Genomic DNA, 144,179 nt, shown 5'->3' on the forward strand with positions numbered 1-144,179 from the left:
AGGAATGTGGCACCTGGTAAGGTGGAGGACAAGCACTGCTGAGTTTGTAACCATCTTTTTCACCATAAAGATATAATACCAGGACGTATTCATGTAACATTAATAGGTCCTGACAATAAGTCTAAACAATGCATCCCATAGAAAGTGGAACCAAGTGAAAGGAGCCAGATACATAAAAAGTTTAGAACCTCGGTGATCTTCACTGCCATAGGCAATGCAGTGCTTGTTCAGGTGATGGGTTCCAATTTTTGCTGCAATGTGTGAGACATACAACTGACTGTCACAACTACCTTAAACACTGCTTATCCATAAGGTCCACACATGATGATCCGCATGCAGGATGGCTTCCTGTGCCTTTGCCTCCTTCTTTCAGCCTAAGTAGGTCTTTGCTGCGTTCCTTACTGCTCCTCCTCCACCTCATTTGCAAGCATCAAAGGGGAAAAGTCCAGCAGTATTCCAGTGTTCATCAATTTTGAACTAGTAGGTTCAGGAAAAGAGTTGGTGCCCTCCACAAATGAACTTTGCAAAACTATTTAACATCCAAATAGGTGCCAAAGCAAACATTAACCTCGCCCAAAAGCATCCCAGAAGCCTAAAACAACTAACCAGATACTAACCAGAAAAAAGTTCCGAAGAAGGGTCACTGACCTGAAACGTTAACTCTGCTTCTCTCTCCACAGATGCTGCCAGACCTGCTGAGTATTTCCAGCATTTCTTGTTTTTATTAACCAGATACTTACCTTAATGGAGGGATGGATCCCTTTAATTACCACTTAAAGCTACTTTTCAAATGTTCCCACTATGGTGTACTGGGCGGGTCAAGGAAGCAATATTTCAGGAGTGCAGCAATTTGGAAAAGGGCTCTGATTATAATATTTAAATGATGCCTGCGCATGTTGCAGGCGGATGCCAGGGACTCCTATCGAGCACCTGCACCGATATGGCGTCACATGCACTTCCATCGTTTCTAACAGCACGCTCCTGAAGTCGACTCTGTAGTGCTCGTTTTGGACCCTGAAAATGTGTGCGATGCACTGCAATTTCAACCCTTTAATTTTCAAGAAACACATTGGCTTATCTACATGTGCATGATTACCAGAAAAACTGGAGGTACATTTCTCAGATATAAATATAGCAGAAGTATCTTCATGTATTTAGTAATGTAAGAGGTCAGATCAGTATATGTAAACACTAATACATAGAACATACATTGAAGATGAGGTATAGGATGGATGGGACATATCCAATCATGCAATATACAGAAGCTTGAGGTTGTTACTTTAATTACCAAATAGGACTCCACAATTTTCTTTTCAATAAAAATTTCAATTTCAACAATATTTGCAATTCAGTTCAGATATTGTATAGATCTGTTCCAGTGCTGTGTGTTAGTCTCTTATGTCGAAGCATAACAAACATAATAGGTGCCTTCTTTCTGACATTGCTGGATTCATATAATCCTGCTCTGTTTTATTGATACTAACCTCTCTGCCATTAAAGGGCTCAGTGTGCACAGTTTCTCCCCGTCATTCTGGCTATTACTAGATAGGGACCTTTTCAAGATCTCACACCTAATTTTACTCTCCTCAACCACTGAAAGTGGCTGACCCAGCTGTGAATTGAATTTTCCATCAATGCTAAGAGGCACACTGGAGTCTGCTTCACATTTTGTTGTTCTGTTTATAGGAGGTGTCTCTGTTGAAATGCTCCTTGGCAGCTGAGGACTCCTCGAATTAGTAATGTCTGCCTTACTGGTTGTACTTGTGCTGATGCCAGAACAAGTTCTCAGTCTTTCAAACTTGTGTACTTTCATACATAAATCCAACGATTTGTTTTCAGTATCTACAAAACAGTTTTGTGATACCCTGACTTTACTGGCTGTGCTTTCTTTATACGTGTTATTCCATAGCTCCATTTCATCTGAATGTTTTTTCTGCATGCCACAATTTTCAAATATTTCTTCTGAGGCATCATTATATTTATGGTTCTTTCCAATCCCATCAAGTGACTTTTTGACAGAGAGGTCCAAGGGTCCTTCATTCTGTTTGGATGTCTTTTCCAATGCCTGACGGATATGGAGTAGTTCCTTTCTAATCTTTGTGAGCCGACCTCTCAACTGTTTCTGCCCAGGTGTGTCTTCATTGTCCATGAGGCAAAGTTGTTCTTCAATGTCTTGATATTCATGTATCACTTTACAGAGATCATCTATCAGCACTGTGGAGTCATTTTTCTCTTCGCCTCTCTGAAGATAGTCCAACATTTTACCAGGTTTACAGACACTATTACTTCCCGGAGAAGGTGCAGGTGGGGACAATTGACTAAACTCTGAGCTGTTTCTATGATCTTCCTTGATAATTCCACCAGGCTCTGTGCTCCAATGGGGAAACATAATTTGCTGAGGTGCAGAAAAACTCTCAACGCAAGGTTGTGAACTGGAAAAAAAAGTAGAATTCTAGTTATGCAAAAGAAATATAATCTTGGTCCTAGTAGAGATTCAGCAAATCTCTTACGATTAATATTTTATTTGTAAGTCTAATTCATTTATTAGTAAAAACCCACTGCTGCATTAGATGAATAAGAAGTATTTTAAGTATGCTGCGCATCTCCATAAAATCTCTTTATAAATGTAGCTACTGCTTAAATCCATCATGTCTTTATATCGTTGCAGATGTTATGAAGTCATATTTATATAGTAAGGCAATACTTCTGAGAATACCCAATATTGTTACTTCATATTTAAAAAGTGCTTTACTTCAAAATGATGTCATCAGTTGAAATTCCCAGTTCTGGTCATGTATCAGTGGCAATATCTGGGTTGGCAAGATTAGAACCTGGAGCAGAATCCAGTTTCTAGATTTTGCTGATTTTGCCAATCTCAAAATTGTGCTGGAAATGGGAGTGAGTGGGTTTTACCTCCTTGCCAAGTGGATATAGTGGAAGAGGTAGGACTGACGGGATAACATCATTTATGAATTCCCACCATTTCTGTTTCAATTGCCCTCAATAGAGAGGAAATTCAGGCAGGGTGTATAATGGACAGTTAATCCTCTACTGCCCATTCTGTGCCCCCCACCAAAGTTGAAATTTATTCCCATTGACATTATATGGTGAGGAAATTAATACATTTTAATTATGATCCCACTAAAAATGAAAATATAAAAAGCAGGGCGGCACAGTGGCGCAGTGGTTAGCACTGCAGCCTCACAGCTCCAGCGACCCGGGTTCAGTTCTGGGTACTGCCTGTGTGGAGTTTGCAAGTTCTCCCTGTGTTTGCGTGGGTTTCCTCCGGGTGCTCCGGTTTCCTCCCACATGCCAAAGACTTGCAGGTTGATAGGTAAATTGGCCATTAGAAATTGCCCCTAGTATAGGTAGGCAGTAGGGAAATATAGGGACAGGTGGGGATGTGGTAGGAATATGGAATTAGTGTAGGATTAGTATAAATGGGTGGTTGATGGTCGGCACAGACTCGGTGGGCCGAAGGGCCTGTTTCAGTGCTGTATCTCTACTACTACTACATATGAAGATTCTCTTTGCTTGTGGGACTCTGGTGTGCAAATTGGCTGCAGAAATTTCTTACATTACAACTTTAAAGTATTTAATTGACCATGGAATGCTTCGAGCTGTCACGATAATGTAAATGGCGCTATATACAGGCAGGTTCTTTCTTACAACATGTTTCTTGAACTTGTAATGGTCAACTGTGTAGATTTTCTAAAAAAAATCTTTAATTACTATGTGATATATAATTTATTTCAATGGAATTAAAATCTATAAAGGATGTGCAATCTGCCGCACCAGATTACTACCTCATTGGTAAAGACAACATCTACTCCATAGTCTTTTGATCTAATCCCCTTTCTGGAGCTGCTTTTTGTCCTACATAACTGGAAAATAAATCAAAAATCTAGTGAAAAAAATGAGGGAGCAAAATGCTGACATATATGAACTATTATGAGCATTATATACATTCTCGTTGACTAGTCTTGGGTATAAAAAGATAAATAACCTCTACAATAAGCACCAGAATTCTTTTGGGAGTACATCCAGCGTTTCCTCTGCTCATCGGAAGTTGTGATGATTGATTGGCAGAACCACAAAGAAAATTCCGTGCCTGATACCAGGAGCTATATCATTCCTGATATATCTGGCTATAGGCATAATGTAAGGACTACCTTTTTAACTTTCTTATGCTTTTCCATCTTTAAATGTCTGCACTTTCATCAAGGCAATTTTATGTGAATGCTTAAGTGTACACACAACTAAAGTGTTTTTTATCAACCATGTTTATATTTGAAGGTATTTGCTTAGAAATAATTGTCTCAAAACTAACTTTTGCTGCACTAGCAAAATCCAATTTATCAAGTTAAGGTTAAAGATTAATTTAAAATTGAACAATTTTTCAAATAAGGCTGTCAGTCACGTTTCATATATTATCTTTCCTTGGTAAGTTTCTTGATTTACTCTGCTCTTCATTCCTCATTCTATCTAATCCAGTATTGGAGTGTCCTGCCCTATAGAACTCCCTTCCTAAAATCTTCTGACCTGCCACTCCCGTCTCTGCTTCACAATTCTTCTAAAAATCCATCTCTTCAACTATGTTTCACCTGCTTCAATTTCTCAGTCCTCTCCTGCCCTTTTTAGTGTCCACCCTATGGTATGCTTTGAGATACTTTCATATGTGAAAATACTTTAAAATGTCACTTGCTGTAATTCTCATTTTCAATTCTCTTGTTTGATCCTCCAAGAGAATCCCACTATAATTAAGATCTTTTATTTAGTAGATTACGTTTCTGCTTGTCTCCACTATTTCTGACTTCAAAGTAAAGGAGAAACAAGGATTTTCAGTCAGATTAGCTCATGCCCTGATGAAATGCTGTTTCTCTTTTTCATTATTTTTTATTAACCCAATAGTGTCAGTTATTAATTCCATAAGTTTCTCCACCCAAATAGAATACATGTGTATGATGCTTGGAAGGACCATGCTCCATCTAGGTAAAGCAGTACCTCGAGCACACCTGAGTTGTCACCAAGATGAACATCATATTAGTTTGTTCAAACTCTCAACTAACCTGTTGTTTGGCCACTTTAATTTTTCCGCTGTAAGAGGACCTAACAGTAGTGTTGATCTGCTTGGGTTTGTTTTTAAATCCAATGAAAATACTGGTGACTGTGTCTTATTTTCTATGGTGTCACTTATTCCTGAAGAAATTGGCATGGACACCTCTTGCTTTTTTGGGACTTGAGATTTAGTGATCAAATCTTTGGTATCTCTTGAGTTTTTACAAGCTTCCGTTGGTGACTTGAAGATGAACTTATTCTTGTGGGCAATTGTGGTATTTTCACTGGATTGTGTTGAATATTTTTCTTGCTCATCATGTGATAAAAAAGACCTGTAATTGGTATCAGCTAAAAATTGTTCCATCTGACCAGAACAGCTGCTCACTTGAGGCCTCAGGGCCGGAACTTTACGCAAATGTGTTTTATTGGGAACATCGAGTGATCTTGATGTAAGAATGTTTGGAGGTGTTGAATTTCGTGGTTCACGGTCTTCTTTGCCGGTTGTCATTTTGTTCTCTACTGAGCTGAATGCGTGCTCAAATAACAAAGGGTAGAGGAATCTAGATGGAACCGAAGATCTTTCTGGAAGATGTGCAGATTGCAAATGTCCAGAATGAGGGTGAATTAACTGAGCAGATGAGCCCAGAAAAGGCAGATGAGTCATATGAGCAGGTGCTGTTGCACTAGAAGTGATCCCAGGACTCAAGTAGGAGAACAGATTGTGATTCATGGGGTAATTAACCCCAAGCACAGAGAGATTTAGTCCTTGCGGCTCCTGGTAATCACTACATGCTGGTGGTGGATAGCATGGAATTACATTAGTATTTGTACATGGTGGAGAAATGTCAGCTGTGTTTCTTCGCTGCCCAGATGTGACCAGCCTCCACTGTTCCATGAGGATGCCATTGCTACTCATGCAGTTCTTAGGAAGCTTGTACTGCTTCAGCTTGGCTTCCAGTCCTGCAGCTGGTATTATCTTATTCTTCATGACTGAATCCTTCAGGGAAAATACATCAGTTATAATGAAATCAGTCTCAGCCTTTTTGCTCAGTTTAGCCATTTTGTTTCTCGAGGGAGATTGGATGTCAGCATTAGGTGAACATCTTGGCTCCTGCACTTTCTCGCAGTCCTCGATTGCTTCTGCTTCAATGGCAAAGCTTGATTTCTCTCCTTTTCTTAAAGAGTGGGTCTCTTTATCAGAACCTTCTAAAATGGTCACATCTGCGCTTAATTCAATATTGGTATTGCAGGCATCCCACCTGTCAGTAAATGTGATTGAATTATCTCCTACAACAGAATTAGTGTTACTGCTTTCCAATTCGTCTCTGTTTTTTCCAGTTCGGCCATGCTCTGCAGCAGTTTGCAGCAAGTGTAGATCAGAATTAAGAACATTGCTCTTCTTGTATGGCCAATCAGACTCAATTAGCAGCGAAAGGGAGTTCTTACATAAGCTATACTTCATGTGGTTGTAAAGATGTGATTTCTCCATGCAAGTAAACGGACATTGAAAGCATTTGTAGTTGTAAGGTTTTCCCCATGGTCTTGGAATATAATGAGGCTTCTTTGGCTTCCGCTCTTTGTGTTTATAAACTGCACTAATCTTGCAGGTTACCTCGTCTTTGGACATTTTATTTCCGGAATACTGCAGAAGTATGGTTGCTTTATGTTAACTCAATAACGTGTTTCAGCTTAATTGGTGGCACCGTCTGAGTAGACACATTTGTTCGGCAATGGAATACTTCTGTTATTGGTCCTCCCGCGAATACATTCCAGAATCTAAAATCTGTAAATAAACAACTAGTTAATCCACTCAGATACAACTCTTTAAAAAAAATCAATGAATTCAATGTCACTTTAATATACTAATAAATGGAATTATGTTTATGACTTTTACAATAAATTACTTTGCCAATCATTATTCTCATGGACTTCTTTAGGGTATGTTAAAGTGAACACTTACATTTTCTTAGAAACATTGCTAATAGCATAAACACCATAAACCTCATTTAAATGCTTCACCTAAGTACCTAATCTTTATGTCTGATGTTAGACAGTCAGGAACCTTAGCTGAATTAACTCCCTTAGCCTAGGTCACTGAGGCCAACAGTAGGATCCAGTGAGATCAAAAAAGGCAACACAGACCAGCAATCAAAATTGGGCCGACTGGTTTGTACAACTTAATACTTAGGGTTGCACCTTTCCCCACTGGGCCTCCAGGGAAACAATGTACAATATGTTAGTAAAAGTAAGATGCCAATTTAACTGTGAGAACAGATAAGGGCAAATTTAGTATGACTGCACTTCTGTCTTTGGAGAAATAACTTCAATGCTGAGCTTAATAGCATTTTAACCACATTGCATCTTGGATTATTTTATAAAAACTTTTGTGACTGTACATTGCTTGTAACACAATTGCAAATTGATAATAAATTTATTGCTTATACACTGACATTTCATAAAATATCACAATGTACAGATAATACAAAACTGTGAAAAATGTTTTGCAAAAAGAAAATGAGCCAACAAGGGGCAGTATAAATTTTTCTTTGACTCTTGACTATTTAATCACAGGGGTCTTTAACTGTTGTGTTCCTCTTTGACACCATATTGCAAATCGTGTTCAGATACAATACATTCCTCCCTTACCTGCCACTGTGTGTTATTTACACTTGACTACAAAACAAAGTGAGAACTGAAACCATGGCCTCCAGGCATAAAAATGCAGAATAATAACACCTGTTCCTGGGAATACTCTCTTAAAGCAACCATATGTGAATGACTCACAACTATTTCCTTTAGGAAGGCTTAGCTGATGTCAATAATCATGGATATCTTCATTTAAATGACTTGTCAAAGCTGGATGCAGCAGTTAGGTGCCAAGACATGTTTGTAAAAATAATTTAATTCACACAAGTTTAAGGAGGGCGATATTTTAACTCATTCAAAACCCATCCACTTGCACTTAAAATTTGGCTCTCTGCACTTGGGCAACAGGCAACATGGAATTTAAAATTCTATATTAACAACTAATTCACTTGCTTTAGGATTTACTTCATTTTAAATATATATTTTATGAGTCTGCACCACATGTACAATCTTTTGCTACATGGAAGGACCCCCACAGTTGTACAGTATTGGAGCAGGCACTGATAAGTTTACATTGCAGCCTATACAATGCGGCACAATGTTATTGTAAAAATGTGTGATGTATTTAAATATTGTTCCAAATGAATATCAAGAACCAATGATGAAAATCTATTTCCTGCAATAAGATTGTATGTATTATATAATTCTGCTTCTGTTATAGTGTTTAATGCACCAACACATCTGAACAAATCTTTAAATGAGTTATGGTAACACAATTACAGATGCCATTTAAACCCTGCTTTATTGTAATCTTAGAGAATCACAGTCATATAACAATAGTATTTTCTACATTTTGCTAGTAATTCTGTTTATTATTTGATAGTGAGTGCCGTAGTAATAAAAGTTGTCTTTACGTAAGAATATAGATTTGTTATGTAATTACTACTGATATGTAATGTTCTGCATATTAAAAAAATGAGGAGGCTCGGTGTGCAAAAGGGGGAATAGAATTAAAACAGCAAGATTTTGAAAGGGATAGTAACTTCCCATGTCTAACAATGCGGAGCAACAATTAAAAAGACAAATAGTTCCTCAGGTAAATAACGAGAACAGTGAATTATAAATTTATTACGGTTTATGCCAAAGTCGTACAATGTACTGGTCAGACATCACTTGAAACGCCGGGCTGAATCTTATCAGCCCACTAGGGACAGGCAGGGAGGTGGGAAGGGTGGGGGTGGAATGCCCGTTGCCTTCCCGACATCTTTCAATTTTGTCAATTAATGGCCACTTACGGGCTACTTCCCACTGCCGCTGGGGCCCCTCTGCCACGTGAAGAGGCCGCCCACTAACACCAGGAAGTCTCTGTATGGGCTGGGGTGATGGTGGGGCCCTCCTACTTGGGCAATCTGTGGCACTGTGGCAGAAAAGGCCACCCACCCCTGTGCCAACACCCCACCCCGCCCTGAACAACCACTCACCCTCACCACTCACTGGGGCCCGCCTGACTGGCACTGGGCAAGACTGCCCCGCTTAGCTGCACTCTGGGGGGTAGATTTAATGGGCTTCCACGATTAAGTCAGGGGTGGGAAATGCCGAAGACAGCCTTCCCACCAAAGGCCAATAGAGGCCCTTAAATACTGAAATCTAGGGACAGCCTTATTACAGGCCAGAGTCTCATTGAGATATAGAAGACATTTATTAATAATATCTACTAATGATAATAGCCCATCACTACAGTCTACAGCTGTGTTCCTGCCAACATTTTTTATTCGTTCATGGCGTGTGACCATCGCTGGCCAGCATTTATTACCCATCCCTAATTTCCCTTGAGCAGGTGGTGGTGAGCTGCCTTCCTGAACCATTACAGTCCTTGGGGAGTAGGTATGCCCACAGTGCTATTAGGTAGGGAGTTCGAGGACTTTGACCCAGCAACAATGAAGGAACGGCGATACAGTTTCCAAGTCAGGATGGTGTGTGACTAGGAAGGAAACTTGCAGCTTGTGGTGTTCTCATGCACCTGTAGCCCTTGTTCTTCTAGGTGGTAGAGGCTGTGGGTTTGGAAGCTGCTGTTGAAGGAGGCGTGGCGAGTTGCTGCAGCGCACCTTGTAAATGATGCACATTGCTGCCGCTGTGCACCAGTGATGGATGGAGTGAATGTTTAAGATGGTGGATGGGGTGTCAATCAAGTAGACTGCTTTGTCCTGGAAGTGTCAAGCATTGTGAATGTTGTTGGAGCTGCAGTGATCCAGGCAAATGGAGAGTATTCCATCACACTCCTAACTTGTGTTTTATAGATAGTGGATAGTTTTTGGGGAGTCAGGAGGTGAGTTACTCACTGCAGAATTCCCAGCTTCTGACCTGCTCTTGTAGCCACAGTATTTAAGTGGCTAGTCCAGTTAAGGTTCTGGCCAATGGTAACCCCTAGGATGTTGATAGTGGGGGATTCAGTGATGGTAATGCCATTTAACATCAAGGGAGATGGTTAGATTCTCTCTTGTTGGTGTTGGTCATTCTCTGGCACTTATGTGGTGCAAATGTTACTTGCCACATATCAGCTCAAACCTGAATGTTGTCCAGGTCTTGCTGCATGTGGGCACAGACTGCTTCATTATCTGAGGAGTTGTGAATGGGACTGAACTCTGTGCAACCATCAGCAAACATCCCACTTCTGACCTTATGATGGAGGAATGGTAATTGATAAGGTACCTGAAGATGGTTGGGCCTGGGACACTACTCTGTGGAACTCCTGCAGCAATGTCCTGGGGCTGAGATGATTGGTCTCCAACAACCACAACCATCTCTCTTTGTGCTAGGTATCACTCCAACTAGTGGAGAGTTTTTTTCCCTAACTCCCATTGACTTCAATTTTGCTCGGACACCTTCATGCCACACTCAATCAAATGCTGCCCTGATGTCAAGGGCAGACACTCTTACCTCATCTCTGGAATTCAGCTCTTTTGTCCATGTTGAACCAAGGCTATAAGGGGTCTGGAGCTGAGTGGTGGAATCCAGAATGAGCATCGATGTGCAAGTTATTGGTGGGTAAGTGCTGCTTGATAGCACTGTAGATGATACCTGCCATCATTTTGCTGATGATTGAGAGTGGACTGATAGGGAGGTAATTAGTTGGATTGGATTTGTTTTGTTTTTTGTGAACAGGACATACCTGGCAATTTTACACATTGTTGGGTAGATGCCAGTGTTATAGCTATACTGGAACAGCTTGGCTAGAGCTGCAGCTAGTTCTGGAGCACAAGTCTTCAGTACAATCTTGGGTGACACCATTGTACAGTCATGTAACTTTGTACACTTCAGGTTAACTTAGATCTTTCCTGCGTTTTAGTGGAATTCCATTTGAATGTATTTGTCAAGGCTACTGGAACTCAACTAAACCAGTCACATAAATATCATAGCTACTGGAGCATGTCAGAGGCTGGGTATTCTGCCATATGTAGCTCACCTCCTGACTCTCCAAAGCCTGTCCACAGCACAAGTCAGGAATGCGATGGGATGTTCTCCACTTGCCTGGATGGGCACAATTGCAACACTCGAAGTTCGACAGCATCCAGGGCAAAGCAGTCTACTTGGCCATCACTTCATCCACTAGCCAAAACATCTATCCCTCTACCACCAATGCACCATGTCTGCAGTGTGTACTATCTACAGGATGCACTGCACCAACTCACTAAAGCTTCATCAGGGCTATTAGGGATCGGCAGTAATCGCCAGCCTTGCCAACAACACCCACATTCTGAGAATAAGTATAAAAAAAAAGTTTTGCTGAATTACAGGGAATATTGTGGGCAGCCAAGAAAGCACATGTAGAGAATTTTTAAGGTTACTTCTATAGAATGGATGAAGTATGAAGTAGCTTGACATCTCGAAAGCATGCTTAGCCAATAGTCCTTATTCGTTAGTGCAACAATCTGATAAGATGGCAATTTGTGCAGTCATGTAACTTTGTACACTTCAGGTTAACTTAGATCTTTCCTGTGTTTTAGTGGAATTCCATTTGAGTGCATTTGTCAAGGCTGCAGGTTTTAGGAACAAGATGCACAGAGGGTAATTTAACATTGGGAGATGGTGCAAATTGGGCAATATCGAATTAGGCGCCTGTTGTACACTTTCCCGATTTTCCCTTTGTTTGTTTGCTCCTTTTACTCAAACTTAAAATGGCCCCCACTCAGTAAAATAATGATTTCTTGTGCCAGTAAAGGGTACTGTACAACAAGGACTTGCATTTATATAGTTCCTTTAAAGTAACAAAACGTAACTGTAGGATTAGTAACAGTTTCCAAACAAGTGTTTGCTGAGATTCTGTACAACAGTTAAATTATGTAGGTCTGGATTTTCGTTAACCCAATCATATAGGGTTGGAGTGGCTCTTTTGCCTGCAGCCAACTACCCTGCAACGTCCTGTTTCCTGGTTGAGCTTAAGTATGTATTCATGGTGGGCCTGTAGCAGGATGGCTGCCAGCAACAGGTGTCTGCCGTGGCATCAAGGAAGATCCAGGTGATGCTGATGTAGGACTAACACTGCAGCGCCTGAAGAGGGAAGAGGCCAGCTTAAAGGGGCTAGAAGAAGCTTGATGGGGTTAAATCGTTCACTGAGACTCTCAATAGGTTTGAGATTGAAGTGGAGAGAGAGGAGAGTAGCATTAGGACCTTTCCCTCCATTGAGAAACCTCTGGGCCTTGCCGCTTCGAGGCCAGAGACCACCACTGGGTTTCACCTGCAGTGGCAATGAGGAGAGGTTGGAGAGGGGCAGAGCTTGAGAACCTGGGCCACATCTCAATACCAGCCATTATTAAATAGCTGCATTTATTTAATTTTCCATGGGGGCAGCTGCAGTCCAGTTTCCTACCACCCACTTTGGTGACGTCCTAGGTCAGGGCTCCATATGTATTGGGAGCTTGCCTGCATATTTATTAATGTTGAATTTGGGAAAGCCAGGGGATAAAAACAGCTGAAAAGCAACAAAGAGCAGGGTTTACAGCTCAATTACATCACATTTTTTAAATCCACAGAAAATCTACCCTCACAATGAAATCTAGACAGTGTTAAAGAAATATTTAGAAATATGTTCCAATAATTTGGCAGTTGATGTTGCTATTAGCATTAGTGCATTTGAAAGATCTGCATTAACCCAGTTGGCGATGTTGGAGCAGAATCTATTTGGCTAGAGCAGAAGGGGAGGCGGTGACATAGTTTTAAAGTCACTAGACTAGTAATCCAGAGGCCTGGCCTAATGATCTGGGGACAGGAGTTCAAATCCCACCATGGCAGATGGTGGAATTTGAATTCAATCAATCTGGAATTAAAAAGCTAATCTAGTGGTGGCCACTGTCGATTGTTGTAAAAAAAACCAACTGGTTTTGGGCTTTTTTAGGGAAGGAAGTCTGCCATCTTTACATGTCTGGCCTACGTGTGACTCCAGACCTACAGCAATGTGGTTGGCTCTTAACTTCCCTCTGAAATGGCCTAGCAAGCCACTGAGTTGTATCAAACTACTACAAATGCTTGGTGCTGCACCTGGTCTGCCCTCCTGCACTCTTCATTGAACCAGGGTTGGTACCCCGGCTCATGATAGAGTAGGGGGTATGCTAGACTATGAGGTTACAGATCGTGGTTGAGTATAATTCTGCTGCTGCTGATGGCCCTCAGCACTTCATGGATGCCCAGTTTTGAGTTGCTAGAGCTGTTCGAAACCTATCCCATTTAGCACGGTGGTAGTACCACAGACACGATGGAGGGTGTCCTCAATGTGAAGATGGGACTTTGTCTCCACAAGGACTGTGCGGTGGTCACTCCTCCCAATATGGTCATGGAGAGATGCACCTGTGACAGGTAGGTTAGTGAGGATGAGGCTACAAAGAAGAGGAATAAAAACGGATGGATCACCTGGCATTGACCTAGGCACTGGAAATGACAACGGCAAACCTAGCCCCGTCGACCCTGCTAAATCCTGCTTATCAACATCTGGGGCTTGTGCCAAAATTGGGAGAGATGTCCCACAGACTAGTCAAGCAACAGCCTGATATAATCATACTCATGAAATCATACCTTACAAACAGTGTCCCAGACACCGCCATCACCATTCGGCAGGACAAGCCCACCAGAGGTGGCAGCACAGTGGTATGGAGTCAGAAGGGAGTTGCCCTGGGAGTGCTCAACATTGACTCTGGACCCCATGAAGTCTCAAGGCATCAGGTCAAACATGGGTAAGGAAACCTCCTGCTGATTACCACCTACGGACCCCCCCCCCCATCCCCCCACCTGGCTGATGAATCAGTGCTTCTCCACATTGAACACCAATTGGAAGAAGCACTGAGGGTAGCATGGCACAGAATGTACTCTGGGTGTTTGACTTCAATGTCCATCACCAAGAGTGGCTTGGTAGCACCATTACTGACTGAGCTGGCCGAGTCCTAAAGGACATAACTGCTAGACTGGGTCTGCGGCAGGTGGTGAGGGAGCCAACAAGAGGGCAAAACCTACTTGACCTCGTCCTCACTAACCTACCTGTTGCAGGTGCATCTCTCCATGACCGTATTGGTAGGAGTGACCACTGCACAGTCCTTGTGGAGACAAAGTCCCCTTTTCACATTGAGGATACCCTCCATCGTGTCTGTGGCACTACCACCGTGCTAAATGGGATAGGTTTTGAACAGATCTAGTAACTCAAAACTGGGCATCCATGAAGTGCTGAGGGCCATCAGCAGCAGCAGATTTGTATTCAACCACAATCTGTAACCTCATGGCCTGGCATATCCCCTACTCTACCATTAGCTGGCAGACCAACCCTGGTTCAATGAAGAGTGCAGGAGGGCAGGCCAGGTGCAGCACCAAGGATACCTGGTGAGACGACAATGTAGGACTATTTGCATGCCAAACAGTGGAAGTAGCATGCAATAGACAGGGCTAAGCAATCCCACAACCAACGGATCAGATCTAAGCTTTTCAGTCTTGCCACATCCAGTCCTAAATGCTGGTGGACAATTAAACAACCTATAAGAGGAGGAGGCTCCATAAATATCCCCATCCTTAACGATGGGGGGTCCAGCACATCAGTGCAAAAGACAAGAGTGAAGCATTTGCATCCATCTTCAGCCAAAAGTGACGAGTGGGTGATCCATCTCGGCCTCCTCCTGAGGTCCCCAGCATCACAGATGCCAGTCTTCAGCCAATTCGATTCACTCAGCCTGATATAAAAAAATGGCTTAAGGCATTGGATACTGCAAAGGCTATGGGCCGTGACAACATTCTGGCAATAGTACGAAGACTTGTGCTCCAGAATTACCTGTACTCCTAGTCAAGCTGTTCCAGTACAGTTATAACACTGGCATCTACCTGGCAATGTGGAAAATTGCCAACGTATATCCTGTACACAAAAAAGCAGGACAAGTCCAAACCAGCCAATTACGACCCTGTCAGCCTACTCTCAATCATCAGCAAAGTGATGGAAGGGGTCACTCACAGTGCTATCAAGTGGTACTTGCTTCGCAATAACCTGGTCACTGACGCTCAGTTTGGGTTCCGCCAGGACCACTCAGCTCCTGACCTCATTACAGCCTTTGTCCAAGCATGAAAAAAAGAACTGAATTCCAGAGGTGAAATGAGAGTGACTGCCCTTGACATCAAGGCAGCATTTGACTGAGCATGGCATCAAGGAGCCCTAGCAAAACTGGACTCAATGGGAATCAGGGGGAAAACTCTCCGCTGGTTGGAGTCATACCTAGCACAAAGGAAGATGGTTGTGGTTGTTGGAGGTCAATCATCTCAGTCCCAGGACATCACTGCAGGAGTTCCTCAGGGTAGTGTCCTAGGCCCAACCATCTTCAGCTGCTGCATCAATGACCTTCCTTCAATCATAAGGTCAGAAGTGGGGATGTTCGCTGATGATTATACAATGTTCAGCACCATTCGCGACTCCTCAGATACTGAAGAAGCCAGTGTCCAAATGCAGCAAGATCCGGACAATATCCAGACTTGGGCTGATAAGTGGCAAGTAAAATTCATGCCATAGAAGTGCCAGGCAATGACCATCTCAAACAAGAGAGAAACCAATCATTGTTCAATGGCATGACCATTGCTGAATCCCCACTGTCAACATTCTGGTGGTTACCATTGACCAGAAACTGAACTGAACCAGCCACATAAAGGCTGTGGCTGCAAGAGCAGGTCAGAGGCTGGGAATTCTGCGGCAAGTAACTCAACTCCTGTCTCCCCAAAGCCTGTCCACCATCTATAAGGCACAAGTCAAGCGTGTGGTGGAATGCTTTCCACTTACCTGGATGGGTGCAGCTCCAACAACACTTAAGAAACTTGACACCATCCAGGATAAAGCAGTCCGCTTGACTGGCACCTTATCCACCACCTTCAATATTCACTCCCTCTACCACCGACGCACAGTGGCAGCAGTGCATACCATATACAAAATGCCCTGCAGCAACTCACCAAGGTTCCTTTGACAGCACCTTCCAAACCCACAAACACTACCACCTAGAAGGACAAGGGCAGCAGATGCACGGGAACATCACCTGCAAATTACCCTCCAAGTCACACACCATCCTGACGTGGAACTATATTGCCGTTCCTTCACTGTCACTGGGTCAAAATCCTGGAACTCCCTTCCTAACAGCACTGTGGGTGTACCTACCCCACATGGACTGCAGCAGTTCAAGAAGGCAGCTCACCACCACCTTCTCAAGGGCAATGAGAGAAGGGCAGTAAATGCCGGCCTGGCCAGTGATGCCCGCATCCCATGTACGAATAAAAAAAGTGCAATTGCATTTCTCAGTGTAGTCTATACGGCACCAACTAGCGGAAAAGGTGTTAAGGGACAAATCTGCAATGAAATTACAAAGAGGTGCAGGAATTATAGAGTGGTTATAATGAGAGACTTTACTCAAATTGTAGTCTATATTTGGAAAGTTAGTGTAAAAGGCAGAGAGGGGCATGAGTTTGTCAAGTATGTTTTGAAGAACTTCCTACAGCGGTACGTTTCCATCCAATGCAAAAGTACGCAGTACTAGACCTAGTTCTCGGGAATGAGGTGGGCCAAGTGCATCAAGTGCCAGTTGGGGAACAATTAGGGACAGTGATCATTGTATCATCAGGTTTAGCTTGGCTATGGAAAAGAACAAGGAACGACTCCAACTAAGAATAATTAGAGAATTGCTGAAAATAGGTTGTCAAAGCTTTTCGCCTTGCACTCATCAGGGCAATACGCAAGAATAAGTAATGGAAGGGAAAACAACAACTTATACTGCATGAGAAGAGAGTGCTGATTGGTTGGTTGGCAAGTGAACTCAGATTGGTAGAGGCATTGCCATGGACAATGCACCAGTTTACGGTGACTGACAGTTAACTGCCAAGCTTTGTTTGAAATATGTTTAATATAAGTAAAATAAGTGACAGCCGTTTTCGATGGTTCATTCCTCAGGGCAATGCCTTGACCAATCAGAGTCAAGCTGCCTGGTTTAAATTTCAAACAAAGCTTGGCAGTTAACTGTCAGTCACCATAAACTGGTACATTCTCCATGGCAAAGCTTCTACAAATCAGAGTTCACTTGCCAACCAATCAGCACTCTCTTCTCATGCAGTATAAATTGTTGTTTTCCTTTACATTGATTATTCTTGTGTATTGTCCTGATGAGTGCAAGACCAAAAACTTCGACAACATATCTCTATTTTCAGCAATTATCAAGTTCTGTACTACCAAATGACTATAAGAATAATTAACTGGGGGGCAACTAACTTCAATGGGGTAAGAATGGATCTGGCCCAGATAAATTGGAATCTAATATAAAAGCAAAATCCTGCAGATGCTGGAAATCTGAAATAAAAACAAGAAATGCTGGAAATCCTCAGCAGGTCTGGCAGCATCTGTGGAGAGAGAAGCAGAGTTAACGTTTCAGGTCAGTGACCCTTCTTCAGAACTAGGAGCTAGGACTAGAACTAGGAAATTGGAATCTAAGGTTGACAGGCAAAACGGTAACTGAACAATGGGCTGTCTTTAAAGAAGAGATAGTTCGGGCGCAGTCAAGGTATATTTTCATCAAGGGGAAAGGTGGGGCATTCAAATCCAGAACTCCCTGGATGATGAAAGAGATAGAGATTAAGATGAAGAAGAAAAAGTGTGCTCATGATAGTTGTCAGGTGGAAAATACAATTGAGAACCAGGCTGAATATAGAGGGTTCAGAGGGGAAATGAAAAAGAAAATAAGAGAAGCAAAGAGAGAGTATGAAAAGAGACTGGCAGTTAACATAAAAGGGAATCCCATTGTCTTCTATCAGCATATTAATAGCAAAAGGGTGGTAAAAGAAGGAATGGGGCTGATTAGCCACCAAAAAGGGGATTTACGCAAGGAGGCAGGGGACATGGCTGAGGTATTAAATGAATACTTTGTATCTGTCTTTACCAAGAAAGAAGATGCTATGCAGGTAATAGTGAAAGAGGAGATAATTCAAATGCTTGAAGGGTTTAAAATTGATGAGGTATTGAATAAGCTAAGTATTTAAATTTGATAAGGCACCAGGATCAGATGAGCTGCATCCAAGGATACTGCAGGAAGTGAAAGTGGAAATTGCAGAGGCACTGGCCATAATTTTCCACATGGACTTCCAAAATGTACTTAATAAAGTGCCGTTCAACAAACCTGTGAGCAAAGTTATAGCTCATGGAATAAAAGGAACAGTAGCAACACGGAGACAAAATTGGCTGAATGACAGGAAACAAGGAGTTAATGGATGTTTTCAGGCTGGAGGAAGGGTTGTAGTGGAGTTCCCCAAGGTTGATGTTAGGACCCTTACTGCTCCTGATATATATTAATGACCTAGACCTTGGTGTACAGGGCGCAATGTCAAAATCTGAGGATGTTACGAAACTTGGAAACATTGTGAACTGTGAGGAGGATAGTGTAGAACTTCAAAAGAAGCAGGTTGGTGGAATGGGCAGAGAAGTGGCAGATGAAATTTAATGCATTTAATGTAAATTGAAATTTAATTCATTCTGGTAGGAAGAATGCAGAAAGCCAATATAAAAGGATGTAATTTTAAAGGGGGTGCAGGAGCAAAGGGACCTTGGTGTATATGTACATAAATCATTGAAGGTTGCAGGACAGGTTGAGCATGTGGTTAATACAGCATATGGCATCCTAGGCTTCATTAATAGGGCATAGAGTACAAAAGCAAGGAAGTAATGTTAAACTTATATAGATCACTAGTTCAGCTTCAACATGAGTATTGTGTCCAGTTCTGGGCGCCATACCTAAGTAAAGATATGAAGGCATTAGTATTGAAATGATTCATGAGAATGGTTCCAGGGATGAGGAACTTCAGTTACGTGGATAGATTGGAGAAGTTGGGACTCTTTTCCTTCGAGAAGTGAAGGTTGAGAGGACATTTGATAGAGGTGTTCAAAATCAAGAGGGTTCTGGACACAGTAGATAGGGAAAAACTATTCCCATCGGTGGAAGGATCGAGAACTAGAGGCCACATACTTAAGGTAATTGGTGAAAGAAACAATGACGACATGAAGTAAAACCTTTTTACACAGCGAGTGGTTAGGATCTGAAATGCACTGCCCGAGAGTGTGGTGGAGGCAGGTTCAACTGAAGCATTCAAGAGGGATGTTATTTGAAAAAGAAGAATGTGCAGGGCTATGGAGAGAAGGCAGGGAAGTAGCACGAGGTAAATTGCTCTTTCAGAGAGCCAGTGCAAACATGACAGGCCGAATGGCCTCCTTCTGTGCTGGAAAATTCTGTTATTCTGTGATTCTGGAGCCACCACTGCATCACATAACTCCCCTCATTAATTTGTTTAAAATCTTCCCCTTCAGTACAAATTATCAGGAAGATACTCACAACAGCAGAAAGCCTCAGGGCAAAATGTCTTCGCATTACTACAAGATTATATTTTCAGTCTTTGCGTTTTAAAACACATTCAGCTTCAAATTCCAGCTGATATTATTTCTTTTAAAAAAATTAGCTGCATTCAGTGATTATATTAGCTTTTGTTTATTATGAAGAAAAATAAAAAGAGTCTGGATATTGTTATGACCAGGTGAGAAAGGTGTCTAGGTTTCCCTCTCAGCCTTCACCTGGTCTTACTGTAACAGGGTTTTATTTTTAAACACACCGTGTTTTTAGCTCCACCTTGGCGAATCCTTGTTCACCGTTTTCCAATTTTAAAACAAAGAAACCATCACAAATAGGTTTTCTTAGGTTTAAAGAAAAGAAGGTTGAAATTTATTAAACTTAAACTCTAATTCGGTTAACGCCTACCGATACATGACGCACTCATGCCAGCGTGCATACGCAATGCACACATGCAAATAGAGACAGAAAATAGCAGTGGAAAAATTTGAGCCAATATCTGAAGAATTTTTGTTACGATTCTTGAGCTCGCTGTAGAGTCCTTGATTGTAGGTAGATCTTGCTTTTCGTTGGGGCCCAGTATGCTCCTTAAACTGTGTTCACTGTAGGAGACTTTGCCCTCTTGGGGTTCATGTGTCTTCAGTGAATTCAGAAGCTTGTGAGAAAGAGATGGGAGCAGGCAGGAGAGATCTTCTCAGTCCAGGAGCAAAAAGTCTTTGAGTTCAAACTCTCTGTGGCCAGATCAAAAGAAAACCCTGGAACAGCCAGTTAGTCAAACCAATCCTGGCCCTTGTGGATTGTATCCTCTTTAGCAGGCCCTGGAATGCACTTCCTCACCTTTGATGACTGTGAGTATTTAAATGTTTTTTTGCCAGCCACGGCTGATCTGTTTAACATCATTTCCTCGCTCCAACAAGAAGTTAAAAATCAATGTTCTTGACAAAATTAATGTACCTCATTCTTGGCAGGTGGGGGCCTAGCATGACGATATATTAATGCATGATCGTAAAAATAATACCAGATCACTGTGATTGAAAATACTTGTTACAGATTATGAAATTAAAACACATTTTTATTTCATATTGTTCTAAATACACATTAATTGACAAAAGTAGTAAATTATGGAACTGGTGCCACCAATTTATACTGTACGATAGCACAATTTCTGTGGTATAATATAAACTGCTAACATTGTGGATTTCATTGATTTGGTGTTCAGGAATGTGAACACAAATATAGCAAAATAAAATACTCTGGCTATTTTCATTGTTTTCTCTTGCCTAAAAAAAATCATGTTTCGATGGAGTAGGATAATAACAAGCTAATTTTAACAGTCAATACAATACTACAACAGATGGCTGATTGCAAATACAGTGGAATAATGTTATCTTTATCTCATTCCACTTCACAATAGCAGTAGCTGATTGATTGAACATTATTGTCTAATGGTTTAATGAAAGGGCGATTGTGGTGTTCCTGAAACTGACTGTGAGCCAGTAATTCACACATTCAGAGAATATTTGTGATCCTGAAACTGCTTTGGTGAACTGTAGCTGAACCTAAAGTATTCTCTCCTTTTTAGGAATTGTGCACCTGATTTGAACTGTGTATGTGAGAGGAAAATGGGCAGCATTGCAGAGGCTGAGTTATTTTCTTTTTGTGACTAAGCTAAAATTAATACTTAAAACATATAATTGAGACTGTACAAGGACTCTATACATTGACCATACATGGAGTGTGCTTGCAGCTCTGTCACTATACTTCCAAAAATGTCCATTGTTACTTCATCGGAAGAGCCACAGATGCTCTAGAAAAATGGAGTTTCCGCGGATCTTTTGCCAAAGTTATGGTGGACAAACATGAACATCTATCGTTGAAAGAGGTAGCTATGGAGATAGTGGATGCATTGGTGATCATTTTCCAAAATTCTATAGAATCTGGAGCGGTTCCTGCAGTTTGGAAGGTCGCAAATGTCACCCCACTGTTTAAGAAGGGAGGGAGAGAAAACAGGGAATTACAGACCCGTTAGCTTTACATCAGTAGTAGGGAAAATGCTGGAATCTATTCTAAAGGATGTAATAAATGGACACTTGGATAATAATGATCTGATTAGGCATAGTCAACATGGATTTATGAATGGGAAATCATGTTTGGCAAATCTGTTGGATTTTTTTGAGGATGTTACTAACAGAATTGATAAAGGGGAGTCGGTGCACGTGGTATACTTGGATTTTCAGATGCTTTTGATAAAGTCCCCCACAGGAAATTGGTTAGAAAAATTAAAGCACATGGGATAGGTGGTAATATACTGGCATGGATTAAAGATTGGTTAACAGGCAGAAAACAGAGAGCAGGAATAAATGGGTCATTCTTGCATTGGCAGGCTGTGACAAGTGGGGTACCGCAAGGATCAGTATTTGGGCCCCAGCTGTTCACAATATATATCAATGATTTGGATGTGGGGACCAAATGTAATATTTCCAAGTTCGCAGATGGCACAAAACTAGTGGGAATGTGTGTTGTGAGGAAGATGCAAAGCGGCTTCAAGGGGATTTGGACAGACTTAGTGAGTGGGCAAGAATGTGGCTGATGGAATATAATGTGGAAAAATGTGAGGTTATCCACATTGGTAGGAGGAATAGATGTGCAGAGTATTTCTTAAATGGTAAGTGATTAGAAAGTGTAGATGTACAAAGGGACCTGGGTGTCCTTGTCAATAAGTCACTGAAAGCTAACATGTCGGTGCAGCAAGCAATTAAGAAGGGGATTTGACTACAGGAGTAGTGAAGTCTTGCTTCAATTGTACAGAACCTTGATTAGACTGCACCAGGAGTACTGTGTGCGGTTTTAGTTTAGTTTAGTTTAGAGATACAGCACTGAAACAGGCCCTTCGGCCCACCAAGTCTGTGCCGACCATCAACCACCCATTTATACTAATCCTACACTAATTCCATATTCCTACCACATCCCCACCTGTCCCTATATTTCCCTACCACCTACCTATACTAGGGGCAATTGCTCATGGCCAATTTACCTATCAACCTGCAAGTCTTTGGCATGTGGGAGGAAACCGGAGCACCCGGAGGAAACCCACGCAGACACAGGGAGAACTTGCAAACTCCACACAGGCAGTACCCAGAATCGAACCCAGGTCGCTGGAGCTGTGAGGCTGCGGTGCTAACCGCTGCGCCACTGTGCCACCCCAATTGGTCCCTTATTCCTTAGGACGGATATTATTGCCCTAGAGGGAATGCAACAAAGGTTCACCAGACTTGTTCCCAGAATGGCAGGACTGTCCTATGAAGAGAGATTGGGGAAACTAGGCCTGTATTCTCCAGAGTTTCGAAGAATGAGTGGTAATCTCATTGAAACCTACAAAGTACTTAAAGGGATAGACAGGGTAGATGCAGGCAAGATGTTTCCCCAGGTTGATGTGTCTAGAACCCAGGGACACAATTTCAAAATAAGGGGGAAGCCACTTCGGATAGAGATGAGGAGAAATTACTTTACTCAGAGGGTTGTGAATCTTTGGAATTCTCTACCCCAGATGGCTGTGGAAGCTCAGTCATTGAGTATGCTTAAAGCAAAGATTGACAAATACAATGACGTAAGTGGATATGGGGATAGTGTGGGAAAAAGGCATTGAAGTGGATGATCAGCCATGATTATATTGAATGGCAGAGCAGGCTCGATGGGCTGAATGGCCTACTCCTGCTCCTATGTTCCTATAGAAGTAGGAACAGAATCATGCAGCACAGAAAGAGACCATTGAGCTCATCGTGCCTGTGCTGGATCTGACTGCTATCCAATTAGGGGAGGAGGTGGCATAGTGGTAATGTCACTTAGCTAGTAACACAGAGCCCCAGGCTAATGCTCTGGGGACATGGGTTCGAATCCCATGGAGGAATTTGAATCCAATTAATAAATCTGGAATTAAAAGCTAGTCTAGTGATGTCCATGAAACCATTGTCGATTGTTGTTAAAACCTATCTGGTTCACTAATGTCCTTTAGGGAAGGAAATCTGCCGTTCTTACCTGTCTGGCCTACATATGACTCCAGCCGCACAGCAATGTGGTTGACTCTTAACTGCCCTCTAAAATGGCCTGGCAAGCACTCAGTTCTTTCAAAACTGCAACAAAGTCTAAGAAAAGGAATGAAACCAGATGAACCACCTGGCATTGACCTACGCACTGGAAACGACAATGGCAAACCCAGCCCTGTTGACCCTGCAAAGTCCTCCTTGCTAACATCTAGGGGCTTGTGCCAAAATTGAGAGAGCTGTTCCACAGACTAATCAAGCAACATACTCATAGAGTAATACCTTACAATGTCCCTAACACCGCCATTACCATCAGGCAGGACAGAGCCCACCAGAGCTAGCGGCACAGTGATATACAGTTGGGAGGGAATTTCCCTGGGAGTCCTCAACATCGACTCCGAACCCCATGAAGTCTCATGGCATCAGGTCAAACATGGGCAAGGAAACCTCCTGCTGATTACCACCTACCATGGCCCCTTGGCTGATGGCTCCGTGCTTCTCAATATTGAACACCAATTGGAAGAAGCACTGAGGGTGGCAAGGGCACAGAATGTACTTTCGGTGGAGTGGCTTCAATATCCATCACAAATAGTCACTCAGTAGCACCACTACTGACCGAGCTGGCTGAGTTCTAAAGGACATAACTGTTAGACTGAGTCAGCAGCAGGTGGTGAGGGAACCAACAAAAGGGCAAAAACCTACTTGACCTCGTCCTCACTAACCTACCTGTTGCAGATGCATCTGTCCATGACAATATTGGTAGGAGTTACCACCACACAGTCCTTGTGGAGACAAAGTCCCGTCTTCAGATTGAGAGTACCCACATCGTGTTGTGTGGCACTACCACCGTGCTAAATGGGATAGATTTCGAACAGATCTAGCAATGCAAAACTGGATATCCATGAGGGTCTGTGGGCCATCAGCGGCAGCAGAATTGTATTCAACCACAACCTGTAACCTCATGGCCCAGCATATCCCCCACTCTACCATTACCATCAAGCTGGGGAACCAACCCTGCTTCAATGAAGAGTGCAGGAGGGCTTGCCAGGAGCAGCAACAGGCATACCTCAAAATGAGGTGTCAACCTGGTGAAACTACAACACAGGACTACATGTATGCCAAACAGTGTAAGCAGCATGCAATAGCAATCCCACAACCAATGGATCAGATCTAAGTCCTGCAGTTCTGCCAAATCCAGTTATGAATGCTGGTGGACAATTAATCAACTGACAGGAGGAGGAAACTCCACAAATATCTCCATCCTTAATGATGAGGGAGCCCAGCACATCACTGCTAAAGACAAGGCTGAAGTATTTGCATCCAACTTCAGGCAGAAGTGCCCAGTGGATGATCCATTTCGGCCTCCTCCTGAGGTCCCAGATCAGATGCCCGTCTTCAGCCAATCTGATTCACTCCACGTGATATCAAGAAATAGCGGAAGGCACTGGATATGGCAAAGGCTATGGGCCCTGACAACATTCTGGCAATAGTACTGAAGACTTGTTCTCCAAAACTCGCCGCGTCCCTAGTCAAGCTGTTCCAGTGCAGCTACAGCACAGGCATTTACCTGACAAGGTGGAAAATTGCCCAGGTATGTCCTGTGCATAAAAAGCAGGACAAATCCAACCCGGCTATTTACTGCCCTATCAGTCTTCTCTCGATCATCAGCAAAGTGATGGAAGGTGTCTTTGACAGTGCTATCAAGTGGCACTTATTCAGCAATAACCTGCTCAGTGACGCTCAGTTTGGGTTCCGCCAGGATCACTCAGCTCCTGACCTCATTGCAACCTGGTCCTGACGTGGACAAAAGAGCTGAACTCCAGCGGAGCGGTGAGACTGACTGCCCTTGACATCAAGGCAGCATTTGACCAAGTATGGCATTAAGGAGCCCTAGAAAAACTGGAGTCAATGGGAATCAGGGGGAAAAACTCTCCATTGGTTGGAGTCATACCGAGCACAAAGGAAGAGGATTGTGGTTGTTGGAGGTCAATCATCTCAGTCCCAGGACATCACTGCAGGAGGTCCTCAGGGTAGTGTCATAGGCCCAACCATCTTCAGCTGCTTCATCAATGACCTTCCCTCTATCATAAGATCAGAAGTGGGGATGTTTGCACAATGTTGAGCACCATTCGTGACTCCTCAGATACTGAAGCAGCCCATATGCACGTGCAGCAAGACCTGGACAACATCCAGGCTTAGGCTGAGAAGTGGCAAGTAACATTTTTGCCACACACGTGCCAGGCAATGACCATCTCAAACAAGAGAGAATCAAACCATCTCCCCTTGACATTCAATGGCATTACCATTGTTGAATCCCCACTATCAACATCCTGGGGGTTATCATTGACCAGAAACTGAACTGGATCAGCCACATAAATGTTGTGGCTGCAAGAGCAGGTCAAAGGCGAGGAATTCTATGGTGAGTAACTCACTTCCTGTCTCCCCAAAGCTTGTCCGCCATCTACAAGGCACAAGTCAGGAGTGTGATGAATACTCTCCACTTGCCTGGGTGAGTGCGGCTCCAACAACACTCAAGAAGCTCGACACCATTGTTACGAGAGTTCCATTTTTTGTGAAAACTTGGGAATCTATAATTTTAAAAACTTTAATAGGATTTCATGGATATTGAATTATCTGGAGATGGCTGAACTTTGTTTAAAAAAAAAGTTTTTGGACTGAGTTTGGCCTGAGAGTGGAATGTAAACAGTTAATGGAAAACACCTGTTTGCAAAGAACCCAACAGGCGGGTTGTTTTCTGACCTGAAGGGACAGATATTCACAAGCAAGTGACAAAGGAGTGATTTATGGTGGACATATGACTTGCTTCTGGAAAGGTTTGGTTTCAATTTGAACTGTTGAACCAATCAGTTGTTGTTTTCTGCCAGGAGAGAAGAAAAACTGCCCACCTTTCTCTTTGAAAAGGAATCTTGCAGCCCTTGAGAAGAAGTTTGCTTATTGATCTGCCAGGTTGCAGGGGAGTCAGCCAGCCCGCCTTTCTCTTGAAAAGCAAATCCTGTGTCAATTATGGTTCCTGTTGCCTCCTGTATTGAAGAAACCTTTTACTGCTATACTGCTGCTGAAAGCAGTATCTGCAGCACCTGTGGAAGAGTCTGTCACTCTAGAATTGGTCTTTATAGCCACTCCAGGCACTGCTCCACAAACCACTGACCACCTCCAGGCACTTACCCATTGTCTCTTGAGACAAGGAGGCCAAAGAAGAGGAAGAAGAAGACTGCTGCTGAAAGACCCAAGAAGACCCTTGTTGCTGCATACCCGATAGAAGACCTATGTGATGCCTTCAGCAGCTGAATTTCTTTGAACAGCTACCCAAACAGACTGTTCATCAACTTCACCTGGAAGACTTCGATGGCCTCCAACTATTCGACTTTGGGACACCTTGCTCAGCCAAAGGACTTCCTTCTATATCTTTTCGGTAGAAGTTTTATTTATTCCTTTTATTCCTTTGAAACTGCTGTAAACAGTTGGGCGGCACAGTGGCGCAGTGGTTAGCACTGCAGCCTCACAGCTCCAGCGACCCGGGTTCAATTCTGGGTACTGCCTGTGTGGAGTTTGCAAGTTCTCCCTGTGTCTGCGTGGGTTTCCTCCGGGTGCTCCGGTTTCCTCCCACAAGCCAAAAGACTTGCAGGTTGATAGGTAAATTGGCCATTATAAATTGCCCCTAGTATAGGTAGGTGGTAGGGGAATATAGGGACAGGTGGGGATGTGGTAGGAATATGGGATTAGTGTAGGATTAGTATAAATGGGTGGTTGATGGTCGGCACAGACTCGGTGGGCTGAAGGGCCTGTTTCAGTGCTGTATCTCTAAAAAAAAATAAACAAAAACCCTTTTTTCATGGTTAACTAATTTTTGGATGAATGTGAGTGTATATGAGGGCTAGGATATAAATAATACAGGACTTTAGTGTTGCGATTCGTGTATATATTTACTTAATTCTTGGCTAAGACTTGGTTTTGTAATCGGATAATTTTGTTGTTTATTAAAGAAACCAGGTTGGTGTGCTTTATTCTGGGCACAAATAGAGTATTTAATTGGCTATAACATCTTTGCTGGGAGGTTTGCTAGTGCTGTTGGGGGGGGGGGGGGGGGCGGTTAAACTAATTTGGCAGGGGGATGGGATAGAGTGGAGGTACAGTATGGAGTGAAAACAATGGAGGCCCGAGAGGAGTATAGAAATGTAGGGGGTACTTAAAAAAGTAATTAGGAGAGCGAAGAGGGGACATGAAAAAACACTGGCAGGCAAGATAAAGGAAAATCCCAAGGCGTTTTATAAGTATATTAAGGGCAAGAGGATAAACAGGGAAAAATTAGGGCCCATTAGGGACCAGAGTGGCTTTCTGTGTGTGGAGCCGCAGGACATAGGTGAGGTTTTGAATGATTACTTTTCATCTGTGTTCACTATGGAGAAGGAGGATGTAGGTGTAGAGATCAGGGAGGGGGATTGTGATATACCTGAACAAACTAGCATTGAAAGGGAGGAAGTATTAGCTGTTTTAGCGGGCTTAAAAGTGGATAAATCCCCAGGCCCAAATGAGATGTGTCCCAGGCTGTGAGGCAAGGGAGGAGATAGCAGGGGCTCTAACACAAATGTTCAAATCCTCTCTGGCCACAGGAGAGGTACCAGAGGACTGGAGGACAGTGAATGTGGTACCATTATTCAAGAAGGGTAGCAGGGATATACCAGGTAATTACAGGCCAGTGAGTCTAACATCAGTAGTTGGGAAACTATTGGAAAAAATTCTGAGGGACAGGATTAATCTCCGCTTGGAGAGGCAGGGATTAATCAGGGATAGTCAGCATGGCTTTGTCACGGGGAGATCGTGTCTAACAAACTTGATTGAGATTTTCGAGGAGGTGACTAGATGTGTAGATGGGGGTATAAAGCAGTTGATGTAGCCTACATGGACTTCAGTGAGGCTTTTGATAAGGTCCTGCATGGGAGATTGGTTAAGAAGGTAAGTGCCCATGGGATCCGGGGAAATTTGGCAAACTGGATCCAAAATTGGTTTAATGGCAGGAGGCAGAGGGTGATGGTCGAGGGTTGTTTTTGCGAGTGGAAGCCTGTGACCAGTGGTGTACTACAGGGATCGATGCTGGGCCCCTTGCTGTTTGTAGTGTACACTATTGATTTGGACGTGAATATAGGAGGTATGATCAGTAAGTTTGCAGATGACACGAAAATTGGTCCTGTTATAAATAGTGAGCAGAAAAGTCTTAGATTACAGGACGATATAGATGGGCTGGTAAGATGGGCGAAGCAGTGGCAAATGGAATTTAATCCTGAGAAGTGTGAGATGATGCATTTTGGGAGGACTAACAAGGCAAAGGAATATTCAATGGATGGTAGGACCCTAGGAAGTACATAGGGTCAGAAGGACATTGGTGTACTTGTCCATAGATCACTGAAGGCAGCAGCACAGGTAGATAAGGTGGTTAGGAAGGCATATGGGATACTTGCCTTTATTAGCTGAGGCATAGAATATAAGAGCAGGGAGGTTATGATGGAGCTGTATAAAATGTTAGTTAGGCCACAGCTGGAGTACTGTGTACAGTTCTGGTCGCCACTCTATAGGAAGGATGTGATTGTACTTGAGAGGGTGCAGAGGAGATTCACTAAGATGTTGCCTGGGCTGGAGCACTTCAGCTATGAAGAGAGACTGAATAGGCTAGGGTTGTTTTCCTTAGAGCAGAGAAGGCTGAGGGGGATCTGATTGAGGTGTACAAACTTATGAGGGGCATTGATAGGGTAGATAGGAAGAAACTTTTTCCCTTAGTGGAGGGATCAATAACTAGGGGGCATAGATTTAAGGTAAGGGGCAGGAGGTTTAGAGGTGATTTGAAGAAAACCTTTTTCACCCAGAGAGTGGTTGGAATCTAGAACACACTGCCTGAAGGGATGGTAGAGGCAGGAATCCTCACAACATTTAAGACGTATTTAGATGAGCACTTGAAATGCCAGTGCATACAAGGCTATGGGCCAAATGCTGTAAAATGGGATTAGAATAGTTAGGTGCTTGATGGCTGGCACAGACACAATGTGCCGAAGGGCCTGTTTCAGTGCTGTATAACTCTTACTCTATGACTCTATTTTGGGAAATGGGAAAATGTATTGATGTGTTGTGACCGGTGGAGAAGTGGGACGGAATTGACCGTGCACTCCTCCCGCTTCAGCCGTAACACCAACCAGGACAAAGCAGCCCGCTTGATTGTCACCACATCCACCACCCTCAACATTCACTACCTCCACCACCGATGCACAGTGGCAGCAGTGTGTACTGTAGTATTTATTGATCAGGGTTTGATTGTATCAGTCTCTTCACTTAACTGTTTTCATTGTGATTGCTTAAGCCTATGGGTGAAGCTGCAGAGTCAAAAGTGAAACTAAAATACACACAGCTAGAAGCTTCTACAGAACACACACATTGGTTGTTCAGGAAGGCATGTACTGAAATTGTGTAAGAACTTTTATAGTTAATGTGCTGTAAATAAACCTGTTGGTGATTTAACACCAGTGTGGTATCTGCAAGGCTCTGAGATAATCAGATATCCAAACTAAATCCAGTAACCCGGTGTAAACATAACATGTACCATTTACAAGATGCACTGCAGCAACTCACCAAGGCTCCTTCAACAGCACCTACCAAATCTGCAACTTCTCCTACCTAGAAGGACAAGGGCAGCAGGTGCATGGGAACACCACCATCCTTACTTGAAACTATATTGCCATTCCTTCACTGTCACTGGGTCAAAATCCTGGAACTCCTTTCATAGCAGCACTATGGGTATACCTACACCACATGGACTGCAGCATTTCAAGAAAGCAGCTCACCACCACCTTCTCAAGGGCAATTGGGGATGGGCAATAAATGTTGGCCAGCAGTAACTTCCACATCTCACGAATGAATTAAAAAAAATTAGACCTGCTCGCCTGCCTTTTCCCCGTAGCCCTGCAAATGTTTCCCCTTTAGGTATTTATCCAATTCCCTTTTGAATGTTCCCATTGAACTTACTTCCACCACCCTTTCAGGCAATGCGTTGCAGATCATAACAACTTGCTACATATAAAAAGTCCTTATTTCCCCCCCTGACATTTTTCCTAATTATTTCAAATATCCAATCCCCCTGCCAGTGGAAACAATTTCCTCTCTATGTACTCTATCAAAACCCCTCATCATTTTGAACAGCTCTACTGAATTTCTCCCCTTAACCTTCTCTGCTCTAAGCAGAACAATCGCAGTTTTATCTTGTCTCTAGATAACTGGAACTCCTCATCCCTGGTATCATTCTAGTAAATCTCCTCATCAGCCTTTCCATTTTGATTTCATCCCAAACAGTCTGCTTATAAATGAAGGGCTCAGTGGTAGTCTTATTTCCTGTCTTGTGTTGAGTTGTCTGATTTCAGCCGGAATGCAAATAGGGCACTACAATCAGCATCAGCACCCACCCTTGACTGGAGGAGTGGGAGAAATAAACCAGGGTTCTCAATTGTAACTACTACTGTCACAGAACTATTTTTCTCCTCTGTTTAGATCAGTGTGCCTTTAAGACTGAGCACAGTGTTCCAGCAGCTGCACCTGTTTCCTAGGCTACAGCAGGAGAGAGAGAAGGTCACATGGTCTACTGTAACTTTTAAATGTGGATAAAGACTGGCTTCAACCACTTTGAACTCGAGTCCAGCGAAGCATGCTCTGAAGGAAGAAGCTGTCTATTTCTCTTACTGGAAAAATTACATTGAGTTATAGGCTGTGTTATTGCCTAAGGAGAGAGGAAAAAAAACCCTGGAAAAAGTACATTTGCCTTCAAGAGGGACTCTCTGTTGTTTGTTTGTGTTCACTGGAATTCTCAGTAAAGTTTTCTACTGAAAAACTACCAATTTTAGAATCCAAATAGACTTGTGGTTATGCTTCTTGTTAGAAGGACTGTGTGACGCCTGCTGCAACCGAAGCGCTTTGAATGCCTATCCGTTATAGACTGTCAAATTTGCCTAGAGACTTTGAGTCTAATTTGTTCTAATCTGGGACACCTCACCAACCAGGAATGTAACTTACCAGGACTTACAACCCAGTTACTTATTTTATTCCCATGAAATACTGTTTTTAAAACTGGTTTACCATTGATTTTTGAATGTATGTGTGTGTGCATTAGTGTTAAAAGAAAATACGAAGGTATAAGGTCTTTGGACATAAATTTATCTTCAGTGTTAAGATTTAGTTTATTAATAAATAGTTAATTTGTGTTTGTTTAAAGTTTGGTCTGTTTTATTCTGGGGGTTACTAAAGTGTTTAATTTGGCTAATTTCCAGTAGGTGGAAAACTTTAATAATATGCTGTGATCTGCGGCGTATTGGGACTGAATTGACAGTGCATTACTCCCGCCTCGGTTGTAACATTACACAGTGACACTGGCATGTGTGTGCATATGGCGTTTGGATGAGAAAACTCCATAAGGATCCAGCCTTTGCTTTAGTGAAACAATGTCTGTTTTAAAAAAAAACACTCCAAAGGTGCAGGTTTACTGACACTTTTACTTCATTGTCGGGTAACCCACTGTACAACTCTGGACTCAGATCTCCCTTAGGGGGGGAGTGGTGTGACACTCCAGTGCAATGTTGATGGATTGCTATGTTGTTAGAAATGCTGTCCTTTACATGAGATGTTAAACTGATGTCTCATTTGCCTGTTTTGGCAGTTCTGGTGGAAACTAAAGATTTTGAACCACTATCTAAAGAAGAACAAAGAGTTATCTTAGTGAGGTTAAAAATAGAAAAAAATGGAAAACTGACACCAATCCACCTCCCAATGTGCCCACTTCTGGTTTTAACATTGACAGGTTGGGAGGTGGGTGTCTGACCTCTGAGGCAGGTCCCGAATTTAAATATTTTGGTGAGGCTGTGTTCCTCATATTTCAGCTCTCTTTCAGACTTAATGCTAGCTGACCAGGTTTCCCAGGCCTTGAGAAACCCGGCAGCTGATGGGAGGTGAGAATGGTTGGATGCAATGGGTAAGTGCTTTACCAGTATTGCTTGTTGGACAGGATGAGCAGGTATATTTTCCCCCGGCCCACCAAGCTTACCTGTTAACTTCCCCACAATGCATCCCCACGCCCATACCTCACCACACAGTTGGAGCGATTGGTACATGAGGGAGAAAGGAATGGAGGTCCATGATGATCGGGTTAGATGAAGTGGTGGGGGAGGCGGTTGAACACTGGCATAGATCTGCTGGGCTGAATATCCTGTTTCAGTGCTGTAAAATTTATATAATTCTAGTTGTGCAAATTGATTGTGTGCTTGTAACAACAGTTGCTGCATTTCAAAGTAATTCACTGCATGTCAACTTGAAACGTTTCCTCTGAGATGTGTTAGGTACTGCAAGCCCTTCTTTGAAATCACCTTTCTCACACAGGATATAAAATAAGCCTGTCATCCAATGTGTGATTCCTCTGTCATCTCCAGCCTCCAAACTCTTTCTCTTTCATAATTTTTCTCTTTCTTTTAGCAGTGCTACAATGATTCATGCTCCTCTGAATTGCTTCTCTTGTTTCTCCTGCGCAGGTGTCCAGGTGCGCCGGAGTTTGAAAACAAAGTGAGCAGTGACGTCACAGGAAAGCTACAAGGTAATTAGTTGGTGAGTATCTGCTGTCAGGGAATCACTCTAAATAGCTGGTAAGTAACTAAAAGTAAAGTGAAAGGTCTACAGTTTTTTTAATATAGTAGGTCATTTTTTTTTAGGGAATCAAGGTCCCTAGTGTAAATAATCTAATTTTTGGGTAACGTAATGGGATAAATTAAGGGTAAGTCATGGCAGGGCAGCTCGGCAGTGTGGAATGCACTTCCTGTGCAATGTGGGAAGGCAGGGACACTTCCAGTGTCCAGGGCGAACACGTGTGCAGGAAGTGTCTCTAGCTGCAGCTACTCGAAATCTGTGTTTCGGATCTGGAACGGCGGCTGGAGACACTGTGGAGCATCCACGAGGCTGAGATCATTGTGGATAGCACGTACAGGGAGGTGGTCATACCGCAGGTAAAGACTGTTCAGACAGAAAGGGAATGGCTGACCTCCAGGCAAAGTAGAAGAACTAGGCAGGTAGTGCAGGAGTCCCCTAGATCCATCTCTCTATCTAACAGATTTTCAACTTTGGATACTGTTGGGGGAGATAGCTTGTCAGGGGATGCAGCAAGAGCCAAGTCTATGGCACCACAGGTGGCTCAGCTGCACAGGAGGGGAGGAAAAGGAGTGGAAAAGTTATAGTGATAGGGGATTCTATTGTAAGAGGTACAGATAGGTGTTTCTGTTGCCTCAAACGTGACTCCAGGGTAGTATGTTGCCTCCCTGGTGCTAGGTTCAAGGATTTCACGGAATGGCTGCAAGACCTTCCGAAGGGGGAGGGTGACCAGTCAGAGGTCGTGGTACACATTGGTACCAACGACATAGGTAGAAAGAGGGATGAGGTCCTGCAACAAGAATTTAGGGAGATAGATAGCAGATTAAAAGTAGGACCTGAAAGGTTGTAATCTCTGGATTACACCAGGTGCCACGTGCTAGTGAGTATAGGAATAGGAGGATAGAGCAGATGAATGCGTGGCTGAGGAGATGGTGCAGGACTGAGGGCTTTAGCTTCCTGGATCACTGGGTTTGTTTCTGGAAAAGGTGGGACCTGTACAAGTTGGATGGGTTGCACCTGAACTGGAACGGGATCAACATCCTTGCTGGGAGGTTTGCGAGTGCTGTTGGGGGCTGGGGGTGGGGGGTGGAGGGCGAGTGGTTTAAACTAATTTGGCAGGGGGATGGGATACAGAATGGAGGTACAGTAGGGGGTGATGCACAGTCAAATATAGAAGAGAAACTGAGTCAGTCTGGAAGGCAGAACAAATATAGACCTGTTAAGGCACAAGTGAAAAATGCAAGGCTGGATTGCATCTATTTTAATGCAAGGAGTCTTCCTAGTAAGTCAGATGAATTGAGGGCGTTGATTAGCACATGGGATTATGATATTATTGCTATCACAGAGACATGGTTGTGGGAGGGGCAGGACTGGCAGCTCAATATTCCAGGGTATAGAATCTTTAGGCGAGACAGAGGAGGGGGTAAAAGAGGAGGTGGTATTGCACTGTTAATCAAGGAGTCAATTACCGCAGTAAGGAGGGATGATTTCTTAGAAGGTGCCTCAAATGAGGTCATATGGGTAGAACTTAAAAACAAAAAGGGGGCAATCACTTGGCTGGGAGTGTACTACAGGCCTCCAAAGTCAGGGAGAGATAGAGGAGCAGATATGTAGGCAAATCTCAGACAGGTGTAAAAATAATAGGGTAATAATAGTAGGGGATTTCAACATCCCCAATATCAACTGGGTTAGTCTTAGTGCAAAAGGCTTAAAGGGGGCGGAATTCTTAAAATGCATACAGGAGAGCTTTTTGAGCCAGTACGTAGAAAGACCTACAAGAGAAGGGGCAGTACTGGGCCTAATCCTATGGAATGGAGCCGGGCAAGTGGTAGAAGTGTCAGTGGGAGAGTATTTCGGGGATAGTGACCATAACTCTGTAAGATTTAAGGTAGTTATGGAAAAGGACAAAGATGGACCGGAAATAAAGGTACTGAATTTGGGGGAAGGCTGATTTCAATATGATAAAACAGGATCTGGCCAAAGTGGACTGGGAGCAGCTACTTGTAAGAAAGTCTACATCAGACCAATGGGAGTCATTCAAAAAGGAAATAGTGACAGTTCAGAGCCAACATGTTCACGTAAAGGTGAGGGGTAGGACCAACAAGTCCAAGGAACACTGGATGTCAAGGGATATAGAGGATTGGATAAGGAAAAAAAGGAAGGCTTATGGTAGATTCAAAGGGCTGAAAACAGCTGAGGCCCGAAGGTGTATAGAAAGTGTAGGGGAGTACTTAAAAAGTAATTAGGAGAGCGAAGAGAGGACATGAAAAAACACTGGCGGGCAAGATAAAGGAAAATCCTAAGGCGTTTTATAAGTATATTAAGGGCAAGAGGATAAGCAGGGAAAGAGTGGGGCCCATTAGGGACCAAAGTGGCATTCTGTGTGTGGAGCTGGAGGACATAGGTGAGATTTTTAATGGTTACTTTGCATCTGTGTTCACTATGGAGAAGGATGATATAGGTGTAGAGATCAGGGAGGGGGATTGTGATATACTTGAACATATTAGCATTGAAAGGGAGGAGGTATTAGCTGTTTTAGCAAGCTTAAAAGTGGATAAACCCCCAGGCCCAGATATGATGTATCCCAGGCTGTTATGTGGGGCAAGGGAGGAGATAGCAGGGGCTCTGACACAAATGTTCAAATCCTCTCTGGCCACAGGAGAGGTACCAGAGGACTAGAGTACAGTGAATGTGGTACCATTATTCAAGAAGGGTAGCAGGGATAAACCAGGTAGTTACAGGCCAGTGAGTCTAACATCAGTGGTTGGGAAACTATTGGAAAAAATTCTAAGGGACAGGATTAATATCCGCTTGGAGAGGCAGGGATTAATCAGGGATAGTCAGCAAGGCTTTGTCACGGGCAGATCGTGTCTAACTAACTTGATTGAATTTTTCGACGCAGTGACTAGATGTGTAGATGAGGGTAAAGCAGTTGATGTAGTCTACATGGAATTCAGTAAGACTTTTGATAAGGTCCCACATGGGAGATTGGTTAAGAAGGTAAGAGCCCATGGATCCAGGGCAATTTGGCAAATTGGATCCAAAATTTGCTTAGTGGCAGGAGGCAGAGGGTGATGGTTGAGGGTTGTTTTTGCGAGTGGACGTCTGTGACCAGTGGTGTACCACAGGGATCGGTGCTGGGACCCTTGCTGTTTGTAGTGCACATTAATGATTTAGATGTGAATATAGGAGGTATGATCAGTAAGTTCACAGATGACACCAAAATTGGTGGTGCCATAAATAGTGAGGAGGAAAGCCTTAGATTACAGAACCATATAGATGGGCTGGTAAGGTGGACGGAGTAGTGGCAAATGGAATTTAATCCTGAGAAGTGTGAGATGATGCATTTTGGGAGGACTAACAAGGGAAGGGAATATACAATGGATAATAGGACCCTAGGAAGACGGAGGGTTAGAAGGACCTTGGTGTACATGTCCATTGATCAATGAAGGCAGCAGCACAGGTAGATAAGGTAGTTAGGAAGGCATATGGGATACTTGCCTTTATTAGCCGAGGCATAGAATATCAGAGCAGGGATGTTATGTTGGAGCTGTATAAAATGCTAGTTAGGCCACAGATGGAGTACTGTGTACAGTTCTGGTCACCACACTATAGGAAGGATGTGATTGCACTGGAGAGGGTGCAGAGGAGATCCACCAGGATGTTGCCTGGGCTGGAGCATTTCAGCTGTGAAGAGAGACTGAAAAGTCTAGGGTTGTTTTCCTTAGAGCAGAGAAGGCTGAAGGGGAACATGATTGAGCTATACAAAATTATGAGGGGCATTGATGGGTTAGATAGGACAAAACATTTTCCCTTAACGGAGGGGTCAATAACTAGGGGGCATAGATTTCAGGTAAGGGGCAGGAGGTTTAGAGGGGATTTGAGGAAAAATGTTTTCACTCAGAGAGTGTTTGGACATGACATCCCAACTCTTGTACTCAATGCCTTGGCCGATGAAGGCAAGCATGCCATACACCTTCTTCACCACCTTGTCTACCTGTGTTGCCACTTTCAGGGAACTATGTACTTGCACCCCAAAGTCTCTATGCTCAACAACAGTCCCCAGGGCCCTGCCATTCACTGTATATGCCCTGCCCTGGTTTAACTTCCCAAAATGCATCACTTCACACTCGTCTGTGTTAAATTCCATTTGCCAATCCCTTGCCCACTTTTCTGGTTGATCTATATCCTGTTGTAACCTTAGACAACCTTCTTCACTGTCCTCTATACCACTAATTTAGGTGTCATCTGCAAACCTACTAATTATACCCCCTACATTCACTCCAAGTCATTAATATATATGACAAACAACAGAGGGCCCAGCACCGATACCTGTGGCACATCAGTAGTCACCGGCCTCCAATCTACCTTGTTGCGAATGCTGTGTGCATTCAGATAGAGTGCCTTTAATTCTGTCTTTTTATTATTTTCACAACCTCTGGCCTTATCTGCTGGCACAGTCTTCGGTTTGTATGCTCTGTCCCTTCCTGCCACACTCAGATTATCAATTCTCTTATTGCTGCCTTGCTCTCTTGCCTTGTCCTCTCTCTTTAAATTATCACACCTTCCCTCACTTGATCTCTTGTCCCCCCACTATTTAGTTTAAAGCCCTCTCTGCAGTCCTAGTTATATGACTTGCCAGAACACTGGTCCCAGCACAGTTCAGGTGAAGACTGTCCCAATTGTAGAGCCCCCAGTTTCCCCAGTACTGGTGCCAGTGACCCATGAATCAAAATCCATTTCTCACACACCAATCTTTGAGCCACTCATTTAACCCTCTAATCTTATTTACCTTATTCCAATTTGCTCGTGGCTCAGGTAATAATCCAGAGATTATTACCTTTGAGTTTCTTCTTTTTAATTGAATCCCTAGCTCTCATACTCTCTTTGCAGAACCTCTTTCCTAGTCCTATCCATATCCTCCATGAATCAGGGGGTAAATCATTTGGGGGGAATGGGAGCAGGTGGGAGGAAACTTGTTGCTGCAGGCTTCAAAGGCCCACAGCAACTGAAGTGGCAACAGAAATTGGAGGCAGCTAAGTGTTGTGTGTTGCCTCCTCTAGCTTTTGTCAGAATGTTTAATGTCAGTAATTTCTCTAATCAAAGGGTTCCGTTCTACTTTTTAAAATACTTCATTCTGGCTTCTACTTCACAGTTTGGTGGCTTGCATGAAGGTCTCAGCCAAGTGGAGGAATTAGGAGGCAAGCCCAGGATTTTGCAGATGCTTATGCTAACACTTTGCCGTCTTCCCTGAGTAAAGCTGGGAGGCTGGAGATCCTTACAATAAATGCATTATGACAATTCCTGCAAATTTGGCATTAACTTGAAGGATTTGTGATAGCTGGTCACATACGACTTGAACATTGAAGGAGTGGAATCTTTCTCTATTCAGGAAATTCAATGGGCTAAATTTTAATCTTCATCACATGGGCAGTAATTTGATGGAACCGATCGTCCGCCCATTATAAAACCCATCCAATTTCATTGAATTGATCGTTTGCCTGTGTGACTTCACAGTCGGAACCTGCAGTACAATTTGGGTGTCATCTATTGTCCCCTGTACGCTGGAAAATCTAGTAACATGAGAGAACTGAATAATCTTATCATGCAGCTGCCTAAGTGCCATCCCAAAATGGATTAATTCCCTCGCTGTTGTGAAAATGGTATTGGTTACCTGGCATACGCAGGAACTTCTGGCACCCTTACTGATGTCACATAAGTCTCTGATCACAGCTTGGAAAATGCCTATGGCATAAAAGTTAAGAGCTGTACTGCCACAGGTCCTTGAACAGATGGTGGCATAGCTCTTCCTTAATGAAGCAAAGTCACCAACAGCAGCACTCTTCATTCAGTCCCTCATATGATACATGTGGCCTATATACTCGTTGCGGGGGATAATAACAGTTTGGTCTCCTTTTTCTTTGCTATCAAATTTTCCTTTACTCCCTTCTGTTCTTTTTTTAATATAACAAACAGGAAAATCGCCATAGAGAAACCCAAGCTGCTGTACGGTATCCTTTCTCGTAGGTGGGGCTACGAATGTCCGGGCGACCATTGAGACTCTCATTCTGGCAGTCTGAAGTGCAACTCACTGGGCTCCACACCTGAAAATAATTTTCTCAAAAGATGCTGGAAAACATAGCGTATGGACAAAACGATTCCATGCTTCAAGAATCTTTAAATGGTTCTCTTCTGCCAGTCATGTCAACTCCTGAGAAAAATGCATCTTATTTATCAGCATGCAAGTTTACAGAATTGTTACAGTGCAGAAGGAGGCCATTCGGCCCTTCGTGTCTAAACCAGCTGTCTGAACAATTCAGCTAATGCCATTCCCCCTCCTCCCCGTAACCCTGCACATTCTTCCTTTTCAGATAACAGTTTAATTCCCTTTTGAATGTCTTGATTGAACCTGCCTCCACTGCACTCAGGCAGTGCATTCCAGATCCTAATCACTCGCTGTCTGCAGAAGTTTTTCCTCCTGTCACTTTTGCTTCTGTTGCCAATCACTTTAAATCTGTGCTCCCTCGTTCTCGATCCTTTCAGGAGTGGGAATAGTTTTTCCCTATCTACTCTGTCCAGACCCCTCATGACTTTGAATATCTCAATCAAATCTCCTCTCAGCCTTCTCTTTGCCAAGGAAAACAGTCTCAACTTCTCCAATCAGTCTTCATACCTGAAGTTCCTCATCCCTGGAACCATTCTCGTGAATTCTTCCTACCAAACGGAATCACTTCATACTCCTCTGCATTAAACTTCATCTGCCACTTGTCCGCCCATTGCTTGTCTATGTCCTTTTGAAGTTTAACACTATCCTCCTCACAGTTCACAATTGTTCCAACTTTCATATCATCTGCAAATTTTGAGATTGTGCCTGATACACCAAGGCCTAGGTTATTTATATCACGAAGAGCAAGGGTCCCAACACCGATCCCCGGAGAACTCAATTACAAACCTTCCTGCAGTCCAAAAACGTCCATTAATCACTACCCTTGTTTTCTGTCACTCAGCCAATTTTGTATCCATGTTGCTCCTGTCCCTTTTATTCCACAAGTCTTTTGTGTGGCACTGTATCAAATGCTTTTTGAAAGTCCATGTACACCAAATCAACAGCATTGCCCTCATCAAGCCTCTCTGTTACCTCTTTAAAAATCTCCAGCGAGCTAGGTAAACTTGATTTTCCTGTAACAAATCCATGTTGGCTTTCCTTAATTAACGCACATATATCTATGTGACTATTAATTTTATCACAAATTATTGTTTCTAGAAGTTTCCCCACCACCGAAGTTAAACTGACTGGGCTTATCTTTATATCCTTTTTTTGAACAAGGGTTTAATGTTTACAATTCTCCAGTCCTCTGGCACCACCCCTGAGTCTAAGGAAAACTGGAAAATTATTGCCAGTGCCTCCACAATTTCCACACTCACTTCCCTCAGTATCCTTAGATGCATCTCATCTAGCCCTGGTGTTTTATCAACTATCTAATACCTTCTCCTTATCAATTTTAAGGCCATCTAGTGTATTCATTGCCTCATCTTTTACTGTGGCCTGGGTAGCATCTTCTTCCTTGGTAAAGACTGATGCAAAATATTCATTTAATACCTCAGCTATTCCTCCTGTCTCCTTGCATAAATCTCCCTTTTGGTCCCCAATTGACCTAATCCACCTTTTAGCACTCTTTTACTATTTATATGCCGATAGAAGATCTTGGGATTCCCTTTTATGTTAGCTGCCAGTTTCTTTTCATACTCTCTGTTTGCTTCTCCTATTTGCCTTTTCACTTCCCTTCTGGACCTTCTATATTCAGCCTGGATCGCCATTGAATTATCTACCTGACATCTGTCATAAGCACACTTTTTCTTCTTCAGCTTCATCTCTGTTTCTGACAGAGGTAACAGCTATTCAGGGTATAACCGACTAAAACTCTGACTCCTTAAACCATGCATGTGATTTGCATGTGTGTGCAGATGAAGGGGCAGAGATAGCAATTGGGACCTCCCCCCAAATCATAATAATCGACGGAAAGAAAAATGGGCAGTACACTGCTCGAAGAATGTGACCCTCTGAATTTTGTTGTTACAATTGCGCTCCTAACTTGCTGAACAAACATGGATTTTCTGGACCTTGATTTACCTCAACATAGAAATCTGAGCTGATACTTCAGAAAGAGCAGAATAAGTTGTAATAATATTCTTTCCTTGAAATATAACTGAATTTTCATATTCAGATTCAGAGCCAGATATAAACATAATGTTGTAAGTGTACAACATATTGAAATGAATAACGTGACCTTTCTCTTATGTACTATCAGTAAGTTGCCATGGTAAATTACTAAGAAAGGACTACTTTTGGAAGTGGAAGCAAAACATGCCTGGCAGACAACAAACGACAGAAAAAGCAACAGGAAGTTAGCGCAATGCAATCATTAGTGCTTCAAAATTCGGTCCTAAGGGGGAGATGGTGACATTAACTGCCTGTGCCCTAAATAGTTGTGTAAAGGCATCAGCAGTCCAGTTTACACAGATCCATTCAATTCAAGGATAGACTGGCATTGGAATCTTCATTTACTTGCAAATTAGTATAATTAATGTAATATAGTGTTACGACCAGGTGAGAAAGGTGCCTAGGGGTCTCTTTTAGCCTTCACCTGATCTCACTGTAACAGGGTTTAATTTTTAACACATCATGTTTTAGCTCCCCCTTGCTGAATCCTTGTTCACCGCTTTCCAATTATAAGGCAAAGAAATGAGCACAAATAGGTTTTCTTAGGTTTAAAGAAGAAAAGTGAAATTTATTAAAACTTAAACACTAATTCAGTTAACGCCTACGGATACACACAGCGCCCCATGCTGGCATGCATCCACGATATGCACATGCAAATAGAGCAGAAGAAAAAATAAAGTAGAGAGGTTTGAGGCAATCTCTGAAGAGTACTGTACTTTGAGCTCACTGTAGTCCTTGCTTATAGGTAGATCTTGCTTTTCATTGGGGCCCAGTATTCTTCTTAAACCTTGTTCACTGCAGGAGATTTTTCTCTCTTGGGGTTCATGTGTCTTCAATGGTTTCCGAAGCTGGTGAGAACGAGATGAGAGCACAGGAGAGAGAGAGATGTTCTCAGTCCAGGAGCAAAGAGCTTTCTGAGTTCCAACACTGTTTCTCCAATTTAAAACTCCCCTGGTTGGCCAGCAGGTAGTCATGTGAACGACTTGTTTGACCAGGTCTCTTTTGTGTATTGGGGAGCAGGGACTGGTTTCTTTGTTCCAACACTGTCTGCTAGTATGCAAATAATGTCTTTCCAGTCAGGGGCTTGGAAACCCTTTCTAATAGGCCTTCTTCCCAGCAACAATTTTAAAATTTAATGTCCAGGTGGTGAAATCTATGTGCCTCATCCTTGGCAGGTGGGGGCCTGCATGACAATAGGTTAGTATCTATTTTGTGTGCATGTAATAATTAAATGAATAATTATTTGGTCTAATTTGGTCCAACAGTGCAAAACAGCCTTGCAGCAAATCACCAGCTGATTTTTTTACCACGCTAGATCATCTTTCCGCTAAAGTTCATGGAATGATTGTTCAAACACTTTTTGGAGGATTGTTTCCTAGTCTCACTGTCACTTTTATTTGGTTTGAAATTGAAAAATCTTTGCAAAATTTTCCAAGTGAACGGAAAATAAAAACTTGTGCCCGTTTTGTGCTGCTGACCGATTCACTCCCTCCGACTCTTTTCTGATACACTGGGCAGAACTGAAAATAATCCTATAAAATTTAACCTGTTAAGGGGGCTTTTAGTAATGATGCATAACACAGGCTTTAAGTCCCTTGCAACACGATGCATTTCTTGAAGTAAAGCAGCAATTTATAGCCGCCTCTAAAAATGAAATAAAGCAATGCACTAAATGAGCCCCATTTGTTACCCCCATTAACAAATCTTTGGCTGGGAAATTCCTTAGAGCTGCTCCTGCTCCACCATTGTTATTTCACCAGGAGTGTGTACATGGAATTTCTATCCCACATCAACTGTTTTAATACTGCTTACACAAACTGGCCTTTTCCCACTTTGCTGTGCTCCATTTCCACCACATGAAAGTACTGCCTGCATTCTGCATGTACGTTGTGGGCACCAGAGGCAGGACTGTTGGGGTGTTATCCCATCAGACCCACCTTCGCCCATGACACCAGGCTGCAGAGGGGCAGATACAAGATCATCTGGCCCCTGCCACTCCGCAGAGCACCTCATAAGGGGACAGAGACTGGGTGGGGGGAGGGAACTAAATTGAACCTAATTTGCTGGGTGGCAAATTCATCAGATCAGGTGGAATGGTGATTTTACACCCGCCCAATATTATTCATTGACATCAATTGAAGCAAAATTGGATGGGGTGTAAAACCAACATTGCACCCAATCCTGTCAGTTTCCTGACTGGCAAGTTAGGTTAAAATTACTCCCTTGGTGTAAATTCAGCCCGTGCTAAAATCCACCAAAGCTGCCTTCATAGCACTACAATTCCACCACATGGATCACGGATTCTCAGGGCTTGGCCCTGTTTCTCTAAATTAAGCTAGACAGGCGAGTTACACCTATGTTGTTCACCAAAAGGAACTATATAGGAATAAACTATATAGGGGCGGCACAGTGGCGCAGTGGTTAGCACTGCAGCCTCACAGCTCCAGGGACCCGGGTTCAATTCTGGGTACTGCCTGTGCGGAGTTTGCATGTTCTCCCTGTGACTGCGTGGGTTTCCGCCGGGTGCTCTGGTTTCCTCCCACAGCCAAAGACTTGCAGGTTGATAGGTAAATTGGCCATTGTAAATTGCCCCTAGTATAGGTAGGTGGTAGGGAATATGGGATTACTGTAGGGTTAGTATAAATGGGTGGTTGTTGGTCAGCACAGACTCGGTGGGCCGAAGGGCCTGTTTCAGTGCTGTATCTCTAAATAAAAAAAAATAAAATAAATGTTATTGACCGTAAAGAAAGGTGCAAAAGGGGTATTGCAATTTCTAGAGCTCGAAAGAACCAAGCTTTTAACATGGTCGAGCAGCAGGGATCCGGAGAAGGCAGATATTGCAGAGAGATGTGCAGCCTGTGAGCATGTTCGTACAGCTGTGTGCCTCTATGAGGCTACAGCTGAAACAGATGAGATACCTCCCTCCAAAAACAAACACTGAAGAGAAAACACGGTAACAAAAAGTGATGTACAAAATATTTTTCAGGTTGAACATCTACAGTGGAAAGGGAGAAAAAAATCTCTAAGTCCTTTGAGGTTTGTAGCAGCAACAGTAGAATATTTTTATAAGCCTTGTTGCTGATGAGGATGCACCTGCAGATGCTTTCTGCCATGTCGAAAAGATTTTCCAAAGTGGAGCCTATCAAAAGATGGAGCAGCTTATTTTGCTGGGCAGGCATCAACATTTAAAAAATAATATTGTTCCCTTTCTAAATCTCTATCATCATTATTAACAATCTTATGTTTTACTGAAATTTATTCAGATCATATCAACATACTGAGACCATTTGTTGGTTGAAACTGGCAAACTGAAAATTGGAACATGAATTTTCAATGGCAGTAACAAAGCTGTTCTGAAGCTGGGGAAGGTGATTGGGCAGGCAGCAACTTTGCTCGGATTCCTCACACCGTGAGCTCACGGGGGCTTCCCCATCAAAGTTCTCATCTGAACCCTCTGCAGTGCAATCTCACCCTTCAGCAAGCTGGCATCTGCATTATTCTTTGTCCCCTACAGTCCTCTCATGCCCAGAGTCACACGCAGTGGGCTGGATTTAGTAGAGCAAAGAGGGTTCCCGGTGGTGGGTTGAAAGGGCAGTGGGATTCCTGCCTCGGCCATTTGGAGCACCCCCCCCCACCCCCACCCCTCGGTTCTATCTAACGACACCCAGGCAATTAATTGCCCAGCGCTGGGATCCCTGTCCTTAAAAGGACGGGGATCCCACCTCCAAGAGCTGCCAGCCAATCAGAGGGCTGGCAGCTCAGTAGTATCGGCAACACCACTAGGAGTGGTGGCCACTGTCGGTACTACAAGAGGAACCAAGCCCAGTGCTGAAGGCCTGGAGCTCAGGTAAATGAGGCAGGCTCCTGGGGCCAGTCCAGCAGTCCCCAGTGTTGGAGGGAGGGAGGGTAGGCGTTGAGTGCAGCGGGAGGGTGGTGCAGGGAGGTGGGGTGTTTGCTGCTGGAGGCTTTCCCTGGGCCACAGGTTACCCACAGAGGAGACCCCAACCAAGCCAACAGGGAGGTCGCCTCATTTTACTGGGTGCCTCTCTGCATGTTGGAGGCTCCCCTGCTGGACCCCCCCACCCCCCCCATCCCCCCAACGCTGCTGGTTTAATCCCAGAAGTGGTGGTAGGAAGAGGCCCTTGAGTGGCTGATAATAGGCCTCTTAAGGGCTGCAATTCCCCTCTGGGTGGGAAGGCCCCCAACTTAATTGTGAAGCAAGGGGAAGGTGACAGGCCCTCTGCCCACCTGCCTTCCGCTGCAATTCTATGGCCTCCTAGCCTGTCTCCAGGGGCCCATTAAATTGAGCCTACTATGTGCAGATCCCACCTCTCTGCCATCCTCTAAGACATGTGCAATGTCAGTCTCTGAGCTGGTGGCTATGAGCATGAAATCAAGTGTCCATGCTGTATCTTCATTATTACTGTTTTCTTGGTGTTGCTCCACTGCCTGGGCAGGTTGCACCACTAGGGTATCTGAAAGGAAAAAGGCACAAATGTAAAGTTGTGGTGCAGGAAGTTGGGAAGGGCGAAGTAAAAAGTGCATGCTTAAACCATCTGCAGCTTGTAAATCAACAAAGAGTGTGTGATGAGGGGGAAAGGGATGTGAGAAATATGGTTCGGTATGAGGATACCTTCATCTTTGATGGTTCCAGCCACTCCACTAACCACGGCCTCGGCAATAGGTGTCCCAATAATGGTGAGCACATCTCCTCAAGGCCTGACCCCCTCTGGTTAGTCCCTTCTGCCTACGGTTGTGCACCACCTTGTCCTGCAAGAGAGAGGGAAGTGTGTCAGTGCATGTTGTGCAATCTGTTTGGCTAATGTGGCTGTCATGGTTGACGAGCTGGCAGCATGTGCAAGCTATGAGATTTGAGTGTGAGGCTTGCAGCAGTGCTACGTATGTGAGGTGAAGCATATGAATGTTAGGTACGAGGCTTCATTGATAGAGATTGTTGGTAAGTGAGTGATGGGAGTTTAAGCAGTGTTTTTGTTTACAAATCCCTCCATGGCCTTGCCCCTCCCCATTTCTGTAATCTCCTCCAGCCCCACATCCCTCCAAAATACCTGCACTCCTCTAATTCTGGCCTCTTGTGCATGCTTGATTTTAATCGCTCCACCATTGGTGGCCCCGCCTTCAATTGCCTAGGCTCCAAGCTCTGGCATACCCTCCCTACACCTCTCTGCCTCTCCACCTCATTTTCGTCCTTTAACAAACTCCTTAAAACCTACCTGTTAGTCCAAGCTTTTGGTCATCTGACCCAATATTTCCTTTTGTGGCTTGGTGTCATACTTTGTTTCATAATGCTCCTGTAAACCGCCTTGAGACATTTATTACGTTAAAGCGCTATATAAATATAAGTTGCTGTTGTGTCTGAGGTGAGTGATGCAGTTGGTAGGACATGACACTTGAAGATGCATTCACTGACCTTGACCAGTTGAGGTCATTGAACCACTTGTGGCACTGCATCCAGGTCCTTGGAGTCGACTCCTGGCATTGATCTTCACAGCTATCTGCTTCCATTGCCTTCTCATTGTGTGGCTGGAGGGCTTCCTGGCCCCCTGTGCATATAAGACATCTCGTTCCCATCTCCTCCATGAAGGCCTCTAATGCAGTGACTGAAAATCTTGGAGCCTGCTCTGTTCTGCCATTACTCACTATTTTCTTCAACTGTGACTCCCAGCACCTGCTCCACATACAATGCACACCCACACCCATTCCAGGGGTCCAATGGAGATATGTGTGGAATTTCCCAGTCTGTGATGCAACAAGGAGGTCACCAAGGCCATGTTCAGGAGGGTAGACAACCATGTATGCTTCCACACGGACCCACACAGTCAAGTTGAGAGGGCTATAATGAATAAAAACAAGAAATGCTGGAAATACTCAGCAGGTCTGGCAGCATCTGTGGAGAGAGAAGCAGAGTTAACGTTTCAGGTCAGTGACCCTTCTTCAGAACTGGCAAATGTTAGAAATGTAATAGGTTTTAAGCAAATATAGTGGCGGTGGGGCAAGAGATAACAAAAGCGAAGGCGTTGATAGGACAGGGTCACTGAGAATAACTGACCAGAAGGTAATGGAACGAAGGCAAACAGTATGTTAATAGTGTGGTGAAAGACAAAACATTAGTGCAGAGAGGGTGTTAATTGACAGAAAAATGAACAGCCCTGGCCCAAAGTACAAACATGAAAAAAAGGGTATGCACATGTTAAAAAAATGAGTGATGAAACAATCTAAAAGAAAAAAGTAAAAATAACAAAAATAAAATAAAGAGGGGGGCCCATCATGCTCTGAAATTATTAAACTCAATGTTCAGTCCTACAGGCTGTAGTGTGCCTAATCGGTAAATGAGATGCTGTTCGTTGATGTTCACTGGAACACTGCAGCAAGCCCAGGAAAGATGTGTGGGCAAGAGAGCAGGTGGGTGTGTTGAAATGGCAAGGAACTGGAAGCTCAGAGTCTTGCTTTCGGACTGAACGGAGATGTTCCGCAAAGCGGTCACGCAATCTGCCTTTGGTCTCCCCAATATAGAGGAGACCACATTGTGAGTAGTGAATACAGTATACTAAGTTGAAAGAAGTACAAGTAAATCACTGCTTCACCTGAAAGGAGTGTTTGGGGCCTTGGATAGTGAGGAGAGAGGAGGTAAAAGGCAGGTGTTCAGGTGTTACACCTCCTGTGATTGCATGGGAAGGTGCCATGGGAAGGGGATGAGGTGTTGGGGGTAATGGAGTGGACCAGGTGTCATGGAGCGAATGATCTCTTCGGAATGCCGACGGGAGTGGTGGGAGGGGAAGGGAAGATGCGTTTAGTAGTGGTATCACGCTGGACATGGTGGAAATGGCGGAGGATGATCCTTTTGCTTTTATTATAAGCTGATAAGAATTCTTAATTAATTGTCAAATTTAACAGTCCCAGAATGACAATATCAAGCATTTATTTATTATCCAAATGAAGAGTGCAGGAGGGCATGCCTGGAGCAGCACCAGACATACCTCAAAATGAGTTGTCAACATGCTGAAGCTACACCAAAGGACTATGTGCATGCCAAACAGTGGAAGCAGCGTGATACGACAGATCTAAGTGATCCCACAACGGATCAGTTCTAAGCTCTGCTTATACACTTCACTTAGCAATTTCCCATCAAAAGAGAGGTTTTGGTGAGCATATCTGTATTGCAGCATTTGTATATATTTCATTGAAGTCTTCCTTCATTGCAGATGTCACTAAAGATCTTGCTGCAAATATTTTTGGTGGAACTGATTAAATCGGAGCCAGTACATTTTCTGAAGAGCAAATTGGGCAGAAGTCTTTTAAGCCAATGCTGCATCCAGCCATGAATGGTGGCGGACAATTCAACAACTGACAGGAAGAGGAAGCTCCAAAAATATTCCCATCCTCAATGATGGAAAAGCCCAGTGCATCAGTGCAAAAGACAAGACTGATGTATTTGCAACAATCTTCAGCCAGAAGTGCCATGTTGATGATCCATCTCGGCCTCCTCCTGAGGTCCCCAGCATCACAGATGCCAGTCTTCAGCCAATCCAATTCACTCCACGTGATATCAAGAAATGGCTGAAGGCACTGGATACTGCAAAGTCTATGGGCCCTGACGATATTCGGGCAATAGTACTGAAGACTTGTGCTCCAGAACTTGCCGCGCCCCTAGCCAAGCTGTTCCAGTACAGCTACAACTTTGGCATCTACCCAGCAATGTGGAAAATTGCCCAGATGTGTTCTGTACATAAAAAGCAGGACAAATCCAACCCGGCCAATTACTGCCCCATCAGTCTACTCTTGATCAACATTAAAGTGATGGAAGGTGGCAACTTATTCAGCAATAACCTACTCAGTGACACTCAGCTTGGCTTCCGCCAGGGCCACTCAGCTCCGGACCTCAGTCTAAACATGGACAAAACAGCTGAATTCCAGCGGTGAAGTGAGAGTGACTGCCCTTGACATCAAGGCAGTATTTGACCGAGTATGGCATCAAGGAGCCCTAGTAAAACTGGAGTCAATGGGAATCAGGGTTGGAGTCATACCTAGCGCAAAGGAAGATGTTTGTGGTTGTTGGAGGCCAATCATCTCCATTGCAGGACATCACTGCAGGAGTTCATCAGGGTAGTGTCCTAGGCCCAACCATTTTCAGCAGCTTCATCAATGACCTTCCCTCCATCATAAGTTCAGAAGTGGGGATGTTTGCTGTTGAATATACGATGTTCAGCACCAATTGCAATGCCTCAAATACTGAAGCAGTCTGCGTCCATATGCAGCAAGATCTGAACAACATTCAGGCTTGGGCTGACAAGTGGCAAGTAACATTTGTGGCAATGACCATCTCAAACAAGAGAGAATCTAATCATCTCCCCTTGACATTCAATGGCATTACCATCACTGAATCCCCCACTATCAACATCCTGGGGGCGGGGGGGAGGTGGGGGAGAGGGGTGGTGGGTGGGGGGTTACCATTGACCAGAAACTGAACTGGACCAGCCACATAAAATATTGTGGCAGGTCAGAGGCTGGGAATTCTGTGGTGAGTAACTTACCTCCTGACTCCCCAAAGCCTATCCACAATCTACAAGGCACATGTCAGGAGTGTGATGGAATACTCTCCACTTGCCTGGATGGGTGCAGCTCCAACAAAACTCAAGAAGCTCGACACCATCCAGGACAAAGCAGCCCACTTGATTGGCACCCCATCCACAACCTTAAACATTCACTTTCTTCACCACCGATGCACAGTGGCAGCAGTGTGTACCGTATACAAGATGCACTTCAGCGACTCACCAAGGATCCTTAGACAGTACCTTCCAATCCCAAGATCTCTAACACCTCGAAAGACAAGGAGAGCAGATGCATGGGAACACCACCACCCGCAAGTTCACCTCCAAGCCACACACCATCCTGACTTGGAACTATATCACTGTTGCTTCACGGTCGCTGGGTCAAAATCCTGGAACTCCCTTCCTAACGGCCTGTTGGTGTACCTACACCACATGGACTGCAGCGGTTCAAGAAGGTGGCTCTTTCTGGAGACTCATACTCTGCTGAGATTCTTACATGAACTTAACAGGAAGGAACAAGTGGGTAGCAGGACACGTATTTATTTATTTATTTTATTGATTTAGAGATACAGCACTGAAACAGGCCCTTCGGCCCACCGAGTCTGTGCTGACCAACAACCACCCATTTATACTAATTGTACATTAATCCCATATTCCCTACCACATCCCCACCATTCTCCTACCATCTACCTACACTAGGGGCAATTTACAATGGCCAATTTACCTATCTACCTGCAAGTCTTTGGCTGTGGGAGGAAACCGGAGCACCTGGCGGAAACCCCACGCCGATTATGCGGCAGATTTTGGTCTGGGCCTGCTACTGGGACTGTGCTGCTACTGCGTGCCTGAACAAAGAAGCCCGAATATTGATGGAAATTGGTTGTGGCCTTGCCAGCATAAAATGGTGTTGAATTTACATATTTAAAGGGCCTAACAATGTAGGCATGCGCCTGGGGTACCTAAAAAAAAAAGAAAATCCTCACAAATTTAGCAATGAGACCAATGTTTGCACAGATTAAGTGCAGGCCATCTCAATGCTATATCAGTATACTTTGTGCCATTTCGCTCCCAAAAAACAGGTACAATGCATACTAATTTCTACCCTTACATTTCTCATTCTTATCACCACAGAAGCTAGAAGCAAGAAAGATTCTGCAGAGAGAAGGAACGAGTATTAAAACCTTCAATAGCTGGCCCATTCCATCTGGAACCCCATCAATGTCCAGACGGGTGAATTTACGGTGAAATAAACAGTCAAGATGAGGATGAGATTGATATTGATGAGGAAGGTAGTTCAATGTTCATTAAGAAGTCGAAGGATCGTGTATTGAATGTGGAGCATGATGTGGCTGAACGGAGGCTAGGCAGATGTCAGACCCTGTCTATTGAACATTCAAACAATGGTCTCAGGGCTCCTGCCATGTAAAGACATGCTTGAAGAGCATCAGAAACCTGTGAAGATGCTGCAAAGACTCTCTGATGATGTGCAGCAGATGATAGGGAGAGTAGCAGAATCCAGTGGCCTTTTTTGTGCCAGGAACAGAGAGGACTTGTCTATAATGAGGAGAACTGTATCTAGAAATAAAAAGCTGGTATCAGTAAAAGGGATCATAAAGTAGTCAGATTATTGTAAAAAGAAATCTGACTGACTGATGTCTTCTCCTATGGAAACCTGGCGTTCTTACCTGGCCTGGCCTATATGTGATTTCAAAACCACAACAGTATGGTTGATTCTTAACTAGCAAGCCATTCAGTTGCATCAAACAGAAGAAGGTTCACTACCACCTTCTCAGGGCAACTTGTGAATGGGTAATAAATGCCAACCTTGCCTGCAATGCCCACATTCTGAGAATGAAAAGCAGTATGGAACGTGTGAAAGTTCCAGGAATAGCTGGAGATATTCCACAGAACACAGAGGCTTCCTGACACATAGGTTCACGGATAGATTGAGTAATGATCTTCTAGGGCTATACATCCTGATGATTGGGTATCTACAAGAGGGTCTAGATCTTCTGTAATGGAACATAGGAACACAGGAGCAGGAGCAGGCCATTCAACTTATTGAGCCTGCTCCGCCATTCAATACGGTCATGGGAAAAATGCCTTTTTCCCACACTATCCCCATATCCCTTTATGTCATTGGTATTTAGAAATCTGTCAATCTCTGCTTTAAACATACTCAATGGCTGAGCTTCCAGAGCCCTCTGGGGTAGAGAATTCCAAAGATTCACAATTCTCTGAGTAAAGAAATTTCTCCTCATCTCTATCCGAAGTGGTTTCCCCTTATTTTGAAATTGTTCTAGACTGGTTCTAGACTCCCCAAACAGGGGAAACGTCTTAGTTGCATCTACCCTGTCTATCCCTTTAAGCATCTACCCTGTCTATCCCTTTAAATAAGGTTTCAATGAGATCACCCCTCATTCTTCGAAACTCTAGAGAATACTGGCCCAGTTTCCCCAATCTCTCTTCATAGGACAAGCCCGCCATCCCAGGAACAAGTCTGGTGAACCTTCGTTGCATTCCCTCTATGGCAGTGATATCCTTCCGAGGGTAAGGGGATGAAAACTGCACATAGTACTCCAGGTGAAGTCTAACCAAGGTTCTATACAACTGAAGCAAGACTTCACTACTCCTGTACTCAAATCCTCTTGCGATAAAGGCTAACATACCATTAGTCTTCCTAATTGCTTGCTGCACCTGCATGTTAGCTTTCAGTGACTTAATCACAAGGACACCCAGGTCCCTTTGTACATCTACACTTTCTAATCTCGGACTATTTAAGAAATATTCTGCACCTCTGTTCCACCTACCAAAATGGATAACCTCACATTTTTCCACATTATATTCCATCTGCCACGTTCTTGCCCACTCATCTAAGTCTGTCCAAATCCCCTTGAAGCCGCTTTGCATCTTCCTCACAACAACATTCCCACCTAGTTTTGTGCCATCTGCAAACTTGGAAATGTTACATTTGGTCCCTACATCCAAATCATTGACATATATTGTGAACAGCTGGGGCCCAAATACTAGTCACAGCCTGCCAATGCGAGAATGACCTGTTTATTCCTACTCTGTTTTCTGCCTGTTAACCAATCCTTGATCCCTGCCAGTATATTACCTCCTATCCCATGTGCTTTAATTTTGCTTACCAACCTCCTGTGGGGGACTTTATCAAAAGCCTTCTGAAAATTCAAGTATACTACGTCCACCAACTCCTGTTTATCAGTTCTGTTCGTAACATCCTCAAAAAACTCCAAGGTTCGTCAAACATGATTTCCCATTCATAAATCCATGTTGACTATGCCCAATCAGATCATTATTATCCATGTGTCCATTTATCACATGCTTTAGAATAGATTTTAGCATTTTCCCAACGACTGATGTAAGGCTAACCGGTCTGTAGTTCCCTGTTTTCTCTCTCCCTCCCTTCTTAAATAGTGGGGTGACATTTTCTACCTTCCAATATATAGAAACCATTCCAGAATCTATAGAATTTTGGAAGGTGATCACAAATGCATCCACTATCTCCATAGCTACCTCTTTTAACACTCTGGGATGTAGAATATCAGGTCCTGGGGACTTGTTAACCTTCAGTCCCATTAATTGCTCCAATACACCCTTCTTACTAATACTAATTTCCTTCAATTCCTCATTCTCCCTAATCCGTTCAATATCTAATTCTGGGAGATTTCTTGTATCTTCCTCAGTGAAGACAGACACAAAGTAATCATTTAGCTTCTCTGCCATTTTTTTTTATTCCCCTTTATAAATTCTCCTGACTCTGCTATCTTATAAGCCTGACTCTCCAGGTTCCTTGCTATTCCTCTTCCAACAGATACCTCTTAAACAGAGGAATCTCCATGGGGAAAAATCTACTAAAAAAATATAGCCTGCAAGGATTGAAACACTGGGGGGTGGGGAGGGGGCTTTATTGTTTAGTACCAACCTCTGCTCATACTGAAATCCAGAAATCACTAGATTGATGTTTGTAGCTACACTGTCACAGCAAAAGGGCTCAAATCAATAAGACAGTAACAATAGAGCAGTAAATGAAGAATCAATGAACAAACTGACTCTTGGTCTAAATATTTCAATCTGGGTTATTTTAAAAATGCTTCTTCATTTATTCAATATCAATATAAAGTAATGAGAGTATTTTTTCAGTACTGCATTTCATGCAAATGATGTGCTGTACAGCACTTGTGTTTCCAACCTGACTGATGAGGGAAACCTCAAGTATTCAGAATCTGCATAAAGCACAGTAGAACTGCCTGGGTCACCCCAGTGCCAGCGCAAAGCAACACTTGGATTATTTACACTTGTTCAAAATGAATTTGCATCAATGAGCTGCTCTTTCAGAAAATCCAAAAACTAATCCTGTGCTGTGATAAGACTCCAGGAGTGACAACACATCATTGATAAGAACAGATATGGATAGAGATTAACTATTTGAGAGCTTGTCTACACTATCTGTTTAATTTGCAGCTCGAATACAGCACGCTAACAACTGACAGGAATCAGCCAAAGCCAGAATCAAATGACCTGTACACTGAAGAAAAACACCACCCGGAGCTGCTGAATCTCATTTTGAAAGTTATGCTTAAGACCAATATTTACAAATGAGAGTTAAGTAAGATGAACAATAGGAGCAGTGCTTATAAGTATTGGAAAGAAGCAAAGTTCAAAATATAATGTCATATAAAAATTGAAAAGAAGTAGCAGTAGTTTGAGCAGAACGGACTACATTATTTTAAATACCACATACCAAATCGTTATTTACATATGTAAACATAATAGATGAAGTACACTCCATCTGAAAATATTCAATAATATCCTGAGTAATTACCTTCATTAAAATGAAATTTAAAAAATCCATGCACAAACAACTTTTACTTAAATTATTTTCAGAGTACCTGAAGTCTTGTGTCCAGATCCAATGGTGAAACCTATTATTTTTTATTTTACAGTTCAAGCAGCCGGGATATTGAACTTACAGCCACAGCTGTGCACTACTGGCGCTCATCTTAACTACTGGCTCCTTCTCCAAGTCTTTTTACTAAAATGTTCCTGCTATATATAACCATCTCAGTGAGGCAGTCTGTAGATACGCTTGTCAGAACATCCCTGGAGTTGCAATGTTTGAAACCACTAGCTCGAAGTTGTCCAGCAGAAGTACTACTTGCTGTGAACTGCTCGCATTCAAAATATTTTTTAACCTGTGCAGACTAACTGGCTGCAAGCAAAACACCTAGAGTAAGAGCATGCTCAGTTGAGGCTGGTACAGAGACAGGTTAAACAAGAAAAAAAACATGTGATGGTTGTTAACTCCCATTATTTCCTTCAGGTTTCATTTGAGCAGTTCAAAGCTTTAAATATTTAAGTAAAAATAATTAAGAGTGCTTTTTCATTGCATGCTCATAGCACCCTTCAAAATGGATTTGAAGGTTTTTTTAAAATTCATTTTGAGCAAGGGCAGGATTTCTTGCCCATCCTTAGTTGCCCTTGAGAAGGTGGTGGTGAGCTTTCTTCTTGAACCACCACAGTGCATATGGTGAAGTTGATCCCGCAATGCTGTCAGGCTGGGAGTTGCAGGATTTTGACCTAGTGATGATTAAAGAATGATGATATATGTCGGAGTCTGGACGACGTGTGTTTTAGAGGGGGATATTGAAGGTGATGTTGTTCCCATGCGCCTAGTATCCTTGTCCTTCTAGGCAGTCAAGGGTTTGGGAGGTGCACTTATTTGCTTGAAAAACTTAAAATGTGCCAAGTATAAAATGTTCTAAAACAGGTTTGCTTGTAACATATTACTGACAGAAAGTTTGTATTTTTAAAGCAACAACTGTTTGCTTGTAATACAAAGTTTTACTGCAATCCATCCTATAATGAAAGAACCACAAGTATCAAATATGGGTCTGCAAATGGAAATCTAAATTTATTATATTTAATTGGCACATCCTTGTGATGCTGAAACAACAACTTCCTCAGTCACTTGTTTAAATAACACCGCAGCAAAACAAAACATAAAAACTGTGCAGAGGTTGACCCTAATGCAATGTGATGTTAAGCCAAAATTTAATCACTTCTGTTTTTTTTATATTTTAACTGTGTGTAATGCTGATTATTCCTTCATTCTCTCCAGGTGGAGTTTGCATACCACAAATCCCAACTAATTGACATTGCTGATCAAATTATTGGATTGGACTGATTGGGAGGCACCCGCAGCTACGTAAACAAGTTTAGCTAACGAATCTCACCATCTTTTCAAAAGGAAATTGTTCGAGGAAAAAATATTGCAATTAACTTTGACATCCTTTGTGCCTTGTCTGTCTATTTAGAGAGAAAAATAACATTTCTACAAGAATTAAGTCCTGATGACATCACTTGGGATCTGACTTAATGAGGCAGCTCACCTAACAAAGGTAATTAGGGTAGCGCGATGACTAAATCGTCCTGAATTAATGGCTATATCGACTGACAGTAACTCAACTCACTCGTGCTGTTAGCAGAGTAAACATTTCAGGAGCATTTTCCCAGTGATGTTATCAATATCCACTGGATATACAAAACATTCAAAAATATCACCTGAATAAATTCTCCCTCTGAAAATGAATGAAAATTAAACACATATTTGAGCTGTTGATTCTCAAAAGGGGTTCTAATACTGAAGCTTCTCCTTTGTTAGGTGGTGCATGAAAAATCAAAAATTATTGCCCTTAAGCGTTCTAATGAAGGCAGATAGTGAAATACAAGTAGATCACCAGCTAAAAATAGAGCTCAGCATAAATGTTTGGGAAAGTATTCTTCAATATTCAAATGTTGCTGTTTCCATTATCACTGTATGGTTATATCATGTCTTGTCTCATTGAGAATAGCACCTGAATAAAAAAAATTGCCTGAGGAAATCCAATGTTACAAAAGAATAAAAATGATATTTTTGTGTTTCTAACTATTCAGTTTGCAATTGCAGGTGGTTTTACTGATCAGAAATGTTAATTCATTTGGCTATTAGCTCAACACTAGGCAGGCAAGGAAAGGGCTGTTGTACAGAATTGGTCAATATTGCTATTGAGTTCGCCCAGCAGTACAGGAGTAATAAAGCTCTTTGATAGTCAGTACTTTACATGCTTTGCAAATTTGATCTGTACTTAATGTTCTCCTATTTCTCAACTACATGCTGCCCCTTGGTGACATCATCCTAAAGCAAAGCATTAGTTTTCACATGGGCATTGACAGCACCCAGCTCTACTTCATAACTACCTCTCTCAGCTCCTCCACTGTTGCTAAATTATCAGACTGCTTATCTGACATCCAGTACTGGATGAGCAGAAATTTCCTCCATTTAAATATTGGGGAAGAATTAATCCATTGTTTTCAGTCCCCGCTCAAAACTCCATTCCCTAGCTACTGACTCCATTTCTCTCCCTGGCATCAATCTGAGATAAAACCAGTCTGTTTGCATATTTGACCTCAAGATGAGCTTCCAACCACAGATTCGCACCATCACTAAGACCACCTATTTTCATCTGTGTAACATCACCCGACTTCACTTCTGTCCAGTGTACAGTATCTGCTGCTGAAACTCTCATTCATGTCTTTGTTACCTAGATTTGACTATTCCAATGCATTGCTGGCTGGTCTCCCATATTCCAACCTCTGTAAACTTGAAGTCATTCAAAACTCTGTTGCCCATGTCTGAACTGGCTCCAAGTCTCGTTCAACTATAACCCCTGTGCTCGCTGACCTAAGTTGGCACCCGCACAAAGAAATAAATAAGTACGATCTGATAGCCATTACAGAGACAATGGCTGCAGGATGGCTTAGATCGGAATCTGAATATTGAAGGGTACATGACATTTAGGAAGGACAGGAAGCTTGGAAAAGGTGGATGGGTGGCTCTGTTAATTAATGATGCTATTAGCACAATAGAGAGGGATGACCTAAGTTCAGGAAACCAGGATGTAGAAGCAGTTTGGGTCGAGATGAGAAATGATAAAGGCAAGAAGTCACTTGTGGGAGTGGTGTACTGGCCCCCTAACAGTAACCACATGGTAGGACGGGTATAAAGGAATAAATAATGGGTGCTTGCCAGAAAGATACGGCGATAATCATGGGGGATTTTAATCTACATATAGACTGGAAAAATCAGATGGGCAAAGTTGGCCTAGATGTGAAGTTCATAGAATGTTTTTTGGATAGTTTCTTAGAACAGCACTTTCTCGAGCCAACCAGCGAGCAGGCTATACTAGACCTGGTATTGTACAACGAGATAGGATTAATCAATGACCTCATCGTCTAGGCGCTCCTAGGCAGCAGTGATCATAATGTGATTGCATTTTACATTCAGTTTGAGGGAGAGACGAGTGGGTCTCAGACTAGTATTTTAAACTTAAATAAGGGCAATTATGAGGGCATGAAAGCAGAACTAGCTAAAGTGAACTGGAAAAGTAGGGTAAGGGATAGGTCAATAGAGATGCAGTGGCAGACATTTAAGGGGATATTTCAGAATGCACAAAATAGACACATTCCAACAAGAAAGAAAAATTCCAAGGGGAGGACCCACTATCCGTGGTTAACTGGAAAAGTTAAAGATAGAATCAAACTTAAACAAAAAGCATATAATTCTGCAAAGATGGGAGGCAGGTCAGAAGATTGAACAGAATATAAAAACAGCAAAGAATGACTAAAAAATTAATAAGGAGGGAAAAATAAGAGTACTAGAGAAAGCTGGCGAGAAATATAAAAACAGATAGGACGAGCTTCTATAGATATTTTAAAAAGAAAAGAGTTAACAAAGTGAGTGTTGCTCCTATAGAAAGTGATTTGGGGAATTAATAATGGAAAATAAGGAGATGGCAGATGAATTGGAACAGGTATTTTGTATCGGTCTTAAGTAACATCCCAGAAATAGCTGTAAATCAGGAAATGGAAAGGAGGGAGAAACTCAAGCAAATTACAATCATCAGGGAAGTGGTACTGAACAAATTGTTGGAGCTGCAGGCTGACAAGTCCCCGGGTCCTGATGGACTTCATCCTAGGGTCTTAAAAGAAGTGGCTAGTGAAATAGTTGATTTATTGGTTTTGATTTTCCAAAATTCTCTAGATTTGGGGAAGGTTCCATTAGATTGGAAAATAGCAAATGTAACACCTTCATTCAAAAAGGGAGGGAGACAGTAATTAGGAAACTACAGTCCAGTTAGCTCAACATCTGTCAGAGGGAACATGTTAGAAGCTATTGTTAAAAACATTATAGCAGGCACTCAGAAAAATTCAAGGTAATCAGGCAGAGTGAAATGCTGCGTTTGTTGACAATGCAACCACTAGGTGGTGCAGTACTAGCACTTGCGCAAATGCAGCCTCTTCCACTGAAAAGCCACTGTCTGCCACGTTCAGGCAGTTGCCAGGATTAAAGATGGCGCTGCTCAAGTTATCACAGGAAAATAAGACAGAACTCTGGTATGATACTGCCATTAAAATTTGGAATGTAGAGTAACTTTCTATGGGAAAATAAAATCAACATTTACACTGTGAAGTTTCTGGAGGAAATAACAGTGAATTTCTGCCCCAGCAGCCCCATTCCACAATCTCCCATTCTCCCAATCCATACATTCATACTCGCTACAGCCTCACCGTTTCCCCACCCGCCCCCAGCCACCCGCTCCAGACCTCGCCATTGTTCCCCATTCCTCGCTTTCTGCTCCTCGCTTACCCCCCCACTGGCCAACCCATTCTCCGGCCGCTCACTCCCCACTTCCCTCCCCGTCACCCCGCCATCCCGCCCTCCGGCCGTTCGCTCCTCGCTACCAGCCCCCCCACCCCCTGCAGCCACTAGCTTTAGGCCGCGCCACCTCCCTCCTTTTGGCCATTCGCTCCCACATTCGATCGTTTCCCACTTCGCTGCCCTAAGTAGTGAGGTGGGCAGCGAGGGGTGACAGGGTGATGTTGGAGTGAGTGGCTGAGAGGAGGGAAAGCGGCATGGCCTAGAGCTAGCGGCTGGAGGTGGGGGGGGGGGGGGGGGAGAAGTGGAGAGCGAGGTGCTGGGGAGGGGCTGGGGGTTGTGGTAAGCGGGGAGCGAGTGGCCACAGAGTGGGGTGAGGGGTGGGGGGGAGTGGGGAGTGAGCAGCCGGAGAGCGGGGGGAAGTGGCAGGTCGGCAGGAGGGGGGAGAGGAGGAAAGCGTCGAGGCCTGGTATAAGTGGCCGAGGGGGCTGAGCGGCCAGTGGGGCGGAAGACAGTAGCTGAGTGGGGGGGAGGGAGTACCTGATGCATGTGCCAAATAGTCATGGCAAGACGTGGGCTGCAGATGCGTAGCATCTCACTGAGTGCAGGAGAGCATTTACGCAGCTTGGAGCATTTTGATGATGTCAGCGGGTTGCTGCATTGTCAGGAGTCACTTTGTTTGTGAAAGGAAAATAACGTTTAATCAATTTATTGGAGTTCTTTGAAGAAGTAACATGTGCTGGGGATAAAGGGGAACCGGCGGATGTACTGTACTTAGATTTGCAGAAGGCATTTGATAAGGTTATAGATTCTTGATAAGCAAGGGGGTGAAAGGTTATTGGGGGTAGGCGGGAATGTGGAGTTGAGGTTACAATCAGAACAACCATGATCTTGTTGAATGGCAGAGCAGGCTCGAAGGGCCGAGTGGCCTACTCCTGCTCCTAATTCGTATGTTCGTAAGTCAAGTAACATCTTGATTTTAAAATTCCCATCCTTGTTTTCATATCCCTCCATGGACTCACCCCTCCCTATCTCTGTAATCTCCTCTAGCTCCACAATCCTCTGAGCTATATGTGCTCATTTAATTTTGGCCTTTTGAGCATCCCTGATTTAAATCATGCCACTGTTGGCAGCCGTGCCTTCAGTTGCTTAGGTGCTAAGCTCTGAAATACCCACCCTACACCTTTCCTTCTCTCCATCTCTCTTTCCTTCTTTAAGACACTCCTTAAAATCTACCTCTTTGACCAAACGTTTGGCCATCTGACCCAATATCTCCTTTTGTGGCTGTGTCATATTTTATAATGCTCCTCTGAAGTGCCTTGGGACATTTTATTATGTTAAAGGTGCTATATAAATATAAGTTGTTATTGTTGTTGACATTTTCACCAATTTATGCCAATTATCATTTAATTCTTGATCTCAACATCCATTGTTTTTAGCAAAATTGCCCGCAGTCACAATTTTGCTAACTTTTTATTGATGCTACACTATTATTTCAATGTGCGAGGTATTGAAGAGAGAGAATTTTCCTCCCGAGTGAATCAATAATGTAAAATGAATAAATCTTCAATAAACTTAGTATTGATTATAGTGGCATTGTTTTTCTTCCTGGTAAAATTTGGTAACCATGTAAATATAGTCAAAACTCATTAAATAACTTATTTTCTATTGTCAATTTCTACAATATTGTGGCCTTTTTATGCAAGATTTCCAATTCGCATCAAATTCAGGTCAATTTTATGCTGCCCATTTACATCATTTTACAATTAAATTGAGATTGTCCAGACAGACATATTCTACATGGGACCATTAGACCTGGAATTTATGCTCAGGCTAAATCCTGAGTGTCAAAATGGCAAATGCAACTGTTAGTAGGCAAGATTTAACACAGCTTAATGGGGCCACAGAGCTTCAGGTGTGCAACAAGAAGTTTGCTTACTTGACACACTTCTGTGAGGACTGAAGGTAGGCCCAGAGGCCCTCGGGTTCACAAATTAAGGTGTAGATGTGATTCTGCATGAAGTCAGGCAGAGAAGGGAGGCACTAAAGGAGCAATGGCAGCCCACAGTAGCAGTGGCGGAGGTGGCCAGGGTGAGTTGTGCCAACTCAAATGCCACCTCATAGCAATTCAATGCTGGAAAAAGTTTAATAACCTTATCAAGTGGCAAGGTAGAGGAACTAGCCACAGATTCCAAACATGTCAGTCACTTACAGTGACCTCCCCTTACACTCTGTTAAAATATTTGAATTGCTTATTGTCAATGCTTCTGAGGCTGTGCAGTGCTCTTTACATACCAAGCATTCACCTGGATGTGTTCCTTCACTCACAGCCTTTATATGAAATGCATGGATGTGGGCAGGGTTTTTAATGAGTTTTTCGTCTCTGTCTTTCACAAAGGAGAGGGATGATGCAGACATTGTAGTTAAAGAGGAGGAGTGTGAAATATTAGATACGATTAGCATAATGAGAGAGGAAGTACTAGAGGGTCTGACATCCTTGAAAGTGGATAAATTGCGAGGGCCAGATGGATTGTATCCCAGGTTGTTAAAGGAAGCCAGGGAGGAAATAGCAGATGCTCTGAGGATCATCTTCAAATCCTCACTAGATACAGGAGAGGTGCCAGAAGATTGGAGGTCAGCGAACGTTATACCATTGTTTAAAAAGGGTGCGAGGAATAGGCCAAATAATTATTGGCTGGTCAGTCTGACCTCAGTGGTGGGTAAATTATTAGAATCAATTCTGAGACACAGGATAAACTGTCACTTAGAAAGGTACAGATTAATCAGGGATAGTCAGCATGGATTTGTTAAGGGAAGGTCGTGTCTTACTAACTTGATTAAATTTTTTGAGGAAGTAACAAAAAGGATTGATGAGGGTAGTGCAGTGGATGTGGTCCACATGGATTTTATTAAGGCATTTGACAAGGCCCCACATGGCAGACAGGTCAGTAAAAAGAAAGCCCATGGGATACAAGGAAATGTGGCAGGTTGGATCCAAAATTGGCTCAGGGACAGGAAACAATGGGTAGTAGGCGACGGATTATTTCCGAATGGAAAGCCGTTTCCAGTGGCGTTCCACAGGACTCAGTGTTGGGTCCTTTGCTGTTTGTAGAATATATTAATGATTTGGACTTAAATGGGGGAGGCATGTTTGGGAAATTTGCTGATGACACAATAATTGGCCGCATAGTTGATAGTGAAGAGGATAGCTGGAGACTCCAGAATGATATCAATGGTTTGGTGGAGTGAGTGGAAAAGTGGCAAATGGAATTCAATCTGGAGAAGTGTGAGGTAATGCATTTTGGGAGGGCAAACAAAGCAAGGAATACACAACAAACAGGAGGATATTGAGAGGGGTAGAAGAAGTGAGAGACCTTGGAGTGTGTGTCCACAAGTCCCTGAAGGTGACAGGACAGGTAGATAAAGTGATGAAGAAGGCATATGGAATGCTTTCCTTTATTGGCTGAGGTATAGAATACAAAAACAGGGATGTAATGCTGGAACTGTATAAAACGCTGGTTATGACACAGCTGGAATATTGCGTACAGTTCTGGTCACCACATTACAGGAAGGACATAATTGTTCTGGAGAGAGTACAGAGGAGATTTACAAACATGTTGCCAGGGCTGGAAAGTTGCAGCTATGAGGAAAGATTGGATAGGCTTGGGTTATTTTCCTTAGAACAGAGGAGGCTGAGGGGTGACTTAATAGAGGTGTACAAAATTATGAGGGACCTAAATAGAGTAGACAGGAAGGACCTGGTTCCCCTAGTGGAGAAGTCAATTACCATGGGGCACAGATTTAAGAAGGATTTAAGAAGGGACATGAAGAAAAACATTTTCACCCAGAGGGTGATGTGTGTCTGGAATTCACTGCCGGGAACAGTGGTGGAGGCAGAAACCCTCAACTCATTTAAAAGGTACCTGGACATGCACCTGAAACAGGCTGGACAGGCTGTAACCTGCAAGGCTATGGACCAGGTGCTGGAAAGCAGGATTAGATTGGGCGGCTAGTTTTATTGGCCGGCGCAGACATGATGGGCTGAATTCTGTGCTGTAATTTTTCTATGGTTCTAAATCACTCTGGTAGAAAATGTACATGAAAGATTGGTGCATCCATGTGCCACCCTCCCTTCCCCCACAATTAAGGGTTGCATGCTGATACTTGGGTTTATTGTGTATCTTTTTCTTGCTAAATGACAAGGCAATTTATAACACAATTATGGAGGCCATCCACCACCAGCGCACCATGGCTACAGTGTGTACCAGCTACAAGATGCACTACAGCAACATCCAGGTCTTCTTCAACAGCACCTTCCAAACCCCTGACCTCTACAACCTAGAAGAACAAGGGCAGCAGACACAAGGGAATGCCACCACTTCCAAGTTCCCCACCAAATCACACACCATCCTGGCTTGGGCATATATTGCCATTCATTTATCACCCTGCAGCAAAATCCTGGAACTCCTTAATAGCACTGTGGATGTACTGTACCTTCACCACATGGACTGCCCTGGTTCAAGAAAACAGCTCACTACCACTTTCTCGAGGACAATTAAGGATGGGCAATAAATGACAGCCCTGTTAACTCTGTCCACATCCCAAGAATAAAATAAAGCAAAAGACAACTGCAACAAATAACGATCCCCAGATTTCTTCTCTCTCACCCCTTGTGAGGAAGAAGCTCTCCAGATCCCAGGTTGGCATCCTTCCATCTATGAAAGATGATGGACAAGCAGCAAACAATCCATTTAGGTGGGGTGTCTTCTCTTGGTGCACCTTTGCTGATGGCTGTGAAGACCAATCCTGAGAGGCAGTTTCTGCCACAAGTGCTGCACGTGAAGCTGCCAAGTGATGCTGTGAGTTGTTGTTTTTGACATTGGTGCCTGTTGCCAAGCTGCTGCAGCAACTGGTCATTGTGATAGTGCACACCAGGTCCACAGGGTGTGTCGCCATTTCCCTCTTTCACCAGCGAGTGACTTCCAGGTGCGATAGTCGAAATGTAGGGCCTTCATGTCACGCTTGCAAGCATCCTTGAAGCAGAGCTTTGGGCACCCCACTGGTCATCTTGCCCCGGCTACCTCACCATGCAGAAGGTCCTTGGGTAAGCGATCGTCTTCCATCCTGCGGACATATTCGATCCACCGAAGCCACCTCTGTTTAATTAGTCCAAACATACCTGGGAGCTCTGCCTTTGAGAGGATTGTCGCATTTGTGATTTTGTCCTGCCAGGATATACCCATAATGCATCACAGACAGCGACGATGGAAATTTATTGAGCTTCTTTTCCTGGTAGCTGTAAGTCACCCATGTTTCACAGCCATACAGCAAGGTTCTGAGAACACAGGCCTTATAAACCAGCAGCTTGGTCCTAAGGGTCAGCTTGGTGTCATCCCATGTGCATTTTGCAAGTTGTCCAAAGGTGGTAGCTGCTTTCCCTATGTGTGTCTCCAGCTCTGCATCAAGGGACAGATTGTCTGTCACCGTGGACCCAAGGTAGCAGAATTTGCTAACCACTTCCAGTGAGGTGTTATTTAGTGTAATCAGGGGCGGAAATGCAACACCTTGACCCATGACCACAGTTTTCTGAACGCTTATAATCAAGGAGAACAAGTTACAGGCAAAGGAAAGACTCTTGTGCTGAGGAACAAGTCTCTGCTGCTTCTGGATTTTATGCTGCCATCCAACTTCATCCTCTTTCTATCCTGCAACTGACTCTGTACGCCTCCTGGATCTTCATTCCCATGAAAATATCTCCATCAGTGTGCCCTCCGATACTCTACCCGCACATAGCTTCTGGTTATCACTCGTTACACCTGTCTCTGAACCCGGACAACAGCTTGTTAATGCTCCATACTGATTCCTCCCTACATAAGTCATCATTATTCCAGATCCTAGGGGACAAGTATTATGAGAGGTTTTTCCTTGTAAGGGGTGAGATGAGTAGGTAGGTGGTAGGTACCAACTGCAGGTTTGTCTTGAAGGTCTGCTTCTCTTTTCTCTCATCCCGGCATTCATGTCACTTCTACTACTGAAAGGCACATGTGAATTCTCTTCCTTTGCAATCCATTTTAACCTCTCTTCCTCTTTTCCACGCTAGACATGCTTAAAGAAACAGCAGAGGAAGGAGAAGAAGAACAAGGCCCCTCTGCTTGTGCTCATGCCAGCCCTTCACAGCAGTTGCTGTCACTTGCTATCTTAATCCCATGCATCAGTTGAGAGACAGGGAAATTAGAGAGGGAGTTTGGTGATGCACAGAGCACAAATGAGCAGCAACAGCTGGAAGTGGAAGGTGAGAAGGAGAACCTCGGGGTTGGCTCAGGAGATGTCTCACCTTGACGAAAGAGCCGGGGGAATCAGATCTCTTTTAGAAGGAAGTTGTCTGCAAAACTGGGAAACTGGGAAACTATTCAGACAATGCGCTACAGATACCAGATTGAGAGGAGGATTCTGTTGCCTGTTGATAGTGTTGCACTACTACACTCTGCCCCAGAGCATGTGGCATCTCCGGGGACATCTGTTGCTGAGTCTTTGCCACCCTGCCAGGATAGAAGTTCTAAAGGCTATGGATGCTCAGCCTGCCGACATGTTGCCAGAACACAGAGAGCTTATTCCATTGGCCTCATGGCTGATCTGTACCTCAACTCCATTTGCCCATCCATTTGATCCATATTGCTTGATCCTCCTACCTAAGACAAATCTATCAATCTCAGTCTTGAAAATGTCAATTGACGCAGCAGCCAGTCTTTTGGGTTGTGGCTTCGCGATTTCCACAACATTTTGATGAGAAATTGGGATAGTTTGTGCCCATTTTCTGGCTGCAATGAGTGCCCTTGGAGATCCAAAATGGTATCTATGTCACGGCGCACTCTTGTGGGGTAAATTGCGTGGACGCCATATTGGTGAGGGCATTAGTGTGTGTGCAATAAACATCCAGAAGTTTGCAGATCAGGCAGATCATGATGACAGTCAGCGTGCAATGCTATTTTGATAGTACTGGTGCCATTTTGGAGCTCAACGCATCAGCTAATGCCCCTCTCTTATCCTCACACAGCTATACACATGTTAAGCAGCAGGAAGGAAAGGGATCATCATCTACTTGCAGGGTAGATGTTTGTTGATTTTTTCTGAATGTTGCTATGATTCTACAAGTGTGCTTTTCTCTAGTAGTTTCAAGTCAATAGTCTACAGGGAGTGGCAGGTGCTGAAGGACATTTTGCTGACTTCAAGGCTTCTGCACAAACAAGTTGCTGTCAGACATGGGTGCACTAGTCAGCATTCCCCTTGAAACACAGCACAACTGGGAGAATGAGCAACTGGCTGCGCAGAGCAGGGCAAGCTGCTGAAGGTAGCAGGGGAGGAGGTGGGGGAGAAGGGCTCTCAGCAGGAGGCCAAATCCACCCAGGGTGTTCAGGGAGCAATTCTCTTCCCTGAACCTCAACGAGGAACAGTGTGTGAGATGTCTGCACTTCATTAAAGCTGTTCTCACTGAAATCTGCTACCTGCTGCAGCCACAACTACAACTATAGATCAGGGTGAAGACCACATTGAAGGTGACCATGGCCATGAACATTTATGGGTCTAACTCCTTCCAGGCTGGAGCTGGAGTTATTTGCAACTTCTGACAATTTGCTGTCCACTGCTGTATAAAAATGGTCACTGAGGCTCTCTATTCAATGAAAACCAATTGCATTTCTTTCTCTCTTGCCAGAGAGAAGCAGGTGGTGTGAGCACACGGCATCACTGGGATTGCAGGCTTTTCCATGGTTCAGGGTGCCACTGACTGCACACACATCACATCGTAGGCATCGCATATCAACTCTGCCATATACCGGAACTGAAAGGGATTCCACTCCTTCAACATCCGGTTGGTGCGTGACCATAGGCAGAGAATCATGCAGGTCAATGCCTGGTATCCGAGCAGCATTGATGATACTTTCATTCTGTGGCATCTGCATTTCAGCCACCATGGCAAATCAAAGGGTGGCTACTGGGTGACAAAGACTACCCACTGACCACAAGGCTGATGTCTTCAATGTGCAACCCATACACATGTGTGCAGCATGTTACAATAAAAGCCATGCTGTCACACAAGATGTGATAGAGCAGAGCATTGGCATGTTGAAACAATACTTCTTCTGCCTGGACCGCTCTGGAGGACTCTTGCAGTATGCGACACAGTGGGTGCCAAGATTCGTGGTGGTTTGCTGCAACCTTGTTATCATAAGGATCTACAGGGTGAGCAGCTGAGGAGCATGACAGGAAGGAGCAGGAAGAAGAAGGGAGGATCCAAACTAAACAGCCTCTTTCTGACCTTTCTGTTCATGATGAACTCATCCAAGTTAATACCTGTAACCATTTCTAATTCACAAACAGTCCCACCTTACCCTCCCTATCACTGATCATCACAGTGTCCGCTTGGCCACAATGCAAACATAAAAACCACCACAACATAAACATTCCAAACCAAATTTATAAATGAAATCATTCCATATTGTACACAATGAATCACCCTAGTGCATTCCCTTAGTGTCTGTCTTCGGTGTGCTTTTGCCTGTCCTAATGCTCCTATGCACTGCTACCCCAGTGGCTGCAGCATAGCTGGTGGAATACTGTTGACCTTCAGTGGAGGAGACGGAAGATGACCTTGGAGGGTAACCTCGAGCAGTTTTCTTTTCTAGAGGACCCAGCTTCAGACTGCACCATCTTGGCATGGGTGGCAGCAGTCTGGGTTGGCTGGCTGACAGGCAACAGCAAGCGCACTGGCAGAGTGGAAGTGGAGGGAGGAAGAATGTTGTCTTCCTCAGAGAGAGGACAGCAGGCTTGTGCTCCATGCAGCCAATGCAACACCCTGGGGCAGTGCTTCAGCAATCCTAGTAATCTGTCGCAGGACAGATTGCTCGGCTGCTGTGACACTCTGGAAGTGTCTTTGTATACTATAACCCACTGCCAAGATGGCAACAGTCTGAGCCTGCATGGCAACAAGCTGACCTTGCAAAGACCTCAGTCTAAGCTGCCCCTGCAGCAATCAAATGTTGGGTGACTGATGCTTGTGCTGCAATGGAAGCTGTGACGTTGACAATCAGATGCTACATCATGCTTGGGTCCACAAGTGTGTGAATGGAGTTGGCCTCTATGTTGGAAAGGATGGTCTCCTAGCTCTGCACCAAGCCCTGTGCCAAGTTGGTGCTGCACTCCTCCATGATCCTTCATATTGACCGCAGGCAGTCTTCCCAATGCACCAAGCATTTTGTTATGCATGACCATCAACATTCCTTTATGGGGTGTCCCATTGAAGTGTTCATCTGAGTCCTCTGCAGCAGAACACATGAATGACCTTGCTCTCTGGCAAGCTGGAAACTGCGCTATCCTTGTCCTCTTTGATGTTTCAGCTCTGCCCACAGCCACAACAATTGCCATTCAACATGGTTACTGTCATGGGGGTTAGGACATGCAGCCACGCTGTCCTCCTCTGGTTAGTTCCTGCTGCTTACAGTTGTGCGCTACCTTGCCCTGCAAGAGAGAGGGAAGTTTGCCAGTGAGTGCCATGTAATCTGTTTGGATGATGTGGCAGTCATGGTTGAATAATTGGCTGTGTGTGCAGGCTGTGAGATGTGGGTGTGAGGCTTTTAGCAGTGCTAAGTGTGAAAGGGTGTGGTGGAGCATATGAATGTTTGGTATGAGTCCTGATTGATGGAGATTTTGGTAGGTGAATGATGGGGTTGTGGAGAATTGAGGAATGGCTCAGGCTACTGATGCAGTTGGTAAGATATGGCATTTGAAGATACATTCACTGACCGTGACCATTCTGGTGAGGTTATTAAACTTCTTGCGGCACAGCATCCAGGTCCTCCATATTTGGCTCCTGGTATTGTCCTCCATGGCTATCTGCTCCCGTTGCCTTCTCATTGTGTGTCTGGAGGACCTCTTGGCGTCCTGTGGATGTAGGACAGTTCGCCTACTTCCTCCACCAAGGCCTCCAGTGCATTGTCTGGAAACTTTGGTGTTCACTATCTCTCATGTTGCTCCATTATTCAATGTTTCACAGGTCAGATTCACTTTCCTACATGACTGCCAGCACCTTTTCCAACTCCAGCCACAATCTGCCTTCCCTTTAAGAGGTGCAAGCTAGTTTTAAACGACTTAGGCTAGCTTTAACTGGTGCTAGCCACTCTCGAATTATGGCCCCCTACTGATGCATGCAGCCAATGAACAGTGTGGTGTGCACTGGCTTGATGCTGAAATCATTGAAATGTGTCAGCAGCATGAAGTTGGCGTGTTGTCTGCATCGCAATCGATAGGGACGGGTGAATTGTGCATCATGATCCCCACGAGGTTTTCGGGGGTAGCGAATTCAGCCCATTTTGGGTGAAAAACTGCTTCCTAATTTCTCTCCTGAATGGCCTAGTTCTAATTTTAAGATTAGATCCACTTGTTCTGGATTCCCCCACCGTACTCCTGAAGAAAATAGTTTCTTTATAACTATCATAATCAAAATCCTTTATCATTTTAAACACTTCAATTCGATCATCCCTCAGCCTTTTAAACTCAAGGGAATACAAACCAAGTTTATGCAACCTGCCCTCATAATTTAACATGGTAGAATTTCCCTGAATCTGCACTGTGTGCTCGATCAAGGCCAATAGGTGTGGTGTGAAAAACTGAATGCAATATTCCAGTTGGATAATCAAGGCTCCATTGTGAAGCAAACTTTTTAGATGCATAAATATTTTCTGATTACTGTTTCAAATGAGAGAAAATATCCCACTAAACTGGGCAGGAAGCAACTATAATGGTAAGTCTCTTGTATTCTGGTGATCTGTTATTACCAAAATAATATACGTGGATCATGTCTCTTGTTTTAAATTCTTTTTGAGGTACCTCCAAACTTTTTTAAGCCTAGAAATGACAGTTGGTGATATTAGCTGACAAATACTCAATCTATTACTATGATAATCCTTTCTCTGCTATCATTACCTTTAAATTATAACACTTCCCCATAAATGGTGAAGACATGGCTGTAAATGCATTAGAGGCATCTGCTAATATCATAAACAGTCATTGCTATGCTTTAGACCCAAAATGAACCACTATAATACAATAGTGTATAATATAATAATAGCTCTTGGTTACAGGAAATGCCACAGAACCACATGATTTTCATCAGTGGAATGCTGCCCATATTGCCTGGACCTTGTGTTGTTTGTGGTCAAAATTTGATACGCTTTGGATCCCAGCTAGCCCATTCATGTTCACAACTAGGCACCTCCCATGTTTAGGAATGAAGAATAATTTTCCATTATAATCTCTTTTTATCCACCATCATATCATAGTTATTCCACTCCTTCATTAGTATGTAACTCTTCAAAATTGGTGTTTCATTAAATTTAAAAGTCGATAAGGATGCTCACTGAATAATGCTATGCAGCTTAATCTGAAAGAAAGACTTAAATGCAAATCTTGCATTCCTGGGAAGGGTAGTAGGGTCAGTGATAAGATGTGTCGAAACCATTAATCAGATCCAATCCTTGGCAATAAATGTGCTTCATAAACCATTGGAGGATTTTTTTTCAGACCACATTAATCATAAAACTATTGGATATATACATACTGTACAAAAGAAATGGATATTAGGTATGAATGAGGATTAAACAAGGGGCCTAGAAATGTCACCACGACCAGCCTGTTTTCCTAAGCCTCCATATAGTGGGCATGAAACACAAAATCATTACAAGTCGGAAGTGCGCTGAACACCATATTGGTACAGGACAAAAATTCAGAGAGCCATGCCCATGCCTGAAATGGGTGTTACATTTGTAAATAAGGGGCACGATGCCTATTTGAGGCTCCCCCTGCAGGATTGGATTGCCCTGAGGCAGCCAACACCCATCACACTCAGGAAAACCAGGCTTACATGTGGTCTAAGGGATAGATTTTAAAGGGACTGCAACCAGCAAGGTATGGTTTTAAAATATACTTACCTAAATATGGAGTCAGATAGAGCAGGATTGTTCCTTCTAACTGCACATTCAAAGACTTTGGCTTTGTAGGCCAATGTTGACAGGGCCTTTCAGGGCATCACATCACTTTTGCATTCTGTTCTTGCGCAGAGCTTTTGGGGTGCTGATGTGCAGTTCCAGGAGAGTGGCATCGGCTCCATACTGTCCTCTTCCACCACCCACTTCACCAGAGACCTTGTTAGTGCCACACAGTTTGCTGAGATGCAGCAGTCTGCAGTGGAGTCCTCAGGATCCAAAGCTGCTAGAGGACACTCACCATGGCCATCACAGTGTCCTCAAAAGAAGCTCTGCAGCCTTCCACCTCCCAAGTTGTAGCAACTGGGGAATCACATCTTTGGAGCATGAGGGTAAGAAAACAAACAGAGAGGGCTGGACATTAAGGACTTACACAAGGATTATTCAGAATGATTTCTGTTAACTATTAGGTACAGATGTTACAACTGGTGGTTGATGCTGCTCGTCCTCGTCCTGCTCCAGCTTCACTTCTTGCTACCCAGTTGTTAGTACCCAGGCTGCTGCTTCTTGATGGAAAAGTTATGCAGCATGCAGCAGACAGCCATAAATCTGGAAACCTGCTCAAGGCTGTATTGCAAAGCTCCTCCTGAACACTCCAGGCAGTGGAAGTGTTGCTTTAGCATGCCAAATGTCTGCTCGATGACATTTCTGCTGGCAGCATGCCTCTCTGTGTAGGCCAGCTCTGCAGCTGTACCCGGGTCCCAGGGAGGAGTCATGAGGGAAGTCTAAGGGAATATCATTGTCATCCAGTAGCTAATTTATGACTTGACGACTGGGTTGGAACAAATGTTGTCACAGAGGACTGGTGAAGGGAACTGGATACAAACCTGCATGATACACCCACTGTGGTCATAAAGCAGCTGGATGTTGAGGGAGTGGAACCCTTTTCTGTTGACAAAGATGCCAGGCTGGTGATGGGGAGTACACAACACAATGTGAGCACAGTGTATGAGACCTGCGACCCTGAGGAAGGCTGTTATGCAAGTGAAACCCAGTGCGCTCTCAACTGCAGCTTCACTCTGTCCAGGTGGAAAGATTTGTAGGTATTCCCCCTAATGTAGAGAGCCTTGGTGACCTCCCTGCTGCTGCAAACTGGGAGATGTCACTCAAGTTAGCTGCTGCAGTCTGACAGGAGCCTGTAGAATAAAAGTTGGGGACCGTGGTCACATTGACAGTCACAGGCAATCCTATCCATGCCCTAGTATGAGGCTCAAGGTAGCAGGTGACCCAGCTTGGTGACAGCCTCCTTTGTAATGCAAATGTACCTGAGGCTAACGTACACTACGTCCAGATTCCTAGATTCCTAATGGAAACAGGAAAAGATGCCAAGCTGCACAACGTCTTCAGCAACCCTGCAGACAGAGCGCAGTGTAGATACACCTGGGCAAGACTGGATGACTTCCTGTTTGTGTCCCGTGCTGTCACAGTCAGATCCACCGACATCAAGCCGGTGTTCTTCACTGACCACTGCCTCCTACTGGCTGACTGTCACCTAAAGGACGACCAGCAGGTTGGCAGAAGGACGTGGAAGCTGAATATTGAGGAACTCAAAAGGGATGACAAAGGTTGGAGAACCGTGAAACCCCTATTTGCGTCTCCAGACCACTGGTGGGAAGCGATCAAGGTGAAAATCAAGAGGTTCTTTATTCTCAAAGGTGTTCAGAAGGTGAGACAGAGACAGAGAGAAATGTCCTGACTCCAGAAAAGAATGCAGAATCTGCTCCGTCTGCAGTCGATGGAGGTCGTGGTCAAGGAGGATCTCCAAGAGGTGAAGAGCCAGCAGGCCTCACTCTTTGCCACGGAAGCCTCCAAGATCATCTTCCGGTCCAGAGTCTGCTCCGTTGAGCAGGATGAGATGTGCTCACATTTCTTCTTCCAAAAGGTACACAGAGAGAGCTCTGTGATCAGCAGCTTGAAGGAAGAGGACAGCTCGGTAACATCAGCGCAGTCTGACATAGTAAGGATCAGCAAATCCTTTTATGCTGGGCTGCACGACGTGAAGCGCACAGACAGCACGGCTTCCCAGTCCTTCTTGTCATCTATCACGGAGGTCTTAGATGACAACATGAGGGAGAGACTGGACAAACCACTAACTCTGGACAAGCTGACCAAGGCCATCAGATCCTTCGAGACGATTAAAACTCCCGGAAGTGACAGATTACCAGTTGAGTTGTATTCAACTCTGTGGGACTAGATAGGCCCAGACCTGCTGGGAGTATACGAGAGTATGCTCCTGGCCAGCAGCATGTCAGAATCCATGAGGAAAGGCATCATCACCCTCACCTACAAGCGGAAGAAGGAGAGGACGGAAATCAGAAATTTGCGGGCCATCTCACTGCTTAATGTAGACTACAAGATTCTGTCCAAAGTCATCGCCAGTTGAGTCAAGTCTGCTCTGGAGTCAGTGGGCTGGATTTTACCTTAGGGGGATGGGAATTCGCCACCGAAATAAAAGTCGGTGGCGAGCCCGCTTCTGCCTAGCCTGGGGATCCCCCCACATTTTATGGGTCCCCAGGCTTTAATTGTTCCGAGGCGGGACTTCCACCCACTTGTGGGAGGAAGTCTCGCCTCATTGAGCTGCTGGCCAATCAGCGGGCTGACAGCTCTTAGTCCCAGCAGCACCACTGGGAGCAATGGCCACTGCTGGGACTGCAGCCCAGCCGATGCCATGGATCCAAGAGGGAAGGTAAGTTTGGGCTTGCCTCACCAGGCAGATTGGTCCTGCCCTGGTGAGGCTGGAGTGATCGTTTGGGGGGAGGGGGGGCATCTTGGGTCCCGGGGGTGGGTTGGGAGGCGGGAGTGGCCCTCAATCGGGCATCCTGTGCCTGACTGCCATGTCCCCACCCACCCCGGCACGTGGAAAGGCTGGCAGCTATCGCTGGGTGGCCTTTCATGTCCCCAGCACACCCGCCTGCCACGGGTAAAATACCCATGGAGGCGGGCGGACGAGGGCCCTCTAGTGGCCGTAAAGTAGCCACTTAAGGGCATTGATTGGCCTCAGGCGGACGGGCCGTTCCCCCCCCCACCCCGCGCCCGCCTGACCGCCGTAAAGTTGACCAGAGGTGGAAGCAGGGTGGGTAGGCCTCCCAGAGCCTCCCGCTCAATTTTACGCCACCCCCACGCCACCATCCGACTTACTGGGGCAGCGCAAAATTCAGCCCAGTGATTCACCCTAACCAGACCTGTCCTGTACCCGGCAGGAAGATCTCTGATAGCCTTGCGTTTCACAGGGATACGATCGTCTATGTACGGGACAGGGAGGTGGACACCTGCCTCATCAGCTTGGACAAGGAGAAGGTTTTGACTGGATATCACACACATACATGATGGACGTGCTTTCCAAAATGGTGTTTAGGGATGGAATCCGCAATTGGATCAAACTGCTCTACACAAACATCAGTAACGCAGTCTCAATCAACGGGTGGGAATCAGAAAGTTTCCCGATCCAATCTGGAGTCAGACAGGGCTGTCCTCTCTCCCCTGTCTTGTTTGTTTGCTGTATCGAATCCTTTGCTGAGTCTATTAGGGAGGATGCGAGCTTAAGAGGAGTGACAATCCCAGGCAGCGGAGGCACTCAGGTCAAAGCCTCTCTGTACATAGACGATGTCGCCGTCTTCTGCTCGGATCCACTGTCCGTTTGCAGATTGATGAGCATCTGCGACCAGTTCGACCAATTCAGGAGGCAAAGTAAATTGCAGCAAGAACGAGGCTATGTTCTTTGGTAACTGGGCTGACCGATCCTTTGTCCCCTTCAGTGTCAGGTCAGACTACCTGAAGGTACTGGTTCAGAGGGGCCGGGGCATGTGCCAAAACCTGGAAGGAGCGAGTAGCCAGGGTACACCATAAACTGAGCATGTGGGAGCAGCGATCTCTCTCCATTGTGGGTAAGAACCTGGTCATCAGGTGCGAGGCGCTCACGTTGTTGCTGTACATGGCACAGGTCTGGCCCATACCCCACCCCTACGCCGTGGCAGTCACTCGAACCATCTTCCACTTTATCTGGAGATCCAAAATGGACTGTGTCCTGAGGGACTCGATGTTCAAACCTCTAGATAAAGGGGGAAAAAACGGACCCAACGTCACCTCATCCTGATGACCACCTTCGTATGTGACTGCATCAAGCTGTGTGTATGCAAACACCAAGTGTCACTACGTGCTGCGGTTCTATCTGTCCCCGGTGTTGTGAAGGATGGGCCTGGTCACATTGCTGCGGAACGCTCCATCCAGCTGTACTGTGCCGTACCACCTGTCCTTCGTGGAAACGTTTGTGTGGAAAAACACCTTTGACCACCAATCCATCAGGTAATGGTCTGCACGGAATGTCCTCAAGGCCCTACGGGAAAAGGAGATGGTTGATCCTGTCGAATGGTTCCCCGAGCAGACTGCCAAAGTCATTTGGCAAAATGCCTCATCACCAGCACTTTCAAACAAGCACCAAGTCTTGGCCTGACTGGTGGTGAGAAGGGCCCTTCCCGTCAGACCCTTCCTGCAGGCCTGGAATCTCAGTGCCTCTGCATGCTGCCCTCGAGGTGGCTGCGGTGGGGAAGAGTCTGTTGCCCGCCTCCTTCTGAAATGTGCCTTTGCAAAGTAGGTGTGGAAAGAGATGCAGTGGTTTTTGTCGAGGTCCATTCCAAGCAGCTCGGTAACACAGGAGTCTGTGCTCTACGGGCTGTTCCCAGGGATGTATACCTCGATAAATATCAACTGCTGCTGGAGGACCATCAACTCGGTGAAAGACGCTCTTTGGTCTGCCCGAAACTTGCTGGTCTTCCAGCGCAAAGAGTTGTCCACGACCTGAGTGTTGCAGACTGGCACATTCCAAGGTCCAGGACTATGTGCTGAGGGATGCATTATAGCTTGGGGCAGCCGCCACCAAGGCTCAGTGGGGAAAGGCCACTGTGTAAGGTCCTCCTGCTGTAGTGAACTGAGGGGCTGGAACCTGTACAAAACCCCACGGGCTGTATACACTGAAATATAGTTTTGCTGTATAATGCAAATGTACATTGCATGTAAAATGGAACGGAAGGCAGCTCACATTCTGTATTGAAGAAAACTGATTTTTTTTTGCATTTTTTGGAATATCAACTTGGAACAGTTTTGAACTGTTTTGTAATGTATTTTTTTTTACAGATTTTTATGAATAAAGTATATTTTTGGGAAAAATAAGCGAACGTACCCGAGGCATTGCTTTTCCGAGGAGTTCATGTTGGAGAATTGCTCCCTGAAGACCCGTTATGGGTATGGCCTCCTGTGCAGTGTTCTTCTCCCTCTCCTGTGAGCTGTTCCTGCTCTGTTGTGTCTTCCTTGCAGCTTCCCCTCCTATTCCAGCCATGAAGGCAGTCCTATCAGACCAGCCACGACTGCAGCATCACTGTTTAGAAGGCAGCCAAAAGCACTGCAGCACCAGCGAAATCTTCACAGTTTTCATAATTAAGTTTTCACAGTAAGCAAACAGTTCAAGAAACTCCCAGTAGATAACCAACAGCCTCGATTGACAAACTAGCTACTAATCTGTATATGGTGGATGAACTCTATAAGGAGTGCTGCTGAAGGGTCCTTCCTGCCTGCTAGTGCCACAAGTTGTGTGATTTTATTTTCATGTGGGAAATCTGACATGGGGCTATGTAATCTTTGGCTCGTTGTTTTAAATATCCAATATGGTGGGGCAATGCGCGTCCTGCTCTTAAGAAATGGGCACGGTGCCACTGAATTTTTATGCCACTGTTTCTCACTTTTATATTAGTCTTCAGCAGTACCAATTGGTTACCAAGCCATGCTGTATCTAATGAGCGAGGAGATTCCAGGGGAGCACCTCACCATTGTTGAATATTACTCCAAGTTAAATAATCACAAGGGCAGCCACTTGTGTATGCAGCAATCCCATTAATCTATCACAGTGTCATGCCAGACACAGGGCAGGTAATTCTGACTTTGGGCTGCTCATTACACATCTCTCCCGATTTTCATTTCCATTCACTTCAATGGAGAGATGTATAATGGGTGACTAAATCGATATTGCCCATTTTACAGTATCACCTAAAATCTAAATTCACCCTACTGATCCTCTTGCACATCTACAGAATAATAACAGACCTTAATGTGCTCTGACAAAAGACACACAACTGCCAAACTCAGAACCACAGATGACAAACAGCAAAAGAGATTTTCAGCCAATGGGTGATGAAATCTTTTGCACTTGAGGAATCCACTTGGTGTTCCCATTGTGTTCCCTATCAGTAAGACATTAATTTACCAGGGAATAGATTGTGTGCTTCTCTATATTGAAGTAACTGTGTATGAAGGATGATTGCCAATCAGTTTTTTCAGCTGGTGTTGATTCCCTCCCCTCCCCCACAATGCACACATTCATGCCATTGTATCAAATCGAAACCTGCTTCAACTTTTAAGAAATTATATTCATAGATGTTGTACAGATATTACTCAATGAACCCATGTAACTGTCTGTAACAGTGCACACAAAAGAAGAATATTTGAAAACAAGTTGCATTTGATGTACAGGCATTGCTATTGGTAAAGTAAAGTTTCCAGTTCACAGTAATGTCTATACACCATCCACACAGCAGCACTTCGGTGACTGAACTACTGGCAGTAGGATGTGCTCTGAGTACCTGCTTCTTATCACAGCACAAATCAGCTGCATTCCCACCACCCCTTTACTTTAGGACCCTTTAAATTATCATTGTTTAATATACATTTTAATTTCCTAATACAAAAATAGTGAAATTGTTTGAACTATGATGCCGCTTGAGAAAACCATATTTCATCATTTCACCTCACCATGGAGATTTGAAACTCTTTCACAATGTCTGACTGATTCACATTTTAAAAGCAACTGAAAAGCAGAGACTCATAGTTTTGGAACCCCAGATAGATTTAAGGATGTATATTTTCCTGAAGGATGATATAAATAGTTTTTATTTTCTTCCAACACTATACTGAATGTCACATTGATAACCATGCATGTGAGGAACAATACCTAATTTAGCTCATGGTCTTAGAAATAGATTTATTTTTAAACAGGCCAGGTGTGTCAAACAGTAGAACATTCTTTAGATATTAAAACGTTGCTTGCTATTAACATACTACAGGTTATCACACACAAATAAGCTCTTTTTAAAAGATCGATTCACAGGAAAATAACCAAGCAGCTTACCTCAGAAATGCTGTTCTCTCTCTTGCTCCGCAGTTTATGTTCAATAACGTGATGTGCTCAGTGGCTTTTCACTTCGATCTCCCCAACTGAAAATGAAAACAATTAAATTTTGTGTAAGGTATTTATTGTCTGGGAGTTGGGCCCTGGGGCTGCACTGATCGAGCTGATCTTCCCCTTTTCCCTAAATGGTATAGTCATGTGCTTTGTGCCTGGAAGCTATTTCTCTTTCAGCCGCAAAACCTTTATAAATACAGCATTCACTCTTTTGATGTAGTTATTAGCACACGGCATGGACGCACTTTCCTCATTTTTGTTTGGAAAGCGAATGTCAAACTTGCATGGGAATGCAACTTGCTGCTTTCTTTCATTTTAACAAGACTATTATGCTCCAGAACAAAGACAGCAGATTTGCTTTCACTGGTAGAAAATGCATATTCCTCAGGACAAAATTTAAGACTTTATTGGGACATATTCCTTCATCATTTTCCCCCGTTTGCCCCTTCTTTGTTTTTGGAGATGTTGAAGTGCTGGGATGAGGAAGAGATTTCACATCAGATAGAAAATCATACCTTGATCACCAACCTGAGAAAATAGGATTAGTCGGCTGCATTCAGCCAAAAATGCATATGTACACTGTCTATAGCAGAATGTAGTTATTTGGTAGAAATGCATTAAAGTTTTCAACGTGTAGCCAGCAGACGACAGCAATTTTTTTTATTAGAACTTTACCAACACAAGTCAAAGCTTAGAGAGTATATGATATTTCTGGACCCCGTTTCATTTAGTTTATTGGAAGACATGTTATCAGGCAAATGTTTTATTGAAGATTTGCAAAAGTTTTTTTAATCCACTGATAGTACTCTTTTAACAAATTCTTCAAGTGTTACATAACACAATAAAACAATTACAGCTAAGTTTCATACAGGCTAAAGTGGAAATCATCAGGTTTTTTTTTATTTAGACAAGATGCACTCAGACAGCAAGAAGAGTCATCAAAAATAATTCAATCTTAAACATCAGACAATTGGTGTGTTATTTTATAAAGTTCATGTGTCGAGTAAGGGCTATGTTCAAACTGGCTTTAAAATATATAAAAACTTGAGCTGTTTTTATTCACATGGTTAGGTCATCATTAATAATCTCTTTGTATTTTAATTAGTTATAAAAAGACAGCCTAGAAAAATGGGTTGAATTCACTTTTATATCAGTAATGACTTAATATATTGACTCCAAGAAATATAGCTTTGGTTTAAAAATCAGACAATGCTACTAATGCTTATATATTATATGCTGAAAGTGTTTCTAAGCCTTGGATTATTTTTTGTTATACATTTCTTAGATATTATCAATGTTTTGTTCATTGATCAGTAACTGAGAGACTAAAATGTCTAGGTTTCCAGTAACACGTCAGCTTGTCAGGTTTAGGTAAGCCTGAATACACGGGAAGCCGGTTGAGCCTCCAACTTGAAGTTCAGCCCAGTGAGATGTGAGTGCAGTTGTGCTTCAAGTCCACAGGCGGTGTATCTAGCCCGGCCTTACAAGCGTTGAGTGCTGCCACTCAAGGCCTCCAGGCAGCTCAGGGTGCTCAGCCTTTCCTCCAGTCCACTGCAAGGCTTCTTGAGGGCTCATCACAAAATGTCAGGGTCCATGTGGTCTTCATGAAGGCTTTCAGATACAATCAGACCTCTTGTCATGTACATGACTGTAAATCAACCTTGACAGCCTCCTCCACCGTTCCAACCATCTGTACCAAATTTGTCAGCAGGCGAAATTGAGAGAGAAATACAAGGGAAAAGTGAGATGGAAAACTCGTTATTTATTTAAGTTCATTGTGCTTTTTTTTGCAGCCAATGACCTGAACATGCAATCTACATTTTCACAAATAAAGTTTTTTTAATATTCAAATTGAATTCACATCTGTCTGCCTTGAACAGAATTAAAAGAACCCTTGAGCATTAAGCGCAGGGAAATCAAATGTTCCTTGTCAGTAGCACCAGCTGTCATTTAACAAGGTACATCGGTTTTACTCTTTCAAAATCCTAACCAAAAAAAGTCACACAAGCGAAAGATTAGAACACAAGAGCTAACAATTCTACATATAATTCTGTTTTTCCAAATAATGCATTGCACTTTAGAAATTGTATATGCTGATTTAAGAGGTTTGCCAGCTCTAGGTACAGTTCAGTGCATCTACTCACAATGAACACATCCTTCATTAGACTGGTATTGAAATACTGCTTCCCTTTGTTTGCTTCATTTACAGCTGAGCAAAAGCAGATGATTGTACGTGTACAACAGAAAAACCACAAATATAATTTTTAATGATGGGTCTACTTCTGTCTTTGATATATTAGATCTTAATAGTGGATGAGTGGAGGGAATGAAGGAACTCCTTGGGACTATGCTGTGATTGGAACTTGCTTCCTCCCCAATTCCAACAGCTGCTAATGGGGAAAATAGACTAAATAAACTCTGAGAAACAAACAGAGATAGTTACAAAATGTACTAAGTTTGAAATATTTAGAGGGTGAAATTTGTTTTGGGAGGTAACATAAAATGAACTGCCAGTTTGAAAATCACATGGAGTGTAATACAGGCTGCTGATTTGCTATCACCTGCTTTGTGATACTGCCCAAAATGAATTTTAACCCTTCACATTTCTCACAAGCATAATATCCTAGAAATGACTGTTGATGAGATTAATGCATTATGACATTTCTCTCTGTTACTTTAACACAGCCATTTAATTCAATAATTTTAAGTGCGTTAACATCTCTGCGAAAATACAGAGTTCATTTCAGGTATCAAAAATCATTAATTATCAGAGTACAGAAGTGGACCGGACATTGCTGGAGCAGGGAATCCCGCGATGTGCCCATTAGTTAAACTATTCTTTCCAGCCCTCAGCTCAAAATCTTTGCCTTTGTAACTTGTTGGAAGTGAGAGCTGATAACGGTGTGGCGAAGGCACCCGGGCATCTGGAAACTTAGTGAACGATGAGACCAATTTGACATTTTAAAAATCTCGAAGAACAATTTTCCACCTGAAGGAATGAAATTCCACAGCTTAAATTGTTCAGTTTCTGGGACCCAGTGATTAATTTGCTGCATTAATAATTATCACATTGTTATTCACCAAATATAACTTTCTGTGGCAAGTTTAACAGTTAGTCAATATGTAAATCCAGCATATTCTTAAAACTAATGGGGAGGCTTAGGACGAGATGCTGCTTGTGCGAAGCAAATGGAGGTGCGGCATAAATCGACCAGCAAGTTCTGGAGATTTACACCTCGCGCTGTATCACTGAATGCCCTGAACTTGCTGCCATTGTTACATTAGTACACCATTAATTTTTGAGCAAGATTTTATCTTTTATCTTCTCTGAAAATATTCCTTTAAATTAAATTTACAGTCTGTCTCACCTAGCTCTCAGCCTGCGAAATGTATGCATTTTGAATTCCCAAATCTCATTAATTCAGTATTTCAGCTAAACACATTGATTTGCATTGCAGGAAATAATCCCTCTCCTTGCACCCCCTAATTTGGGGGAAAGTTTTGGGGTCTGCGAAGCTAGCAGGTACAGAACTCTCAAAATGCCTAAAGGTGAAAACTCACTGCAATATAACTGTAGTCCTCAACGTAGATGCTGTTGGTGATTGTAGGGTGTGGACTCTAGTTGGTGCAGTATGAATTCTATAGAAAGATAAGCACTAAATTCAATGATGTGTAGAGAAGTAAGTGGAGGAACTCCCACACAATCCTTTCCACTAGCTGCTCAGTAAATAATCTTAACCCTTTTTTTCTTTTTCTTTTTTTTTCTTTTTTTTTTCTTTTTTTTTTCCTTTTTTTTGCGAGGAGCAGCTTTGACAGAACGAGGTGCGGAGCGGACTTTCAGCTGAGCGGTCAATTTCAGTAAGTTACAAGTTAATCCCCTTTTGTTTCGGAGGACCAGGGGACTGCTGGGTAGGGGAAAACTATTTATTTGGGCAGTGGCAGTACCCGAGACACTACACGTGTAGTGTCTCCCACACACCCTCCTCCTCTAACCAAAAAAAAAAGGACTCTAGTGTGTTGATAAGGTAAGCTTTTTATTTAAAAAGTTCAGTCCGTCGGATTGCTAAGCGAACAAGTTTTGACTTTTTTTTTTCGTTTGGTTTTTCAGTAGATTTATTGGGAATCTAGAATAGTGGGAATGGAGGTAAAGGCAGTTGTATGTTCCTCCTGCAGAATGTGGGAGGTAGGGGTCGCCAAGAGTGTCCCTGCTGACTGCATCTGCGGGAAGTGCACCCAACTCCAGCTCCTCGCAGACCGCGTTAGGGAACTGGAGCTGGAGCTGGATGAACTTCGGATCATTCGGGAGGCGGAGGGGATTATTGACAGGAGTTATAGGGAGGCAGTCACACCTCAGGTAAAAGAAGTAGGTAGATGGGTTACCGTCAGGGGAAGGAAAGGGAACCAGCAGGCAGTGCAGGGATCCCCTGTGGCCGTTTCCCTCAACAACAGGTATACCGTTTTGGATACTGTTGGGGGGGACGACTTACCAGGGGTAAGCAATGGGGTACAGGTCTCTGGCACAGAGTCTGTCCTGTTGCTCAGAAGGGAAAAGGGAAGAGGAGCAGAGCATTAGTCATTGGGGACTCCATAGTTAAGGGAACAGATAGGAGGTTCTGTGGGAACGAGAGAGACTCACGGTTGGTGTGTTGCCTCCCAGGTGCCAGGGTACGTGATGTCTCCGATCGTGTTTTTGGGATCCTTAAGGGGGAGGGGGAGCACCCCCAAGTCGTGGTCCACATAGGCACCAACGACATAGGTAGGAAGAGAGATGGGGATTTAAGGCAGAAATTCAGGGAGCTAGGGTGGAAGCTTAGAGCGAGAACAACCAGAGTTGTTATCTCTGGGTTGTTGCCTGTGCCACGTGCTAGCGAAGAGAGGAATAGGGAGAGAGAGGAGTTGAACACGTGGCTGCAGGGATGGTGTAGGAGGGAGGGTTTTGGTTTCCTGGATAATTGGGGCTCTTTCTGGGGTAGGTGGGACCTCTACAAACAGGATGGTCTTCACCTGAACCACAGGGGTACCAATATCCTGGGGGGGAGATTTGTTAGTGCTCTTCGGGGGGGTTTAAACTAAATCAGCAGGGGAATGGGAACCTAAATTGTAGTTCCAGTGTACAGGCTGTTGAGAGTAGTGAGGTAGGGGATAAGGTTACAGGGACGCAAGAGGGCACTGGCAAGCAAGAACTTGGTTTAAAGTGTGTCTACGTCAACGCCAGGAGCATCCGGAATAAGGTGGGTGAGCTTGCAGCATGGGTTGGTACCTGGGATCCTGATGTTGTGGCCATTTCAGAGACATGGGTAGAGCAGGGGCAGGAATGGATGTTGCAGGTTCCGGGATTTAGATGTTTCAGTAAGAACAGAGAAGAGGGTAAAAGAGGGGGGGGTGTGGCATTGTTAATCAAGGAAAGTATTACAGCGGCAGAAAGGACGTTTGAGGACTCGTCTACTGAGGTAGTATGGGCCGAGGTTAGAAACAGGAGAGGAGAGGTCACCCTGTTGGGAGTTTTCTATAGACCTCCGAATAGTTCCAGAGATGTAGAGGAAAGGATAGCGAAGATGATTCTCGACAGGAGCGAGAGTAACAGGGTAATGGTTATGGGGGACTTTAACTTTCCAAATATTGACTGGAAATACTATAGTTCGAGTACTTTAGATGGGTCTGTTTTTGTCCAGTGTGTGCAGGAGGGTTTTCTGACACAGTATGTGGACAGGCCAACCAGGGGCGATGCCACATTGGATTTGGTACTGGGTAATGAACCCGGCCAGGTGTTCGATTTAGATGTAGGTGAGCACTTTGGCGATAGTGATCACAATTCGGTTAGGTTTACCTTAGCGATGGGCAGGGACAGGTATATACCGCAGGGCAAGAATTATAGCTGGGGGAAAGGAAATTATGACGCGATTAGGCAAGATTTAGGATGTGTGGGATGGGGAAGGAAACTGCAGGGGATGGGCACAAACGAATTGTGGAGCTTATTCAAGGAGCAGCTAATGCGTGTCCTTGATAAGTATGTACCTGTCAGGCAGGGAGGAAGTTGTCGAGCGAGGGAGCCGTGGTTTACTCAAGAAGTTGAAGAGCTTGTCAAGAGGAAGAGGGCGGCTTATGTTAGGATGAGACGTGAAGGCTCAGTTAGGGCGCTTGAGAGTTACAAGCTAGCCAGGAAGGATCTAAAGGGAGGGCTAAGAAGAGCAGGGAGAGGACACGAGAAGTCATTGGCGGATAGGATCAAAGAAAACCCTAAGGCTTTCGATAGGTATATCAGGAATAAACGAATGATAAGAGTTAGAACAGGGCCAATCAAGGATAGTAGTGGGAAGTTGTGTGCAGAATCAGAGGAGATAGGGGAAGCGTTAAATGAATATTTTTCGTCAGTATTTACAGTAGAAAAAGAAAATGTTGCCGAGGAGATTACTGAGATACAGCCGACTAGGCTAGATGGGATTGAGATTCACAAGGAGGAGGTGTTAGCAATTTTGGAAAGAGTGAAAATAGATAAGTCCCCTGGGCCAGATGGGATTTATCCTAGGATTCTCTGGGAAGCCAGGGAGGAGATTGCAGAGCCGTTGTTGTTGATCTTTATGTCGTCATTGTCGACAGGAGTAGTGCCGGAGGACTGGAGGATAGCAAATGTTGTCCCCTTGTTCAAGAAGGGGAGTAGAGACAGCCCTGGTAATTATAGACCTGTGAGCCTTACTTCGGTTGTGGGTAAAATGTTGGAAAAGGTTATAAGAGACAGGATTTATAATCATCTTGAAAAGAATAAGTTCATTTGCGATAGTCAGCACGGTTTTGTGAAAGGTAGGTCGTGCCTCACAAACCTTATTGAGTTTTTCGAGAAGGTGACCAAACAGGTGGATGAGGGTAAAGCCGTGGATGTGGTATATATGGATTTCAGTAAGGCGTTTGGTAAAGTTCCCCACGGTAGGCTATTGCAGAAAATACGGAAGTATGGGGTTGAAGGTGATTTAGAGCTTTGGATCAGAAATTGGCTAGCTGAAAGAAGACAGAGGGTGGTGGTTGATGGCAAATGTTCATCCTGGAGTTTAGTTACTAGTGGTGTACCGCAAGGTTCTGTTTTGGGGCCACTGCTGTTTGTCATTTTTATAAATGACCTGGATGAGGGTGTAGAAGGGTGGGTTAGTAAATTTGCGGATGATACGAAGGTCGGTGGAGTTGTGGATAGTGTCGAAGGGTGTTGTAGGGTACAGAGGGACATAGATAGGCTGCAGAGCTGGGCTGAGAGATGGCAAATGGAGTTTAATGCGGAGAAGTGTGAGGTGATTCACTTTGGAAGGAGTAACAGCAATGCAGAGTACTGGGCTAATGGGAAGATTCTTGGTAGTGTAGATGAGCAGAGAGATCTTGGTATCCAGGTACATAAATCCCTGAAAGTTGCTACCCAGGTTAATAGGGCTGTTAAGAAGGCATATGGTGTGTTAGCCTTTATTAGTAGGGGGATCGAGTTTCGGAGCCACGAGGTCATGATGCAGCTGTACAAAACTCTGGTGAGGCCGCACCTTGAGTATTGCGTGCAGTTCTGGTCACCGCATTATAGGAAGGATGTGGAAGCTTTGGAAAGGGTGCAGAGGAGATTTACTAGGATGTTGCCTGGTATGGAAGGAAGGTCTTATGAGGAAAGGCTGAGGGACTTGGGGTTGTTTTCGTTAGAGAGAAGGAGGAGGAGAGGTGACTTAATAGAGACATACAAGATAATCAGAGGGTTAGATAGGGTAGATAGTGAGAGTCTTTTTCCTCGGATGAGGATGGCAAACACGAGGGGACATAGCTTTAAGTTGAGGGGTGAAAGATATAGGACAGATGTCAGAGGTAGTTTCTTTACGCAGAGAGTAGTAGGGGCGTGGAACGCCCTGCCTGCAACAGTAGTAGACTCGCCAACTTTAAGGGCATTTAAGTGGTCATTGGATAGACATATGGATGTAAATGGAATAGTGTAGGTCAGATGATCGGCGCAACATCGAGGGCCGAAGGGCCTGTACTGCGCTGTAATATTCTAATTCTAATTCTAGTCCTATTCCATTTTGATCATTTTAAATGCTACTTTCAATTATTTATCTATCTATCCTCTACAACCAGCCAGTTTAAGTATTGTGCTCAGCTGTTCAGGTATTCCAGACTGTCGTGTTATTGTAAATAAAAACACAGCTGGAGCTTTTCCCTCCATGGTGCAGTGGTGCAAAGCAATTTTCCACTCAGAATAAAATAGTCACAAGCTATGTTTATGCTGGATTCTGTCCTGCATTGAATTTTTCCCTCCTAACTGTGCCCTGGAGCTAAGGCTTTGCTCTGACTCCTTTCCTCTCTGAACTCTGTAATAAGGGTGTGTGTCTGTGCTCTCCTGCTATCATTTTCCCTTTAAGTCAGTCATTGTAATTGGGTGCAAATGATTCCACTCTTCTGATCTTCACTGGGAACAAATAGCAGGTGGGGGGGTGGGGGGTGAATATCCACAGTCCATTTCTCCCTACTTTCTAAAGTTTTTTTGGCGAAGAGTGATGAGTAACAAAACATTTATAGGCAAAATTACTGTGTAGCCTTAAAGGAGTACTGCACTCATGGAATAGTATTTTGTAAAGATTTTTGATAGTTTAGTTTTGCACTTCGAAATAAATTACTAGTTACCAATTACTAATAACTTCAAACAATGTTAAACTAATTACTATGCATTGCAAAGTCATAAACATGTGCCCTTAACATCATTACATTGACATGTTGACTTAGGCAGGATGTTGATTTGTCTCTCCATCTTCATCGTAGCCTGTTAGAATACTTCAAGAACGTTGACCAATATAACTTAAATAATCACCTGAATTTGTTGAAGTTCTTTTTTCTGACATGTCCTTTGATCGGCTAAAACTGTGTCGATTCATGAAAACAACAGATTTTAATACAAATGCAGATGGTTTACTTAAACACAAGATGCTTATAGCCAAGGAACGGCATTCAGCCCATCTGAATTCATCCACTCAGAACAACTCCACACTCCAATGTGGCATCTGTTTGTCTCGTAAATGATTCCAGAGTTTTTACCTTTAACACTCTATTCCATTCCTGAAGTCTGGACCATGTGTTGGTCATCGTTTATGTGAAATTGAACTTCCTGATATCGGTCCTAAACTTTAACTACATATTTGCTCTTTTTATAAAGCATTCTGCAGCAACTTATTCCAGTTGTCCTTCACGTGGAGTCATTCTGAACCATTTGCGTTGTGTTTCAAACTTCTCTTAATTCTTTATAGGTGTGAAATTTGGATCAGTAGGACTGCTGGAGGTGAGGCGAATGAAGTTGAACGCCCTCCTGGCAGTATGTGCTGCATCACCAGTTGCTTCTGGTGCAGGCTGCATGGCACGCCAGCTTGAGAAGGGCACTCGCGTGGGTGAGCCCTGCGAGCACCGGAAGCAAAGGAGCTGGCAAGATCATGATGCCACGCACCAGACGATATGACGCCCATTTTACAAATGAGGACCATTCAACAGATTCACACGCCACTCAACAAAGATCAAACATTCAGCTGCAAGGTGGGCCCTGCACCAGCGTTATTTAAAGGGCCAATTAACAAGTTGCTGGTGATGATTTTTCACTTATTTCAACTTAGGCTGAGTTTGTGGATGCACTGTGCTGTGTTTTTGCAGTTTTTTTTTGAGAGCTGGTGCTTCCAGTCAGGGAGGACAGAGGGATGCCTGACCCAGGTATGGGGGCTGGGGTGGCAGTGTCTCGTGGTCAGCAACGTGACCAGAAAGTGGAGCTGAGAATATAGAGAGGGGCAACTCTGTGAGGTGGGAGGAGGAGGAGGGCTGTACACAGAAGTCCTCAAAGGATTTATTGAGAGTATTTCTCGCATCTTGCATCGAGGAGCAGTGCCAGAGGTGACTCAGGTTCAACAAGGAGGTGGTCACTGAACTATGCCACCTCCTATAACCCGACATGGAGCCACACAGCAGGGTGAGAATGGTCCTGCCAGTGGCTGCCAAATACACCGTCGCCCTCAATTTTTACACCTCCAGGTTCTTCCAGGTGGGAGCAGGAGACATCAGCAGCATTTCTCAGTATGCCATCTATCACAGCATTCAGGAGGTCAAGGAGCACCATCTATTCCATCTAGTTCATCATCTTTTCATTAAGGAGGGACAAGCAGGCTTGGGGATAGTGGGATTCCTGATGGTGCAGTGCGCCATTAACTGCATGCATGTGGCTCGGTGACCCACGTCAATAGGGAGAGGTTTAGGAACTGCAAGGGCCTCCAGTCCATAAATGTATAGTTGTTGTGTGACCCTGCCAAGATCATCATTTTAGTGAAAACCCGCTATCCTGGAAGCAGCCATGATGTATTAAGCCTGTGCCAGTTGGCCCTACCCACCATCCTCAGCTCTCCTAAAGGCTGGCTGCTTGGGGGCAAGGGCTACCCCTCTGTATGTGGCTGATGACATCCCTCTGCCATTCCAACAGGCAAGCAGAATGGGCCAACAAGAGAGCCCCAGAGCTACTCGGAATATCATCAAACAGGTAATCAGCCTCCTGAAACAATGCTTCTGCTGCCTTGATCGCTTGAGGGGAGCATTGCAGTACACACCAGAGCTTCTCTTGAAGTTAGTGGTGATCTGCTGCTTCCTCCGCTACCTTGCCATTATGAGGGCGCAATCATTACCTCCAGGGATCCGTAGGCCAACTCAGGAGGAGGAATAGGAGGAATCACAGAATTCAGCCACAGAATTGTTACAGCACAGAAGGAGGCCATTCAGCCCATCGTGTCTGCGTTGGCTCTCTGAAGGAGCAATTTACTTAGTGCCACTCGCCTGCCTTCTCCCTGTAGCCCTGCACATTCTTTATTTTCAGTTAACAATCCAGTTCCCTCTTGAATGCCTCGATTGAATCTGTCTCCACCACACGCCCAGGCAGTGCATTTCAGACCTTAACCACTCGCTGTGTGAAAAAGCTTTTCCTTATGTTGCCGTTGATTTTTTTGCCAATTATGTTAAATCTACACCCTCTTGATTTCGATCCTTCCACCAATGGGAACAGGAGGAGACACAAGAGGAGGAAAAAGAGGAGGAAGAGCAACAGAAGGAACATGAGGAAGTTGGGAGCAGATAGGCTGTGAGAGAGAATGGATTAGCAAGCTCCAATTACATTGAAACAACTTTTCCACATCAACATCGACCCACCATTGCCCACTATAACATCCATATGAGGCGTCCTATCACAGTTTCCCGTTGGCTGCAATCCAACAATAAAAGCCACAAAAACCTCCCCATTAAACCTTTATTAAACAACACTTCCACTTTTGTGCCAACAAAAATGAATTATTCACCCTTGTATATTCCTTTAGTGCCTGTCTTGCTGTTGTCTTTGCCTGGTCTAGAGCTCCTATTCAGTGCCACCCTAGTGGCTGCAGCATGGCTGGTGGAAAGCTGCTGACTCTCACTGAGGGAGACTGCAGATAACCTTGCAGGATGCCCTCAAGCAGCTCTTGGGCTTGAGGAGCTGGATTTGGACTGTACCACCTCGGTATGGGCGGTAGCAATTTGGGTTGACTGGCTGAGAGGCAACAGCAAGGGCACTGGTGGAGTGGCAGTGTCGGGAGCACGATTCCTGTTATCCTGAGAGAGGACAGCAGTTTCCTGCTTCACAAAGCCACTGGCACTCCCTCAGAGCAACACCTCTGCAAGCCTGGTAATCTGCTGGAGTGCAGAGTGTTGGACTGCATGCCTCTTTGAGCAGTGAGATCCACAGCCATGATGGCAGCCCTCTGAGCCTGCATGGCAGCAAGCATTGGTCTCATGACCTCAGACTCAGCTTCCACTGCAGCACTGAGATACCACCACACCACCAATCTCTCCTGCCGCTCAGTGAACCACATCCCCATCTCTTACTATTAACACTAACTAGAACTCAGGCCTAACATCCAGATTCTCCACCACGCTCACACACCTTCCAATGCAGAACTGTTCTGATGAAGAGTCACAGACCTGAACCATTAACTCTGTTTCTCTCTCCACAGATGCTGCCAGACCTGCTGAGTATTTCCAGCACTTGCTGTTTTTATTTCCGAGCATTTACCTCCCTTGCCACCTGCTCCAACTCCTTTTGAAGGGCATTCCTTGAGGGCTTTCTGCCTTCCCCCCACCCCAGCTAATTAATGTCCACTTAATGGCCTTTTTCCACTTGTATTTTACTGGTGGGGGAGGGGGGGAATGGAAGTTGGGGGTGCCATGCCACAGGCAGTGGTATACCCTGGCACCTGACTGCAGGGTCAAAGAGGGAATGTCCCTCCTGTTTGGGCACCCTGTGCCCATGGAGGGGTCCCCCAGTGGAAAGGGCCACCCATGCTTGATTCCTCCACAGAGCCTCCCGATTATTTTGCCTACAACACCGCCTCCCCCCCCCCCACTTGCCAGGGCCTACCTGACGGTCCTGGTGAACGCACTCCACTTACCTGAACTCTGGGTCTCCATCGCTGGCTGGGTTTGGGGCCGGGTGCAGTCCCAGCAATGACCACCATTCCCGGTGGTTCTGTTAGGACTGAAGAGTTGCCAGCCCTCTGATTTGCCAGCAGCTTTTGGAGGCGGGACATCCTGCCTCATGGGGGTGAAGCCATGACCTCAGGCAACTAATTGCCTGAGCCACCCAAAATTACATAGTGGCCTCCTGGGCTGGCAGAGGTGGGCTTTCTCCCGACTTTCCAGCCAGTGGGTGGGGCCACTGCTTCTGCATTAAATCCCGGCCAGTCTTTTTTGCAGCTTTCACTTTTCCAGTCTTGCTTCCCTTTAAGAGGGACAGACTACCTCTAAGAGCTGGAGGATGGCTGGAACATGTGCTATCCTTGCACACTGTTAGGCCCCCCCCCCCCCACCATTGTGCATGCAACCAGCCTGCAGTGTGGGTCGCGCTTGGCGATGAGGAGAAAGCACAAAGTTTACATGTTGCCTACCTACATCAGAACTGCGGGCAAGTCATGAATCACAACCCCTGCGCTCAAATAATGGTGCAATCCACTTTGTAGCCCTTTGTGCCAAAACTCCTTTATTAATTCCTTTGATGTACAGCCTCTCAAACAAGCACAACGATGTTTCATACCTATGTCCAATTAATAATAAAAAGCAAATGCCCCACTTATTCTGTGTCATTCTCAGCTTATGTGTAGCTCTAGAAATCTCAAGCCTATTCCCAACCTTCCAGCCAGATATTTATCCCGGCTTTTGCCACTCCGTCGGGGGATGTACTATTCTCATCTGCGTCCTTACTTGAGGCTTAACTTTGAATCAGTGTCCACTAGTTATGTGCTGAAATAACCTAATAACCTCAACACCTTCTAAACCTCTCAGCATTCCAAAGAACTGCAACATGAACTTTTTGCAAATGAAAACCAGTTTAGCTATAAACTTTAAGCTTATAACTCTCAACACCCTGATATCCTTCTGAAGGTAGGGTCCTAAAACTTCACATCTGAATTTCAAAATCATAGAATGTAACTCAAAATAACTTGTACTTTCACCTAAAAAGATGCATGGTAAAAGTTATTGTCAGTTTTCTGTGGATCAGCTGAATGCATCGTTATCACAATATTTCAAACCACCAATTCCACTATAGTACCAGAGAATAGGTGGATATTCCATCATCACAAGCTTTATTTACATTCATAAGGAAATAGAACCAACTGATATGGTATTCTGCGTGTAAAAGTGTGCCTCAGATGACTTCACAAGGTCAAGAAGTGAATACCAAGAAAATGAAGAAATTTAGGGGCGGGAACTAATGGTTTCACTGGGAGCCCTCCCGATCTCCTGTGGAGATTAGTGGAAACAGCTGACCGCACTGGATGCAGCAAAGGCTATGGGCCCTGACAACATTCTGGCTGTAGTACTGAAGATTTGTGATCTAAAACTAGCCGCAACCCCAGCCAAGCTGTTCCAGTACAGCTACAACACTGGCATCTACCCGGCAATGTGGAAAATTGCCCAAGTATGTCCTGTCCTCAAAAAGCAGGACAAATCCAATCTGGCCAAATTACCAACCCATCAGTCTATTCTCAATCATCAGCAAAGTGCTGGAAGGAGTTGTTGACAGTGCTATCAAGTGGCACTTATTCAGCAATAACCTGCTCACCGATGCTCAGTTTGGGTTCTGCCAGGACCTCTCGGCTCCAGGCCTCATACAGCCTTGGTCCAAACATGGACAAAAGAGCTGAATGCTGGAGGTGAGGTGAGAGCGATTGCCCTTGACATCAGGGCAGCATTTGATCGAGCGTGGCATCAAGGAACCCTAACAAAACTGAAGTTAATGGGAATCAGGGGGAAAGATCTCCACTGGTTGGAGTGATACCTAGCACAAAGGAAGATGGTTGTGGTTGTTGGAGGCCAATCATCTCAGTCCCAGGACATCACTGCAGGAGTTCCTCAGGGTGGTGGCCTAGGCCCAACCATCTGCAACTATTCCATCAATTACCTTTCGTCAATTATAAGTTCAGAGTGGGGATGTTCGCTGGTGATTGCACAGTGTTCAGTACCACTTACAACTCCCCAGATACTGAAGCAGTCCCTGCCCACATGCAGCAAAATCTGGATGACATTCAGGCTTGGGCTGATAAGTGGCAAGTAACATTCTTTCCACACAAGTGCCAAGCAATGACCATCTTCAACAAGAAAGAATCTAACCAACTCCCCTTGACATTCAACGACATTACCATCGCTGAATCTCCCAACATCGCTGAATCTCCCACCATCTACAGCCTGGGGGTTTCCATTGATCAGAAACTTAACTGGACCAGCCATTTAAATACAGTGGCACAGTGGCTAGCACTGCAGCCTCACAGCTCCAGCGACCTGGGTTCGATTCTGGGTACTGCCTGTGTGGAGTTTGCAAGCTCTCCCTGTGACCGCGTGGGTTTCCGCCGGGTGCTCCGGTTTCCTCCCACAGCCAAAGACTTGCAGGTTGATAGGTAAATTGGCCATTGTAAATTGCCCCTAGTGTAGGTAGGTGGTAGGAGAATTGTGGGGATGTGGTAGGGAATATGGGATTAATGTAGGATTAGTATAAATGGGTGGTTGATGGTCGGCGCAGACTCGGTGGGCCGAAGGGCCTGTTTCAGTGCTGTATCTCTAAATAAATAAATAAACAAGAGCAGGTCAGAGGCTGGGACCTCTGCGGCAAGTAACTCACCCCTTGCCTCCCCAAAGCCTGTCCACCATCTATGGGCACAAGTCTGGAATGTGATGGAGTACTCTCCATTTTCCTGGATGAGTGCAGCTCCAACAACACTCAAGAAGCTTGACACTATCCAGGACAAAACAGCCTGGTTGACACCCATCCACCATTTTAAACATTCAGTTGTTCCACCACCGGCGCAGAGTGGCAACAATGTTTACCTTCTACAAGATGCACTGCAGCAACTCGCCAAGCGTCCTTTGATTGCACCTTCCAAACCCGAGACCCCTACTGCCTGGAAGAACAAGGGCAGCAGATGGATGAGAACACCATCACCTGGAAGTTCCCCTCCAAGCCACACACTGTCCTGACTTGGAACTATATTGCCATTCCTTCACTGTCACTTGGTCAAAACCTTGGAACTCCCTTCCTAACAGCACTGTGGGTGTACTTACACCAGATGGACTGCAGCGCTTATGAAGGTGGCTCACCACCACCTTCTGAAGAGCGATTAGGGATGGGCAACAAATGCCGTCCTGGCCCGAGACGCTCACATCCCATGAATGAATTAAAAAAAACAGAGAAACCGCGCAAACTGCTGAAAATGACCATTTGCCTGTTTTTCTATAGGTTCACCAGTTTCTTGCCAAAGTAAATGTAGAAGACTGGGCGAACCTCTGTAGAATTTCTCAGCCATCGGCTGTAAGAAGTCTACAAGAAGATAGTGGTTTAGGAAGAGAATTGTGCAGGGTATGAGCATTCTTTCTAAATGATTGGTATTGAGTGGAGGAATAGAGGCAATAGGGAACAAGCACAGTTTGCAACAGCAGAGGGGTATGATGTTCCCTGAAGAAGATCTCTGAGGTAGGGTGCAAAAAGACAATGGAAGGATTTGAAGACACGGCTAAGAGCCTGAAATTCTAATTTTTGTGGTGCAAATGTTCTGTTGTTCTGGCACAGGGGAACAAAATTTGGGGTATATGTCAGACACTGAGTTCTAAAATTCATTTGAAGTTCCAATAGAATTAGGTGCGGGCCGAAGATGTCTCCACACCCTAACTGGTGCATGTTTACAAATGGCAGGTTACTGAGGGCCACAACTGCTGTCCCAGAATTTTTGTCATTTATATCGGCATTGCACTTGGTTTAAATTCAAGCCTGTATAATAAAGAGAAGCAAGTTACTTGCACAGCTTGACAAATCAGGAAGCAATTGCATTCAGAGGCTCTGACTGTCCAGTCTTTGTGTGAAACATCAGCTTTGCCTGCTGAGGAAATATTTTTCTTTCCATCCTTCATGGAGTTTATACAGTGGGATTCACTATGTGTATTCCAATACTCGGAGGAAGAATAGGAGCAGGAGGAAGAGGAAATGAGAGAGGCACAAAGCTAAAGTTAGGGCGGCACAGTGGCGCAGTGGTTAGCACCGCAGCCTCACAGCTCCAGCGACCCGGGTTCAATTCAGGGTACTGCCTGTGTGGAGTTTGCAAGTTCTCCCTGTGTCTGCGTGGGTTTCCTCCGGGTGCTCCGGTTTCCTCCCAGATGCCAAAGACTTGCAGGTTGATAGGTTAATTGGCCATTATAAATTGCCCCTAGTATAGGTAGGTGGCAGGGAAATATAGGGACAGGTGGGGATGTGATAGGAATATGGGCTTAGTGTAGGATTAGTATAAATGGGTGGTTGATGGTCGGCACAGACTCGGTGGGCCGAAGGGCCTGTTTCAGTGCTGTATCTCTAAACTAAACTAAACTAAACAAAGGAGAAGAACGCCTAAAGACAGACCCTTCCACCCAACTCCACAGACCATGCCACTCCTTCAGGAATTTACTAGCAGAGATCTCCTGAAGAAGTTAATAGTTCATTAAGAAGGCATAGAAGGGACTGTGTGTCCCATTGCTAACTGGTCTCTAAATGTCCTCTCAAATGCAAAAAATGAACAAAGAACCTTGGAATACTGAATTTCACAATCACCATGTTCACACATCTATTTACAATAGGTGTTATTGTTTACCACTGCATCTATTTCTGCTGCATCATGGCACTTGGCTTATCACTATCCTGGTGCTGCGTCAAGGTTCTAACTAAGAGCCAGGGACATAAGTGGTGCTTCGATGCATTGTGGCATCATGAGCCCTTTAGGCTTAAGGTAGCCATCATCTGAGCACTTCTGCACCCTAGGAGGACTCTTCTGCAGGCTACATTGACACTGTAGGTGCTTGGGCAGCCTGGTCCTATATTTAAATACCTACAAGAGCCAATATCTGAGGGGTTTTGCTGGAAAAGTCACACAAGCTGCCATCAGAAGAAAGGACAGTGTACCAAAGGCAGATTCTAGCCATGCTACTTGTCCTGCCTCTGAATGCCAATTACTCAGCAGGAGCAATGCCCAATGGTATCATTTAGACCCTGCAGAGCCAGAGAAATATTGTCCTGAGCTCTTGAAAGCTGCTTTCTATCATTCTTTTCAAATGACTGCTTAAAGCCTGAAACCAGTGGTCAAAGCATCCACTGTGGGTGCTCTAACTCGTCTGGAGGTCTCTCAGTCAGGGAAGTCAGATGCAGGTGTTTGTGGTATCACCACCCACTCTGGGTAACATTTTATTGTGTCAAATCTTTCTCGGATGTTGGCAATGGGAATGAAATTGGACTCCACCATGACCCCTGCCATCTGTCTGAGGTGCTCTGAGATGGATCCCAGTTCCGACATGTGAATGTGATGCCCATCCAAAATCCATTTTAATGCAGGACCTCGGAAGTCTACACTTAGGTCATGATTCCTTCGAAACTTCCACTCCCCACTGTCAGATTCCGCTTGCTCCTCTCCCTCAAGTGTTGTGTGTCACCCAATGAAAATTCCTCTTCAGAATTATCTACATATACCCAAACACATTGTTTTGGGCTGCTGAGTGATCAGAGACAGGGTGAACAATGGCACAAGTGAGAATATTGTTGGTTGGGGCTGAGGTGGCAGGGCCTCCTGCCTCCTTCTCAGTGCCATCTTGGGTTATTGAGTAGAAAGAAAAGGAAAATATGTTGTACTACTAATGTAGCAGTTCCTCTGTAGCTTGTGAAGGGGCCTGATTAGGCTTTTTGCAGGTGCATTGGTGTTCCAGAAGTATAATACAGGCAGCTGAAGATAGTCCAGACAAACCTACAGCTGCCACCAATCTTCCTGCATCTCCCTTCCAAAAGGTTTAGCCTCATGGCTTTCTAACGCTTCTACTTACAAGTGTTCAGAGGCTTATTGTTGGGGCAACTATCAAAGTGGTTACAGATCTGGAAGAGAAGAAGACATGAGCGTTGCAGTGAAGGTTGGCCAGGTTCTTTTATTACAATTATTGAGAGGTAAAAATCACAAAAGTGCAGGCATAGTGAATTAGGGAGGTTTGCTCATGCATTGCACACTGTGAGAGAAGGTACTTTTGTAGGTAGCAGATGACAGAGAATTGGAGAAATCAAAGGTACAGTCTGAGAAGGTATTGAATGAAGGAGTGCCGCACATACAGAGAATCTTCAAGGAAGGGTCAGGGGGAGCAAATAGCTTACCTGGTTTACTCTGATAAGATCATTCCACTTCTTCCGGCATTGCAAAAGTATCTTATGGGACATGGAAGTGGCACTCACTGCAACAGCCATCTTCCTGCAGAGAAATGCATACAGCTATTTTGCAGGTCTTAGGTGCCTGACTGCTCCATCTTTTCAGAGAGAGGACATCCAGGTCTAACTCTCTGATGTTTGCCACTCATTTCTTTTCTCCCAGGTTCTCTGCTTCCACCGCTGCTACTATTGCCTCTCTAATAGGTTTTGTATCCTGTTGTTACAACAGACCTCCAAAGCCCCCAACTCCATTTTATGCCTTGAACTTTGTCATTCATTCAGGATCCATTTTGGGCTTATTTCCCACCTCAAAAAGAATTTTCTGTCTCCTTCTTTGGCATATCGGAGGCATTTCAGGTTATAGTTAGAGGCTTGAATTTTTGGGCCCCCCAAATCAGGAACAAAGGCGGGTGGGGGGTGGGGGGGTGGGGCTCCGAAAATACCGGTGTTGGCAATGATCACCAGAGTGGGGGAGAGCAGTAAAGGAATCCTGCTCTCCTCCCAATTGAGACCAACTAACTGTTTAAAAGCTTGTTAGAGCTTGTCCAGGGGGATTTTTAAATTTTTAAAGGGGCAGACAGGTTCTCCATGCCTTCAGGCCAGCTGAAAGGAGGCAGGTAAAGATTGGGGAGCAAGGCATGGCTGTTCCAGGGTATTTTCCCAGCCACATAAGAGGGTCAGTGGTGCAAAAGGGGACTGGGAACTTGGTAAGGGGATCCCTTGGTGCTGCACAGGTAGCAGGGAAAATAGGCACTCAGCGCCTGGGCCGATCACAACAAGAGCTTCCTCCATATTTGCGCTCACTTTCCTGGCAGCTGCCATGACTCCTTCATCCTCCACCAGTCCAGGCTGCCTCAGATCTTCACTCCACCCGACAAAGTGTGTGAATGGATCCTAGGGGACAAGGGATATCCTTGAAGAGATGGTCACTGACCCCTCAAAGGGAGCCCCAGATCAAGGCACCGAGATGATACAAACAATACCACCTGTTCAGCAAGGCAACCATTGAGCAGGCCATCGGATTTCTGAAGCTGCAATTCTGGTGCCTGGACTGGTTGGTTTGTGCCCTTCAATACCTTCCTGTAAGGGTCTCTGTCATTGTGGTGGTCTGTTGCACTCTCCATAACATGGCCCTTCAAAGAAGTGTGGACCTTGATGACAGTGAGGCTCTGGTAGGAGCCCCTGCTGTTATTTTACCGGTGGCGTGGCAGGTGGCAGGTAGCCCGCCCACCCACCTTGATGTCAGTTGAGGCCCTCTTCCTGTCGCTGCTGTTACAGACGGGCATTTCAGCACCTGAGGAGCTGCCTCCTTAGACCCTGAGAAAAGTTGCGGCACAGAAGGAGGCCATTCAGCCCATCGTGTCCGCGCCGGCCAAAAAAACTAGCCGCCCAATCTAATCCCACCTTCCAGCACCTGGTCCATAGCCTTGCAGGTTACAGCACTTCAGGTGCATGTCCAGGTATCTTTTAAATGAATTGAGGGTTTCTGCCTCCATCACCATTCCTGGCAGTGAATTCCAGACACCCACCACCCTCTGTGTGAAAATGTTTTTCCTCATATCCCCTCTAATCCTTCTACCAATCACTTTAAATCTGTGCCCCCTGGTAATTGACCTCTCTGCTCGGGGAAACAGGTCCTTCCTGACGACTCTATCTGGGCCCTCATAATTTTGTACACCTCTATTAAATCACCCCTCAGCCTCCTCTGTTCTAAGGAAAACAACCCTAGCCTATCCAATCTTTCCTCATAGCTGCAACTTTCAAGCCCTGGCAACATTCTTGTAAATGTCCTCTGTACTCTCTCCAGAGCAATGATGTCCTTTCCGTAATGTGGTGACCAGAACTGTATGCAATATCCCTTGTGGGATGCGGGATAGGCCTTCCTGATTGGGCACCCTTTACCCCATGGAGGGTCCCCCGAGCAGCACAGGCTGCCCCCACTGAAACAACCGTCCCTGTCTTACACTCCGTGCGCCCTCTCTCCCAGGGCCTAGCAATTGTCCATGGCGAGGCCCCCCCACCCCGCCACCATACTTACCTCCATTCCGGGGCCTCCTCCATAGTTGCTGGTCCTGACTGGGTGCAGTCCCAGCAGTGGCCACTGCTCCTGGCCAGTCAAAGGGTCGTCAGCTATTGGATGTGGGACTTCCAGTCTCAGAGGGACAGAAACCCCGAATGCAGCCAATTAAGGGCCTAGGGCTATGCAAAATAGCAGCTTGGTTTCCAGGCCCTACAGAGGCAGGCTCACTCCCAGCATTCGAGCCAGTAAGTGGTATCACTGCCTCCACATTAAATTCCAGCTCCAATTTTTGTGCTCAAATCCTGAAGTAGGATTCGAACCCTGAACCTTATAAACTTAGCAGTCGGAGTGCTAACAGCTGAGAAGTCCTACAGTGCTCTGTATAAGGAATGTGGCTGCCTCCTAGTACTCTGTTCAAAGATGAAATGAGATTACAAATTTGAGCTTTAGCTCCATGTACATTGTAATTATAGATAAGTTCTTTCTGTCTATACCGCACGATCTGAAAAGAATTCTAGGACTTTTAGAAGACCACAAATTGTCTTGCTCTCACGGGCTGCACTTATTGTGTCATTTTTTTGCTCCTGGCCAAATCCACCACAGGCAAATGCACTTTTACCACAAACAAAACAGATCAGAGTCAAACTGCAATTGTGAGCAGGATAACAACATGAACACTGAAGACTAGGATTGATAAAAACATCGGACTTGATTTTTAGCAGTGACTCACAGACTATTTTTGCAACTGTAATTGGTCAAATGCCTTCTTTGATCAGAGTAAAGAAATACTTTTGAAACCATAATGCTCAAAACTAGCAATATCAGACATCAAATGTTGTTTCAACACATTGGAAAAGCAATAGTTGTGACTTTTTTTTAAAAGGCACCATGGAGTAAATTTTCAACTTGCCTGCCAGGCATAAAACCAAAGTTGCCCATTATAGAAAGCCCTCCGATCTTCATTTCCATATAAACCAATGGATATAGGCTGGTTTCTATAACGCCAGACTGGTTTGATGACTGGATTGTAAGTTGAAAATCTATCCACATTAATATTTTGTACTACCTTTACTGAAATTGTGTGTTTTAAAATTCAGGGCTCTCTTTGTGTACTCCAGGTATAACGTCTCTAGCAGTCCATCAGAATAACCAGAAACTAGGCAGGAGTCAGATATGCTGGCTCTTGGCCATGCTCTCCGGTTTGCAGAGAGCATTGTGAATGCATATCTATGTCTGGTTAAGAGTACTGAACTAAATGAGGTAAATGAGGTCAATGAGCTATTCTTGGGAGTAGTGACCACAATATGATGGAGTTTAATATTCAACTGGAGAGGGATAAAGTCAGTACAAAAGATAGAACACCCAATAGGATTAGGGAAGCTTATGGAAAGATGAGGAATGAGGTGAGGTGGAAGGATAAATTGGCACACAAGACAGTAAGAGTGGTTTATAAATGAGATTGCAAAGTTACTTTCATAAAAATGTGTTCCATTAAAAAGGAAGGACCCTGCTAGTGGTTTCAGATGCCATGGATAAATAAAGAGGTTAAATTGAATTGAAGAAGAGGCCTTATAAGGACTTTGATGGAATCATGAAAAACCTAAATGAGGCTATGTGAAAATAGCAGAAGAGGTTAAGAATGGGATAAGGAAGGCTAAAAGGGATTATCAGAATATAAAAAATAATTAACAGGAAGATTGAAATACTTTACAAATTTAATCAGTAGGGGAGACGGTGGCATAGTAGTGATATCACGGGACTAGTAATCCAGAGGCACAGACTCTGGGGATATAAGTTCGAATCCCGCCACAGCAGATGGTGAAATTAATAAATCTAAATTAATAAATTAATGGTAGGAATATGGGATTAGTGTAGGATTAGTATAAATGGGTGGTTGATGGTTGGCACAGACTCAGTGGGCCGAAGGGCCTGTTTCAGTGCTGTATCTCTAAATAAATAAATAAATAGAATTAAAAGCTAGTCTAATGGTGACCATGAAACCATTGTCGATTGTTGTAAAAACACATCTGGTTCATTACTGTCCTTTATGGAAGGAAATATGGTCTGCATGTGACTCCAGACCCACAGCAATGTGGTTGACTATTAAATGCCCTCTGAAATGGCCTAGCAAGACCCTCAGTTGTATCAAACTGCTACGAAACCTGAGAAAAGGAATGAAACCGAACAGACCACCCGGCATCGACCTAGGCACTGGAAGCGACAATGGCAAGCCCAGCCCTGTCGACCCTGCAAAGTCCTCCTTCCTAACATCTGGGGGCTTGTGCCAAATTTGGGAAACAACAGCCTGACACAGTCATGCTCACTGAATCTTACAATGTCCCAGAAACCCACCATCACCACCCCTGGGTATGTCCTGTCCCACTGGCAGGACATAGCCACCAGGGGTGGCAGCACAGTGGTATACAGTTGGAAGGAAGTTGCCCTGGGAGTCCTCAACATTGACTCTGGACCCCATGACTTTTCGTGGCATCAGGTCAAACATGGGCAAGGAAACTTCCTGCTGATTACTACCTACTGCCACCCCCCTCAGCTGATGAATCAGTGCTTCTCCATGTTGGAAGAAGCACTCAGGGTAGCAAGGGCATAGAATGTACTCTGGGTGGGGGACTTCAATGTCCGTCACCAAGAGTGTCTGGGTAGCACCTCTACTGACCAAGCTGGCCGACTCCTAAAGGACATAACAGTGAGACTGGTCTGGAGCAGGTGGTGAGGGAAGCAACAAGAGGGAAAAACTTACTTGACCTTGTCCTCACCAATCTACCTGTCGCAGACGTATCTGTCGATGACCACCACTGAGTCCTTGTGGAGATGAAGTCCCATCTTCACACTGAGGACACTCACCATTGTGTTGTGTGGCACTAGTAACCTGCTAAATGGGATAGATTTCGAACAGATCCAGCAACTCAAAAGTGGGCATCCGTGAGGTGCTGTGGGCCATCAGCAACAGCTGAACTGTATTCAACCACAATCTGTAACCTCATGGCCCAGCATATCCCCCACTCTACCATTACCATCAAGCCAGGAGACCAACCCTGGTTCAATAAAGAGTGCAGGAGGGCATGCCAGGAGCAGCACCAGGCATATCTCAAAATGAGGTGTCAGTCTGGTGAAGCAACAACCCAGGACTACTTACATGCCAAACAGCAGACGCAGCATATGACAGACAGGGCTAAGCGATCCCACACTAGTGAATTAGATTTAAGCTCTGCAGTCTTGCCACATCCAGTCATGAATGGTGGTGGACAATTAAACAACTAATAGGAGAAGGATCCACAAATATCCTTATCCTCAACGATGGGGGAACCCAGCAAATCAGTGCAAAGATAAAGCTGAAGCATTTGCATCCATCCATGGTCCCCACCATCACCTGATTCACTCCAGGTAATATCAAGAAATAGCTGAAGGCACTGGATACTGCAAAGGCTATGGGCCCTGACAACATTCTGGCAATAGAAACACAGAAAAATAGAAAAATAAGGACAGGAGTGGGCCATTCGGCCCTTCGAGCCTGCTACGCATTCAATACGATGATGGCTGATTATCCAAACTCAGAAACCTGTTCCCACTTTCTCCCCGTATCCCTTGATCCCTTAAGCCGTAAGAAATACATCTTACTCGTTCTTGAATATATTTAATGATTTGGCCTCAACTGCTTTCTGTGGTAGAGAATTCCACAGGTTCACCACTCTCTGGGTGAAGACATCTCTCCTCATCTCAGTCCTAAATGGCTTACCCCTTATCCTTAGATTGTGACCCCTGGTCCTGGACTCGCCCATCATCGGGAACATGCTTCCTGCATCTTGTCTGTCCAGTCCTGTTAGAATTTTGTAGGTTTCTATGAGATCCCCCTCATTCTTCTAAACTCTAGCGAATACAAGCCTAATCGACCCAATCTCTCTTCATACGTCAGTCCTGCCATCCCAAGAAGCAGTCTGGTGAATCTTCGCTGCACTCCTTCCATAGCAAGAACATCCTTTTTCAGGTAAGGAGACAAAAACTGCACACAATACTCCAGATGGGGTCTCACAAAGGCCTTGTATAATTGCAGCAAGATATTCTTGCTCCTGTACTTGAATCCTCTCACTATGAAGGCCAACATACCATTTGCCATCTTCACTGCATGCTGCACTTGCATGCTTCCTTTCAGTGATTGGTGCACAGGGACACCCAGGTCTCGCTGCACCTTCCCCTTTCCCAATCTATCACCATTCAGATAGCAATCTGCCTTTCTGTTTTTGCCACCAAAGTGGATAAACTTTTAACCACATTATACTGCATCTGCCTGTATTTGCCCACTCACTCAACCTGTCCAAATCACACTGGAGCTTCTCTGCATCCTCCTCACAGCTCACATTCCCACCCAGCCATGTGTTGTCTGCAAACTTGAATATATTACATTTAATTCCCTCATCTATATCATTAATATATATTGTGAATAGCTGGGGTCCTAGCACCGATCCCTGCGGTACCCCACTAGTCACTGCCTACCATTCGGAAAAAGACCAGTTTATTCCCACTCTTTGTTTCCTGTCTGCCAACCAGTTCTCTATCCATGTCAGTACCTTACCCCCAATCCCATGTGCTTTAATTTTGCACGCTAATCCCTTATGTGGGACCTGATCAAAAGCCTTCTGAAAGTTCAAATACACCACATCCACTGGTTCTCCCTTATCCATTCTACTAGTTACATCCTCAAAAAATTCCAGTAGATTTGTCAAGTATGTTTTCCCTTTTGTAAATCCATGTTGACTTTGTCCGATCCTGTCATTGTTTTCCAAGTGCTCTGCTATTACATCTTTTATAATGGACTCTGGCATTTTCCCACTACTGATGTCAGGCTAACCGGTCTATAATTCCCTGTTTTCTCTCTACCTCCTTTTTTAAATAGTGGGGTTACGTTAGCTACCCTCCAATCCGTTGGAACTGTTCCAGAGTCTATAGAATTTTGAAAAATGACCAGCAATGCATCTTCGAGGGCCACTTCCTTAAGTACTCTGGGATATAGATTATCAGGCCCTGGGGATTTATTGGCCTTCAATCCCATCAATTTCCCTAACACCATTTTCCTACTAATACTGATTTCATACAGTTCCTGCTTCTCACTAGACCCTATGTTCCCCAACATTTCTGGGAGGTAATTTGTGTCCTCCTTTGTGAAGACAGAACCAAAGTATAAATTTAATTGGTCTGCCGTTTCTTTGTCACATCTGTCTTCACTAATCTTTTTCTCTTCACATATCTATAGAAGCTTTAACAGTCAGTTTTTATGTTCTCTGCAAGCTTACTCTCATACTCTATTTTCCCCTTCTTAATCAATCCCTTTGTATTCCTTTGCTGAATTCTAAACTGCTCCCAATCCTCAGGTTTGCTTCTTGTCCTGACCATTTTATATTTCTCCTCCTTGGATCTAATACTATCCCTAATTTCTTTTGTAAGCCAAGATTGAGCCACCCTTCCTGTTTTATTTGTGCGCCAGACAGGAATGAACAATTGTTGTATTTCACCCATATGCTCTTTAAATGCTAGCCATTGCCTATCCACTGTCAACCCTTTAAGTAACGTTCCCCAATCTATCATAGCCAACTCGCGCTTCATACCTTCATAGTTTCCTTGATTTTAGATTCAGGACACTAGTCTCGGAATCAACTCTCTCACTCTCCATCATAATGAAGAATTCTATCATGTTATGGTTGCTCTTCCCCAAGGGACGCTGCACAACATGATTGTTAATTAATCCTTTCTCATTACACAATACCCAGTCTAGGATGGCCTGTTCTCTAGTTGGTTCCTCAACGTATTGGTTCAAAAAACCATCACGTACGCACTCCAGGAATTCCTCCTCTACAGTATTATTGCTAATTTGGTTTGCCCAATCTATATGTAGATTAAAGTCAGTAGTACTGAAGATGTGTGCTCCAGAACTAGCCACACCCCGAGCCAAGCTGTTCCAGTACAGTTACAACACTGGCATCTACCCGGCAATGTAGAAATTGCCCAGGTCTGTCCTGTCCACAAAAAGCAGGACAAATCTAACCTGGCCAATTTCAGTCTACTCTCAATCATCAGCAAAGTGATGGAAGGGGCTGTCGACAGTGCTATCAAGCGGCACTTGCTCAGCAACAACTTGCTCACTGTTGCTCAGTTTGGGTTCTGCCAATGCTACTCAGCTCCTGACCTCATTATAGCCTTTGTCCAAACATGGACAAAAGAGCTGAACTCCAGAGGTAAGGTGAGAGTGACTGCCCTTGACATCAAGGCAGCATTTGATCAAGTATGGCATCAAGGAGCCCTGGCAAACCTGGAGTCAATGGGAATCAGGGGGAAAACTCTCTGCTGGTTGGAGTCATACCTCTCACAAAAGAAAATGGTTGTTGTTGTTAGAGGTCAATCATCTCAGTCCCAGGACACCACTGCAGGAATTCCTTAGGGTCCTAGGCCCAATTATCTTCAGCTGCTTCATCAATGACTTTCCCTCCATCAGAAGGTCAGATGTGGAGATGTTCGCTGATGATTGCACAATGTTCAGCACCATTCGTGACTCCTCAGATACTGAAGCAGTCCATATCCACATGCAGCAAGATCTGGACAACATCCAGTCTTAGGCTGATAAGTGGCAAGTAACATTCGCACCACACAAGTGCCAGGCAATGACCATCTCAAACAAGAGAGAAACTAACCATCTCTCTTGATGTTCAATGGCATTGCCATCGCCGAATCCCCCACTATCAACATCCTAGGTGTCACCATTGACCAGAAACTGAATTGGGGCAGCTACATAAATACTGTGGTTGCAAGAGCAGGTCAGAGTCTAGGAATTCTGCGGCGAGTAACTCACCTCCTGTCTCCCCAATGCCTGTCCACCATCTAAAAGACACAAGTCAGGAGTGTGATGGAATACTCTCCACTTGCCTGGATGGGTGCAGCTCCAACAACACTCAAGAAGCTCGACACCATCCAGGACAAAGCAGCCCACTTGATTAGCACCCGATCCACCATCTTCAACATTCACTCCCTTCACCACCGATGCACAGTGGCAGCAGTGTGTACCATCTACAAGATGCATTTCAGCAACTCACCATGTCTCCTTTGATAGCACCTTCCAAACCTGCGACTTCTTCCACCTAGAAAGACAAGTGCAGCAGAAGCATGGGAACACCATCACCTGCAAGTTTCCCTCCAAGCCATGCACCATCCTGACTTGGTACTATATCGCCGTTCCTTCACTGTCGCTGGGTCAAAATCCTGGAACTACCCCTCTAACAGCACTGTGGGTGTACCTACACCCCAAGGACTGCAGCGGTTCAAGAAGGCAGCTCACCGCCACCTTCTGTGGGGCAATTAGGGATGAGCAATAAAAATGCTGGCCTAGCTAGCGATGCCCACATCACATGAATGAATAAAAAATTGTAAAGATGAGGTGGGACATCTTAGAGGAGAGGATTGCCAATTTGTTGACAATGATCAAAAACTAGCGAAGATATTTCACTAAGATAAAGCGAAGATAAAATAAAAACAAAAAATGCTTGAAATACGCAGCAGGTCTGGCAGCATCTGTGGAGAGAGAAGCAGAGTTAATGTTTCAGGTCAGTGACCTTTCATCAGATATTTAGTAAGTGTTTTGCACTGGTCTTTGCTGAAGCAAAGGATATGAAAGAGGAGGTAAATCCTGAAGAGGCTGACAACAAGATGAGCAATATTATGATGAAGAAAATGAGTATTTTATATAAGTTATCTAAGGCCATATGAAGATAAAGTGCAAGGGCTCATCAGGATGCATTTAGGATCCTGAGGGAAATGAGGGACAAAATTGCTGAGATGCAAGAAATTATAATAGAAAGCTCTCTTTGAGTATGAATTGGGATAAGTTGGCCAGTGATATAAAATGGGCAATATTGATCTGTCCAGCTGGTACACTTTTCCTTGTAAAAGCAAATCATCTATGGTGTATAATGGGCGGCCTATCTGATGTGGCTCATTTTACACCATTGTCTTAGTGTTAACATCACCCATGCCCCCACCCTTGAATCCCCAATGGAGGACTGGAGTGTGGATGATGTAATACCCATTTATGTAAAGGGAGCCAGTTAATCCCAGGTAATTACAGGCCTGTTATCTTGACCTCTTAGGTGTGGAAACTTTTAGAGTCTTTAATTAAGAACGAAATTAGTGTATATCTAGACAAAGAGAAAACAGTTTGAAGCAGTTAGCATAAATTTTGAAAGGGATGGTCGTGCTTGACAAACTTCAGAATTCTTTGAGGGGGTAACAGATGTGGGGGATGCAGTAAATTTTGTTTTCATGGACTTTAGAAGAATCTTTGACAAGTTATCACATGAGAGATTATTAGGGAAGATCAGTGGTAAGGAATTAGGCAGAGGATGACAAACTGGATTAAAAATTAGTTTGTACAGACAGAGACAGCGAGTTAAGAGCAGATTTCCAGTGTGGTTGGAAGTGGGTACTGTTATCTTACAAGGTTCTGTTCTAGGGCTACTTCTGTTTGCTGTATAGATCAATGATTTGTATATAGACCTAAAGACAGTGGTGTAAGAATTTTTAGATGATGGAAAAATAGGAGGTATAGTTATTCCTTTAGAAGACCAAATTAAGCCACAAATAGATATTGATAAGATGGGAGAATAACCTAAAAAGTAGCAATTGGAATTCTGCAGTAATTATAAGGTTAACCATTTTAGTTTAAAAAAATCTTTCGGTGGAAGTGGGCTCATTTCTGTGTAGGAGGGATTTGGGAGCACAAGCTGACAGGACATTAAAGGCAGAACATTAGATTGATCAAGCTATAAATGAAGCTAATGAAATTTTAGGTTTTATCATGAGGTATAGAACATGAAAGGCAAGAGGCAATATAGATATTGCAGCTTTAGAGAGAGTACAATGCCCAAGCACAAGGATGCTGCTTGGCATGAGGAAATGCAAATACAAAGAAACACCCGATGCTCTTTTTGTTAGAAATAATGCAGAATAGGGGAGACATAGTCGACTGTTTTCTGTAGTTGGGTAAAGAACCATGTACCATAGATTGAAGATTGAATGGATGAGATTTATAACTGAGGGTAGGAGAAACCTCTTCACGTTGAGAGTTATGTGGCTACTGAATTCATTTCACATAGTTGAGGCAGAAACTATTTCAATGTTCAAGATTAGATTGGAGAGATGGCTAAAAGAAAAGAGGAAAAAAATTAAACAAATGTGAGTAGGACTGTTTGCTCATGTGAAGAGTACATGCCAACATGGTCCGATTGGGTTGAAAGGCCTTTTTCTGTGCTGTAACTTCTATGTAGTTTGACGTATAGCCATAACAAGGGTGGGAGCAGGTACCCCTTACATTGAAAACTCCCACAACCTTGGCCTTCAAAGGGGCCCTGCACATCCTCGGTGGCAGTGTAATCTGTCTGCTATGACCGTGCTCGAAGTGTTTTTTACCGGTCTGACAACTGGAAATTTGGAGAAATAATCGGTGACTAACATAAAGTCATCTCCACTAACGGAAAATAGCTGACGGAATCTCGTGAGGGTGTAGACATTCTTTTCATTGTTGTACTTGGTGGCTTTGGCATGCCTCGCACATCCTCACTAATCTTTCGATGTTACCGTTGAACACTGGCCAATAAACAGTGTCTCGTACCAGTTGCCTTGTTCGCTCTATGCCTGCATGGCTTGGTGAAGTTGTGACAAGATGTCCTGTCAGAGAGCTTTGGGCACAATCACTTGATTTCCCTTGAAGGTGATGCTTCTCGAGATACCGAGTTCATCTCTATAAGGCCAAAAGCATCCGAGGGTTTCTGGAACCTCTTTTACTGTATCCGGCCATCTCTCTATGATGACTGTCCACAGTGACTTCAGTGGTGGGTCATAAAGGCCTGCTACCCGACCCGAACCTGACAGGACCCGATGACATATGGGTCACTCTTCCAGGTCTGGCTTTTGGGCTCAGCTCGGGTCGGGTCAGGCCGGGTCCTGGTCGGGCCGGGTCCGGGTTGGGCTGGGTCCGGGCTGGATACACAGAGTAAGTATTGCATTTTTCTCTGCTGGTAAGTGCCAAAAGTTGAAAAGCCTACCTGAGCTGGCAGTCTGGGACGTCAAGGAGGGAAACTCTGAGTCTGCGCAGTGAGCGAGTGAGCGACTCTATGACGTCATCACGCTCATGCTGCAGCTTCCTGCAGATTCGGAGTTGGAAGGTAGGTAATGTGAACATTCCGGTGGTCGGGTCGGGCTCGGGTCGGATTGGGCTCGGGTTGGGTGGGGCGCGGGAAAAAATGGAGGGACTTGGGCCGGGTCGGGCTCGGGTCTGATGTGATTCTGTCGGGTTCGGATCGGGTTTTTTTCCCCTGAGCTGAGCAGGTCTTTAGTGGGTCATTGGCTCTTTCTCATTGTAGTTGGTCGCATTTGTGCTGACCAAAATGCAAAAAATTGATTCTTCCACCTCGATGTCCATGCTATCTACTTGTAGATCCAGTGGAACTTCCTCATTCTTGCTTGGGTTTAGCAATCTGCTCAGCGTATCCGAGGTGACCATTTTAGTACCCAGTTTGTAGCAGATGTCAAAGTTGTACCCCTGTACCTTCACTAATAGTCACTGTAGTCCAGGTGGTGCACTTGTCAATGATTTGTGCCAGATCATCTCCAGTGGTTTGTGGTTGGTTTCCACAGTGAACTGTTTACCGAACAGGTAGGTGTGAAACCTTGTGATCCCAAAACACCAGAACAAGTGTTTCATGCTGTACGTTTGAGTAATTGGATTGTGCTGAGGATAAACGTTTGGACATAAGTTCAATTGGTTTGCCATCCTGCAGGATACATGCTACTGGCCCTTTCTGTGAGGCGTCAACTTCCAGGATTGTCTTTTTCTTTGGATTTTAGTATTGCAGGGTGCAGGTTTCCGTTGACAATGCTTGTTTGAGAGACTCAAACATATGCTGATGGTGCTCTTGCCATACAGATGGTACGTCTTTCTTTAAGAGATCTCTCAGTGATGATGCTTTGTCAGAACAATTTGGAATGTATGGTGCCAAAAAGTTGAAAAACCCAAGACATCTTTGGAGGATTTCCTTGTCTTGTGGAGTAGGCATATACCTACAGCTTCGGCTATGCCTATGTCAGGACGGATTCCGCAACACGAATAGATGGAGCCAAAGAAATTGATCTGACTTACATTCACCTGGCACTTCTTGTTGTTAAAAATGAGCCCTTCATGATGAACTACTGCCATCAGTGAATGAAGATGTTAATCATGCTCTTCTATAGTTTTGCCCATTACCGCAATATTATTGGCACAAAAACATCCAGGCACGTTTTCTATAATTCTGTCCATATGCTGCTAGAACAGACCTTGACTGACAGATAAGCCGAAGGGTAGTCTCTGGAAGCAATATCTTCCAAATGGTGTCTTGAAGGTGGTGACTTCTTGAGATTCTGTAGCTAGATGTACTGACCAATGTTTAGCATCCAACTTGGAGAAGAATTTGGCTCCGGTGAACTTGGGATTCAATTCCTCTAATGTCGGAATCGTGTGGGGGCATCTCTTTCGGGAGAAGTTTAGATGTCTTGGATCTAGACATACCCTGATTGCTCCATCCTTCCACAGTACACACGTAATTGAGCTGCACGAGTCTATGTGATGATGAACACGACGGATGATGCCATTGCGCTCCATGTCATCTAACTCATGCTTAAGCTTTTCTTGTTTGTGCATGCTGCACTTTCTGGGAGGGTCGATTGATGGAATTTCATCCTCTCTGAGGAGCAGTACGGCATCGCCATTGAAATCTCCTATGGCATCAAACCTGTCCGGGTACATTTGTTGTAGGTCGTGGACTGACTCAATGCAACAACCATTGGTCTCTTTTGCTGTGATGGGTACCTTGGTGACCTCATGGATAGTCACGATGTTGAGGTCCTTACACGCTGGTAGTCCTGCCACTGCTGGTCTGCTCGTGTCTACCGGGTAAAATATTTGTGTTTTCCATGCCGACTTTCCATAGCTACATTGCATTCCTCGCCACTGCGAGGGATGGGTGACCCATTGTACGCAGATAACTTTGCATTTGTCAGTTGTACCATTGATTTCCAATGACTCCAGTACATATCCTTCAGGATTCGGACTGGTAGGATATTTGCACTAGCTCCGGTGTTAAGCTTAACCTGAGTGTGTGTTTCTCAGCTTTCTTTGGGCACATGATGTTAATGGTAACAAAAGCTTCCATTTGTTTGACTTCATCAATACAATGTGTCAGGTTCACAATATGAACGCCTGCTCAGCTTCTGGCTGAGAATCGCTCTGAGTCTTTCTCAGGTCTGTTTCACTGTGTGTCGGCTTGCGTTTACGCAGGTCTCTGGCATTTTCTTTGCTGCTGTTGCCCTGTTGCTGCACCTGTCTTCTGTTTGCTTGTGTGCTACTGTGACTTCTGGCTGTGTCTTTGGAGCCAGATTTCTTGCATAGGTGGGCCCAGTGTTCTTTTGCACTGCACGCCTTGAAATGCAGGACAACTTCGTGGTGGGTGGGACCAACCACACTCACCACACAGCTTGCTTGCTCTTTTTGACGTGGTTATCATGATGATACTGTTGGTTGCACCTAGTGTTTTCAGATGCTGTTGTCCAGCTACAATGGCTTCATATTTCCTGCCATCTTCTTAGCAGTGCATCAATGCTGTGACCTTTCTTTTTCCCCATGAGGTATTTCTGAAATGCTTCAATGGGTGTTGAGACAATCACCAGCTCCATTAGTTGCTCTGACAGTTCTGTGTCTGAAAACTCGCATTCGTTGCCCTTACTACGGCATCTACTGATGATCTGATCTATTGATTCCTGTGGCTGTTGCATGTAGGACACCAATTCCAGGTGGTGAATTCTAAAATTCACTCTTAATTGGAACTGATATTCTAGCATTTTCCATATTTTTGTGGGATCTATCTGGTCCTCTTCAGATAAGCCAGAGATGTTGATTCTTTGGAACCCCTCATTTCTAACTGCTATTAGTATTTTTACAGCCTGTTTCTCTGCTTCTACAATCAATTGGCCTGTGAAGCATAATTGCATTCCTTGTTTAAAAGTTTGAACTTGGACAGGATATCTATGGCCTTCCAGCTCATGCTGGGAAATTTGGTATCCATCTTTCTGCTGTTGTTTTGTTTTCTGTTCTTTATTTAACTTTGTTCTATTCACTCTGCGCTGTTTCCTTTTTAAGAAATTCTCTGTTATTTAGATTAACTACTTGCAGGGAGAGTAACAGGTTGTGTTTGGAGGTTTCTTCTTGCTATCGGAGTCTTCTTTTTTAAAAATTCATTCCTGGGATGTGGGCATCGCTGGCTAGGCCAGCATTTATTTCCCATCTCTAATTGTCCTTGAGAAGGTGGTGGTGAGCTGCTAGCTTGAACCGCTGCAGTCCATGTGAGGTAGGTACACCCACAGTGCTATTAGGAAGGGAGTTCCAGGATTTTGACCCAGTGATAGTGAAGGAATGGTGATATAGTTCCAAGTCAGGACAGTGTGTGACTTGGAGGGGAACTTGCAGGTGGTGGTGTTCCCATGCATTTGCTGCCCTTGTCCTTCCAGTTGGTAGAGGTAGCGGGTTTGGAAGGTGCTGTCTAAGGAGCCTTGGTGCATTGCTGCAGTGCATCTTGTAGATGGTACACACTACTGCCACTGTGTGCCAGTGGTGGGGGAGTGAATGTTTGCAGATGGGGTGCCAATCAAGCGGGCTGCTTTATCCTGGATGGTGTTGAGCTTCTTGAGTGTTGTTGGAGCTGCACCCATCCAGGCAAGTGGAGAGTATTCCATCACACTCCTGACTTGTGCCTTGTAGATGATGGACAAGCTTTGGGGAGTCAGGAGGTGAGTTACTCGCCTCAGGATTCCTAGCCTCTGACCTGCTCTTGTAGCCACGGTATTTATATGGCTACTCCAGTTCAGTTTCTGGTCAATGGTAACCCCTAGGATGTTGATAGTGGGGGATTCAGCGATGGTAATGCCATTGAATGTCAAGGGGAGATGGTTAGATTCTCTCTTCTTGGAGATGGTAATTGCCTGTCACTTGTGTGACGCGAATGTTACTTGCCACTTATCAGCCCAAGCCTGGATATTGTCCAGGTCTTGCTGCATTTCTACATGGACTGCTTCATTATCTGAGGAGTCGTGAATGGTGCTGAACATTGTGCAATCATCAGCGAACACCCCCACTTCTAACCATATGATTGAAAAAAGGCCATTGGTGAAGCAGCTGATGATGGTTGGGTCTAGGACACAACCCTGAGGAACTCTTGCAGTGATGTCCTGGAGCTGAGATGATTGACCTCCAACAACCACAACCATCTTCCTTTGCACTTGGTATGACTCCAACCAGCAGAGAGTTTTCACCCTGATTCCCATTGACTTCAGTTTTGCTAGGACTCCTTGATGCCATACTCGGTCAAATGCTGCCTTGATGTCAAGGGCAGTCACTCTCACCTCACCTCTTGAGTTCTGCTCTTTTGTCCATTGTTTGAACCAAGGCTGTAATGAGGTCAGGAGCTGAGTGGCTCTGGTGGAACCTAAACTGAGCATCACAAGCAGCTTATTGCTGAGCAAGTGCTGCTTGATAGCACTGTTAATGACACCTTCCATCACTTTACTGATGATTGAGAGTAGACTGATGGGGCGGTAATTGGCCGGGTTGGACTTGTCCTGCTTTTTGTGTACAAGACATACCTGGGCAATTTTCCACATGGCCAGGTAGATGCCAGAGTTGTAGCTGTACTGGAACAACTTGACTAGGGGCACGGCAAGTTCTGGAGCACAGGTCTTCAGTACTATTGCCGGAATATTGTCAGGGCCCATAGCATTTGTAGTATCCAGTGCCTTCAGTCGTTTCTTGATATCACATGGAATGAATTGAATTGGCTGAAGTCTAGCATCTGTGATGCTGGGGAATTCAGGAGGAGGCCGAGATGGATCATCAACTCAGCACTTCTGGCTGAAGATTGTTGCAAATGCTTCAGCCTTATCTTTTGCACTGATGTGCTAGGTTCCCCAATCATTGAGGATGGGGATATTTGTGGAACTACCTCCTCCAGTTAGTTGTTTAATTGTCCACCACCATTCATGGCTGGATGTGGCAGGACTGCAGAGCTCAGATCTGATCTGTTGGCTATAGGACCACTTAGCTCTGTCTATCGCATGCTGCTTCCGCAGTTTGGCACGCAAGTAGTCCTGTGTTGTAGCTTCACCAAGTTGACACCTCATTTTGAGGTATGCCTGGTGCTGCTCCTGGAATGCCCTCCTGGCACTCTTCATTGAACCAGGGTTGGTATCCTGGCTTGATGGTAATGGCAGAGTGGGCCATGAGGTTACAGATTGTGGTTGAGTACAATTCTGCTGCTGCTGATGGCCCACAGCGCCTAGTTTTGCATTGCTAGATCTGTTCGAAATCTATCCCATTTAGCAAGCTGGTAGTGCCAGACAGCACGTTGGAGGGCATCCTCAATGTGAAGGCGGGACTTTGTCTCCACAGGGACTGTGTGGTGGTCACTCCTACCAATACAGTCATGGACAGATGCATCTGACGAGGTCAAGCATGTTTCTTTCTCTTGTTGATTCCCTCACCACCAGTTGCATACCCAGTCTAGCAGTTATGTCCTTTAGGACTCGATGAGCTCAGTCACTCTTGGTGATGGACATTGAAGTCCCCCACCCAGAGTACGTTCTGTTCCCTTGCCACCCTCAGTGCTTCCTCCAAGGCATGATCGACATGGAGGAGTACTGACTCATCAGCTGAGGGAGGGCAGTAGGTGGTAATCAGCAGGAGATTTCCTTGCCCATGCTTGACCTAATGCCATGAGACTTCATAGGGTCCGGAGTCAATGTTGAGGCCTTCCAGGGCAACTCCCTTCCGACTGTACACCACTGTGCCGCCACCTCTGCTGGGTCTGTCCTGCCAGTGGGACAGGACATACCCGGAGATGGTGATGGTGGTGTCTGGGACATTGTCTGTAAGGTATGACTCTGTGAGTATGACTATGTCAGGCTGTTGCTTGACTAGTCTGTGAGACAGCTCTCCCAACTTTGACACAAGCTCCCAGATGTTTGTAAGGAAGACTTTGTAGGATCGACAGGGCTGGGTTTACCGTTGTCATTTCTGGTGCTTAGGTCGATACTGGGTGGTACGCCTGTTTTTTTGACTTAGTAGTGGTTAGATACAAATGAATGGCTTGCTAGGCCATTTCAGAGTCAACCACATTGCTGTGGGTCTGGAGTCACATGTAGGCCAGGCCAGGTAAGGACAGCAGATTGCCTTCCCTAACGGACATTTGTGAACCAGATGGGTTTTTACAACAATCAACAATGGTTTCATGGCCATCATTGGACTAGCTTCTTAATTCCAGATTTATTCATTGAATTCAAATTCCACCTTCTGCTGTGGTGGGATTCGAAGCCATGTCCCCAGTGCAATACCCTGGTTCTCTGGGTTTCTAGTCCAGTGACAATACCACTACGCCACTGCCAGCCCCTGCAATGGCACCATCCTGATCAGCCCGAGAACGGAATTGGGTTTTCCCCATTTTTTGTCATGGAGCCTTTGGAAAAAAATCAATCTTTTATGCACTTCAAAGCTTGTTTTTTTTAAAAAACGGGGATTCCTTGACCATGGGTACAATGACTCACCTGATTGCAGGAATTTACTTGCAGCCTGTTGTTTTGAGCGCTGTCTTCTTCAGCTGGAGGTAAGTCCTTTCTTCTTTACACTGTTTGGGCCTGTATTTCTTTTGAACTTTCTCTCCAGTGGCTTTAGGAAGGATTGTTTTAGCTGCTGTTTTACCCGTTGTCTACCACTTCGACTTTGTCTTTTCATCACAGCTGCCACCATGTAATGTGTTCTTTATGTTGTCTTGTGCAACATAAATAAAATGCATGGATTCCAGTTCATTGAAGATCTCTAACATATTTCTTCTTTGGCCTCCTTGTCTCGAGAGACAATGGATAAGCGCCTGAAGGTGGTCAGTGGTTTGTGAAGCAGCGCCTAGAATGGCTATAAAGGCCAAGTCTAGAGTGACAGACTCTTCCACAGGTGCTGCAGATAAAATTAGTTGTCGGGGCTGTTACACAGTTGGCTCTCCCCTTGCGCTTCTGTCTTTTTTCCTGCCAACTGCTTAGTCTCTTCGACTCGCCACACTTTAGCCCCGTCTTTATTGCTGCCCGCCAGCTCTGGCGATCGCTGGAAACTGACTCCCACGACTTGTGATCAATGTCACAGGATGCCATGTAACGTTTGCAGACGTCTTTAAAGTGGAGACATGGATGGCTGGTGGGTCTGATACCAGTGACGAGCTCGCTGTACAATGTGTCCTTGGGGATCCTGCCATCTTCCATGCGGCTCACATGGCCAAGCCATCTCAAGCGCCGCTGGCTCAGTAGGGTGTATATGCTAGGGATGTTGGCCGCCTCGAGGACTTCTGTGTTGGAGATACGGTCCTGCCAGCTGATACCAAGGATTCTCCTGAGGCAGCGAAGATGGAATGAAATGAGACGTCGCTCTTGGCTGACATACATTGTCTGGGCCTCGCTGCCGTAGAGCAAGGTACTGAGGACACAGACTTGATACACTCGGACTTTTGTGTTCCATGTCAGTGCGCCATTTTCCCACACTCTCTTGGCCAGTCTGGACATAGCAGTGGAAGCCTTTCCCATGCGCTTGTTGATTTCTGCATCGAGAGACAGGTTACTGGTGATAGTTGAGCCTAGGTAGGTGAACTCTTGACCAACGTCCAGAGCGTGGTCGCCGATATTGATGGATGGAGCATTTCTGATGGCCTGTCCCATGATATTCATTTTTTTGAGGCTGATGGTTAGGCCAAATTCGTTGCACGCAGCCGCAATCCTATCGATGAGTCTCTGCAGACACTCTTCAGTGTGAGATGTTAATGCAGCATCGTCAGCAAAGAGGATTTCCCTGATGCGGACTTTCCGTACTTTGGTCTTCGCTCTGGGGTGGGCAAGGTGGAACAACCTGCCCCCTGATCTTGTGTGGAGGAAAATTCCTTCTTCTGAAGACTTGAACGCATGTGAGAGCAGCAAGGAGAAGAAGATCCCAAACAGTGTAGGTGCGAGAACACAGCTCTGTTTCACGCCACTCAGGATAGGAAAGGGGTCTGATGAGGCGCCGCTATGCTGAATTGTGCCTTTCATATTGTCATGGAATGAGGTGATGATACTTAGTAGCTTTGGTGGACATCCAATCTTTGCTGGTAGTCTGAAGAGACCACGTCTGCTGATGATGTCAAAGGCTTTGGTGAGATCTATGAAAGCAATGTAGAGGGGCATCTGTTGTTCGTGGCATTTCTCCTGTAGCTGGCGATGGGAGAACAGCATGTCAACGGTGGATTTCTTTGCTCGAAGCCGCACTGTGCCTCAGGGTAGACACGCTCAGCCAGCTTCTGGAGCCTGTTTAAAGCGACTTGAGCGAAGACTTTCCCCACTATGCTGAGCAGGGAGATTCCACGGTAGTTGTTGCAGTCACCGCGGTCACCCTTGTTCTTATAGAGGGTGATGATATTGGCATTGCGCATGTCCTGTGGTACTGCTCCCTCATCCCAGCACAGGCAAAGCAGTTCATAGATTGCTGAAAGTATAGCAGGCTTGGCACTCATGATTATTTCAGGGGTAATGCTGTCCTTCCACTTTTCCACTGGTGAGAGAATCAATGGCATCACTGAGTTCCGATTTTGTTGGCTGTATGTCCAGCTCATCCATGACTGGCAGAGACTGGGCTGCATTGAGGGCAGTCTCAGTGACAACATTCTCCCTGGAGTACAGTTCTAGGTACTGCTCCACCCAGCGGTCCATTTGCTTGCGTTGGTCATTGATTGTGTCCCCTGATTTAGATTTGAGGGGGGCGATCTTCCCGATGGTTGGCCCAAAAGCTCTCTTAATGCCATCATACATTCCTCTGATGTTTCCGGTGTCTGAGGCCAGCTGAATATGACTGCATAGGTATTGCCAGTAGTCATTTGCGCAACGCCTGGCTGTTCTTTGTGCAGTGCTTCTGGCTGCTTTAAGTGCTATGGATGTTAACTCGCTGGGGGCTTTCTTGTAGTTCAACAGTGCAATGCGCTTAGCGGCTATGACAGGTTCCAGTTCTTCAAAGTGAGATTGAAATCTGCTTCTCATGTTTGCCATAGGTGGTCATTGCTGAGTCATAGATGGCGTCCCTGATGTGGGCCCACATCAGAGGCGTCATCTATGGCTCTAACATATTTATTGACATCTAAATAGTATGTACAGTACAGAGCAAACTATTTACAAAACCTTCCTCTCGATGTTACAGTTGCAGAGTGAGTCTGGTTTGTAGTTACATGACTACATCCTGGTACTTAACTCATTCGCATACTGGGATCTTAAAGGGACATCAATCTTAAAGGCAATCAGATAACCGGCAATACCAGTTAACTCCCCGGCAGAGGTGGGACCGACTGGAGGCACTGACTGCAATCGGGATTTATCAACTGCCTTTCAGAGGAAGCTAAAACATTCATCTTTCTGGGAGTGGCGAGACCCGACATCATCCTGGATTCAGCCACTTCAGGTGTAGCATGTGGTTTTCTCAGTGGGCAGATACCCCAGAGGTGTCCCCAGTGCTGTGGCCAAGTACCAATGCCATATATATTATGTACCACAGACTTCAGTAGGGTCAAGGATGGAGGTCTCAGGTAGGCACATCTCAGCATGTCTGCTGTGACAAGCTCCCTCCCTTGTGCCAAATTTTATTGATAACATTCCTGTAAATTGTGTTGGGATGTTTTATTATGTTAAAGGTGCTATATAAATGCAAGCAATTGTTGCTGTTGTGGGCTTCTAGGCCTGATGGTTTTTGCAAAGTTATACTTGACTGCATCCTTCCATACTTAAGCATGTAATACTTGAATAAAAATGTCAATGTTCCTGAACATCTATGCATCTCTTCAAAACACAAAATAAAATACAAAGGCAGTGTCTCATTTCATCAAAATAGCAAATTTCATCAACATTGCTACAAAATTCCACACCTCCCACACCTTCACATTGTCCATCTCTGACTCTTTCCTTCCTCGATTTATCTTTCTCCATTTCTGGGAATGGGCCTTTAACCAATATTCAATAGAAGCCCACTGTCTCTCACTGCTACTCTGATTGGACTTCCTCACATCCCACTTCCTGTAAGGACTCTATTCCATTCTCCCAATTTCTCCATTGCGTCTGTTCTGATGATGCCACCTTCCCATACCAGTGCTTCTAATATGTCTTCCTTTTCCCTCAACTGAGGAATCCATGGTTGACAGGGCTCTCGACTGTGTCCGTCCCATTTTTTGCACTTATGCTCCCACCCTTCCTCTCCCTCCCAGGACCCTCCCAGGATTGTGCCTTTTTTGAGCCAGGTCTCTGTTATGCCCATGTGGTTATTTGCGCCTGCAGCTCACCAGCCTTATTTACCATGCTTCGCGCGTTTACATACATGCACTGGAAACCTAATTTAGACCATATTGCATTCTCTCTTAGTCTGACCCCATATAATACCTTACTATTTCTTACTCTGATGCTATCTGACTCTCCCACTCCTTTGTGCACCTTGTTTCACCCTTCTAATATTACATCCTGCTTCCCATCCCCTTGCCGTTAGTTTAAACGCTCCCCAGAAGAGCTAGAAAACCACCCCATGAGGACATTGGTCCTGCCTCTGTTTAGTTAGAACCTATCTGGCCTGTATCGGTCCCACCTCCCCTAGAACTGGTCCCAATGTCCCAGGAATCTAAAGCCATCCCTCCAGCACCACCTCTCCAGCAACACACTATTCTGTGCTATAGGCCTATGTCTATACTCACTACTGCATGGCACCAGGGGTATTTGGAGATTACTACCGTTGAGCTCCTGCTTGCTATCCTCTTTCCTGGTTTCCTAAAATTTGATTACAGGAACTCATGTCTCTTTCTACTGATGTTGATGGTACTGATATGGACCACGTCCTCTGGCTGTTCACCCTCCCCAGTCAGACTGCTCTGCAGCTTCTCAGTGATGTCCTTGACCCTGGCACCGGGGAGGCAACATACCATCCTGCCAGACTGGCCCTGGCGAGCCCACCCCACTTACCTGGGTCCTCGGCCTCCTGTAGTACTGACAGTACTGACAGTAGCCACCACTTCTGCTGGTGCTGCTGGTACTACTGAGCTGCCAGCCCTCTGATTGGCTGGCAGCTCTTGGAGGCAGGATCCCATCCTCAAAGGGATAGGGGACACTGATGGTGGGCAGTTAATTGGTTGCCCGCTGTGAAATTTGGCTGGGGGTCCAAAACAAGGCTGAGGCAGGGTTGTCCCTTGCCTTCTGGCCTGTTCCCAGGACCCCGCTGTCAGGATAAAATTCAGCCCACGATGTGCACTCCACGGGACCAAAGGGGCGTGCCATACCTCTATTTATTAGACAAACTAAACTTAACAGAAATAAACTAAAGGCTTACTAATGACACATATAAAAACTCACCAGCTACTCACCAATCAGCACCTTCCCTTGTGCTGACATCACTTTTAGTTTTTTTTAACCTCACTTTATGACACTCGTGCTCCCCCCGCTCTGCTTCTCCATCCCGGAAATCCTCTAGGTCTACTCTGCTTAACTCTGGGCTCTCTGAACAACCACTCCTTCAGGGCCACTCTCCTTAACTCTGGTCTCTCTGAGTAGCCAATCACCTATCTGTTGTGCTGTGACATTATTCCTTAATTCTTTGTTGACTTATTTCTTGTAGTGCTCTCCTGACTCCTACTGACTCCCTGCTGCCACTTTTACCTATTGGTCTCCAGCATTGCTTTCCCTCTCTCCCATAGCAGGGTTGAGTCCTTATTGATAAGAGATTGAAAGAATGCTAGACGCCGTGAAACCCTGTCAGTGCTGTTGTACTGAAAAGATGTGAACAGAACAGTGTCCTGCGAACAAAGCAGAATGCTTCCGCTGTAAGAAAGTAGGCCATTTTGGGAAGATGTGCCAAAGTAAAATCTCTTCTCCCACTAGTTCAAAAGTAAAAGACTTCAAGCGTAGAGCCATTAATGAAGTTGAACAATCTCCATCAGGAGCGAAATCAGAAAACCTCCTTGGTGTGATCAATGATCCTAATCATGCCTTCTGGTCTGCAGATATATATGTAAACAGACATATCACCAACTTTAAACTCGACACTAGAGCAACTGTAACAGTCTTGTCAGACAATGGACCATGGTTCTCAATGCATTGCTTGCAACAAACTGAAACTCAGTTACATGGCCCAAGAGGGATTGAACTGAAAGTCAAGAGAAATCTACAGGCAACACTCCAGTACAAGGGAAAGCAGATATTGCAAACACTGTATTTTCTACAGAATCAAGAATTCTCTTTCTTAAGTAGATGAGCTTATATTGACCTTCATCTTCTAAGAAAAGTGGAAGAAGTTAAGTGACAGGAATCCAGGACTCACTTCCAAAAAGACTTTCTGAAATTATTTACTTGTCTAGGAAAACTTTAGACTAAATATAGTATTATGGTGCGAAAAGGTGCTAAACCAGTATATCTTTTTAGCCTAGGAAAATACCACACCCACTAATGAAGCAAGTTCAATATCAGATAGAAGAGATGACCAGGATGGGAGTCAATTCTCCTGTCACTGAACCGAACAGGTATTTGGGAATGGATCCAGTTCCTAAACCTAACGGTGATCTTTGCATTTGTGTAGGCTTAACTCAGCTTAATAAGGCTTTGGCAAGAGAAGTTCATCTGATGTCCTCAGTGGACGAAAGCTTGGCAGAGTTATCCAAACGTTCCATGTTCACAAAGCTTGATGCGAATAGTAGATTTTGGCAAGTTCTGTTGGATAAGAAGTCAAGGTTATTGACAACCTTCATTACTGCATTCGGAAGATTTTGTTTTAATCGTTTACCATTCAGTATAACATCAGCACCAGAAATATTCCAAAGAACTATGCCAAACATTCTACAGGGCCTTAAAGGAGTATTATGCCATATCGATGACATCTTAGTCCATGGTGAATCCATTGAAGAACATGACTTGAGGGTTAGAGCATTTTTAAATTGCCTACAAGAAGATGGCCTGACATATAAACAATGCAAATTCTTGAAAACGTTTCTTAGAACTCATTGTCAGTAGCAATGGCATAATGACAGACCCACAAAAGGCGAGAACCATTCCTGAATTTCCACTTCCTACTTCTGTCCAAGATCTTCAACAATTCCTTGGAATGGTGAATCAGTTGGCAAAATTTTTACCCAATCTAGCACAACATACTGAACCCTGAAGAGAACTATTAAAGAAAGCATGAGCAAATAAAATCCCATGGGATCCAGGAAAATGCAGCAAGGTGTTACAAAATTGGCTCAGTGGCAGGAAACCTAGGGTAATTGTTGACAAGTGTTTTTGCAACTGGAGGGCTGTTTCCAGTGGCATTCCGCAGGGCTCAGTACTGGGTCCCCTGCTTTTTGTGGTATATATTAATGATTTGAACGTAAATGTGGGGAGCTTGATCAAGAAGTTTGCGGACAACACAAAGATTGGCCATGTGGTAGACAGCGAGGAGGATAGCTGTAGGCTGCAGGAAGATTTTGATGGTCTGGTCAGATGGGCAGAAGAGTGGCAAATGGAATTCAACCTGGAGAAGTGTGAGGTGATGCATTTGGGGAGGTCAAACAAGACAAAGGAATACACGATAAATGGGAAAATACCGAGATGTGTCGAGGAAGTGAGGGACCTTGGAGTAAATGTCCACAGATCCCTGAAGGTAGCAGGACAGGTCGATAAGATGGTTAAGAAAGCATATGGAATCCTTTACTTTATTAGCCGAGGTATAGAATATAAGAGCATGGAGGTTATGCTGGAACTGTATAACTCATTGGTTCGGCCACAACTTGAGTATTGTGTGCAGTTCTGGTCACCTCATTACAGAAAGGATGTAATTGCACTAGAGAGGGTACAAAGGAGATTTACGAGGATGTTGCTGGGACAAGAAAAATGCAGCTATGAGGAAAGAGTGGATAGCCTGGGGTTGTTGTCCTTGGAACAGAGAAGGCTGAGGGGAGATCTGATTGAAATGTACAAAATTTTGAGTGGGCTGGATAGAGTGGATGTGAAGGGCCTATTTACCTTAGCAGAGAGGTCAATGACTAGGGGGCATAGATTTAAAGTGATTGGTAGAAAAATTAGAAGGGAGATGAGGAAACATTTTTTCACTCAGAGTATGGTGATGGTCTGGGACTCACTGCCTGAAAGGGTAGTTGAGGCAGAGACCTTCAACTCATTGAAAAAGAGTCTGGATATGCACCTCAAGTACCATAATCTGCAGGGCTACGGACCAAATGGTGGAAGATGGGATTAGAATAGGTGGAACGTTTTGCGGCCGGCACAGACACGATGGGCCAAGTGGCTTCTTTCCGTGCCATAAACTTTCTATGATTCTATGATTGGAGTGCACATCAGGAGCAAGCATTTCAAAGGATTAAGGAGATGCTGATTTCACCAGCTATCTTAGTGCATTATAACCCCCTACTACCAACCACAATTGCAGCAGATGCCTCATCTACAGGGTTAGGGGCAGTCCTTTTTCAAGAACAACCAGATGGATGTCAAAGACCAGTTTATTATACATCTCGGGCATTGTCTGAGACTGAGAGGAGGTACACCATCATTGAGAAAGAAGCTCTCGCAGTCACTTGGGTTTATGGGAAGTTTTCAGGTTATATTATCAGCTTCAAAGTCATCATAGAGACAGGCCACAAACGCTTAGTTTCCTTACTTGATGAACAGGAACTCGTGAGGATGCCTCCGAGAATCCAGAGATTCCAGTTGAGGCTAATGAGATTCACCTATGAAACGGTATACATGCAGGGCAAGCGGCAAACGACAGCAGCTGCATTGTCCAGAGCTACTGTTGCCCATCCTACACAACAGGATGTTACCTTTATTAATGAGATTGAGTCATATTGTCAGTTCACTACATTACAGCAAGCTCAAAAAAGCGCCAAGAAATTAATCAGGCTCAGCTGCAAGACGAGGAATGCATCTGTATACGCCAATATTGCACACAAGGTTGGCTGCAGCAGCATTCCAGTGGTCAGGTGATGAAAATCTTCTTTGACACAGAAGGCATTTCACTATTGTGGATGATTTGCTGGCATATGACGAGATGCTGGTGATTCCGGACTCACTCCGGGTAGACATCTTGGCCAAAATACACCAGGGACACATGGGTATAACGTAATGCAGAGCGCAGGCTCAGTCGTCCATGTGGTGCCTGGGAAGGTCGCGGGATATAGAAGCAATGATTTCAAATTGCCAGGTATGCACAGTGTACAGCCAGGATCAGAGGGAACCCCCTTATCTCAACCCAAGTTCCAACCAGACCATGGGAACATCTGGGGATGGATTTGTTCCTGTTTAATGGAAAATCCTATCTGCTTGTTATTGACTATTTTTCAAGGTAGTTTGAAGTCAAACGTTTGTACACAATGCCTATTGAGATAATCATTTGAACTTTATTGGAGATCTTTGCAACACATGGTATTCCTGATGAGATAGTTTCCAATAATGGACCACAATTTGCAAATGACTTTGTGGAATATTGTGGATTTATACATCTTACAAGTTCCCCTAGATATCCTCAATGTAATGGTGAAGCTGAAAGAGGAGTCAGAACTATCAAAGCTCTGTTAAAGAAGAATGAAGATTTTCAAACAGCACTCCTAAACTATAGATGTACTCCATTGCTATGTGGATTAGCACCGTCAGAACTGTTGATGGGAAGGAAGCTTAGAACACAACTTCCCATCCTACTCAAAAAATTACTTCCAGGGCTGGAAGTCCAGGATTATCAGAGAGTTCAAGACAGAGAAAAGTCTTAACGAAAGCAACAAGCTTAGAATTATAATTGGAGATATTGTACCAGGAACGTACCCAATTGATAGAAGGAGAAAAGGTATGGGTATGAGACCAAGGCAGAAAAAGAGTAATCGTCCAGAGAGATGAGAATCAACAGAGATCTTACTTAGTATATACTTTAGAAGGTACTATAAGAAGAAACAGGAGAAATCTTATATCTGTTTATCAAAGATGTCAATCAGTCATATATTTGGATGAACCCGATGTTGAACCTGAAATTCAGAAAACACTACAAACCTTAATGAAGGCCGTCCAAGCCAGCTAACAAGAGTTCAGAGAAAGACTACTAATCTTCTGCATCTGACAACAACACGATCAGGGAGAGTTGTGAAGCCTCCTGACAGACTCAATCTGTGATGTCAGAGACTTGGGGGGAGATGGGGTAGTATGTAAAAATAAAAAAATGAATGTGTGTGTATATATATATATTCATATATATACATATATATGAATAAAGACTTGGGGGTGGGGGAGATGTAGTATAAAGGTTTGAAAAGGTTATTGTTTGAGAGAGTGTGAGGAACACCTCCTACCATCATAATGTAAGAGATCACGTGAGAGAAACTTGAAGGAGAAGCAGTATGGCCTCAGAGAAGTCATTCAGACTTACGTAAAGCTGTATATAGTTAATATGTAATACATGAGTTAATGTTAAAATTACAGAAGACTCAGAAATCTCTCCTAGCTAGACTAACTAAATACACAAAACGGCAGCAGACTAACCAAACATACACCACTGCCTTTCTGTCCATGAGACAAATAAACACCATTAACCTCAAAGATAGTTTTGCCACCAAGGCATGTCTAATCCACATTAAGGAATAGACCATAAAAGTCACGATAAGGATTATTGGTATACGATAACAATATGACTACTTAAGTTGGATGTTCTGATTCCTTGGCCTCTTCTTGTTTGTGTTGGAAAATCATGAGCAGTGAGTGAGGTCTTGAAAAATGTACCCTCATATCTTGTACAAAGATATCAGTGATTGTAACCATGGATGCAATGCCTTACTGGGGTGTTACATAAACAGTATAAGGTAGAATTTCTGTGGGAGTTATTCCAATCACCCATTATAACTTAGGCAGAAATGGTGTCATTGGTTTCTTACACCTTTGCACCTGGATTTCTGCCACTCCTCCCATGAAGTTACAATGGGAAATTGGGAGAACTCTGTGGAAATTCTATTCCCCCAAGTTTTGCTCTTATAGTCTATAATAGATGAAAACCCTTCAATTGGATGACACCTTTCAATTACTTACAAGTACTTACTTGTGCATTATTGCCTATTTAAGACCAAAGACTGTTTACAATGTAAGGTTACTGTGAATGTTTATTATTTTCAATTTTTTGTACATTTAACCTTAGGTGCCTATAGAGGGTGAGTTCATAATTACTGCACTTTCCTTGTTGATGACTTTGTCGTCATGTGAAGGGTGTGGGAAGAGAAGCAGTAATAGTAAGTGGAGAAGCAGTTGTCTATGTCTACATGAGATTTGAAGGGACTGGTGATCCTATTGTTCTCTGGGAGGGATGTAGCAACATGGCGAGCCCACGGTTGGAAATAGAAACATAGAACATAGAAAAATACAGCACAGAACAGGCCCTTCGGCCCACGATGTTGTGCCGATCCTTTGTCCTCTGTCAAGGACAATTTAATCTATACCCCATCATTCTCCTTTATCCATATACCTATCTAAAAGCCGTTTGAAAGTCCCTAAAGTTTCTGACTCAACAACTTCCCCAGGCAAGGCATTCCATGCCCCGACCACTCTCTGGGTAAAGAACCTTCCCCTGACATCCCCCTTATATCTCCCACCCTTCACCTTAAATTTATGACCCCTTGTAACGCTTTGCTCCACCCGGGGAAAAAGTTTCTGACTGTCTACCCTATCTATTCCCCTGATCATCTTATAAACCTCTATCATGTCACCCCTCATCCTTCTCCGTTCTAATGAGAAGAGGCCTAGAATGTTCAGCCTTTCCTCGTAAGACTTATTCTCCATTCCAGGCAACATCCTGGTAAATCTCCTCTGCACCCTCTCCAAGGCTTCCACATCCTTCCTAAAATGAGGCGACCAGAACTGCACACAGTACTCCAAATGAGGCCTTACCAAGGTCCTGTACAGCTGCATCATCACCTCACGGCTCTTAAATTCAATCCCTCTGCTAATGAACGCTAACACCCCATATGCCTTCTTCACAGCCCTATCCACTTGAGTTGCAACTTTCAACGATCTATGCACATAGACCCCAAGGTCTCTCTGCTCCTCCACATGCCCAAGAACCCTACCGTTAACCCAGTATTTTGCATTCGTGTTTGTCCTTCCAAAATGGACGACCTCACACTTTTCAGGGTTAAACTCCATCTGCCACTTTTCAGCCCAGCACTGCAACCTATCCAAGTCCCTTTGCAGACGACAAATGCAATCTAAATGATAGTGAACAAAAAAAAATCACGAGGGGTTAAGGCATCTTGTGGACAAATAGTATTGGTATGGCAGAGGATGGTGCAGCAACTCAGGACGAAGCAGTTTTGTTTCTGCAGAGCCAGACTAAATGTACTTCACGAAGAATTTGTTTTGACAGCTAGATAAACAGATTTTTATTGCTTGTTGGACCATGCATCATCTTACAAACGAATGCTGTGAGACAGAGATTCCACTGGACCTATTTAGCGTCTTTTGCAATGTTCATATAATAGCTGTGTTTTTCGACAGTTTCAAAAATACTTGATTATATTGTCGAATGTACTTACTCTAAAAATGACAACAGATTCCATGATTGCTTTTATGTTGCGTGCTTATGTTGAGCTCATGACGTTTCAGCCTTGTTAAAACTAACACCTTATCACACCATCAGGACATCCCAAACACCTTACAAGCAGCAAATAATTTTTGAAGTGCAATTACTGTTAATTTGTAAGCAAATGCAGCAGCTAATTAACGCACACCAAGATCCCACAAATGAAAGGTCACACAGATCTGAAACGTTAACTCTGTTTTTCTCTCCACAGATGCTGCCAGACCTACTGAGTATTCCCAGCATTCTCTGTTTTTGTTTGTGAAGCAATGGCTTCAGTCTTTCGAATGTTTAATTGGGGGAAATTTCTGCTCATCCAATACAGGATGTCAGACAAGCAGCAAGAAAAATCAGTGGCAGTGGAGAGGCTGAGGGAGGTGGTGGTGAGGTAGAGCTGGGTGCCGTGAGGATACCTGTGGAACCTGATATTGAGTTTTCAGATGACATCCACATTGGAGATGACAACAGGCAGGTATCCTTCACACCATGCAAGGGCCAGGCAATGACCATCTTGAACAAGGGAAGGCCCAACCCAGAGACTGAGGAGGGCAGAGTTGTTGGAGCATGGACATCATTGTTGCAGGGATTTGATGAGACATAGACCAATGCATCTTTTTAGGGGAAATTGAATAAATATTTGAAGCAGAGGATGACAAAGGCATATTAGAAGAGATCAGGGCAATGGGGTTAAATTTGGATTGCTGTAGAAAAGAGTTAGCATCCTTATGATGGGCTGAATGGCCTCCTTCTGTGCTGTAAATCTTTATGGTTCTTCTGGGACCCAGGATGCCAATGTGCTTTGACATATAATTTCCCAAGAATACCTATCTGTTTCTATGACAAGAGAGCACAGAATACAAGTGAATAGAACTGGACTGTAGAAAGGTTCAGGAATAAAAACAGCCTTGATTTCCTTGGAGAACGCCAACCTGGATATCATTCCATACAAAAACTAGAGAGAGGCGAAGGTAAATCCTAGGCTTCCTCCAAGTTCAGGTCTAGTGCTACTCTTCTCTCATATCTTGTCTCTGTTCACACTCGCTGTCAGACAAACTTCACCTGCAGTATATTGCAAAGCAAGCTCTGTTTAAGGCATTCTTGTAACAGTTCATTTTTTGTCATTGTAGGCCAGGTAAGTCGCCGTGCACAGATATCACTAAGTAAGAAGTGGTGGAAAAATACATATGAATGGCTTGTAATTTTCACAGTGTTGCGTTCAGTCTGCTGCCATGATGTGCAAAAGTCCTCTTTACGTCTGTTAGTGCAGTTTCCTCTGCACATTACAAATAGAGTGGGCATAGCTCTGAGGAAATTGTTAATAAAAATACCACAAAATATGTGGAATAAAAACATGTCACTCAAAAAATGTTGTAAACAAAGCAACAAATAAATCACACAAAGCTTGTTCCCCTTTAAGAGCTGCATCACATGTGCAGCTTCCCTTACGCCCATTCAAAATGGCTTTGAAGCAAAAAGTGCAATCCTGCCACAGAAGCCAGGAACTTGCATCAGGCATTCATTTCAGTTTTTTCCATGTACATTCTGGAATCTTAATGAGACAATGACATAAAAGGTGTACAAGCAATCCCGTGCACAACGTGCAACTGGCTGGAAAATTGCACACAGAATGAACTGGAAGCAGCAGGCACCTCAGGTCCGCTTGCTCAATTCCTTCATGCCCATTCAGTAACTGATTGGAAAATGTTTCCTATATGTTAACTTTAGTCTTTTGTGTTAGAGTCATAGAGAGATACAGCACTGAAACAGGCCTTTCAGCCCACTGAGTCCACACTGACCATTAACAACCCATTTATACTAATCCTACATTAATCCCATTACCCTCTCCCATCCCCACCTTCCCTCAATTCTCCTACCTACACTAGGGACAATGGCCAATTTACCTATCAACCAACAAGTCTTTGACATGTGGGAGGAAACCAACACAGTCACAGGGAGAACTTGCAAACTCCACACAGGCAGTACCCAGAACTGAACCTGGGAGGTTATAGTGCTAACCACTGCACCACTGTGCCACCCATTAATTTGTTAATGTGCTCTTGCACCTCATATATTTTATATCCCTGGACATTACACATAATTAATCTGTAACAGTTAAGAATGGTAGCGAATGATACTTAGGCTGGAATTCTTCGAAAATAACACGAATCACTGTGACACTTAATACAGCAGTTGGAATGACCTTAATTCTTTCATGAACTAATTGGAAAGCAATCACAACCATTCACTTTTTATGCAGATGTGCAGTTTTGCCAAATGTGGATTTCAATTCCATTGCGCTAAAATTTAAATGTACAAAATTTTATGGCAGGTGACATCACACTTTCCCAGTTCATTAGTAAAAACTTATTTTTCTAATGTGTGCAATCAGTTTATAGCCCTGAAGGTAACCAGCGATTTAGTCTTTTAGTTTGAATTGTAAATGTGGTGCACAGCACAGTAGCCTAATTCAGGTTGTATTAACTTCAGAGAATAAGTTTGGGTATGGATTTAAAATTAACAGCCAGAATTTTCTGAGGTCTGGCACCTTGGGCAGGATTTCACAGATAGCTGATCAAGTCTTGGAAAATCATGGGTGTGCTGCCTGTGAATTTCCCCCTTTAATGTCATGGACAGAAAATCACAGACGAAGCAATGGCAATTATTTGATACATTACCCTTTGTTTATGAGGTTTTGCCAGTGGCACTTGGCCTCCGATAGTTTCAGCCAAAGTCTGCATGATATTCATCCAGTGAAACAGGCTGCATTTTTGCATGTGATGCACAACAGGAATAATTTTCAGTTCAGGCCTCATGGGTCAATTTTCTTGCCCCTCCCTGGCTCTGGCCCCAGCGCTGGACGGGAGCAGCACAAAATGTGTTGCATTTAACATGTATGGAATGCAGCAAATAGTGGGTACTTAGACATGGAGATCTGTAGGTTAAGAGTTTTGGCCTGCTGCTCAGGCTTCTCGGACTCTCCAGTCTGAGGCTGGTTCCCAGCACTGGCCCACATCAGCTAGTTAAAGCACCCCTCCTTCTGGATATCTCATATCCAAATTTCCCCTTTATCTGATCTTTACATCCCAGGAATGGAACTTCTCCAGATGTAAAGGTGATGAAAATCAATCCCAGTTGTAGATAGATCAGCAAAGAAAACGTTGGCCATTGAAAGTAGGTTGATTAAAATTATTCCTTCCTTTTCTTTGCAACGTTATCTATTGGACATTGTTGACAAGAATTGTTGGCATGCAGGTCAGAATTTGCCAGAAACCTCTTGCTGACGATGGGTGCAAAATTCCAACTGTTCTCTTTGTATGAATCAAAGTTGGAGCCTTGTGTCGAGGTCTGATGCGGTTTCTGCAAGACCAGTTTTTGAAGAGTTGTAATGAAGTGATCTTTATAAACCTTCAAAAGTTTGCACTTGCTAAAACTGGTGTATAGTAGACATTCTGAGGAATTTGCATGCCTGCTACAATTATTTGATCCTTTGATATTATAGCAATTTACATAGAGGATTCACAGTCTACAGGTAACATAAGAATAGGGAGCAAGAATAGACCATGTGGCCTATCAAACTTGTTCAGACATTCAATAACACCTTGTTGAACTTCTACATCAACTCCACTTTCCAACCCTATCCCCATATCCCTTAACACAAAAATTCATCGATCTCAGTCTTGAATATACTAATTGACTTTTTTTAATTCATTCATGGGATGTGGGCGTCGCTGGCCAGACCAGCATTTATTGCTCATCCCTAATTGCCTGTGGGAAAGTGGTGGTGAGCTGCCTTCTTGAACCGCTGCAGTCCATGTGAGGTAGGTACACCCACAGTGCTGTTAGGAAGGGAGTTCCAGGATTTTGACCCAGTGACAGAGAAGGAACAGCGATATAGTTCCAAGTCAGGATGGTGTGTGACTTGGAGGGGGCCTTGCAGGTGGTGGTGTTCCCATGCATTTGCTGCCCTTGTCCTTCTAATTGGTAGAGGTTGCGGGTTTGGAAGGTGCTGTCTAAGGAGCCTTGGTGCGTTGCTGCAGTGCATCTTGTAGATGGTACACACTGTTGCCACTGTGCGTCGGTGGTAGAGGGAGTGAATGTTTGTAGATAGTGTGCCAATCATGCGGGCTGCTTTGTCCAGGATGGTGTTGAGCTTCTTGAGTGTTGTTGGAGCTGCACCCATCCAGACAAATGGAGAGTATTCCATCACACTCCTGACTTGTGCCCTGAAGATGGTGGACAGGCTTTGGGGAGTCAGGAGGTGACTTACTCGCCACAGGATTCCTAGCCTCTGACCTGCTCTTGCAGCCATGGTATTTATATGGCTACTCCAGTTCAATTTCTGGTCAATGGTAGCACCTAGGCTGTTGATAGTGGGGGATTCAGCAATGGTAATGCCATTGAATGTCAAGGGGAGATGGTTAGATTCTCTGTTGTTGGAGATGGTCATTGCCTGGCACTTGTGTGGTGCGAATGTTACTTGCCACTTATCAGCCCAAGCCTGGCTATTGTCCAGGACTTGCTGCATTTCTACATGGACTGCTTCAGTATCTGAGGAGTCGCGAATGGTGCTGAACATTGTGCAATCATCAGCGAACATCCCCACTTCTGACCTTATGATTGAAGGAAGTTCAGTTCTTTTGTCCATGTCTCAACCAAGGCTGTAATGAGATCAGGAGCTGAGTAGCCCTGGAGGAAACCAAACTGAGCGTCACTAAGCAGGTTATTGATAAGCCAGTGCCGCTTGATGGCACTGTTGATGACACCTTCCATCGCTTTACTACTAATTGAGAGTAGTCTGTTAGAGCGGTAATTGGCTGTTTTGGACTTGTCCTGCTTTTTGTGTACAGGACATACCTGGGCAATTTTCTACATTGCCGGATAGATGCCAATGTTGTAGCTGTACTGGAACAGCTTGGCTAGGGGCGTGGCAAGTTCTGGAGCACAGGTCTTCAGTACTATTGCCTCCTCCACAATGATCATCTGCCAGCTGTGGCCATTCTTCATTTTTAAATTTCCAGACGTTTTCAGAGAGCGTCTCCATCATGAGATGCCCTCTCTGTCTCCTATATACTTCAGCAATGTCCACCTCTCCCAGTGGGGCTGCCGGCCATCCACATTTTTGGGCCCTCTGATAGGCAGGTTCTGGAGGCTTAGTCATCCTTAATTGGGCGGCAAAGGCGGAGGCAGCCTGTTAATTGGCCACTTCCGAGAAGATTACGCAGGAAAGTGGAACGCAGGCACCATCAGGGTCATGGCCTGGAAATGGTCCCGTGCCCGAGAATCTTCTAAGAGTATAAGATTCAGCCCAATGTCTCTGTCCTACTAATGACTCCTAGCCATGGGGAAAGTGATGCCATTGATTGCTGTTGCAAAAAATAGATCAACTGCTTTATACGTCCCTGGACTGTAAATGGCTGTTGATGTCCCCAATGCCTTTGGAAAATATGGAGGTAAAAAAGGTTCAGGATTGAAATGACCTCCACAGTGAATGTCAGTACCCTGCTTGCCCAAGAATTTGGCTGGAGATTTTCCTGAAGCATGGGGGGAGGCAGTGGCATCAGGGTAATGTCACTGGACACGTAATCCAAAGGCCCTGGCTAATGCTCTGGCAACATAGTTTTGAATCCCACCACAGCAAATGGCGGACTTTGAATTCAATTAATAAAAAAAAAATCTGGAATTAAGAGCTAGTCTAATGACTGATAGTTGTGAAAACCCATCTGGTTCATGAATGTCCTTTAGGAAAGGAAATCTGCCATCCTTACCTGGTCTGGCTTACATGTGACTCCAGACCCACAGTAATGTGGTTAACTCTTACATGCCCTCTGAAATGGCCTAGCAAGCCACTCAGTTCAAGGACAATTAGGGATGAGCAGTGAATGCTGGCCTAGCCAGCGACACTCACATCCCATGAATGAATAAAAAGAAATGTGGCACAACTCTGTCACTGCCTCCCTGGTGTATCTCATCCTTTGTATGTATTGTTCCTCGGTTAAGTCCAGATAACTGTGGTTGACAGAGTAGTGGTAAGTAGATGTTCCCTTCCTGTAGTGTAATCTGGAGTCCCTGGCATCTCTGCATCTCTCCTCCTATTCCTCTCAGTGCAACAGTAAAATGAAATTCTAACTGGGCAACGGTTGGGCCCAACGTGTGCAGGGTTAGGCAAAAGTGGAGAATGCCAAAACTCCAATGGAAGGCTCCTTTTAGCTGCAGTGTAGCAAAATAAAAAGAAAATGCCATGGTGAAGGGTTAAGGCCCCCAGTATAGCACTCCACTAAGTTTGAAAAAAGATGATGCAAATCAGGAAGTAGTGATTATATAACACAAAGCTGAACTTTAAAAGCCAGAAGATGGTAGGAAGGATAAACAAGAATGAAGGAGTTAAAGAAAGAAGCTGTGCAATGAGTCTGGATTTCAACATAGTGGGAACTTAGGGAAAAGGAAGAGCATGTAGGACAGCAAATGCCGAGCTTAGAAGGAAGAAGCAAGAAAAACATTGCATCATAGAAAGTTAAATAATTTCCCAATGAACAACAAGCTTTACCACTACCATTACCAAGCCAAATGTGAAAAGAGTATTTAATAATTAATAATCCTTAAGAGCTAATTAAGTTTTGCTACTCTGGCTTTAAGCAGTGCTGCAATTGAATTTAAACACCAAAAAGCCAAATGTTGTAGCTGTGTGCCTGGTAAAAAGGACATTTGAAATTTTTACTAAAATTGTGTAGCTCTCTGGGCATCCATCTATCAGATAAAGTAGTGGTTTTAATCCATCTGCATTTAGTTTTGTGGGAAAAGTCTGTAGCCCCGGGGGTATAATTATGCTGTCACTTTGTATGTTAAGAGCGTCCCTGACACTGGGAGTTAGATTTGACGGCCTGTTTTAAGGTCTGCAGTAAATCAGCCAGATCGTAGGCACAGGGCTTTGTGAACATTTAAACAGGTAATGATGTAACAGAACCCAAGGCTACAAGTTGCAAACTGTTAATAGACTTAAAAGAAGCCAAGTGTAGCCATTCATCCAGTTCCAAACACCACATATTGATAAACGCTTTGAAATGTAGTAGGGCTTGCCACATGCTGCACTGTTTTTTTTTAAATATGTCCCACAGAATATGAAAGATAGGACAATTACATTTTGAGTTTAGTGTCAATATTTTTACACCTTGGCAACTACACATTGCTGTTTGTTCCCCCAATACATTCTTATGTTCAAGTGATTTGAATAGTTTTGTGTAGCAGGTGAGCTAGTTGATAATGGCCTCACCTGCAAAGCAGTGTGCTTTGAATCCTTCCTGAATACTAGAGTTCATATATAGCAGACATCCTGGTACATTATAAATGGGGTTGGAGAACTTCCTCCTTTACTCTTGTATATTGTATCCCCTTGCAGTTTTACATATCTCTTACTACTGCCTCTATACAATTACCTCCTTCAACACAGAATGTTGATCTATCTCGACCGTTGGCTTCTCCACAGCCGAGAGAAATGACACTTGTTGTTTGGATAATGAACATGACTTTGCCAGGCTACACCCTTCTCTCCCACCACCCCGTCCCCTCCTTCCCTTGCAGCCCCGTGGAGTACCAGTGCTGTGCCACCACATTGACCTTCATTGGCCAGCCACACAAGCTTCAGTAAAATATGTCCGATGAAAGTGCTCAAATTCAAAAGCGGTTAAGGATTGGAATCTAAAATAGTTGCAAGATTTACCATGTTGCCATTGTGTTGTCTTCACGATGGGTTATTCAAACCAAATCGCAGAAAGGGGTTCATTGTGTTCACGATTCACTCCATTGTGTTTTCTTAGATAACACGATTAAGAAGTTGGACTCCTCTACAATTACTTTACATTGGGTGATCAGGCCATATTTAGATGATAACAGATAATTTCATACCAGCTGCACAGCTGTGGCAAAAATGAATTAGTCACCACTGTGAATATCGGTGGTCCTTAGACTAAATTAAATTAAAAGTACTTCTGAGATTCGGCAAAGTGGAACTACTGGCTAAATTCTTCCGGAGACAGTTACACCTAAGCAGAAAAAGTAAGCAGCAGTTTCTTCAGGTTCAGCAATCTCACTAGTGAGTGAAACAATGCAATTTCTGTCTATGCAATTCCTTTTTTTTTGTAAGCAAACCAAAAGTCTCACTAATGTCTTTTTAGATAAAAATGATTCCTCTTTAAAACATATTAAGCTTGCCTGTCTGGAGTATTTCTCTGCCGATATAGTAAAACAATTGGCCTGATTATTCTAGCAAAGGTACAGAAGGCACAAGAACAGGGTCTGGGGTGAAGAAAATGACAATGGATAGAAACGATTGGGTCAGAACATAATAAACACATTTGGAATTTTTACTTAGCGACTGCAATATTCTTGGTATTATTAGATTGATACGAAATACTTAATGAGTCTGCAGAGGTATATGAAACAAAAGCTTTATTAGAACAAATCATACTGCTCTGGCTTACATCCTGTGATGTATACTGTATGATTAGCATTTAAACAATTAGAATTAACCCATTACCAACCCAATATCCAATATAACACATTACACTACATCTCCCCCCAAGTCTCTGATTCCCATTTCTATGTGAAGATCAAACAAACCACAACTTTAAACTCTGGCATGTTGCTGTCCTTAATCTTGTTTTCTTCCCTTAGGTCCTCTTCTTTCCTCCATTCTTCTCATATGGACAACTGCTGTGGTGAGTTCATAAGTCTACCAGAACAGGTCCTCTTCTCCTTTGGAGGGGTCTGGGGTTTTGAGCCCTACCAGTGGTCCCTCAGACTCTGCTAGGCAGGAGAGGAATTGGTAGATGCCTCAGGTTTACCAGTCGGATTGTCATCTGGATTGGTGGATGAATGCAGCATCTCTGGTTGGTTAGATAGGGTAGGTGACTGGTTCCATGGGGTAGGAGGCTGCTTCTGTATGGAAACCAGTGCACGTCTCTTCTGTCTCACCATACCATGCTCTGTTTGAATAAGATAGGACCGTGGATGTGGTGGCTGTTCAACCATTTGTCCATAGCAATCTTGGTCTCAAATCCAAACTGGCTTTCCTGGTTAGAGGTCTGGCAGGTCGTGTGCCTTGTGACGTTTGTTATAATTCCACATCAGGCAGGAACGATCTTTGTCCTCTTGCTCTCTCACTTTGTTCAAGTCATCAACTTGTACTTGTGGCATGAGCGGGTGTGTGTAGGTAGGGAGTTGAGCTTTCAGTCTTCTTCCCATTAGGAGTTCACATGATGCTGAGCCATTTTGGAGTGGAGTTGAACAACAGCTCAGAAGTGAGTTGGATATCATCGTTCTTCTTCAGCAAAGCTTTCACTCTAGACACTCCTTTTTCAGCTTCACCACTGGCTGAGGGTGTCTTGGTGAGATGGTGGTATGGACAAATCCATATGGTACTGTGAACTCTTTAAAGTATTCATTGCCAAACTGTGGTCCCTTGTCTGAGATTACAAGATCTGTGATTCCATGTGTGCAAATATCTCCTTCAATGATATCAGAAGTGTGGCCCTGCAGTTGATTGACTTCTATCTATCTGGAGTAGCAATGAACTGTGATAAAGAACATCTTACCTCTGTGTTTGAAAAGGTCCATCCTAAGATGTTCCCATGGTGTGATGGAAAGGAAGATGGCATCAACGGTTCCCTTGTCTCCTGGCGATGAATAACACAAGTAATGCAGCTTGATATCATCTCTTCTAGAGACTTTGAGAGACCTAGTCACCAAACAGAATATCTTGCTCTGGCTCGCCATTTTGTGATGCCCAAATGTCCTTGGTGCAATTGTTGTACGATGTTCATCCTGGAACTCCCTTCCTAACAGCACTGTTGGTGTACCTACTCCCATGTCGACTGCAGTTGTTCAAGAAGGCATCTCACCGTCACCTTACATACATAGAACATAGAACAGTACAGCACAGTACAGGCCCTTCGGCCCACGATGTTGTGCCGAACCTTTAACCTACTCTAAGATCAAACTAACTACCTACCCTTCATTCTACTATCATCCATGTACCTATCCAAGAGTCGCTTAAATGCCCCTAATGTATCTGCTTCTACTACCACCGCTGGCAGCGCATTCCACGCACCCACCACTCTCTGTGTAAAGAACCTACCTCTGACATCTCCCCGAAACCTTCCTCCAATCACCTTAAAATTATGCCCCCTGGTGATAGCCCTTTCCACCCTGGGAAAAAGTCTCTGACTATCCACTCTATCTATGCCTCTCATCATCTTGTACCCCTCTATCAAGTCACCTCTCATCCTTCTTCGCTCCAATGAGAAAAGCCCTAGCTCCCTCAATCTTTCTTCGTAGGACATGCCCTCCAGTCCAGGCAGCATCCTGGTAAATCTCCTCTGCACCCTCTCTAAAGCTTCCACATCCTTCCTATAATGAGGCGACCATAACTGAACACAATATTCAAGTGTGGTCGAACCAGGGCCTTATAGAGCTGCAGCATAACCTCGCGGCTCTTAAACTCAATCCCCCTGTTAATGAAAGCCAACATACCATACGCCTTCTTAACAACCCTATCAACTTGGGTGGCAACTTTGAGCGATCTATGGACCCCAAGATCCCTCTGTTCCTCCACACTACCAAGAACCTTCTCAAAGGCAATTAGGGATGGGCAATAAATGCTGGCCTAGCCAGTGATGCCCACATCTCCCGCTGAATTAACAAAAAATGTTGAGTCTCAGAACTCTCGAAATGTCCATTCTCTCGTCATAGATGAGTAAATCACCAACTAGACTGAGATGTCCTCTCTGTTCATAGTACTGTCTGAGAATGGGATTGTGTGGCACGTATGCTGGCCATCCTTTGATGCAGTACTCTCTGAGCTGAGCACATTCTTCATCAGATTTCTGTGCGTCTCTGGTTTTGTTCGGTTGCTGATTTGTTGCTGGTGATTGTCGATGCAAAGGTTTCTACCTCTTCAACAAGGGATACAAGACCTTGTTTGGGCCTTGCTACTGTAAAGTGGGACAAAACATCTGCTGTATTCTGTTGCTTTCCTGGAACATACTCTGTCTTTGCATCAAACCTCATCATCCTCAGTCTGAAACTTTGTACTCATGGAGGCATTTATGCTAACTCCTTCGTATTTAAGAGAGTCACTCAGGACTTGTGGTCTGTCTCCATCTTGAAGGGGAGACCAAGAACATAATCTGCAAACTTCTCACAAGCCCATGTAGCCGCTAATGCTTCTTTCTCTACCACTGCATATCTCTGTTCAGTCCCTGTCGGAGAACGGGATGCGTCATAAATGGTCTGTGCTTTCTATCTGTCTGTATCTGAAAGAGTATAGCTCCCAGTCCTGTAGAAGATGCACCTGCAGCAAAGATAGTGGGTAATTCTGGGTCATAGTGAGCTAAAATATCAGGTGATATCAGCATCTCTTCAATTTTCTCAAAAGATCTGTGTTGTGCTTCCTCCCAGCACCATGTATTGTCCTGTCACAACAGCTAACGTAATGGCTCATTGATGATAGCTAGGTTGGGCAGACACTTTCTGACTTGGTTTACCATACCCATGAATCTCTGTAGCTCAGTCATGTTCCGAGGAGCTGGAAACTATTTGATTGCTCTTGTCTTCTGTGGATTAGCTCTTACACCAGATCCATCCATAATATGTCCAAGGAACTTGACAGTCAGTTAGGAGAATTCACATTTGTTGTTTCGTGCAAGTCCTGCTTTCTCTAGGCATCGCAGCACTGCTCGCACTCCAGTGTCAAGCGCTGTCTGAGTGGATCCATGGATCAGAACATCATCCATATGACATACAACTCCATCTAGTCCTTCTAGAATGCTTGACATTGTCCTCTGGAAGATTTCTGGTTCTGATGTAACACCAAAGGCTAGTCTGTTGAAGCAAACCTTCCAAATTGAGTAATGAAGGTCTTGAGCAACTGAGACTCTTCATCAAGGGGTAATTGCCAAAAACCACTATTTGCATCTAGCTTCATGAAGATTGAACTCTTTCCCAAATTAGCTAAGCTCTTGTCCATAGACAACATAGGATGATCTTCACGTTCAACTGATTTGCTCAGCTCTTTAAGGTGAATGCAAATTCTGATAGAACCGTTGGGTTTTGGCACTAGGACCATCCCTGAGCACCAACTTGTTGGTTCTGTCACAGGTGAAATAACCCCCTGTTTCAACATAGAGTCAATTTCCTTCTTTACTTTTGGTAAGAGTGGATGAGGAACTTTTCTGGGTGTAAACAGGCACACTGGCTTTGTTTCTGAACGTAGAGCTATTTGGTATGGTGTCTTCAGCTTCCCTAGTCCTGCGAACAGCTGTGGGAATCAGTTCTGAAGTTTTTTGGCTGATCTCCTCAGCTTCCCAGTTCCTCTGCTCTGCAAATCAGATGCAAATCGATACAGGACTTCCTACCTAAAAGTGAGCAACTCTGGCTCCAAATCACAATATGTCTGAGAATTCTTTTTCCCGATATTGGAGGGTTGCCTTCAGTTCTCCGATGACTTTGAGTTCTATCCCTTCTGGCTGATATAGCTTTTTGCATGATGATTTAAGAGAGGTTCACTCTAATATAAAAGCAAAATACTGCAGATGCTGGAAATCTGAAATAAAAACAAGAAATGCTGGAAATACTCAGCAGGTCTGGCATCATCTGTGGAGAGAGAAGCAGAGATAACATTTCAGGTCAGTGACACTTCTTCAGAACTCACAAATATTAGAAATGTAAAGCATTTTAAGTAAGTAAAGCGGGTGGGGGGGGGGGGGGGGGGGGTGGGGTTGGTGGTGTTGGTGGGCAAGAGATAACAAAAGAGAAGGTGTTGATAGAAGAAGGTCACAGAGAATAACTGACCAGAAATTCATGGAGCAAAGGCAAATGGTATGTTAATGGTGTGCTGAAAGGCAAAGCATTAGTACTGAGAGGGTGTTATTAGACTGTAAAGCACAAAGACTCCAAGCACAAACATTAATTTAACAAGAAACAGTAACGGTGGGCAGGCACAGTAGAAGCAAGCTAAACACACTAAAAAAACAAAAATAAAATAACCAAATAAAAAAGACCTAAATAAAATAACCAAATAAAAAAGAAAAAATAACTCTAACGACGGGTCAGCATAAGAAAGAACTGAAACTGCTGCACCGGTGTCTAACTTAAAGTGCACCTTATTTCCCTTTACTAGGATCTCAGCATTCCAGCAGCATCTGCTTGGTTCCTGGATCCATCCAAGGAAAGGCACTTCAATATCATGGATATCATCTACTTCATGGATCTTGCCACTTTTCAAAGGGTTCCCTTTTTGTGTATTCAGTACAGGGTTGTTGCTATGGCACACCACCTGGAAGTGGCCCATCTTTCTGCATAAATGACATTCGGCCTCTTTAGCAGGGCTGTTTCCCTGTCTGTGTTTTTCTCCGCCATACCAATTACAGTTAGCTGTTGATGGATGCTCTTTCTGTTTCCCCTGCTTTCTTCCAACAGCTTTCCCTTTTTTTATATTTGACATGTTCTACTGAGTTAGCTGCTTTTGAGACGGAGCTATCCCTGTCACATCGAACCTGACCTCGGCTTCTCTGCTCAACTGGATTGCCTTTTTTAAGGTTAGGTCATCTCTGTCGTGTTTGATTGATCTGGGTTTGATTGTATTAGTCTGTCCACTGATCAGTGTTCACTGTACTTGATTGTTTAAGATTGAAACTAAAAAAAGACAGGGCTGGAATATTCTAATAGAAACAGTGATTGTGTCTGAAGACATTGTACAAAAATACTGTAAGTGCAGAGATATTTTACTGTAAATAAACCAGTTGGTGATTTAATACAAATGTGATATCTGAATTGCTCTAAGCTAAATCAGATATAGACAGACCGTAAGAGTTTCTATAGATATTTTAAAAAGAAAAGAGTTTACAAGGTGAGCTTTGGTCCTATAGAAAGTGAGTCTGGGAATTAATAATGGATAATAAGGAGATTGCAAATGAATTGAACAGATATTTTGCATTGGTCTTCACTATTGAGGATACAAGTAACATTCCAATATTAGCTGTAAGTCAGGAAATAGAAGAGAGGGAGGAGCTCAAGAAAATTACAATCACCAGGGAAGTGGTACTGAACAAATTGTTGAAGCTGCTGGCTGAAAAATCCATGGGTCCTGATGGACTTAATCTTAGGGTGTTAAAAGAAGTGGCTATTGAAATAGTTGATGAATAGTTGGTTTTAATTTTCCAAAATTCCCTAGATACAGGGAAGGTTCCGTTAGATTGGAAAATAGTGAATGTAACTCCTTTATTCAAAAAGGGAGGGAGACAGAAAGCAGGAAACTACAGGCCAACTAGCTTAACATCGGTCTTAGGGAAAATGTTGGAAGCTATTATTAAAGACGTTATAGCAGGGCATTTAGAAAAATTCAAGGTAATCAGGCAGAGTGAACATGGTTTTGTGAAAGGGAAATCATGTTTAACCAATTTATTGGAGTTATTTGAGGGAGTTACATGTGCTGTGGATAAAGGGGAACCGGTGGATGTATTGTACTTAGATTTCCAGAAGGCATTTGATAAGGTGCCACATCAAAGGTTATTGCAGAAAATAAAAGCTCATGGTGTAAGGGGTAACATATTGGCATGGTTAGAAGATTGGCTAGCTACCAGGAGACAGAGAGTAGACATAAATGGGTCATTTTCTGGTTGGCAAGATGTAACGAGTGGTGTGTCTCAGGAATCTGTACTGGGGCCTCAACTTTTTACAATTTATATAAATGACTTAGATGAAGGGACCGAAGGTATGATTGCTAAATTTGCTGATGACACAAAGATAGGTAAGAAAGTAACTTGTGAAGAGGATGTAAGGGGCTACAAATGGATATAGATAGGTAAGTGAATGGGCAAAGACCTGGCAAATGGAGTATAATGTAGGAAAGTGAGAAATTGTCCACTTTGGCAGGAAGAATAAAAAAAAGCATATTATCTAAATGGTGAGAGATTGCAGAGCTCTGGGATGCAGAGGGATCTGGGTGTCCTAGAGCATGAATCGCAAAAGGTTAATATGCAGTTACAGCACATAATTAGGAAAGCTAATAGAATGTTATCGTTTATCACGAGGGGAATTGAATACAAAAGTAGGGAGATTATGCTTTAGCTATACAGGCAATTGGTGAGATCACATCTGGAGTACTGTGTACAGTACTGGTCTCTTTATTTAAGGAAGGAAGTAAATGCGTTGGGGGCAGTACAGAGAAGGTTTACTCGACTAATACCTGGAATGGGCGGGCTGTCTTACGAGGAAAGATTGGACAGGCTAGGCTTGTATCCGCTGGAATTTAGAAGAGTAAGAGGTGACTTGATTGAAACATATAAGATCCTGAGGGGTCTTGACAGGGTGGATGTGGAAAGGATGTTTCCCCCTGTGGGAGAATCTAGAACTAGGGGTCACTGTTTAAAAATAAGGAGTCGCCCATTTAAGACAGAGATGAGGAGACATTTTTTTTCTCTCAGAGGGTTGTGAGTCTTTGGAATTCTCTTCCTCACAAGTGGTGGAAGCAGAGTCTTTGAATATTTTTAAGGCAGAGGTAGATAGGTTCTTGTTAAGCAAGGGGGTGGAAGGGTATCAGGGGTAGGTGGAAATGTGGAGTAATCAGTTCAGCCATGA

This window comes from Heterodontus francisci, chromosome 24, assembly GCF_036365525.1.
Source record: "Heterodontus francisci isolate sHetFra1 chromosome 24, sHetFra1.hap1, whole genome shotgun sequence".
Classification (NCBI taxonomy): domain Eukaryota; kingdom Metazoa; phylum Chordata; class Chondrichthyes; order Heterodontiformes; family Heterodontidae; genus Heterodontus; species Heterodontus francisci.